The 121,896-nt window shown below is 43.3% G+C and overlaps 1 protein-coding gene across 1 annotated transcript; it reads left to right on the forward strand.

Annotated features, from left to right (window-relative positions):
* Nucleotides 1-60,849: 60,849 nt before the first annotated feature.
* On the forward strand, nucleotides 60,850-121,347 carry KLHL14 (kelch like family member 14; the record flags this gene model as incomplete). Its single annotated transcript, XM_082321950.1, has 8 exons — nucleotides 60,850-61,787; nucleotides 77,157-77,278; nucleotides 106,242-106,331; nucleotides 110,856-110,934; nucleotides 117,331-117,521; nucleotides 117,678-117,836; nucleotides 120,582-120,739; nucleotides 121,207-121,347. The coding sequence occupies 8 exons, from the start codon at nucleotides 60,850-60,852 to the stop codon at nucleotides 121,345-121,347; spliced, it is 1,878 nt and encodes a 625-aa protein (XP_082178076.1).
* Nucleotides 121,348-121,896: the final 549 nt, after the last annotated feature.

Raw genomic sequence — 121,896 nt, forward strand, 5'->3', positions numbered from 1 at the left:
CTCCCATCCCCTTTGCACCTCCCTCCAGCAGCTTTTGCTCCATGTCCCTAGCAGAGCGTATGGGTAGGTCCGCTTTTCGTACAGCTGGGAGGAGTGACTGACCTGCGTCTCAGCAGAAGGAGCATCGCTGGGCCTCTGCTGATTTACACCACTGCAGCTGACAGCTGTGCCACCAGCCACACACAGACGGGGTGAGCGGCATGCACCCGCATACCCGCGCAGAGAAAGTGGGGGTGTGGGATGCCACCAGCGCCCACAGGTTACCTGAGCTGCGCAGGGAGGGGGTGAGAGAGAGAGGGGAACTCAGCTGTAAAATCCTGGCAGATGCATTTCTCTCTTGAATGAGATCATACCCCGTGGTTTTGCAGACAGGGCGAACGGCACCGTGGCCATGTACTTGTGGGGCACATTGGTGTGGGAGCAGCTGATCCGGGGAGCCCATTTTGGGATGCCACAAACAGCATCATTCCATGCTGGGGTCTGGACTTGAGGACGAGGCCACTGGAGGTTTTCCCTCAGTTTTGCATACATTGCTGGTGGGAGGCGTTGAACAGTCCCAAGCACCCCCAGCTTTTTTGAACATTCTGCTGTTCCCCGCTGCGGCTGCTGGCTTGCCTGACCTATTTTGAGTGTTGTGAGCAGAGGACATACAAGTTCAGCCATCCTCATCATGAGGGACAGGGTAGAAAGAATGAGTAAAGAGAAAAGGCACCTACACATTTATGTTTTGAAAAGCAACCTTTGCTTTTATCACTACCGTGCAAATGTTTACATGTTAAAAATACATGCAAGCAGTCTCACGCCCTTTCCCACCCACATCTGCATGCACAAGTGTCCCCATACTCTCACCAGAACACGGCTTAACTCTGCGACCTCCTGGGGACTTGCAGCCACTCCTTGTCCTCAGGAAGCATTCCTCCTCCTTGCCCGTTACAGCCCTCTTTGGCTCCCTCCTTTATACCTCTACGGAGCTTTTACATTCTTGCACGTGTGTGCAAAAGAACTAAATAGTGCAATCAGTAAAAGAACATACATTATTAATTACTCCTATGCATCTACAGATGTGCACAGTAGTTTTGAGGTTAAATGTAGCTTGCGCACATAAGGCGGATTTGGACTGCAGTGTCACCAACATTGCCAGCTCTGTGGCACATCTTACTCATGGATTTTCCCTTAAAGCACTCATTCCTGGAGTCAGGTGATTATGTGAGCAGTTTGGGTTTCTAAACAAAAGCTAGTTTCTGTCACATGCAGCTGTGGTTTGAAACATGTATCTGAAAGGCTCTAGTATCACAATATTAAGAGTCATATATGCTTGGTTGTGTCTGTATTTGTGGTTCTTTTTATCGGGCAACATGTGGAGGGGTGTACGTGCACACTTTAAGGGGCATGTGGAGGTAACGTATACTGTGGGCAAAGTAGGCTGGTGTAAGGTATACCACATCAGCTCTTCAAACACGTACAAAGGCATATTTCAGAACAGCCTGGCTGGAGATGGCAGCTGTAACTGTTTCAGGGACTGCGGGTAAATGTGAATTTTACAGAAGCAATTAATGATGGTAGGGGATTTGGGGGCAGTTCTGAGTGGAGGAGCAGTTTTTTGAACCCTGTGCTTCCTTTGCTTCCTGGGTGAGAGGATCTGGATGTTGGTGCACTGTTATTGGGGTATGGCCTACTTTAATACTATAATAAAAAAGCTACCAATGCAAGCGCTGAGTGTTTGCTCAGTGCTGCGTAAGCCTGAAAGATGACTGTCCTTCACTGATAGAGCTTCAACCCAGAGATGGCCACCAGCTTAAACCAGTGAACAACTCAGGACAGTGCAGAAGAAAAATGTTTTACAAACAGTCCCTGATCTTAGAGTTATCTCCTGTTCTCTTATCAGAAGAGTAATTCAGTGTGCAAATATTATTAAAAAAGAAATGTATGAAATAATGAGGAATCATTTCTGTCAAATGGATATAAGATGCTAATTGGTGATGTACTGAATCCCAGAGATGCTTGACATTCAAAAAGTGAGTGAAGTACGGCAGAGCATTTGTATAGGCCATCTGGAGATGTACACCATACTCTACACTTGATGAGAAAGTGGCATTAAACTGAAATTTCTGATTCCAAGACCTAAATATGCATCACTCCAGGCTTCAAATTTCATAGATTGCTGGGAAGATCACAGATAAACAGCAATCTGGCACATCTCCGACTAGAGGGAGAGAAACGTTTTGTGCTCCATTCCTAGCAAAATTATTAATGATTTGAAGAACTTCCATAAACTTAAGAAGCAAAAACTTCAGAGCTCACATTCCCATTTACGCGCAGTTCTGGCTCCTGGGGTAATTTGGCTGTGAAATCTCTGTCCAGACATGGATATCCAAAATACCGTATCAGCAAACTATGGTACCATTACAGGGGGAACAGCATGCAAAGCACAGCCAGAAACATCATACAAACCTGCAGGGTGATGCCCTCAGTCCTTTCATGACATCAGGATTTCTCTGGTAAGAGAACAAAAGTGTTGTAAAAGCAAGTAGTAGCAGTAGTTGTTTAACATCTCCTTTTGGTAGTTTCCAGAAATCTGTAATTTGTAAATCTGTCACTAAACAATTTTTGTTCTTCCTAAAAGTTGCTCTTACAAAGCTCTCATGCAGCATGTTAAACCTTAAGATGATCCAGATGGCAATGTTGAAGACATTACATTGCAAATGTATACACTGCTACTTTCTTCATACATTGCCATCAGTTCTTTGCAGTGCTGCTGGCCCTACAGGCTATATATGTCCTGAATCCGCTACGTTAGATGCTGTACCAACACAGAGCTACGAGTGAATCACAGCCCAGACAGCCCACAAGCTAAGAAGAGAGGGGCAGCACACGGCTGTAGGATGCATAGTGGGGGACTTTCAGACAGAGGCACAGCAGATCTCTCAGCATAGCAGCCGTAGAATTGGTGCCATTTTTTATATATACCTGAGGGAAAAAAACTTAAAGAAAACAAAAAGAAGTTAATCTGCTGATGTTTGTGTAACGCTGTTCCCAAGCTTGAAGAACAGCAATGGAGAAAGTGAGGAAGTGCTTCCTTGGATGTAGCAGCTGGGTGGTAGGAGCTGCTCGCATGGGCCAGGGAGCAGGCAACATCTCACCAGCGCCAAGGGCATGTAGGACATTGTGGGTTTGGAAGGTGGAAATTTTGAGAAATTACATAGATAGAGGTTTAGATATGGCATTGGCACATCTACAATGAGCAAGGTCAAAGTGAACCCAGGTCACAGTGACCGACAGAATAATGAGGGTGTAGGTAAAAAACAGAGAAAGCAGGGAGACATTTGAAGGGAAAACATAAGATCACTGTTTTTGTCACCTCAGCCTTGAACTGGTGTCTAGTTATCCTTAAGGAGAGATCAGAAAAACAGACAGCATGAAGGATCTGGAGTAAAGATCTCTGCAGGGTTGGACGCCAAATTTGTCTGGTCAGGAAAGATGAACAAGACGCAACCTGAAGAGAGAAGAGACAGGGAACAAGGACAACCCTTGGTAGAAAAAGAGGCACCTCTGGAGGATATCTGAAAGAGGAAGTGAGAGAGTAAAGGCAAAGGAAGGTGCAATGGAGGTGGAGGAGCTGCAGAAGATTTCAGGAAAGGGTAATTAAAACTGCTGCCATTGATGGCTCCAGAACATGGGCCCATTAGCTGGTTACTCCTTAGCCAAAATACTCTTTTCTCTCCCCACATCCAGAAGAACTTTATGCTGGTTGGGAAACATTGAGGCCTTTTACCCTTCATGCATGCCTGCTGCCTTCACCATGCCACCAGGGTCACCTCAATTTACTAGGGTGAGATGTGGGGTTATAGAATAAGGGAGGGGGGAAAGAACTCACCCTGAGCAGCTTAATCAAGTTACCTCTTCTCTCAGTTGCTGTAACTATAAGCAAAAGAGTAGAGCTGGCAGTTAAACTAGATTGCACAAGACAATCTAGTGACCCCAGAGTAAGGAATATAAACATGCAGTATGTGTATTTTCAGATTTGTCTGGAGCTGCTCTGAAGTGTTCCTGCTTAGCCAACTAGCCTTTTGCTGTCCCCTTTCATTGTCTTGTGAGCTTCCCAAACAAGGTTCATATCTTAAATGTGTTCTGAAGCCTGCCTTGTAAAATGGCTTTGTATGGGACAGAGATATTAAAAAAAAAAAAAATTACACCATCTGCACTGATTCCCAGGGACAGAAATCCTGCAATCCAGCAAGAAATTCTTAAAAAAACATGGCATGAGACCTTTGCTACCCCATGCAGATCTTCAGAAGCAATCAATGCAAAAAGGACAAAGTGTGCTTCTTTTCTTAAAGGATAGCCCAAGGCCCAGGACAAAGTGCTCAGAGCTTTGCTCAGAGCTTTGTTGGATTTAGGCAGGTTGGGGCTCTCTGCCTCCCAGGCTAGAAGTACCTTTCTGGTAAAAGCCTCTGGAAAATAGCTGGATATATACTGGATAAATACCACAACAGAAGCAAAACACTGCACAGCCCCTCTCATTCTCCCTATACTTGTAGAAAAGGCATACTCACAGGTACCCTCCTGCTTGGACCCATATTTCTATTAAAGCAAAGGCGAGGCCATTCCAGCTTTGTGCGAGTACCATGCATGACAAAGGTGAGTAAATGTGACTGAAGTGCATCCTTGGAGATGTCCATCAAACTGTTAGCACTGCTGGGCAACTTGTCTGCCTCCTGCACTGCCAGCTGGGGTCAGCAGGCAGAGACACAACTGCTGCAGTGTGGCCGCGTTCATCAGGAAGCTGCTCCTCTTCTTCATGTGCCTGACCTGCACAGTTCCATTATATCAAACCTGTCCACAGTACATCTGCTCTTTGGGATGTCACTGGGCGCAATGGAGGCTCTAGTGTTGTCCATGTGTTGATGATATCCAGCTCCCCACTCTGCTAGATCAAGGTCTAATCATCTTCTACCCACAAGTGCTGAGTGAACCAGAAAAGCAGCTCCGAGAAAGCTGAATTCAGGTAAGAATTAACTATACTGTACAACAAAGCAACAACTTCCAAGGAGCTAGTCATAAATGTGATCCTATATTTTATAAGGCTGCTACCAGTAGTGCGTGAGGCATGTGGTTTCCGAGTTATACTCAGTTCCTCATCCTTCTTGAGCATCCAGGTGGTCCAAGGGTTCCAGGCAACTGGCCCATGCTTGCCTGAGGCAGACTCACGGCAGTGACTGATGCAGTCCAAAATACCCAACCACGGCCCGCAACCTATGCCTCATGCAGAGCCTCTCCTGTTGATCAAGGCCTGCCCTCAAGGCTATTCTGGGCGCCTTCCAATCAGTTTGACCTTTCTGCTTGAAAATATTTGCATGGTTTGAAGTGGCATAGTATCCATAATTAACGTCTTGTCCTACCTTTACCACCAACGCCTATTTGCAATGGCCATGTCTCTTGGCAGGACTCAGCATAGAGTTGGCAGCATTTGGAGGCAGGGTATTCTCGGTGGAAGGTCTGTCATTCTGGCAGTAGTATTGTTGTAGTGATAATGACTCAAAGAAATTAGTAGATTAAGATCAAGTAGATCTCAGACCAGCTGATATGTTCAGAGTAAATAGTCTCCAAAGTATAGAAACCATTCTACAGCTCATTCTCAGTAGCCCTTCTTGGGACAAAATATGGTGCCAAGTAGCTTCTCATGCAGCCTCTGGCATGTTGTGACGAATCATTGTCAAAAGACTGAGAGATATTTCATTTCTTCAACGTGTTATGGTGTTTATTTATCCTGAAGATGCAGTTTCACATCTTGTTCCAAAGTATTTGAAACTGCATCGCACCCACCATGATACAAAGCACTGAGCCAGCACAAGCTCATTCAGTTGCTTCAAATTTGTTCACAAATTAGACAAAATCTAGATCCTGATGGATCAGGTGCTTACATACTGCTCTAATTTTATACTGGATCAGACGTTGTCTGTCTTCCTGCACAAAGCTGGTATAAACATTGTGTTGTGCTTTCAGACCAGGTCTACAGGAGTGCAGCTGTGTGCCTTGCCTGCTTCATGTCTGACCTTTAGAGTTTGGGGATCTGCTCCTAAATTGATCGAGAATTAATTAATGTAAAGCCATGCTCTGTCAGCAAGGATGCCACACTAATAACTTACAAACATGCCACGTGGAAGAGCCCCAGAGATCACCTTGTCTGCTCCTCTGCCGCAAGACGGAGGAGTGAAACCAGAAAAAAACCCGGGAAAATTTGCTTGACCACTTCTTTAAAATTCCCCAGTGGTGGCAACTCCATAATTTCCCTGAACAATTTGTGACTACACTTCACTGCTCTTGTTTCCAGAAAGGTTTTCCCAATGTCTAAATGTAGTCTTCATTAATACCTATTGAATTTATCACTTCCTGTACTACCAATTAGGCTATACTCTTAGTATTAGGCTTTGATCATTTATTGTTAACACCGAATTCAATGGATTTATAGAGTTGTCAGATGCAGTATTTGTGAACAACTTCCAATTGGGTAATTAATCATTGCATCTGTTTTCTGTTATTGTGATTCCAATTCTGCATGTGTATACGTGATTGATTTTTAGGCACACAAATGGTCCCACTAAAGAACAGTGACACTTGTGGATTTACAGCTGGGCACATACTTATAGGTTTGCAGTGTCAGGATTATAGTAGTCATTGTGTAGTTGCATAAAAATCCTCTAATTTCAGTCCTGGAGTTCAGCTATCTCAGGTCATAGGTAGTCCTTCGAACCAGAAGTGCTGAAAAGTCATTACTGACATTCAATAACTTTAAAAGTCAGTAACCGGTTTATGGCTACACCAAAATGATCATGGTACTGACACTGTCACAGACAAAGGGGGCTTTGACAGACTGGATCATCATTAGCAGGACAGTATATGTAAGAATAACTCATAAAGTATTTGCACTCTTAAAATAGTTTTTATAAAGATCACCTACTAGAGATACTCAATATTCCTCCATAATAATTGCAGATGACATTCAAAATTTTGGAAAATGAATATATTATTAAAGACTGATTTAACTAAGACACAAATAATATTAGGTTATGACCTCAAATTAACACTTTAAAGTGGCTGACTTCAGGGAATGGTTTTGAAATATGTGTTATTTTACCTATTTCATGGGCGTTGATTAAAAAGTATTCAGACTATTTAGGAAAGTTGCTGAGAGAAATTATTAAAAATCATTTTATTGCGATTTGAATGAAGAATACAATTCTATAATAAAATTGTACTAACGGAACTGTCTATTCATTATGCTTTTTTAAAATCTGATCATAAATTTTGAATTCCCTGAGAATCCTAGGTTCCTAATGCTGGTGAAATTTGTCCAATTAATAATTTTGTAGCAGATGCTACAAATGGTTACAAGGTTAGATGAGATGCAGACCCTTTGCTCCCAGCATAAGGATGTAAGAGTTAAATGCCACAGGGAAAAATAAAATCCTGGAGAATAGGAGGGATACACCTGAGAGCAACCCTGATTATCCTTGGAGTGGGCTCAGTGAATGCACAGAAAATGCACAGCCTTCGATTGGAAAACTGCTCGAAAGGCCAAAGAACAGTCAGTCTAAAGGCTGACTTATTCAGGGCTTAGGATCTAACTCAGAAGTTCAACGCATTGGAGGTATCGGCCAGCACACACAAGAGAAGCTGCAAGAACTTGTGTTTCTGCTGCTTTTCTCTTCTCCTGTTTCAAATGCCGGCTGAACCCTTGCCAACAGGGAGGGACACCACCACAGTACGCAGCATGGAGCAAAGTCTCTCCTAAAGCCCCAAGTGAAGAATTTGGGAGGGGAGAACACATCAGCAGTGTTGTTTTCTCCACATTAAGGACAGGCAGCTGCAGGGGCTCTTTCACTGGGGAGCTGCCTCACTCTCTCCAGCCTCAGCTCCCAGTCAGCCAAGGGCACCAGGCAAAAGACAATGTGCATTTTCCTGAGGTTGAGGGCGTATCTCTGTCTGTGCACCGAGATATGCCTGTGCCTGTGGTGAGCTTCTGAGAGCACATGAACAGCCTGTGCTGTTCGTCTCTTGGCACCCCAGCGCACAGCAGCATCATGCCACAAAAGCACCTTGCTCCTCTCCTGTAGCTCCAGGACATTCCCACCTGGCACCAATGCCACATCCCCTTTGCTATGAATGGGGTGAAGGATATTACTGAGGCTAAGGAATTAGTAGGACTAGCTACTGCCCTCTTCTTTGGGCAGTGCTGACGGTGGCAGCAGGACACGCTGAACCTGGTGTAGTGGTGCTTGGGCTGAGCTCTTTGCTTTCCTGACAATTAGCCTGGAAACCATCCTATGCTGATCATCTGCTGCCCTTATTAACTCACTGCAGGAAAAAAGCTGAGGGGAGAGAGAGGGAGAAAAGAGTAAACTGCTATTTCTCTGTGGCTCTTCCCTGCCCCATAGGAACACTGGGACTTTCCTTTTCCCCAGGGAAAGCCAAGCTGAGCTTGACTGCTGGCAGACAGGAGGGAAATACTGCTGTGCCAAGTTGACCCACCCACATAAAATACCAAACAAATATCATGTTTGCTTGCGTACCATCTCAGCAGCAAATGCTCTCGTTCTGGTCATGTATGACTTGTCTCGTAAGTCTCAGGTGCTATGTGGAGGCTGCAGCTCCTTGGGTTTCTCACTGGGCTCAGCAGAACCACAGGCAAAGGCCCTTCATGCACTTACAAGGCTGAAAGAGGAAAGCAACACATTGTGTTGCACGGGACTTGGGAGAGCCCATGTCCTTCCATGGGCTGGCTGCCAGCAGGGAGAGGGGCTGCCAGCATCTCTGCCAGCCTCTTCCTGAGAATCATGGCACACAGCCGGAGTCCCCATGGGACCCACTGCTGGAAGACACGCAGGCATAGCCAGACGCAGCACAGGGCACAATCCTGACTCTTTGCCTCTCGGTGGAGACCTTGCAGCTCACCAGGTGGTCTGCAGGGCTCTGCATTCCCAACACAATTGCTGCACAAGACCCACAGGAAGGACAAATGCCATGGGGGCCACCAAGTGCAACAGGAGCCCCGCCACTGTCCCCCATCCAGGAAAGCACTGCCCCCAGCGACACTAAGGGTGCCAGCCCTTGCTGTGGTCTGCCCATCCAGCCAATCTGCTCATCAGCAATGCCAACCCCATGGGCACATCCCCTGCCCCTCTTGCTGAGATGATGTCCTATCCCCTCCTGGCACTTAGTATCTTGCTTTTATCCATGGCTTTCAATGCTGAGATGGATAGGACTGCTGCTTCCAACTCCCTCAGCACCGTGCCACCTTGGCTTTCCATAGTCCACTGCTGAGCTAACATGTCCCCATGAGAAAGGGGAGAAGTTTGAGAAAAGACGGATGAAATGGAGAAAGAAAACTGGTGTTCCCTATTAAAGCAGACAACATACAAAACTATGTGAAAGTGACATTGAAGGTGTGAATGCAAAAGGCCAGGTAATGCAGAAGCTAGGCCCCTCGCTTTTAAACAAGCAATAAATAATGTATTAAATTGCAAAGTGGCAATACAAAATACTCTTGTCTGTCTGACATGACCTCTGTTTGTGGATTACTTTGGTACGTGTAATTGAGGCGAGGAGGAGAATCTCTTGGAGATTTCTGTTAACATTTCTTTTCTCACTATCACTCTTTCTGCTTTTATTCTGATGTCTTTTATACTTGTCTTTTTCTTGGCAATAGCAGCACAGCATCCATACAAGATGCAAAAGCAAGCAGTCTGACAGCTTTAGATACCTGAGTTCACTAATAAACGTCTGCCTTTTTTTGGTGAGTTGCACAGTGCTACGTGCCTCATTCGGATATGTTGGATTCAACATTGCTTTGGTTAAAGAGGTGTTTAATTAAAAGGACAACATGTTAGCAATTCAGTAAATTCACATTAATTTCAAACAGTGTAATTACTAAACATGCATTAGTAAAAGAATCATAAATTAGACTCATAGTTGTTATTTAAAAAATTGCTTAGCTCTTAAGAATGATTATACAGTGGTTACAGTTTGTCTTGTTATAGATATATTTCAAGTATTTTACGGTGGGTTCCCTGTTCATCACCAGCCATCACATTGCAGCATCTGGGGTACAGCAGTCCCTCCACTCTAGTTGCTGTTTAAACCTTTGCCATAATGAACGCTGCTGTGATGGCTGCAGTGTCCCCCAGGCCGCCTGCCTGCCTGCAGGACCCTTCCTAGTGCATCAGACACACTCCCAGTGTTCCCAGCAGTGCAGCGTGGAGTAGTGGTGTGAGCAGTGGTAAAGATTGCTGGTGAGGACAGGATCATGAAGGTGTTAATGGTGGCATCATAAAGAGTGTGAGGGAGTTATGTATGGATTTCTTAATGCTGCTCTTCTAGAAAAATCTGACATAGTCATGCCTCTTTCCACAGAGCGTTTACATCACCCTATGTCATATTAGAAGTGTGCGATATAAATGCTGCTTGGTTCAATAAGTTAGCTTCTCAGTTCTCCAGAATTTAAATAATTCTCTAGTAAATCCCATCTGTTATTCAGAGTAATTTCTATTGAATCCCATTGGTTTCACCCCTATTATCTTCTCCAAGTTCCACTGCTCATGGTGAGTCAGCATGGTCTAAAAGGCTGAGTGCGAAGAGCCAGAAATGAGACATTTTTCCAGTAGGAAAAGTACATAAGCAGGATGTCCTTTCCAGATGCTGAGTTAGGGAATTTCATTTGCTTAGCTAAATTCCCCTTGCAGTTTCTGGTAGGTGCAAATTTTTTCTTTATGTTCTGTCATAAACTCCTCTTCTGTTGTGCACTGCTGCATACTTACCTCCAGCTCCAGGTTGCATTTCAATGGTAAGCAGAGTAATATTTGCTTCTGTTTCTTTATGTTTGTAAATGCTTTGGAGTCCTTCTCCATAAAAGGTGCTGCATAAAGTGTAAACTATATTTTAGTATTATGAGCACCATCACTTGCAGGGGAAGTTCTAAATGTATTTCACTCTCGTTGTAGTCTATCAAATTAATGTAATGATGAACATTAAGGCTTTTTATAAATCAACTGAAGGATGCAAATATTTTTTTTTCTCTAAATCATATAGAATTTAATAAAGCCAAATGCAGAGATAGTCCACAAAGCTCCATCTTAGTCCCTCTAAGATCTCTCTCTAAGAGTTTTGTTGCTCTTCTTTTTCTTACAAAAGTACTAAAAGACAGGCAGCAGTAGTAGGTTTACAGTGTGGCCAGGTAGATGGCAGAAAGTCACCTCTGGAATTCTCCAGTACGGTCCTCAAGGGTGAAGAGCTGGGGTTAGAGTTTTGTTTGTTGGGGTTTTTTTTTGTAAATTGGGTGTATTCAATTCTATATGATTTGGAGAAAAAAACCTCATCACCGGCTGGCTCATCACCTCATCACTCAGGCCAGCTGAGGATGCAGGAGCGTGTGTTTGTGCTCTACTGATTTTCCTATTCTGCCAAATCTGTAAGCAAGTAGGAGTGACTCTCTTGCTAGAGATTGCAGAGATTGTACAGATCTTAGAGATGGTGGAGATTATGCTCAAGGTAGTGAATGGCCCCAGAGTGTTTGAGAGAGCAATGTAATAGCTATGCTGTCCACCTGAATCTCAACTCTACATTGTTTACTTGGGCCACATTTTTTATAGCTGAACTTGATGCAAGTAAGGGATAGGGTTGGTTTATGACAGTAAGGGGCCAAAGAAAGCTTGAAGAGCTGTGTCGGACAACAGGAAGAAGGCTGCTAGGACTCAGGATGAATGCAAAATCTGTATTCTGAATAAAACAGGCCAGGGGCTGTTCTCCAGTCCCAGAGCCACATAGAATGGCACAGCTTGCATCTGCACACCTGGGCTCTCTCTGGTCTCTTGTCCATCCAGGACAGCATGGCTGTACCCAGGAATGGCCTCTGGCTCATGACGCCACTTCAGCTGTGCTGGGGAACTGCCTGGGAGAGCACTCACTGGCATTGCCCTCATGCCAGAGAGCAATGAAATAATATGGACAGGAGCGGGTAGTGCTTGAGCCAACACCCTGGCTCTGATTTAATTACCAGTACAGACACAGGTGAAGTGCTACTGTGGAGACCTCCTTGGTCTCTGCACAGTGGCAGTGCATGGTTTAGATTAGTGAAACTAATGGTATCTGTGGGTAAGATGGTCAGAGTTCTTGGTAATGGGGTAGACTACGGAAGCAGCAAACCTCTGGCAAGACTTGAGGGAAAAGTGATAATGGCACCATGGTGCACTGCTGCTTTTATCCCTCCTGGCCCAATGCAGTAAAACAGCAGCTGCCCAGCTGTGCAGCAGGTCAGTGTGCTACACAAGTGCTTGTCATCCTTGAAATCTGTCAGCTTTTTCACATGCTGGTGAGAACATCCACCCTATACTTGCCTGTTCCTTGATATCGCCCCCCCCAGTACAGGAAAGACAGCATCAAACTGGAGCAAGTTCAGCGGAGGCCACCAGGATAGTTGGGGCTGGAGCACTTGCCCTGTGAGGAGAGGCTGCGGGATCAGTGCTTGTTCAGCCTGGAGATGAGACAGCTTCAGGGGCACCTAACAGCAGCCCTCCTGTACCTATGGGGAAGTCATCAAGAAGATGGAGCTGGTCTCTTTATAATGGTGCATGGTGAGAAGACAATAGACAACAGGCACAAGTTGAAAGTATGACATCTTCACACTGATATAAGGAGAAAAATTTCCCCAGGAACGCCGTGAAGCAGTGCCACAGGCTGCCCAGGGAGGTTGTGCAGTCACCATCCTTGGAGCTTTTCAAGACCTGACCAGAGAAATCCCCAAGCACCTGATCTGAGCTCGTGGCTGAGCCTGGTTGAAGAAGAAGGCTGGACTAGAGACCTGCTGAGGTCCCTTCTGACCTGAATTATCCTGTGATCCTATAGAAAACTTCTTCCTGGCAGAAGCAGTAATACAAATGCAGCAATAATTACGGCTAAGCAGACTGCCACATCATGTTTACAAAAAACGTTTTCCAGGATTGGGAAGGTTTCAGAATAATTTTCTTTCTAAAATCCCTTTTTGTGACTTGTCTAAACTTTCTAAAAAAAAAAAAAAGTTCTTCTACGGGATGAAATGGAAACTGTTAGGAAATTGGTTTGCATAGAAAGAGGGGGCAGTTAGAAGAAAATCAAGCATCGGGTGCTCAGCAGGTACTAATTGGGTGGTTAGTTGTGAAGAAACTGCTTCCCCCAGGTACTGGGATAAGGCAGCACAGAAATGACTTGAAATATGGATGTGACCCAATACCTCCCTTTTAATTCAATCTTTTTCCAGCCCATCGCTGGAATTTACACAACGTTTTATTGACTATGATATCAGAAGCTATCAATTTGCTGCAGCCTCATAAAAATAAAATAGTGATACAGAAGAGAAACTGCTGTGTCAGACACACTTCAGCTATTCCCAGCTTTCCTCGACCCCTTCGTCTACCCTCTCATCATAAACATCACTATTCCGTTTGCCTCTTGCTTCTCCTAACCATTAAAACAGGGAAACAAAAACATAGCCCAGAAGCTGTTAACACAAGACCCAGAAATGTGTCAAATATTCGATGTCTGAAATATTTGTTGGCATCAACTAGTAGGAAGGAACAAACAAGCAAGCAAACAGCATAAAACCAGGTGTGTCTGTGGGTAAGAGAGAGATAAAAGCAGGGCTATATATTTAAAATGGAGCAAGAGTGTTGTATCATACCATGATTGCTGTGGTAATTACCCATTTTAACGCATATTAGTGCAAACAGCTGTGCAAAATTCATATAAATGGTGGAACATAAGTAATACTCTTTAATTAAAAAAATTACAAGTTTTTTTTTTTGAAGGAGTTAAATGTATTTTGCTCATCATGCTTGGTCCCTTATGACATGAATATCTCTGAAGGAACAGTAACAGGGGTGCACAGTAACCATTTAGCTCTTGGTTTAATTCCACATGTATTAAAAATACCTTGGTTTGGTGAATTCAATAGTACATTTTGGAACAATACCTTTGTTTTGGCCCATAGACCTTCTGCAATACCAATGCTGTTTACCATACTTTATGCATGGTCGTATGTCAAAGACAGAGCATTTAACAAAAAAATAAAATAGCTTGGGTTTGGGGGAGTTCTAATGTTTCTGTTGTGACCATGCAAAATCTCTCTGGTAAAATATATTTAATAGCAGGAGATGCAGGTATTTAGACCAAAACTATGGCCCTGGGTGACTGGAAGCCATGAGGAACCACAACTTATTGTTTCCATAAAGAGATAACAATGTTTAGGACAAAACATAAGATGAGATCCTAAAGGTGTATTTTAGGGTCTGTGCCTAATAACAACTCAAGGGGAAGCTCCAGAGCGTGGAGCCCCTGTTAACCTCATCACTCAAACACTGGGGCTTGCAAACTTCCCCAGGAAGTTTCAAGTCCTTCAGTGCATGCATTTGCTGATGAGAATTGCTCCCTTAAGTATATGCCCAAAGAGATAAACTTTATGCTGTATGCCAACTTTATGATGTGATAAAAGTTTGTGTTTGAGGTACCTTACTGATTATCTATTAGGTGGAAGAAAAAGAATAAAACAACCAATTAAACAGTAGCTCTCGTATCTGTATCTTAGCTAACCTGATAATTGAAAAATGGCCCCCATTTTTCCTTCCCCCACCCATTTCCATGTAGCATTTCAAGAACTCTGTCCAAGAATATCACTATATGAAAAAAAAATCATCTCAAAATTATTAAAATCTCTGTGGGAATTCATGATTAATTTTAAGGCCTGGCAGATTAAAATACATTATTATATACACTCTAGTGCATCCTTTCAGATATTTTCAGAATCTGATTTTGCTCTCTTGATACACACCAATGATTCTACATGTATCTAGTAGATTGCAAGGAATAGATTAGCATTAAAGAGGCAGTATTGTGTTGTTAGGTTGTTATGTGTAACTTGTGCTCATACATTAAGAAAAATGTAGCTGGCATTCCCTTGGACATGACCAGACCCCTTAAAAAAAGGAGAGAATTATTAATAGTTGGTTGTAATGCATTTGTAGAGCACTTCTGAAATTTTGACCTTTAGTACATTAACTGGCTGTTTTTATCCAGCTCCCAGGCAGAGTAAGATCTACAGTAGCCTGCTTAGGAAATGGAAGTAATGGGCGTATTAGAAGGACTTGTTAAACCTTCAAATCCTGAACATTCTGTCTTTAGCTCTGGACCTAGCTTTTCGCTCTAAACAGCAAAATCAACAGCACTCCATGCCAAAAAGACAGAAAAAATATGTTTTTTATTTGGGACAGACTGACCAGATTCATCATTACTGCAAAGTCATTCATTCACAGTTTAGCTTTATAAATGTTAAAGTTCTAGCTTCAGCCCCAGCAGCTGAGTCCTGTTGTGTTTCTGACTAGAAGACTGAGGACCCACCTAGTATCAGTTTTCCACCATTCAGGAACATCTTTGTCCTCTATCCTGACAAGGTAAGTAGATAGAGCTCCTTAAGTCTTTTTTATTAAGGCATGTTTTCTCGTGTAATTCTAATCTTTGACACTCTTTCATGTTCCACCTACAGGTTGGTATTAACCTGTCTGAATTGTAGGCACGTAAACAGGACAAAGGACTTTGATGGCAATATGATTGACATAACCAAACTCCTCTGTCATTGCATAGTCTCCTGTTTACATGCTCAGAGACCACACCGGGTACAGGATCAGACTGGAGTTCATGCTCAGTTGACCAGTCATCATGGTTCCCATCTTTTTCACTGCCACTGTTATAAAGATGTCCCCTCTCTTTCAAGTATTTTCCCCCAGATACTGCACATGCAGCTGTACAGAAATTATACTGGTTGTTTGTGCCCATTGTCCTAGCAATCAGACCCTCCTGCAGCAGAGATCTCTCCAGTTCATTATTTAACATGGCCCCAAATGTCATGTCATCTGCAAACTTTATCGTAATGATTTTATGTTTTCTTCCATGTCACTGATAATGTTAAACGATAAACAAGAACCAATCCCTGCAGAACCCCACTAGCAACAAACATGGTCAGTGGTGATTGGTGCTTATAATTACATTTTGAGACATATCATTGAACCAGTTTTAATGCATTTAACGTGTGCCACATCGGTTTTGTATTGCTGTAGTGTGTTAATCAAAATACTTTGGAGTATCAGGTCAAATACAAAAATTGAAGTTTACTACATCAATATAATTATCAACTTAATTAACATTCTTATAAAAAATGATAGAAAGTTAGTTTTACAAGAAGTGTTTTCTATAAAATCATGTTAATTATCACTAATTACACTACATTATGTATTCATCAAATCGTCTGCCAATGATCCTATTTCAAAACTCTGGACTCACATCTGACTAAGAGGCCTGGAGCTAATAGGATCATAGTATTTACTCTTTTTTAAACACTGGCACAACACCGCCTTTCTGTTCCTCCTCTGCAACATCTGGATTGTTTAAAAAAACACAGAATACCAATGTTAACCATCTAAAGAGATCCTTGGCAAGCTCTAAATAAAACATCTGATGATTTTAAACATCTAATCTTAGTAATGGCTGCCTACCATCAGCCTTACATACTATTGGGAATGCTAGGAAATAGTTCAGCAGCAGTTTCATATTGTATGAATACAGATCTACCTTTTTCCCCAAATGAAAAAGAAAGATTTCTTGAATGCTTCCACTCTTTTATATTATAAATGTTTATTCTAACATTTCCATCTTCTTCTTGAAAGACTTCCTTCAGTTTGGACCGTTTTTATTCTTCGAAGTCCAAAAAGATCCTTCTTTTATTTTTATTTTAACTCCTCTATCTGTAAATTTCCTCTTCATGTCCACTAGCTTTATTATTCCATTTTCTGTATTTCCCTGCTTTTAATGTATGTTCATTGCTATTGGCATCTCATTTTTTTAACTTTTTCTTTTTGTTTTGATGTTTATAGCTGTTTACGTTTCCATGCTTTCATAGCTCATACAGCCTTTCTTCTGGATTTACGTGAATTTGGTGAGGTAACTATTTCTCAAACAGTTTATAGTTATTCATATTTTTCTGCTTAAATTACGTGGCTCAGATATTTTAGGCTGTGTAAAATACACCTTTTCTAAAGCACCAGATAGGTGTATTGGGGGTTCAGGCTGTGTTCTGTTTTCAAATAACAGCCAATTTACAATCCTGAGCAGTTGTCAGATTTTATTTCAGACATAAATTTCTCTTCTTCTGTTAGATGAGTTTCAGCATAACTTTCACCATGTTGGATACAACTGGCATGATTTTTTTATCTTTTTGGAAGTTATGAAGTTGTCATCCATGCTTTTAAAAAATTCCAAGGACATTTTATTTCTGCCAGCCAGATACTTCCTGCACATGTCAATCAGATTGAAGTCTGTTCCTCTAATATAGCTTATTTCCCCCTACATCTTATATATAGAAAGATGTTTAGAGGGCTGGCCATCCTGTTCCCTTCTGTGATTTGGTAGCCCAGAGTAGCTGTCAGTTGTCACTTCAGTTTGTTCCTCATCTACTATACCTTTGATCATAAGTATTTGAGATCATTTCCTTTAGAGCTGCCAATGACTCAGAAGCAAGTACTGGTGTAGCTGATGCAGAGTGCTTTTCTTTCTATTCCTTTGAGTGTTTTTCTTTCTATTCCTTTGCTCATCTGGTTCTTCCTAAAAAAAAAAAAAAAATCTTAGCATACCAGGCATGAAGTTCTTTCTATTTCATAATAACCACTAGGTCAAATAAAAGATCTATTTGCTAAGAGGACTGGGATTTAAAATCACAGGTTCTGTTGCTATTGATTCACAGAAACATTTTCTACATAGCTTTACTTATAGACTCAGGACTTTCCCAAACCAGGGTGACTGTCCAACATGTGCTTTGGTCTCATTGAGCACAAGTAATAGCAAAGTGCAAGACAACGCAGAATCAGGCTAAAGTGAGGGTAAATTACACACAGTGTTATTTTCAAAGGTGGCTCCCTCTCTGAGTGCCTCAGGCCCTGGTATCTGAGCAGCATGAGGGTATCTGCACTGTCAGAGGCACTGTACCTCCCATTCCCACTGTAACTTACTAAGATCTCTGAAATGCAAACTCTTGGGCTGGACTTCATTCCCTCCTCTCTCAACCTTAGGTGTTCTCAAGGTGGAAGTCAAACACGGCCATGTGAACTCCACCTCCAATCCCTACTCATGAACCGAAACTAGAGACTGTTTTTACTAGTGTGGCTGTTTTCCTCCCTACGCTTCAATGCACCTGCTTCTATGAAACAGAAATGGCGGTAATAGCGGTTGTGGAGATATAATACTGTAAGGGCCCTGACATCTGAAGGGACGAGTACTGTAGAAGTATGATTATGGGACGTGCTCCTGCAGCTCCAGTGATACCTTCTGAAAAAAGTACAATATCGCCTGCTGTGAAGGTCAGGAGTGCTGATGACACTTAGCATCTTGCAGGAACTGACCTATTGTCACCCATTAAATTTTTTATTTGCTTTCCATTACCTTGGAGATAAGTTCTGTCTCCTACTGCAGCTCTGAAGAAAATCTCTCCCTCCTCTGCCTTTCTAATTGCCTGAACCTTGGAGTTCAGTTGAGTAGCCCCAGCGCTTTGGACGATCCCTACAGCTAAGCAGATAGAAGGGGCAGGGCAGCTTTATATTTTGTCAGCCTCCCATAATGACTGGGTTGACTGTGTGGGCAAAAGGAGGGAAATAACCTACACCTCTTCAATCAGAGAAATAATGTATGTATCTCTAAATAAGGGTTGGAGAAGCTACTCTGCAAGGCATCAGATCTTGGGTTAGAACAAATTTGTGACACTCGCTCGCTACCCAGATCCGAGACTTGCATCCTTACTACAGTTGTTAAATGAAAGACAGAACAGCAGGTTGATGGGCTGACGCGGTATCCTGCGCCACAGGGCTCACCTCCTCACCAGCAATCACAGGAGAACTAGAGAGCCAGGAAAAACAACAAAATGGTAGGGCACTGATACCAAGTTAGTCTAGACACGGGAAAGAAAACAGAATAAAATAAAAAAACAGATGTAGTGGTCACTTCTTGAGATGTGTCTGAAGGTTCGCTTTTGAGCTATACTGCAAATTAACTGAAAAGCTCTTTTCTTTCTTTTTCTTTTCTTGGTTATGTGGGTCAGAGACTGAAGAAAGTAAGAGGGAAAACTGAATGTAATCAGTCACAAAATGGAAATGAAGATTTATAAGCGAATCACATGAGAATCTGCCAATAATGCTTACAATCACTTTGATTTATAAAAAAATAATTCTGGCATTGGTGTATATTTTATTGCCCTTGAAATATTTTGAAGATTTTTTTTTTTCTTTTTTATTAAAAATACCCTTCAAGAACTCAAACAGTTTGCAGTCTGGATTCTTTCCTCCACAATAAAAATGGCTGAGATTTTTTTCTGTGTAGAAAAACCCAAATCAACATACTGCACCATCTGTCTGGTACATCTCCAGGCCTCTCTCCACTTCAGACAGACCTCCTCTTCCTGCCAAACATGTGAGACCTTATCTTCTCCACCAACCTGTCCATGCCTGGGTGGGAGGTACCATTATTTTGTGCTGCTGCTTTGCACCAAAATTGAACTTCAGTTTCATCTGCCAGGTGGGAAGAAAGAAGTTTAAATATACAGCATCTGCAGTGACTCAATAGGTGCATTTAGTGCTTAGCAGCTTAAATATCTCCACAAGGAGTTTCATCCTGGGTACTTATCTGTCAGTGACCCAAATGGACTAGAGAGGAGGGATTTGGGCATGGAGGAGGTCAGGGTGTGGAAGTTACAGTACTCATGTCAGGAGGTGATCAGAAAACTGATGCTGTGCACTTTCCTGCTCCTCAGTGAACTGATTCACTTTGAATGGTTCATTTATTTATGTGACCATCTAGGGGGAAAAAGTCTTTAATTGCAGGCTCCATAATGTGTTCTTCACATTAAATTCCAAAGTGCTGATTTCAGTTGATTCTGTTTAGAGGTCCATATAGTTTCGTTGGTGAGCTGTGCTCATTCTTTAACTCTCTTGGTTTTGGTGACATTATATTCTTTATAACAACATAAATCACATTTGGAAGGCAGCTAAATATTATTAACCCCTTTGTACAGAGTAAAAAGAAGATACAACACTAAAAAAAGTAAAGTAAATTTGCCCCAGTACAATCTATGTAGGGATAAAGTATAACTAAATATAGGAATGAGAAGTGAATTCTGTATTTTGGAGTAGAGATCACCTTCTTAAGCGCTAGTGTTCATGGAGGAAGATCCATATTTTGGCAAAGGTTTCCTTCTCTTTCCTGAGTCAAACTTGGATGCAGCACGCAAGACTTGTTTCTCAGAGGTGATCTGCGATTAGTTGCTTTGAAATTCATCCCATAAGAGCTTGAATATCTGGGAACTGTGCAGTGCTGTTTCCTCATCCCTCTTCCCACCCTTCAGCAAGTTGTTTTTCTGGCCCCCAAAGACATTACCTTTCCATGTCTTTCCACTGCTCATGTAGCTGTTCTTACAATAACCAGGAACAACCGTGCAAAAAGGCCATCTAAATACTTACTGTCTTTTGCTGCAGCCAGAGATCAGTCTCTAGAGTGCAGAGAGACCTCCCTGAGGACTAAAAAGCAAAGATCAGTCTTGGAAGGACAGCTTTTCCCACTGTTAGAGATTAGTTCTTCAGGAAACAAAGACCTGCCAAGGATTGCTCTGACACAAGGATGTTTATTAATGACCAAACTTGCTCACATCTCTTTTCCAGAAACCCAAATATTGTATATGGCACGTGACCCATCTTCTAGGTTGTGAACTACACTTAACCCTCTTTCAGAGGTGCTAAACTCAAGGGTGACAGAAAAAAAAAGTAAGGTGATCTTGCCATGAAGCTCAAGATTTTAAAAGCGTAATAACTGTACTTTTTAGATAGTCAGAAGTTAGTGAACCATTGAAAGTGACCCAGTTCATTGAGCGGAGCTGAACAGATGGAATTCCAGCCTCGCCATGCTTGGGTGACTCTCCGAACAATAAAAAATCTTCCTTCAAAGCCGTCTCCACCAAGCTTCCTGCCTCACGCATGTAACATTTGGGGATGTTCTGGTCACTTCTCAGTTCAGCTCACCACATTTTGGGGTAGAGCAGGTGACAGACTCTTAGCATTGGGCTATTGCTTGGGGTTTTTCATTAGGGCTTTTAAAACTTCTGCTCTTTTGTTTCAGACTTTAAAAAAAAAAAGAAAAGAATCCTATAGCATGGTCTTTGTTTGTTGGAAAATGTCTCATCAGACTCTAGCCCCTGAAATGCAATGGCTATTTTTCCTTTTTTCATTTGACTTGCCTACCACCAAATGCTGACAAAACATATTCACTACATTTTTGTGATTTACAGCAAGCCGCTTGCTCAGCAACTCTGAGGGACATGGTGGCACCGTGGCTGCCGGACAGAAACCACCAGCACCACTTGTGAGCTGGCTGCTACAGCAGGGAGATGAGAGGGAAGATAAAGTAATTATGAGGAAAGTAAGAATAAATATAGTCAGAAAGCTGACATCACTTCCTATGGGACAAGAGCAGAGAAAGATGATGGATGGAAAGCTTTGGGTAAGGTATTGATTTGCTAAATCAGAGCTGAGCATGGCAGAGACCTCCTCTTGGAGCTATAGTATTGCAAGTTCTCCTAAGAGCAAACTGTCCAGGGCTCTGATGCTCATGGACTGACAGCACAAAGCAAGCTTGGGCGAGGCGCGCTTCAAGCTAAGTGCAGGAAGGTGTGCACAGAAATACTGTAGGACTTTAGTTTTCCAGCATGCCTGAATACCTTGGAAAACTGGCTCTATTTTAGATTCATTTTGAAGTGCCTGTAGCAAGCTCTCCACTTCTCTTGGTTAGAAAAGTTTTAGGGTCTCAGTGTTTGTTTCTTTTATAGTAAACTGGGAGTTTATTGATTAGATACGGCTTGGGAAAAGAAAGACCTGTACTAGTACATCAAAGGGTGATTATGAAAAACCAGCACGCCGAAGCCGTGCAACCTGGATCGTATTGGATCAGATAGCTGTGGCACAGATAGGAAAATACTCATCCACTGTACAAGGCAAAGGCATCATCTGAAATAGTGAGGTGATTAAAAGCCAAAAAAAGGAGCATGGTCTGGGCAGGTGCAGAGAAGAGCTGGGAGGCTGGTCAGGGGAATGAAGAGATCCTTTTGTATGTGAGACCAGAAGGTATTCATTTGTGTAAAAAACAAAGGCTCTGAAGAGATATTTTCCCTCTGGCTGTGTGCATCCACAAGGCAAGAAAAAAGATAAACATAGGGGTGGAGCAGAGCTGTTTAATCTAAAGGACAGTGTACGCAGAAGTACACGTGGGTATAGGATGGTTAGGAGGGTTTCTAGCCAACTAGAAGGTGGCTCCGAACCACTGAAGAAAGCTCACTGCCTTCCTCCTAAACTGGGGCAAGCAAGACCAAGTAAAGCTCAGTGGGTATATCTGGCATGGTTTCATACAAGGAGGGGTTCCAGTCCTTGAATAAAGGTGCCCATACCTGCAGCAAGTACTCGGTATTTCTCCTAATGGAGACATCTAAAAAAAGAGACAAAATCTTCCCTCTTTTCCAGGTTGGTGTGATGGCCCACTTGAGAGGCAATGCAGACCAGGTTTTGACACCACCTTTGCTGTAGCCATTCAGCAGATGAAGGGCCGTTATTCAAATGCTTTTCACCTGCACTTTGTTCACTGACTTTTCTTTAAGAACAGGTCCCTGAAGTCTGTCTATGTGGTAACGGGAGACAGTAGAGGTACCTGTAATCTAATTAACCCCAGTACCAATAACAGTTGCTAATAACCTTAACTAGGTCCTTGGCATGTGGGCAAGTTCCTGTCTTTCTGGAAAGGTTTTAATCAGCTTGTACAAGTTTGTCCTTCTCCTGTTTCACTTCACATGTACAACAGGTTACAGATAGCTCTGCTGCACGCAAACAGCTGCAGCCAGATCTGTAACAGCACTGTTCATCACACAGCCTTGGTCAGCAGCCCCTCCTCGGACAGGCACCCAGTGCTGAGTCATCAGCACATCTGCTCTTTTTTGGGGAGTTGGCAGAGATAGCTGTTGTATTACCTCCTGGCTGAACCAAGACGGGAAATTAAATGCATTGAACTTATTGATCATCAGAAATAGTAACTCACAGGAGAGGAGTTCTCCTCTGGTAGCTGTCAGCTCAGACTATAAAACACTGGGGGATGTTCCAGTGGCTGGGTGAGGTTTATATCCATCCCCTGAACTCACCAAGTACTCCTGTTTGGGGTACTCCGGGATTTATAAATAAATATAAAAAAAATAGGTGAGCCACACCGTAGCCCTGTGGTAGGCAAGGACCATACAGATTTGTTACCATACACTGCTCCATGGCAAAGCTGAGAGTAACATGGCCAGGCGGGATGCTGGGGTAGCCTGACTACTGCCTCGCAGCCCCATTTTCTGTCCTGTCTGAACCGGGACACTTGACAACAGGCTATCCTGGCTACGCTGCTCCACACAGCCCCTGAACCTTGCAGCAGGCACCCTGCAGTCCAGGGGGCAGCCATCATCTGCCCACCACCATCGGCACAGCTGGGGTTCAACTCACCGGCTCATAACCCCTTGGATGTGCTTTCCTTGCAGGACAGCGGGCAGGGGAGGCATTGCCGACTGCCCCTGTCCAGAGAGCCTTTCCCTCTTGGTAGGCTGCAAATTCTCTTCTGGAGGCAAATAATCTTTGCTAAGCCTCTGCCCCAGCCACAGTGGCATCCATTTAACTGATACAGAGATGTAAAAAGCAATCATCTTGTTTGATCCAGCAGGAAGCTGGACAAGGAGAAACTATCCCCAGTATATTAATGCCTGGCATGAGCCTAGTAAGTGTTATAATTAGGTGGCATTAATTAGTGCTGCAAAAGACTGTCATGTTTTATACCAAGCTTTTGGTTAAAAGATAGAAGCAGAATACTTTTCTTGAAAAAATTCCATGTATATTTTCTTGTTTTACTAGTAGGGATTTTTAATCAGTTGAATGAACTTGTATGTACTAGTTAACTTTGCTGGAGTTTAGTGGTTGTATTTAAAGCAGATTTTATCCTAGAATGATATTAATTTGATAGGATCCCTGATCTGTAAAACCATTGGTTATCTTGGTCTCTCCTGATAAGAAAAAAAAAGTGCCGAGGGTTTCCAGTTGGTGAGCACATTTGGGCAGAATCTTTCACACGTCACAAATTGCAGATGGGAGGCAGTGATCTCGAACATGCAGTCACATTGCGTGACCATCTGACACCTTCCATTTAGAAAAATAATACTTTCCTCACAGCATACGCTCCCTGCTGCAACCAGCACCAAAAATTATGCCTGGGAGAGCTGTTCCTCCTAGACTAAGGTCTTAAATATTTCTTAGGCTGCTTTTAAAAGATTCATGCAGCAGCACCACCTCACTCACATCCTGCTAAACCAGAGAAAATACTGAAATTCTTCCCCAGACAGTGTTAATCACAAAATAGCTGAAAAGAACAAAAGGGGGAAAAAGACAGCAGGAAAATTATATACTCACACTAGCGAGGTGAACAATGGAAGGCTCTTGTTGTATGTATAATTCAAACATGCCCACGTAAAACACCACACGGAGTTATTTCCTATCCCTACCAGTTTCTCAGCTGCATAAAATCCCACAACTGTGGGGAAGTTCAGCTTTCAAGCACCCTGGTTTTGTGCATAATTCCTTTTGACAATGTGGTGTACTGATGCTCATTCATTTGAAATAGCAATGACCATTTCAGGGTGTCCTTTGCTATATATTGAGGTGTCAGTAGTGATAAAAAAAAATCTTTACTGTTTAAGGACAAAGCCATGTGAATTTAAAGGCTGACATCTTGCACTAGCCTATTGTGTCCTCTTTGTTACTATGTCCCAGTAAATACCAAGAATAAAAATTAACCAACACTCATTCTTTCTACCCAAATTACAAGACTGACTAGGAACACATTTTTTAACCCATGATATTATCAGCAGTAGGGTGGTGTGACCTGAAACAGGAGGCAGCTCCTGCTGTCCTACCTGACCCTACCAAGTGTAGCTATCTTAAAGACTGGGCCATGTTTTCCCATTCGTCTGCCAAGCAGATGTGCCCCAGCAGCCACATCAACCAAGCACGTAATTTCTGCAGAGTGCCTTCCTCCCCACATCACACCAGCACCAGTTCAGGTCTGCCATCCTGTATCTCTGTTCAATCTCTGTGTGCCCGAGTGCCATTGATATCCATGAAAAAGAGGTGCCCATGTAGCTGTTAAAATGTGGGTGTCTTCCTAGAGAGTGGGGCACTGATTTGTTGTTGTACCAGTGAAATTTAGCAAATTGATGGCAGGGCAAACATCTCTTCCCACTTTACGCAGGGATATACCCCTCTGGCTGCCGTGAGTGCGACATGAGCTGCGGCACAGCCCTGCAAGTCTCTCACACCCACCCCAGAGGACTAAGTCAGGCCCCAGGGCTTGTCTCCTCCCAACACCCTAGCAGGGACTCCCCCAGCCTCCAGGAGTTTTAATGACAGTTTTGTCTTGCTGCAGATTTCTGGCCGTCAGGGCTGGCCTGAGCCCACCAAGCAGTGTTACAAACACCCATCATGCAGAAATAGCAATTAGTGTCTGCCACCATGGGCCAGGTTTGAATTCACGGACCAGAGAAGAAAGGCTCTATCTTCTCTCCTGTCTTCTGGCACAGCCTTTCAATGTCCCGAGCCCTGAACCAGCTCTTTGAGAGATGAACTTCTCCAAGCTCTCTTCTTGTACTTTCCAGGCCAGGCCTCCATAGACCTCCTTCTTCCCACAGCATCCTCTCCTGCGAGGTCCCCCTTGCTAAGCAGGTGTGATGCTGCAGCTGTGTGAAAACTTTGTGCTGCTTTCACAAGGCACATGTGACGTCAGGGCACGGTGTTACCCCCTGCCTCACTCCTGGCTGAGGATGGTGAGCTCCCTCCCTGGCAAAGCGGTGTGTGCTGCACCTCTAGTGCTGAGGTTACATATGGTGTGTAGGTGGTATGTCTGCACCAGGACCTCCAGGCTAGGGAAGTAGCGTGCAGTGAAGCTGGAAGGACAGGGAAGCACTGGTTCTTGACAGACAGCCAGGATCCAAGTGAGGGAGATGTGCAGCTGCTTAACTACTCCTCTAGCCCCTGCTGCGGACATGCACACCACTGTGGCTGGTGCCAGTGTGTCTCTGTGCATCCTCACAGGTGGGTCTCACATGTGTGGTGTCTGGCTAGACAGAAGCCCCTTCCACCAACAGCCATGCTATATATGCTGCTGCTTCTTAGCCCCACAATTAGCTCCTCCATCTACGTACACATTCACAGGACTGCCTCATCCAGCCTTCTCATAGAGCAGGGCTTGCAGGTTTAGGGTGTTACAGGACTGGTCCACTTTGGGCACCAAGACAAAATTTCTGTCCTTGGAGCCAAAAGTATCAGATCCTGATGTATCTCCCTCCTGGGAATATTTAAGCAGACTATGGACTTCAACGTTTTGTTTTAACAGTTTATAGGCACCTGTTTAGATTACCACAGCCCATGACTGTTGCCTAGTGAGGATTACAAGCCTTGGGTTTAGTTCCCAAAAGCAAAGATCAAGGGGTGGTCCTAATGCTCATCAGAGAAAAAAAAAGACCTACTGACTTCCCAGAATGAGCCCTCCTCCCTGGTGGTACCAGGGGGGAGCCTGGGGGGACTCAGAATGAGAGCCAAGTCCTCCCTGTGGCTCAGGACAGCCTATGCTATTTTGGGGCAGATGGTTGGATACCCAAAACCCAGACTTTTCCCCCTTGACTCTCACTTTTCTGATCTGTTAGCTTAAAAGTTGTGACCTGCTGCTTATATCTCATTCTTGTGCCTGCCAGGAGTCATCGCCGTGTCTGGATCAGTAAGGCTGAGCCAACTGGTGAACTTGTCTTATTATCTTCTTGCCGAAAACTTACAAGCGTTACTTATTCTTGGATACTTGTAGTATTTATGCTTTTCCTACCCAGAAGATTAGCTCAGGCATAGCAGAGCTCAGAACACAAACCCATCTTTTGGCACTAACTTAGCCTGGGCTGGCTGTCATTTTACAGTAGTTGCACAAAAAGAGTAACTAGCAACAGCACTTACAAATCATAGACTATATTGTATTGGTTTAGCTCATATTGTTTGCTTTAAATTTATATTGTGCTTTAAATGCCAGCCATTAAAATTATTAGGCCAAGGTTTGCCCTCAGTTTACAGCCCCTCTCCCCAGCAGCTCATAAGAGAAGCTGCTGTACAGTTGTCCTCATCTCTCTTTAGTTGAGCAGTAGAAGTCGGAGAGAGTGTCCAGAGAGTCATAACACAGCCTGGAGCTCTTTCACTTCCAGGTAAGATTTCCATTTGGAAATCCAGGTGCAGAACTAGGCAAAGTGCATTAGAAAGCTGCATTTCATTTGATCCACTTATTCACCACCCTGACCCCCACCCTAAATCTGTGATGCCTGTCTGGGTGTAGTGATGCAAAAGGGAATAAGGGACTAAATAGCCCCACGTTGCCTTTGGCAATAGTTTATTTTAAGTTGCCATCTAAGCCTAAGAAAGATCATTAATTTTTCTAGGGGAGTACTTTATTAATATATTATTATTAATATTATACTGTTATTATCCTCTCTCGTGTTGCTTTGCATTTTTCTAGTCTGTCCTCACATTTCCTGTAAAACATAGTTATTAAATAGCTTCAGCCGTGCATACAGAACTTTCTGTGGATGTTCTTAATCTGTAGCAGAGAAACTAATGCAGCCGTAAGCACAGAGATGCCAGTGACACTTCTTCAGGGCCTTTAGACTGGTGAATATGACCTTATTTTGTCTTGTGACAAATCCCAGTGATGAAATGTCAGCAGTGTTTACATAGAAGTCTCCCTATCACAGACAGTGAAAAATTAACCCTTTCCAGCACTGCTGTCAGAACAGAACAGAGTTGTTGCGTTCTTCTGCGAGGATTGGGCTGGTGGAAAAGACGGAAACAGGCATGGAAGTATTGCCAAACACCGACCTGGAGGGCAGAGACCCTGCGAAGCTGACCACACTGTGTGACAAACTGAACAAGACATGAGTTGCTTGAGAGTTGTCCTGGGCAGAGTTTTCCAGACACACCTGGTGAGGACAATGTCACAATTCATCCAGAATGCCTCAATGGAAGTTTGAACTAAAATCACAGTTATCTTCCAGGCTCAGCTTTGCCATTACATACATGATGCCCAGGTCTCTCAGCTTCCGTAGGATAGTTTAGGTGTGAGACAAAGCCAAAGTTTCAGTGGGAAACTTGAAATATATTTTGCCACATAACCCTCTGACCGCGCATTAACAGCACACATGGTGGTCTAGGGACATAAAGGCAGATACAACCCATCTCAAGGAGCAGGCAGCGAAAAGGAAGCTAACAGGATCCTTCTGTTAAGCATCCTGACTTTGTTGAGTATTAAGTCTACAGTGTCTATTATATCACTACAATGACTGAAAAAGTCCATGAGAGAAGCAGAGGATCTGCAGGAGCAGGGAGTGGGTAGCCAGAGCTGAGCGAGCTGGTGGGCGGCAAGATGGGAGGCAAGTTTGTGTATTACAAGTGGTAGAAAAGCACTAACACTGCCCTCAGGAAGAAGAACGTCAAAAGGGCCTAGGAGAAAATGGGACCTGAAGATCAAGTTGTAAGAGAGTCAGTGGAGGTGTCTAAGTGAGGAGAGCTGAAGGTATCTCCAGAGGGGGAAAGCAGCAGGTGATAGGTACAATGGTGTCCTCTGTGAGGTTAAGGTAAAGAGGGAGGCAGGAGAGGGAAAAAGCAAAATGTTTTGTGGAGACAGGATGCAGATGAGAACTTTCTGTTACTGCAACAGCAGAAAAAGCATGAGGAAGGAAGAGGATTTTAGGAGCATCAGAGAGGGTGATAGAGTGGAACTGGTCTCCGCATGGGCCTGGGAGAGCAAAGAGAGGACACCCCAGGTCTGTACGAGAGGGAAGCACAAGGAGATGGCAGCAGCCCAGCCACACTGATGAAAAACTCCTCTGTTGTCTCATGCCTCTTGCTGGAGATGGAGATGGGGCTCTGGCAATAGCTTTGGCTGGAAACTGTGCTGGAAAATCACAGAGCCTCTCCCGCACTGCAGCAGGAGCAGTTTGTGAACTGTGTCACCCTGAGGTCAGGAGATAACGGGAGCAGCGGATGCCTTGCACAAAACAGGCAAACTCTGGGAGGCAGGAAGCCTTGTGCAAACCTGACATTTTATTGTTGCTAACTAAAATAGCCGTAAAGCTGAACTGTAGGAATAGGCCAGCTTTGAGCTTATGTGGCAACACACATATAGGATTATAGGCTTTGTCGCTTTCTTTGTTTTCTTTCTTTTTAGGCTTGCTTTGGAGCAAAGAGGAGTGCTAGCTGTGCCCATGAAGCTGTGGTGTATCCTAGACTGGTAAGGGAGGAAAGTGTTAACGAGGAAAAAATCACTTACTTAGAGCTATTATCCTAGCTCTTTCAGCAACTTTATTACAGCATCACCATCTTTCTTCTTCCAGATGTGCTCAAGCAATTCTAGTTCCTGTGAAAGTTTAAGGTAGGTACAGGCATTTAGCTGCTTTGAAAATTGTGCAATATCATACTCCCTGCGTGAGCTCAGTCCTTAAACGCTGTATGGACACAACAGACCTATGCCTCTTGACTCTGAAATGCAAGCTGTACTAAACATAACCACCAAGGTGGTTTAGATATGGCCTCTGTGTCTCAGCTCATGCTTTGGTAAAATGCAGGTACCTTTTACACACAGACAAGTATGACAAGGCATAAAGCTTCATACCTGATGCAAGACACACCGAAAAGCCAAAAAACAGTGAAAAGAAAGAGAAAAATAGCAACAGTAGGGCTGACAAAAAAATGGGTGAAAAAAACAGAACGAGTATATCGGAAAAAAAAAGTTCCCGTATAGGGATGGAGGTCAGGTACAGGTAAGGGGCAATCCGGTGCCAACAGGATCTTGTGGAAATGTCCCATACACTTTCCTCTCCCCTGCAGCAGTGACTCCTCCAGCGAGCAGGGAGCAGGCGCTGCGGGGGCTGAAGCCCACTGCAGGTGGGCAGGGCAGGAGCTCCAGGGCCAGCCGCAGGGCCCCCCTGTGCCTGCCCACTGCCGCACCAACAGCGCTTCCCAACTGGGGACAGAGTCAGGAGGTAATTCACTCTCATAGGTTCATTAAATTGTGTGGTTGCATATCAAACACATTCAACAAATCCAGCCAGCATTCTTTGTGCTGTATGATGTCACGGGAAAAAAAATAGACGAAAATGTGTTATATTGAGGACAGGAGGGGTCTGGATGTTCCCTTCCTGACACACTTTTCCTCTTTTAAGGCTTTGCTTTAGGTTTCAAATGCCCTTTAGAGAGAGAGAAACTGCAGTCCTGTTCCTGAGGCTTTTGGGTATCCAGACTCCTCTCTCCTCGCTTTTTGGTCACCGGTTGTGCTCCTTGGAGGCCATTTCGTCATGTTGTAAGGTAAGACAAGGCTGTGACCCAGATTCTGGTCTCTTGGGTGCTGTGGCTCAGCTGCATATACTAATGTTGCTTGGGGTTTCACTGTTTCCACCCTTCCTACTGTTCTTGTAAATGTGATTTCCCACTGCAACACATAAAGAGCAACAATACATGCTCCAAGGCATCGTCTCTCACCTCTTTGTCCTCAGCCATGAGAAAAAGTCCCTTTTAAAAGCACTTTGCTTGCATTCATTGGCTTTTGCTCTTCTTCAAAGTATTTAATATTTTTGTTGCATTTTTTCAGGGATTCTTTCCCCAAGACCTTAAATAAACCACAGAACACTAAACAGAGCTGCAGTTGCTTCCTGGGACAATAAAAGCTAAGGGTCAAATGAAGAAGAAAACATCACTTCAAGGTAGGCCTATAAAATCTTGTGCATTTCAGGGGCAGCGCAGGATTCTGTGGTACAAATGTCTGACTAACAGCTGGTTGCCATGTCCTACAAACACTTTTCCTGCTGCAAGCACCTTGAAAGATGTTTTAAGGCCTGTGCTGGCTAGGGAGAGCCAACCCAACAGGCAGCACTGAAGGATTATGGGAATCCTGAGTGCAGAATAATTCCCAGAGGAGCCTTTTGTATTTCACGTGTCATAGTATTCCTCAGATTGTCAAAGTGCTTTATACCAAATAACAGTATGTTATGTACCTGTGATATTTTACATTTTTCACCGGTTCCTTAGAGGGTCCTCTCCGTCCCTCTCCACTTGTTTACTCAAGGGCAAGCAACTGGAATTACATATCCCTTGCGCTCATCAATCGAGAGAACAAATTGTTGCCTGCACCTCTTTCTGGTTACCCGTGGAGCAGGGAGAACAAGATGAGCCCAGTGCCAGGCATGGCATCAGAGGAGAACCCCCCCTTTAGAGTCGTGGTCAACTCATTTATTGTCATGACAGACAAGAATAATGCTAAAGGTGAAGCAGACATTGTGATTACAACTTTGGTTCCTTAGAAAGGGATAAAGGATTTTAAAAGATTCTAAAATATTTTCCAAAGAAATCACTTTTCCCCTGACAGAAATGTGGCAAGTGAGGTGGTAGGACACCACAGCTGAGGAATAACAGCTCACCGCTTCGTATGACCATCTGATCCTGTTTCAGCAAATCATCTTCTATGCAGAGCTTGTGTCTATTTATTGTTTCTTAACAGCAGAAGAGAAGCTTCTGAATCTGTGCATCTGCCCCACACTAATATTTTTTAAAGGCTTTAAGGTTTCTGCCCAACGTCTTCTCTGTGTGAAGTCCCTTTCTTCAGACAACTCAAGAATATTTTGCAAATATTTTTATTGTAATTCCGGTGGCCACAGCATAGGGAGCATTCAGAAGGACATGGCTCGCTGGACTGGAGTGATGGGGAGGGTGGAATTCAGCCCCCTGCATGCTTCACCAGGCTGTGCTCTGCCAAGCTTTCTTTTGCCTTGCCTCTTTGGAGCTGCCCTGCACTTGCGAGTTAAAAGAAAACTGCAGCCACATTACGGAGGCCAGTAGCATGAAAGTACAGTGCGAGAAGCGCTTGTCACCATGAATAAACAGTGAAATGCATTTTTTTAAAGTTGCTAATTCCACTTGGCATTTCTGAGCCCAGTGTTGGAAACATCCATCTTGTTAAAAAGTGATGTCATTTGTGACAGTAGTAGTATTAGAAGAGACTGCAAACGAGTTTTCAACCTGCTTTAATAATGATTTAACAACCAGGAGAATAATCAATATTTTAGGGATAAATTTTCCACTGTGCTTCTAGCAGACTCCATTTGTGCCCATACAGAACCGTGTCTACAGATCTGCAGGTGAAAATACCTGAGTGCACGTGTCAAAAATGTACATGTGAAATATTACACCTGCAACACTTACTGCCCAACACAGAGTTTATATTCTGAACTGAATTAAAAATCCCTTTGTCTTCCCCCAGTCTCTGATAAAACCAATTCCACCTACCTCTCTAATGAATCTATAAAATAAATCCTTATACCTGTTTTCTTTTACATATTTTTGTGTTTAAAAAAAAGACAAAAAAGCTGGGGAGTTTTTGATATAGCGCAATATCTAGCACAAGGCACCATAATGTCATTTACTGATAGAATTGGATGACATTTGGATTTTACATCCTGGTCACAAAATGAGATTATGGCATTCTAAACTGCTTGGGCAATTGATGTGCAGATGTTTTTTAAAAAAGTGGATAATCCAAACTGATTGGTTTACAAAGAAAAAAAAAAGGAAAGGAGCTCAGGTTTCTTCCTTTTTTAATGCTGATTCATTCCACGGCTATGCCACTGAAAGCAGAAAACTTTGAAATGGCTTTGGGGTTTTGTTTCTTTGTTTTTGCTGAGTGAATTTTTCTTATGTAATTTCGCTCCTACATAAGAAATATTCTTATAAGATTATTTAATCACATGCAAAGTTCCTGAAAATGTCACAGGTATTTGGAATTTACATCCTCCCTCCTCAGGTGAAACAGGCTCAAATTTTCTGAAGTAGCAATTAGATTATTTAGTGTCTTTAATTAGCCTTTTTTTTTTACTGAATAGATGCTCTGAATTTCCAAACCTGCGTCAGTCAAAATCACTACTCCCTTCAAAAATCTTGCTCTTGTAGCAAAATTCTATGTATGACCTCATTTCCCTAAGGGTCTTTTTAGTATTTTACCAGCTAGATGACTTCATTTTAGACTCCAAAATACATTATTATTGATAGTAAGTCATTCTAATGCTAATAGTAGCATAATGAACTTTGGTTGCTTTATGAGAAGCTTAAAAAAAAGATAATATTAGATAATCTTTTAGATAATTAGAAAATAATTAGACAAAGTATATCCAAAGGGCCAATTTCTGAGGGCCTTGCTTCATGTATGTTCAATTCATTAAGTCACATTCCCACTTTGAAGTAAATGGGAGTCTCTTTAACTATACAACTGTAGGATTTGACCCAAGACTGTGGACACCACAATACTGATGAATAATTTTGCCAGTTTTTTTCTCACAATTAAAATTCTTGTGGGCATTTAGACAGCAAATGTCTCATGGTGGTAATGTTTAAAATGATACATTTATGTCTAGCAAGAATAATAGCTACATTTTCATTTTAGAGCACGTGATAAACGCGCCTTTGGAAACTGATGTTTAGCTCACCTGGAGCTGGATTAGTGACTATTATTAGTGGCAAGGCAATTGGATTATACCATGCAGGAGCTACTCTGAACTTTAACTCAAAACTTGATATTATATACAATAAAGTGTAAAAAGAACAAAATTACCTTTCACTTCTCTTTTTCTTCAGACCTTCTCAGTCTGGAGGTGGAGCAGGTGTCATGAAACACAACGGGGGAAGCCAAAACCACATGGACAAGTTTATGACGGGGAGGCTGGGAGGGCAGGGAGGGGGTGGCAGAGCTGCTGGGGAGCTGCTGGAGTTCCCACCTTGGGATGCTGGGCAGAAAACTTGGTCCAGACCACAAGCCGCAGGTGGGCACTCCTGGGCCAGGTGTGGTGGAAAGCTTCAGAAGTGACGGGAAAGAGATGTGCACTTGGGGAGGGCGCTGTGCACCTCTTTGTCACTGCTTGGCAGTCAGCTTTGGGAGGAGGTTAGGTGGGAGGAGAAGGACTCCCTCGCCTGCAGGGCAGATGTCAGGTGGAGCAGCATTTCCTAGCAAGTGGCAGAAATGAATAAGGAGGTGGTGACCAGCTGTGGATAGAGCACAGCACAAAATGGAGTCAGACTGCAAGTGACAAGTGAAAACTGGGAAACCCCGATACTGGGATTTTGTTTAAATGTAAAAGCTAGCCCAGGTGGGGGATCCGAGATGGAAGTTGACAGTAGGAGTCCTAGAAAGCTAAATGTTTTCTTTCCTCTAGTCTTTACTTTAAATTTATCTCAGATTTCATTTGAAACCAGAACAGTGTGGAAAGGAATATCCTTTTTCTGAATACCTTTCACTAATCCTCAGAAAACAGCAGCTATGACACTACTAGTCATTCAAGATATTATTGACTTGGAGGATTTGTATGCCCATATACGTGTGTATGCGTGTGAGCAGGCACATGAGATGATAGTCTGTACTCCCATCCCTAGTACAAAGCACCAGCCCAATATTTCTAACCTGGCAAATTTGGAAATCTGTGAAGAAGAGAAAATGTTTTCTTGTGTGTGGTGCAGAGAGACCCTTTTGGGAAGAGAAAAGTTTAGGCAGGATGTCATAGGTACGAAGACAAATGTTTCAGTCATCCTTCTGAGCCTGTTTCCAGTTATTTAAGTGAGTGTCTACTTGTACTCTTGCACAGAAAAGCCTTCAAAACTTGAAGCAGGCAGTGGCACTTGCTCCTGGTAGAGAGGCTGATGCAGCTGCTAGGAGGTGCAAATGGCCTTGGTCCATGGTGCAGGCTGAGCATGGTGTCAATTTGTCCTACCACCCAGCCAGGCTCAGCAGCCAAGCAGAGAGGCCCAGTCCATACTTAAATGGGAGATGACTTGGGAATCCTTGGTGCACTGTGATGCTGAGGAAGCTCCAGCTTCCCACTGAATGGGAGAGCAATGCCAGGCGTAGGGTGTTGCCCTGCTGAGCTATACAAGCCATGCACAAAAAGGGAATGAAAAATGAATCTCGGCTCTCCACACTGGGCTGGTGGGGCTGTCCAGTCAACATAACACTGCGGTATGATGATCCAGTAGGCCCCCTTTAAGTATTGAAAGGCTGCAATAAGGTTTCCCTGCAGCCTTCTCATCTCCAGGCTGAACAACCCCAGCTCTTTCAGCCTTTCCTCATAGGAGAGGTGCTCCATCCCTCTGATCATTTTTGTGGCCCTGGAAGAAGTTATATTGAAGAGCCCTGGAAGAAGTTATATTGAAACGAATCTGACCAGAACATCTGCCAGAGCAGGTTTCCACTACAATATATTACTTCCATGACTTGGTATCTTCCTACAAAAAATGCCCCAGAGGTCTTCACTAGCTTTCCCACTTTATTTTCTGAATGTGTGAACCCACAGCCTCCCAAAGCTACCCATTTGCCCACGTAAATCGCTTTGTTAAACCAGAACTTTTAAAAAATTTCTTTTCTGTAAGAAACAGAACAACCCAATCCCACATCCCAGCAAGCACTCCAGTTTGGAACTTTTCATTTTTATTTGGAATAAGAAGTATTTTGAATACATAAGCATCCCTGCATGACTCTGGTGCCAACTTAGAGGCAAATGAGGATATTTCAGATGTCACTATTCTTAATATTTCTATCAAATATGTGTCCTAGAAAGGAGGACGTCACACAGATCTAGGGGTTCACTGAAGGGCAGACAACACTGCAGAGAGGAGACAGCCATGGGACTATACAAACATAGACCATTAGTTACAGGCTGCAAGGTTCATGATGGGCTTTCTGTCATCTGATTTTGTTGAAGGTGTGCTCGGCCTTTGAAAGCCTGAAAAGTACAGGAGCAAGGGGTGACAAATGGTTTAATGATTACAGGATGATACGCCACATCACATGGTCTTGGTCCTTGGCCTGACCCAACTCCTGACCTGTTACACGACTGTAAGCAAATTCTTTTACTGTTCCAGTCCAAATCTTTCAGTCTGCATCCAGGCAAAACAGTCACTGCAATAAAATATTGCCTTGCTGAATGTTTTATGGGTAACCACAATAACACTGTTTCCTTCCTCTTGCCCACAGCAAGATCTTCTGGTACCATAGTCCCCTGAGGGACAAGGATAAATGTGGCACAATTTGGCGACAGGCTGTGATCAAAATCAAATCTGAACACCAGTGTATAGCAGTAGTGACCCACTTTCACTCTTTATTTCCTCCTCTCGTCTGTGGTTCTCGAAAATCACTTGCCTCTAGCATTGTCACTTCTTTAACTCCCAGCCTAGAAGATCTGCTGTGCCAGAGCACCCCATGACTCAGAGAGATCCAAAAAGCCTGAGCTTAGCAGCATGCTTACTGAACTGAGACAAATAAGATGAGCAGGTCAGTCTGACGAGCTAATCAGAACTCTCCTCTAGGAAAGATTATGCTTCCAGGACATACTCCACATATTGCAGAAAGCATGTGGAATAGAGCCAAGGCAGAGATACCAACTCCAGCATAACCCACGTTCCCTCAGTCTTGCACATCCTCAAGGACAGTTTGTCTTTTGACCTAACACTCAGAACCTTTATAAGTACAAAATCTCTTCCCTTCCCTTCCTTCTCAGTGGGAGGATGTTTCCTATCCCACCGCTTTCTCTGGTCCCAACACTGGGGATTCTGCAGCTACTGAAAAAACGTCTCCAAGTGCCCAAGACAGAGTAGGTCCAAGACAGACCCTCTGATATTCCTCACATCTCCATGTGACCCCTTAAGTCCTGTATTTGTGACCCTAGTGAGCCTTGGAAGGTTACTTAGCTACGGCAATAGGGCTGAAATTATTACTTCACTTCTCTGTCTCAAGCAGGAAGAGCACATGCTGTGACAGAAGAGCTGTAGATGGTACCTATTGAGTCTACACAGCTTGATGAATGTCTCTTCAACTTCAATTCCAGTAATACTGCTGAGGCAAATATCCTCAAGTCTGAAACTCATCGTCCCTCTAATTTATTTTTTTTCCTTAGACACCCTACAGAATGTTTCTTAGTCTTGAAAGCACAACAGAGGATCTCTGTTGAACAAGCAAATAAGCTGTTTACATTCCTGTATTTTCTAATCTGAGCTCCTCTTACCTAGACAGCCATACCAACACTTACTGTTTCTCATTAGTCTTGTTCAAGGATAAAAATATAGTATTTTGGCTAAATGGCACTCTGGGACTGACCCACCATTCAGACCTAGCAGCAGTCATATCCATTCCATGCACAGTTTGGCCTTCCATGGCTTTGGGAGAATGGCAGATAACTGATGAACAGCAGCCCCCCTCTGCCATGGTGCATACTGATCCACATACGTCCGGCTAACACATTTGTGAACCCCTTTGGAAAACAAAAATCACCCAGCCCTTCTAAGAAGAGCCATTAAATGAGGTGGTAAGATTTTGTTTTGATTTGCTTCCATTATGTTTTGTTTAGGCGAATTAGTGCTAAGTCTCTATTTCAGAATTTCAAAAATTGCTATTTTGCTTTGGGTCACAAGTGAAAGAACCTTTTTTAGCTCCATTCTTCTTTATCATTTTTGCACTGGACAGGAATAGTAAGACTTTGCAGATCAATACACACATGCTAAGGGAAGATCTGTAAGAAAAAATAATGTTGTTCTTATCTGCAATATACCTTTTTAATAAGACTCACCTACCACTGTTCTTCAGTTGTTGTAGCACCAAATTCACATGCAGGTCTAACACTGAAAATAAATAAGCAGTGTGTAGTATGGCAGACACTGGGGCAGATCGTCAGCTGGTGTAAATCAGCCTAGGTCCATTGACTTTAATGGAAACTTGCCAACTTACCCCAGCTGAGAATCTGATTATTGTTTTGCAAGTTCTTGCATTAAAGATAAGCATTCACATTCTGCTCTGTTACACTGGTGTAAGTGGGAGTAACTTCACTGAAGTCTCCGGATTCTTGCTGGATGTACCTTACCTGGAAAGCAGAATTCAGTTTGAAATCTTAATGACAGTTAAAGCAGATTTTACCTCTACTACATTTCATCTCTTCCCTTTTCCTTAAAAAAAAAAAAAAAAAAAAAAAGGAAAAGGGAAGGAATAACAGGCTGTCATGGAAATTCTCAACTAAATCTTTTTTATCTGACTCTCGTTTCCAGGCTTTGTGCAAATAGTTTATTTGATTTGACACCTACTGCACAAAAGGTTGCCCCTTCTGTTCTATCAAGGCTGGTATCAAGAAAAGAGAGAGAAAAATTGCACAGCTGGTAATACAGAGAACCCAAAAATATACAAAGACGTACCAGAGGGAATAGTCATCAACATAAAGTGAACAAGCACCCAGACTATTGATTACATGCTGCTCACAGAACACTAGGCATTTCTGCCAACTTCTTTCCACTCTTACACTGAGCTGCAGACAGCATGTTGTACTTTGCATCATCAGTTTTGATGAATAATGCACTGATAAACACTGCAGCCAATATTCTGGAGGAGCTGAGAAGCCAGATGTCATCTGGACCTCCAATAGTTTTAACCCTGGGTCTCTGACAGACACTGAAATAAACACTAGACATGCACCGCAGAATGGGCGATGCCCAAATGTGAAGTTAGGTACAATATTAAGCTGGCAGGCATATGAAAAATGAACGGGCATTGTAATCCTTTCACGAACAACTTCCAGAGGTGCCGAGACAGTGAGAAAGCAGCACCCCGGCACGAGCTGCTCACTGGAAACACCTGCCAGGCGCAGCATCCCTGTGTGAGTAGGGGCACCCAGACAAAAGAAACGCTGTTAGCTGTCTCGGCTCGGCCCTGCGAGCCACTGCCCAGCTCCATTTTGAAGGGAGTGAGCAAAGGGCTCAGCGGACTCGGCCCCTTGGGGAAGCGGGATCCCTGTTCAGAAGAGCGGATGCGTTCTTCCCGCGGCTGTGGGCTGGGTGTGTTAGGATGGCAATCGGCTGGGCGTCTTGGCGATACACCAGAGTCTTTCTGCTCACGGGCAGCAATGCGTAGCGAGGTTTCTCAAGCCCTTAAACCTCATTTGGTATTTACCTTATATGTATCCTCACCAGTGAGGCCTGGCTTTTTTAAGCAACCTCTGGGCCCTCTCAGTCTACCCACTGATAAGGTCAGCGCTCAGGGGACCTCAAGGCCTGTGAAGGTTTCATTTCAGTGAGTCTCAGCAGCACCAGGTAGTCTTTAAAATCTCACATGGCTTAGCAGTATCATCAGTGAGATTATGCAGTTTTGGAAGTAAGCTATTCTACCCACCCATCTCAATAATCCAAGATCTCAGCATGCCATGTAAAAGTAAAACTTACTTTTTTTAATAAACAAGGGGAAAGGCTCTACCTTCCCCAGTATTACAGTGTAAAGGGCTCATTACTAACTCAAAATTCTGTTTAAGGAAGATCTGCTTATATAAAAAGCCAAATTAGGCTCTCAAAGGCTCAGTGTATGCCTAAGCAACGGAAGAATAGTTTCTCTCTGCTGGCACTGCAGCATTGCTGGGGTCAGGAAGCCCCCTCATGGTTTGCTCACCAGGAGGAGAGTTGTATTATTTGAAGCATCCTAAATGCTCTGCTTTATTTTACCACCAGAATTTCCCACGAAAAACTGCATGTAGAAAAGAATGTATATGACTTAAATATGGAGGGGGAGTGTTTTCCCTCTATTTACTTTCTCCACTTTCTTTTGCACCTGAGCACCATAGTCGGCAAATGCTCTAAGACATGCCCTACTCCTGCATTGAGGGGAAATCCAGAAATAGGTAACGTGCTCCTTATAATGCTATTTCTTTTCCATTCAGCTTGTCAAATAAATGACAAATGTGAAGCATGAATAAGGACTTAAAGGTATGAAACAATCCAAGAAGAAAACTGGCATGCACCTGGGAAGTGGTTAAAACAAAGTAGTAGATCAGGAAAGGTTTACATAGATAAGGAGTAAGCTGTAAAAAGGCAGAGGCAGTGACTATAGTGGAATTTCAATTATACTGACATTGATGGGCATAGCAGTAGCGGAGTCATTAAGGATGGATGCGTGTTTCTGAGTGTGGTACCAAACTGTTTTTTCGGTTTGAGGAGCAATCAACAAGACCAGGGGCTATTTTGGACTTAGTCCAAGGAAATGAAACTAGGTGAAATGAATAATATAGAAGATAATAAACCCTTAGGGCTAGGTTATAATATCATCAAATTGGAAACACTTCTGAAAATATTTGTGAATGGTTATAAGAGTACAATAATTTTGAGGATGGAATGAGTTGAAGAAAGTTGATTGGAATCAACTGTTTGTGGACAATAATGGAAAAGCATGCAGTATTTAAGAAATGGAAAGACTGCTATTTCTATTCAGTTTATTAGAATCAAAGTCAAAATGATAGCAAAAACAAGCTAATGTGACCTCAAAAAATGTAATAAAGGTATCAAAATGCTTTCCTTATTTAAAAGGCTAGGCATCCTTGAAAAAGGGGAAGGTTTGGCAGTTTTAAAATGAATGAGAACAACATTGAGAGAATACCAACAATGAATAATATCCATTAAATATTTCAATCAAGACTGAAGCCAAGTTGCTCAAGTGTATGCATGCAATGTAAATGGTAAAAAAGAAGAAGAAGAAAAAAAAAAGAAATATGATAATGAAACATGGAGCACTCGTTCGTATCTCTTTCCACAAATAAAAGGACCAGTGCTCAGGCTTTCATTCAGAGCACAGTTCCCGTGGCTGCAGCAGAGTGAGGATACGAGTTAGGGCTATTCAGGGAATGTGCCCTTAAGGAAACTGACGGCTGCTGGAAACCAGGATAACAACTGCTGTGCAGAAGGTCTGATCCCATGCTTGCGGTGCTGAAGACCACTTACAAGTGGCTGTGTAAGAGTTGGTGCAGGGTCTTAGCCTGGCAACATGGTGGTTATCCTCACCTGCCGTGACAACCCAGAAGATTCAAGAGGAAGAAGTACATCTTGATCCATACAAATTACTCCAAGGGCATGGTCAAATGATCAGAGAGGTGGTTCGAGCATATGCATTTCATTTCACAAAGAACAGCCTCGCACAGACACAGTCGGGTACTCTGCCTCTCCTCGGACAGCTGCAGCTTGCAGCTGAGGGGGGCAGCAACTTCTCCCGGTAAGCTAATTCGGTGCTTCCCAGTTTACCTATGTTTTCAGCTGCCATTTCTGAGCAAACTCTCTGTATCTTCTCCCAAATGCCACAGTTTGTCACACCAGAGAGGACCCTTTTCATTCTCCTCAACAAGCGGTGCAAGGGCCAGAGTCACCTGGCTAAATCTTACCATGGAAGGAAACCAAAGACATTGCCTAGTAAGAGTCTCAGCAGGGAGACAGACAGACGGCAGAAGCTTGTGAAAACAAGAAGCTGTGTGGTGGGTAAGGGGAATGTGCTGAGGGAGGTACTTTGCCTCTTCCTGGGGAGAAACAGGATGTCCTTGGTGGAAGCGTGCTGCAGTCAGCAGAGAGCCCGGCCAGGCAGAGACGGGGCTGGCCATGCCTGGCTGAGCAGCACTTCATGCCCCTGTAGGGATGTGTTGTTCAGCTGGCAGCGTCTCCTGCTGCTGTACAGAGCCCGTGACAGGCATTGCTGCTTCTCCCAGAGAAGGAGGTGCCAGAGCCTTCCTCCTTCCTTCCCCACAGCCCTCTATTTCTCAGCCCACATCACCAGCCAGGCACACCATGAAGTTGAACTCCAACCTTCTCCAGTATCCAGAAAGGATGGAATTACTTATTTCAGTTCAACCTTGCAAAGTGGAGAGCTCAAGATGCCAGGGTGCTTTTTATATCCCAGATTTCAAAGCAGGTCTTGTGTCTAGCACCCAAGCTCCAAGGCAACTCTTCTTATTTTCCAGCGTGCTTAACTGAGGACAAAATGGCGAATTTTCCTGTGCTGCACTGTTGACTCACAAACAGCCTCAGAACATAGAAAAGGACCAATTTAAGTGGTTTTTTTCTTCAGCTATGAATTTTGTACTCCCTTCTCACCAGGTACCCTCAGAACACAAGACCATTGATAACAGAAAAAGGGCTTTTTGGGAGACACCAGCCCTCACATGGGTGAACCTCCTTGTAAAATGCTGAAACCATGTGTGGATGAATCCTGAAGACAGGTGGTTTCTGGTTTTCATAGTCTGAAGGACTTCTAAGGGCTGAATTGCACAGTAAGCCCCACTCCCAGGTTTCTACGATGAAGGCCAAAGGCGAAAGCAGACTGAGGAGAATCATGGATGGTTTCTGGACCATATTGCCATGGTTCAGTGGGAATTAGAAACAATATTATATTCGACAGAATTTTACACAGAAGTAAACGTGGTATAGGACAGAGAGGAGTCAGGCACTTAACCCACAGACTGGCAGAAATTGTGGTTTTATCTTCAAAGATAAAAATGAAAAGCAGTAGATTTTGTCCAGTTACATGTTGCAGAAATGAACCCAGTCCAAATTAAGCTTACCAGGTAGCCCAAATTGTAGATAGGGACCTTGCAGTTTTGGGCTGGGGTGCTAAAGGTGTCCAAATTTGAGCAAGATCAATCCTTTGCATGTCACCCTTCATCCATCAGTGAGACTCCTTGGAGTGAGGATGGCCCTGAGTGGAACTGGAGATTATTGCATGAATTGTCTCTCCTCAAACACTTTGGCACCTACCAAACACTGAGCATCCCCTATGTCCCCCCACAGCCTCCTCTCCCTGCAGCTGCTGCACCGCTGATTCACATGCCCCACTGGAGCTTGCAGGACCCCTACTAGCCTCTACTGTAAGCTGGCCTGAGGAGATGGTTCACACTGTGCTCGCAAACCCACAAAACTCGGTGGAAATTTCAGCCCTGCGATAATGATCCAAATTTCCATGAGCCCATAAAGTGCTCTAAAAAATTAGCAGGGAGAGTGCAAGATCATGCATACCTGTGCAGAATTACTTGTCGCCTAGCCAGGGAAGCAGAGAGGAGGATGTAAGAGGAGCAGGAATAAGTGCAACAGCAGCAGTGGTGCTGGGGCTACGTCTTTCTCTCTAGAAAATTCAGAGCTACGGAGGTACAAAGAACTGTTCCCAAAGAAAATGGCTACTTTTTTTTTAAAGTGCAGTCTGGAAAAAACAAGACTGACTGTGATCCATAAAACCCTGGGAAGCTCAAATCGGGGTGTCCTCCTTTTCTCCAAGCATCCATATAAAGTGAGGAACAAAGAAGGGATTGCACAAGTGTAGAAACCAGTGTAAATTTTTTTTTTTTTAAAATCCTACCGCACAGCCCGGCTGCAGAGAAGAGTGAGCCCCAGCCTTTGTGGCGGTAGAACCTGCCACATATTTGCCCTGGGTAATGAGCTCAGAGGAGGAGATTTGAAAGAAGACTTTGCATTGTTTGAGGAGGCTCTGGAGCAGAGGGAGGGTGGAATTCCATCTGTTCACTTCCGTGCGGTTCAGTGAGCTGCTTCACTTTTAATGGTTCACTAGGCTGTGACACTTAGCAGAAATTACGGTAAATGTTTTTTAAAACCTTTACATTATCATTTAAGAAGCCGCATGACAAGATCACTGAAAAGCTAACCCTTTGATCTCTGTCTCTTGTGAGGTTTTTTTGTCTGATAATGGAGACAATGTACCATGTGCCATTGAGGCTGGATAACATGTTGGTGTGCTTACGTTCACTTTGCCCCCTGTCTTAATGGCATTCTCTATGGTGGTTTTTTCACACCATCGCAAAAAAAGCAGATTATTGCCCTTAAAGCCTATAGCCACCTCAGCAGTTCCCATACAGCTCTTCACATGTTAGGAGAGCTGACAAACAGCTCGCACACCAGCTCAGATAGGAAGTACCCTATGTTACCGATCAGGTGGAATTCCACTTTGCCTGCTTGAGTGACTCTTTGAACAATGTAAATCATTAAGTAAGTAAGTCTTTGCAATGGTGCAGAAAGGTGATGGGGGAAGGGAGCTCTGTATCTGGTGCTTGTTCAATGCAATTTCACAGGAAGTCTGTTTATTTTCCATAAACCTTTGAAGATGACCAAGCGGTAGTCAACAAGTTCAGTTTGACTTGAAGACAGGGATGGGAAGTCATGGTAAATTTTTGTGCACTTCTGTTTTTAATCAGCATTTAGGAAATTTTTTCTCCCTACATTTTCTCCTTACTATCAGAGTTTTCAGCACTTTCTTGCATAAATCTGTCTTTTCCATCTGGATAAAAGTCTATGGAGTGTCTGGAAAACTTGGAGCAACCATTTGGATCTCTTAACTGCTGTAGAAACTGGCCTTTTAAGTACCAAGAGAAAATCTTTATCTTTTTGCAAAGAAGAAGAGAAACACATACAAATGAAGTCAGGCTCCGCACAGATCCATGGCTTGAAAAGCTTTCTGCTGCCTTTGCTCTAGTCAAAGGAAATGGCTTACAGCTTCCTTAGGCAGACCATGCTCCCCTATCAACTACGCCACACAGGCGGTATGTCTTAAAAACAAGCAGTCTGAAAAACAAATGGAGGCTACAGATTCCAGCCCTTAGAGCTCATTCTTATATTCTCCAGCCTTCAAGAATTAAATACTAAAGCCTGTTTTGGTGTTAGGGGACAACTATGAAGTGCAGATTTAGAACCACTTTTTTCCTTTTATCAGTTGTGTCTGATCCAGGCTATGGGCATGAGCTTACGGCATGAGCTTACAGCATGAGTACAAGCCCTTCGCTATGTGAAGACATCCTATAGGAAGTAGATATCTCAAAGATATAGATTCTGAACTGGGATGGTGTCCACAGCACTGGCTTCATTGTGCTCACATTTTACCAAGGAACATGGTCAGCACACTTTACAAATAGGACTTTGGCCATCACAAAGGAAAATTCTGAAGTAAAATGTAGTTAAATGACGCCAGTGAGTTCTTGCTATGGCTCTGCTACTGTGTAGGCCCTCTTGCTGAAAAATGTTTACTTTTCTCCTACAAGGTGGAATCTACCAGAAGAGCAGAAGGATGCTCAGACCATTTAGGAGAAGGCTGATAACCACTTGCTGAGAAGAGACAGAGAGAGGGGTCACGAGAGAGCGAGAGGGAGGAGTGAGGACTGCAGCTGAATTTAAGGTAGAAGAATATGATCCTTTGGACAAGCTAGTAGTAACCAAGAGGAAGGAAGTAGATGGGCTGGTTAGGATTCCAGCTGCAAGTAGCTTCATATTGTCCCCTCTAGCTGCCAATTTGAGTAAGGCACTACTGACCTTGAAAATTTGCCTGAGCATAATAAACCAGCATAAATAAATTAAGCACAAGCAAGCAACTCAATATTGGCACCACAGACATGTTTTGCATTGTTCCCTGCATCATGTCCATGCTACACTCTGCCCATGATCCCAGATCACCTGCACAGCTTGGGAGCATCCAGGATGGGGAAGCCCTCACGTCACACCGTTCATACACTGGTTGCCTCTGGCTGTCTCTGACTTGTCTCAAACAGGAGCAGAGACAGTGAGATCCCTCCCCCGCTCCCCCCCCTCAACTCTGCTGTAAGTCTAAATATTTCTTTTCAAGCAGTGCCCAAGTCCCTGTCCTTTTTTTCTTCCCCTCTTGGGGATTTGCAAAAGCTCATTTGAACTCCAGTGTCCCTGTACCGGTGCAGTGGCCAGTGAATGCTTTATGTTACAGGGACATGCTACCTCTCAATCTAAACGTGGAATCCTTCCTGCAGAAATATCCATATCTCATGAAGCTGGAAAAGCATGGCCAATATAGAGTAAATAAATCTATCTGCATGTGGACTTTGACTGGTATCAAACTGGCTCATTTATTGCCACAAGTCTTTGCTGGGAGATTTTTGTTCTGCTGTAGAGCTGCTAAATTCCCCTTGAGTACTATTAGTGTTGCTGCTTTTTATGTCTCTCTCCATGACACTACTCAATGCAAGTTATAATTAACTCAGAGGAAGTAGAAGGGGATGGACTCTGTCTGTTTAGGGGGAGATGGGTACAGAACTGGAAAACATAATGCCAAATAACCTTTGGGCTTTATAGTATCCCCTGAACACTTGGGCCTTGGTTATTTTTAGGCCTCACCTTTCTACTGAGAGGCAGCCCAAAGCCTGTTGTCAGCTGCAAACCACAGCAATCAGAACAAATTTTCAGGGCTGAGGGAGGACTTGAATAACTTGACTTGTAAGACCTTTGTACTGGCCTTTTGCACAAGACGGGTTTTTAGCCTTGGAGAGCTACAGAAGCTACCCCTGGCTGAGATCGTAGTATCAAAGGTGAAAATGTGTCTGTTTTCCAGCAACACTGGACAATCTGGAGAACAATTTATTGCTTAACTATTAAAGATTTAAATGTCAAATGCAGGACCTATCCTGACTCCCACAGATCCCCACATTTGTGCATACACACACAAGCTGGAGGGCTAGTATGCAGCTGAGGCATGCAAAGGCAGGCTGAGAGAGGGTAGCACAGCATTTCTGAAGGTGCGTGCACTTAAACAAGATCCTGGCAAGGTTTCTTGCTTTTTTTAAAGTACTGCATTGTGGAAGAAGAAAAAGGTAGAAAAACTAGCAAACTAGTGATCACATTGCATGTGCTTTGGACACAGAAATTATTCCCCTTGCAGCAAATAGTGAATGCTAATAGGATTTTAGTGATCAGCTCACAGAATCCTTGGAAGTCAACAAGTAAAAATAAAGTGTCCTTACTGACTTTGACATCTCTCCTGCAGGTACATGCAGCCATAAGTAACCTTATACAGCTGAGTAAACCTACTGAGTTCAGCAGGACCACTTTCATGTGCACATTACTCACCTGGGTCTCAGTAATGTACGCTCACAGTCTAAATAGTTCATACTTTTGAACTATTCAAAAAGTGAGTTTCTGAACCAAGAAGCCATTTGAATAACTAGCGTGCTATTTTGATCTGCATTCTAATTTGAAAACTCATCATTATTTACATGATAAACATAAATGGTGCATTTGGAGTTGTTATGGTCCATCATGTAAATCCGTATTTAAGCATTATGAAAAAGAGGATTTGTGACTCAGTAGATCATATTAGCTGTAGAGCAGCTATTCCTGTTGATCAAATCTATTTTCTTACTGCCCAATGTGCATCAAGTCCATGTGATAAAAAATCCTTATGACATATTTACCGCTGTGTGAAACGATGTGGTCATTTTTAATTTCTTTGTATTTTTCCTATAATATTCTAAGCAGCTTGGCATTCTCTGAGGAGAACAGCAGTCTTACTCTAGGTGGCCCTACTTTGATCTCAGCTAGGTGACCATGAGCGATGACCTCCCACAGGTTTAACAAAGGTTCCCACAAATATTTTCCCCCTCACTTGGTGATGCCTGTGATGTTCTGTGGGCATGTCCTCCTCACAAAAAGCATGCCAGCTCCATATAGTCCTTTCCCAGCCAGAAAACATCAGCTCCGTATTCTCCTTTCCCCTGTTTTGAGCCATTATCCCACTGATCCATCACACTTGCTTATCCCCTTAACCTGGTAGCATTTAGAGCTGGTTTCCTTGCCCAGTGACTGTTTTGCAAAGCCGATTTTATAGAAATGAGCTTGGTGGTCTCCTGTCACCACTGCTCCCTACGGTGCTTAGTTCTCCTGTCAACACTAACCCTACAGTGGTGGCTCGGACAACTGCCGGGTCTGCCTTGCTGCAGGAATATGTTAGTCAGAGGCAGACTCATTTTTCCTTCCATTCCTCAGGTTGACAGTCCCATGCAGACAGATAAAGGTGTCTCCCAAATGCCGGAAAGATGCTGGTGCCAGTGCTGAAGGGAGAGGCAATAGCTCTTCTGTCTTGTGCATGGCAGTACATATTTTCTTGCTTTATGCTGGGCTAAAAAGACTAACTTCATTCTTCTTGCTCCTGCTGTCAATGCTGCATCAAATACATGTGCATTCAGACAGGGTTTTAAATGTAAACTAGAGAGATCAGCCTTAGCATTTGGCCATGAACTGGAAATTTGTTCTTTCCACCCCAAGTGCAATCAAAAGTTATCTGCAATTATCGCAACTTTATTTATACGACACAAAGTTTTTAGGGACTGTTAATGAGCTAATGGTTTTAGGACACTCTTAACTGCCACCATTTTGCATATATTCTCCAAGTATGCTTGGTGGGGAGATAGAGGCATATTTTTGTCCGCTCAGCCTCCTGCAGCAGAAGTAGTCTCTATTCTTTCCACTCTCTCCACTTCGGTGACATTTTTCAGTCTTGTTTTGCCAACTAAGGGGAAAAAAACTTCAGTCCAGATCATCAAAGTTTTCTAGAAACCAATATATTTAAGAAAGCCAATGCTTTGTTATCAAAACTGAGATTATCTTTACAAAGCCCCAACGGTTGTTGCTGTTAGCTAGAGCTTGTAGAAGACCCCCACAAATCCTGTTTCCATCTTCAATGAGGACAGCAAACAGTGGGGTCCCACCCCATGTGCTGCTGTGCTTTTTTACCTGCTTGGGTGAAATCTATCGCAGTCTGAAACTGGGAGATGAGTCAGAGAGAACTGGAGGAACAAGGAAAAGGTAAGACAAATGAAATGGCAAAATAAGGGCAACGTTCTGCCTAGCAGATGTTCGGTATTCCTACAGTCTCGTTACCTTTGTTTAAATGTTTGAATCAATGCTCTTAGTTTAATAAACAAAACAGATGCAAAATTTGCAGCTAAGTGTTAGGAGTGAATGTCAAGGCACAGCAAGCGATCTGCATGTCCCCTGGGACTGTGTTTTTTGGTCCAGGATGGGAAACCTGTTGTTAGAATTGTTCCCAGATTATATCCCACTGGCCCTGATTACCTTGATGTTGGGGAAATGTCTCGAGGGATGTAAATTGCCTAGAATCATTTGCAACAGCTGCCAGCGACTGCGATTCTATGTTATTACAAAAGCAATCTCCCTTCCTGGGAATTTGATTTGCAAAAGTAGAAGAATTAATAGAAATAGAAAGAAAGGTTTTGAAATAAGATCGGTTTCCAAAAAACCAGGCGCCCTTTTTGACACAAGTATCCCTTATGCTCTCAAATGGGAATAATTACAGAAGTGACTGTCACAAGATGGTACCTGCTTATGAAGAATAAATCTCTCCCTCGAATTTAGGCAGGCTCGAGTCAATATTTCTTGCAGAAGAAATCTCTTCTTTAAGCTCAGTATATTTTCTGGAACAATGGATATTGAATTGTGTCTGTTAATATAATCACTTGACATCTACCGTTTTGTATATTTCGTGTTCCAGTGAAACCTTCTCTGTATTGCTAATGAAATAATTTTTTTATGTTCTCAATAATCATTATTCTCTTTAATGAAAAGTTAGGGCAGATCTTTCAGTCCTTACATGTGGGAATAATTTCCACCCTCACATTACTTTCTTGAGTAACTTAAGCTGGCTTGAGTGAATTAAAGTTTTGTAGGGATGGCTTGTTCATAACTTAAGTGCTAATTGACATCTATTTCAGAACATGACATTCCGGAATAAACCCTACTTTAAGACATTAATGCAATTACAGTTTTTATAACAATTAGTGTAATTATGTTTTGGGTAATAACTAGTAAGTCATTGCAGTGGAATGTGAGGTAATGTTTCCTGCCAGCTGCCTTCAAAAATCCTCTGTCAGAGGCAGTGAGAAAGATGTGTCCTGACTGACATAAAGCATCTCCCACAAACACGGTGAAATAAGAGAATAGGAGAAATAATACTTCTGTCTCTTAATTTTGAGACATGACTAATTCTAGTGCTTGGAAATTTTGGAGTTCTAGTATAATGAATGAAACAAACATTGTTTCATTTTCACGCCTTTACATCAGAAGAAGAGTCAGGTCCAGAAACAGTGGTCAGTCTAATAAGTGATTAATAGCTAAAGTGAGCCACTGGTACTTTATTTCCTATCGCCTGCTCTGCCTCCTCTTTAACACTCAGGTAACTGTCAGAAAGGGACCCAGCTATTACAGATGACAAGGGGTAAATGCCTTCATGTTGTCCTCCAAAGGTTAAGGTTTACCAACCTCAGTTGGAAGCCACAATCTCCAATAACCATTAATCTACTAAACTCCAGTACGAGTGAACATATTTATGGCTGCAGTCACTAAAGGGTGAAATAAAGATTAGTTTTTAGTTAGGAACGCAAAGCTTTTTAGATCAATACAGACCCACTGCTGAAATCAATCTGAAGTTTGGAATTTTTAAGTAAAGATTTACTGGGCTTCCTTGTACAGTTAATTTTCCAAGGGGGGAATAGTCTCAGCAATGTTACATAGTAATCAAATTGAGTAAACACTAGTCAGTTCGTAAACTGACCTCAGTTATGCGCATAGCAAATGAGTGTACAGCAATAAAAACACCCATAATGTGGATAGTAAATTTGCCAATAAACAGGTAAAGCCAAAATGCACATATAGACTAACATGATAAAATATTAGTAGCTACATTTGCCTATTTGAAAACATAAATAATCAATAGACATTAATAATGAAGTTGTTCGTGCGTTTCTTTATTACTGTGCATATTAAGTGTTTCAATTATTTCTACTTAGTTTGATAGATAAGTGTATATGCACATTTTATGCCTTGAAAAGAATATAGGATTACTCTTCAAAACAAAAGCTACTGTTTAGATGAAAGAACAAGTGGACTGGAAATACACAGCTTGTTATACCCCTCTGCTGTTCATGTTTGATGCATGTATACAATTTATTATGCAATTTCTTGAGATTTGACAAAGTAATTGTCTGGCAAACCATAGCTTTAATGATGGTTTTTCTGCTTCATACAAAAGGTCTGAAGGTAGTGTAGGAAAATGACTTAATAGATCAGTGTCTATAAATGCTGTTAATGCGTATTATATATATACGTGCAACGGTAACCCAAGTTATTTTCTGAGTTACCGCACAATATGTTGTGAGATTCCATGTGGTAAATTCGTTTTTTGTCATCAGAGCTACTGCATGAAATCTTATATGTTGAGCTGTAACTTCCAAAATAACTCGGGTCACTGCCCTAGCTTTAGTCTTGGTGTCTGTCACTGGGAGTTCTTGACGGTGGACCAAGGGCTGTGAAGAAGCCTGGATGTTATAATAGCGCCATGGTAGCTTAAAAAAGCCAGAATTTCCATTGTTAATCCCATTTTAAAGGGCTTGTCGCTTGGCAGTTAAAATCCATTCAGGTCTGAAACCGAAGTCAAGGTGCAATATATAAATGTCCTTTTAATCATATTCGTTTTAAATCATTGAGGCTATTCTTGAGATAAGGAGCACAGAAATCCTGAAGTTTTATTATTTTGAACACTTTTGCAGTCTTTTGTAACTAAAAGATGTCTAATTTTAAAAAATGAAATTTCTCAGCAGAGGGATGTTCTTCATTTTGCCTGTCTCCCTGTTTTATCATCGGTAAAAGACTACTGACCAGATTCATAGCTTGTGTCAGCGAGGGCTGGGTCCACTAGGACCATCCCCTTACATCAGCAATGAACCTTTGTCTGCTGATGAGCTGTACTCGAATGAAGTTAAAATGGAAACCTTTTTCATTTTTCTCTGGTGTTGTTTCTCAGTCCTAGGATATTTGGGACGTTTATTTATACCTTGGTGTAAATGAATATGAGGCATTGGGCAGACAGGAAGATGTTATCTCGTGAGCGATAGGTACCTGAAAATCACCCAGGCAACTTGAACCAAAGAAAAAAAAAATGAGATGGAGTTCTGGTGACTGGACTCTGACATCAAGTATCGGTTTATTCCATTTCATCTCCTTTTTTTAGAATTAATCATCATATCTACCCTCATACCTGTTTTTTTGCCTCCCATATACGGCTCATGAATGAGTTTGTTGATAAGAGGGAAGACTAAAGTCTCCTCTTAATCCTCTGGTACAACAGAAATAGAGCTAGTATTGATTTCCTCATGTTCCCCATTTGGCACCGTGGAAATATTTGAAAAGGTGAGGGAGGAACAATTTCCAGCTGTGAACGGCTGGCATATCCTTCACGCCAAAGCAGACCACAGATGATCTGCTCGTATTCCAAGGCAATGTCACTCAGAGCCAAATACAAGGACGTTTTTATTATGTGAACTAGATGCTGGCCTGAAACAGCTGGCTGGTGACACATAGAGCCTTGCCAGCCATTCAGTGATGACTTCTTTTTGGTTTCTACTGCCTGGGCCAGATTCGAACCAGGAAGCTGGACACAACTGTCCACTTTGCTGAGAAGCAGAGAAACACTTTAGCAAAGGAAAGGAATTATTTGCCTGCTCCCATTTTCTGCTCATTCAGAGTATCTGCTACCAAAGTTATATCTTTTCCCGAAGAAAAAGTACATTTTTACAATGCTACACCAACCTCAGGTTGCTATTTTGCAGTTGGACCTAGTGGAGACAAGACCGAGGTCCTTGTTTATCTGGGTAGCTAGTTGCGTTAAGTCAGAGCTGCTACTGGAGTTCACCAAAATCACCCTCGCCAACTAGTGAGGGTCAACACCAGTTAGGGGAATAATGCTTGACCTTCACTGGCTACATAAAGTTAAAGATTACCTGGTTTTAATCTCATGAAGCCCTGTCTCCATGTTTTGTGTTTGTTTTTTTAATCTCAGCAAACAAGCTAACTTGAGTTAGCAGGGCCTGACTTTTAAAATAGAGTTTGGAGTATTGGGGAGAAGCAGCACATTGAGTATTTCACAACGGTGAACAGGTCTGGTTACTGAGAAAGCGATGATACATGATCTCCGTAGAGAGATCACCTTTTTCCCCTCTGCAGCAGAACAAGACTGTACTATTTAAGCACAGCCCTACTATTTAAGCAGCCAGGTCAGAAGGTGCTCTGTGTTATCTTAGGAAGACGGAGTAAAGCAAGGGGAGACTGTAAACCTTAACTTGCATTTCCTTTACTTTTTTATGTTTAACTTGTGCCCCAAAATTATGTTAATGAATAAGTATCTTGGTAATCAAAGTTAACGCCACATTTTATTTTAAATCATTATTTCCTCACGAGGGAGTCGACATCCAATGACTCCTCTCTGCTACATCCAAAGGGAGGAGACAATCTTGGGGCAGTTGAAATGGAGCACTACAGGAAAGATTTCTGTCCCCAGAGTGCTTAGATGTGATGGAGAACAGAAGTCTTTGTCAGCATACTTGGCTTGAAAGGGAATTAAAAAATTTTCATAACTCTTCTCTCCCTTAAAAAATGTTAGTGCTCCCTTGGGGCTTGTGAGAGCCACGTTAAATCTATGGATTATGCATTGCTTCAGTACAAAAACATACTCTAAATCTAGCCACTGCAATCCAGCTAGTTCCTGTTGCTCTGAAGCTTGCCCTTTCCCCTGTGTGTCTCAGAACGCTGCCTCAAGAAACCAAGCAACTGGGATGGAGCACTGTCCCGCTTGGGGATGGCTCCTTACAAAGCTTCACCATGACTTTAGAGCAATCGTGGTGCCACTTGCCGCCAACGTAGCCTCCTCCTAGTTTTGCAATGAGTCCTGCGTGCACCAGACTGGGAAAATTCAGCCAAACTGAATGGTGAATGCAGACATGTGTCCCATGTCAGGAAGGCATTCCCTTTCAAGAGAGCACTTAAGAATATACTTTAAGAAATGCTTAAATGCTTTCCTGAACAGAAATGGACTTAAGCACAAGAGAGTACCCCTTAATTGGGAGTACACTGCAGACACAATCACTAAAGCTCGTATTATGTGCCTGAAAATCAAGTCCCAGAGCGTAAGCTTTTCCAAGTGATGGTTAGAGGGTTCCTAGTTGTAGCATGGTTCTGTACAGAAGGATTTGCTTAATCCACCTTGCTTTTAGATTGCAATTTCCCCAAGCTTAGCTGCTTCTTTTAACAGTTCTGAGTTCTGCCCCCCCCCCCAAGTTATTTTAATAACTCTTTCAGAGGCAATACCTTATATTCTGATTTTTCAGAAGCTACTGGTTTTCTACAAACTTCATTCATGTCATTTTGATTGCACAGCATTACATTGAATGATTTTTTTTATTTTTTATGTAGTTTACCCTATTGCCTTTTTGGGGACTGGGAGAGGAGGAAGAACAGTTTGTAGTTCAGTGCTCTTAGGTTCACTCAGGGTCCTGTTTAGCAGCTCCCAGTCCGCGCCCACCAGAGCTTTGGGTAAGCAGGGCAAAAGTGTGAATACATAATGGTATCACAACTCCTTGTTACAGAAAAAATTCTGCTCTGCATACATTCAGGCATAGAAACAATACTTCATGACATGTCTGTGTGTATAAATAAAAACAGTCAGTATTCCTGGAGGAATCTCAAAGCACTAGGCAAGCATGGATTAACCAGGACACCTCTGGGGCCAGTTGTGCCATTCCCTAGAGCCACACGGTTGCAGCAGCCACTGGCATAGCAAGCGTAATAGTAAACATTCAAAAATACCCAGCTGGGGGTGGAGCTGGGCAGATGTGCTCAGCAGGGCCGATGGACCACAAGCTGGGAGAGCCTTGGACTGCACTAATGAAAACCCTTTTTAGCATTTGTTAACTGAAGCACAGAGATATTAAAGGATGCACCTGGGTCAAGGTTGTTACATCTATATTATCAGACCCAAGGTAACTTTTGATTTCAGATCCCTCTACCTCCCAGCTCCTTGCAATGCCTCACATCTCCTCTGTTTCCAGGGAAAAGGCCTCCTCAGGGAACAACAAGGCACCTGTGAGCTTTGGATGGTTCCCAGACCCTAACCCCAAAGTGCAGGCAAACCAGTGTAGGTACAGTCACTGTGTGCCAGTGGTGGGAATCCAGACGTCCAGACTCGTGAGCCCTGGCTCTAACAACCACCACCGCAACCTCCTGAAATCTTCCTCTCCTGCCCTACCCCTAGACTGACACTACCTTGCAATGGATGAAGTGAGTAGTTAATCTGTGCTCCAGGAACAGTGCTTCTGTGATGCCACCTCTACCTTCAGAAGTGCGAGCTTACAATCATCTTCCACATCAGAAACTTCAGGATGGATTATACAACATGTCTGGCATGAGTAACAACGTTATTGCTAAGAGCCACTACTGCTGTTGCTCATCTATTTGTACCGTATTTGTACTACAAAAGGGACCTCTGTGCTCAGACCTGTCTGAACAACTTGTATGCCATGTTGCCCAACAAAAACGATCCAGCTTACCTGTAGTCTCTACCTCTCTGGAACGTCCCCAGGAGAACTTTCTTCTCCTGTGGTGAGAGATCCCATGCACATACAGGTGGCTCTGGTGAGTGCTATCAATCATCTCTATTCTACCATTTGAAATGCAAGTGGCAGAAATGCAGACTGCTGAGAGTTCAGCAGGCCGGATGACATGCATAAAGGCAATTTCTGTGCCCCAAACAGGGGAGCCAGCTGAAGGTCTGTTTTTGACAGCAGTCTCAATGACAAAGGGGCAGGTGTTCAGAATTGACATTTATTTTTGTTCTCAATAATTAAGACACTCTGCATGTAACTTGATTTCTGAGCTGTGCCAGGATATCAGTGTGTATTGCAACAACAAAATCTGCAAAAAGTCCCCCACAAAACATCAGTTGTGCGGCGATATGTTTCATATTACAAGCACAGATAATAAAGGCGTTCTAAAGATCTCTTTTTTATATAATTACTCTTACTGAAAAGTATTTACCTTGCTTATTTACCGAGTTTGTTCCCTGGGATTTTAATGACAATGCATTATACTTTCTTGATGAAGGCCTCCTCTGCATGAAGGCCTCTTCCTTTAATTGCAAGATGTGATTCGGTTCCTTTCGCAGTATTGACCTCCCTACTACAAGTCTCTGCAGTGAGGCTTCAGTAAGTTGAGGAGTCTGCATGGAAGAAAAGAGATGAGCTAAGGGAAGACAAGTAAAAGCACGATATCTACTAACCTCTGGCTTTGGAAAGATGAAAGCATGGGGCACTGCCTGCTGTTCTTTGGAAATCCTGCTTAGGGATAGAGCCCTATAGCTATGATAGGGAAGGCTCAGGAGTTAGGATGTGTTCAGTGCCTCGGGGGAGATGCTCTTCACCCCCAGTGGTTTCCCTGAAGTCTGTGATGGTCTTAGGCTTACAAACCAGAGACATGAAGTCCCCGCTTAAACCAAGTGGCAAGTACATCTAGTTTTGCTCCACAGAAAAAAATGGATAATTTTACACGGTACACATCAGGGAGTGACTGCAGAAGAAACTAAAAACATGGTATTTTCGGCTGACAGGTGCCATCTATAAGAGAGGAACTTTAATTTTCTACTTTGCAGATATAACGTGTAAAATTTTGAAACGCACCCAAGTGAATTAGAAACATTGAAGTCTCCTTTCAAAAGTGTTCAAGCCCATTTAGAAAATACCATACCCAGGACTTTTGGAAATATTTGTCCAATGTAATTCATAAGTGACGACAAATCATATACATAAGTAAGACTGAACTTTATTTCAACTTGAGTTAGTGTCGCAAAGTTAAATAAAAATTAACTAGGTCTTTTCACTAAGGAGCAAAACATACCAGTACGCTAGTCCCAGAAACTTGCTACACATTGGCACAGACCTATTTTGGCAGCTTACAATGGTATAGGAGTATGTGACACATCACTCAGTGAAAACTGATACAAAACCCCGTGGGGATTATTTACAGCCATTACAGCAGTAAAGTTCAGCAGCACAAGCATGATATAAAAATTGTTCTTCCTGTCTACTACAGTTGGAAGACAACTCGCATCACTGAAGACACCAGCTACTATCGAAATGGAGGCGTCTTATAATTCATGTTTCTCTTCACCTGAACAGGGGCAAAATCTGGGTGGCCAACAGGGTACAACTGGGGCGGGGGGGGGGGGGGGCGCACAATGGGAGCAAAGCAAAGAAAACCGTTTTAGAACCAGCATATTATGGTGTCATTCTTTTGGGAAGAATACCATGCCCTAAAACACCAGCTGCCTAATTTGTCTTGGAAATTTCTTGCAGAAACAATTGACGTCCAAGGGAGGAGGAAGGGAGCTATCTAGTGAGGAAAACCAGAAAGGTATGGCGGAATTTCTTCTTTGAGGTCATCAGAAAATAAATAAAATCAAAAACCGCCTTGATGCCTTTCAGTTCCAGTCCTTTGCATTCGTGAGCAATCTGACTCCAACTCTGTAAACGCACTGGCATCCTTGGCCAAGTCAAAGAGAAAGACCATGAGACCTGGCAGTCAAAGTCCCACTCCTGGTGTGTATTTTAATTAATGGGAGCCTGAGTATTATCTGGGAAAGGGGATAGGGCTCATGGCTTTCATATCAGGTAAAACTTTCTGTAAGTGCTCGCTCCAGTCTCCTTTCATGTGCATTTCGTTCAAGGGCATACATTCCACCTTTTTTTTCTTTTTTTTTTTTTGACAATTGGAGGTTTGACAACAGGAGAACAGAGCTATAAATGTGAGGGTGCAATATATCATGAGATAAAGTGTGGAGAACATGTCCTCTACCAAAATGCCCCTTAGTGGAAAGAAAAAGCCCAAAATGCCTACAATGAGAATTCCCTCTGCTTGTTACAACTCTAAAGGAGCAAAAACCAAAACAAAGCCCCAACCCATGGGCTCTGCTGTGCACATTTCTAGGGTATCAGCTCTGGCAGAAAGTTGAAAGGTTACATTTATGAAATAGCAGCTGCTTTCCTGCCATTTGATTCAGGCTTCTGCACTGCAAAGTCTCGAAACCGAAAGACAAATCTGACAATATGCTAATCTTCCAATAAAAAAAAAAAAGTGACTTCTGAACCCTTATCTGTTGAAGAGCTGACAGTGAAGTTCAGAGACGGTTGTCTAACCAGACAAAACGATAGAGAAAATATGCCTTCAAACAAGATCATAAATCTTGAACAGTGCAGAGGAACAAATGTAAAGGGAACGTTTTACCACTAACACCATTTAGTAGCCTCACTTTCTTTCTCTCCCCTCAGCCCCTCCAGCCTCATCATACTTGCAAGGAAGGAGGATGTACCCTCTCAAAGCAATAATATAAATACAAGGGGGTGGAGGGGTGGGCGACAAGATACCGGGTACTGAAATCAGACATTATTTCCATCACATTCGAGGTGCGGGGGGCGAGCAGAGACACAAAACAAATACTGTGCAACCTGAATACAACAGACTTACCTCCCCCCCCCGCCCAGCAACACACACACACACTCGCACACAAAAAGTTTGCATATTGCACAGGGTGCTTGAAGATCATAAATCTATGCATGAGAAAGATGTAGTGGAAATTTTTGGGGGGATTAGAGTTTATTTTTGTCATCTCTGTGAGACAGCTACTCATTCATCCAGATCACAGCTAAGAAAAAAGCTGGTCACAGAAATTAGCAGTTTCAGCTCAGCAGCAAAGTCGCCAGCCTGTGAAGGCAGAGAGAAATTGACTAATTAGCAATGCGCACTAAAACTTGACGGTTCTTTATAGAGAGAGAGAAGAGAGAGGGAGAGCGAGAGGGAGGGAGGCAGAGAGGAGGGGGGGGCTCGCTTTTTCCCCTTCTTTCTTCCAAAGATGTTTGAAATCGCAGTCATTTACGCTCGACAATTTTTACAATAGCCTTGAGCCATAATTTTGCGAGTCTCTCCAGCATCCATCCCCCTGTATGGTCTCTCTCCACTGGCCATGCACGACCGTTTCTCTCCCCAACCGTGGATTTCCTATTACTCTCGTTACGACTCACTGAGCCCCAGGCCCAAGGATAATGATGTGTTGTTTCTTGGTAGCATAATTTGTCACACGTACATTTTTTCTTCTTCTTCTCTTGCAGAAAGCTCTGCGCTCTCTCTCTCTCTCTCTCTTTCTCTCTCTCTCCTTCTCTCTCTCTCGTACATTTTCTTGCTGTTGCTAATTCATGGTGATCAAATGATGTACGACAAAATAAATTGTAAAGAGTGACTGCTCCGAGTTGGGAACCAGAAGGTTTTTTTTTTCTTTCTTTCTTTTCTCTCCCTCTTTTTTTTTTTTTTTTTTTTTGGAAGGAGCGAGCAAACCTTTAAAAAGGAAGGACAATTGATTTTTTTGGGGGGGAGCTTAAGTGAACCTTTACTTTGGCAGCTGGTTGTGGAGCAGGTAAGTTTCTGGCCTTGTGTCTAACCGTCTCTGTGCATTTTCTTGTGTCTCCTGATTTGTTTGTTGTTGGGGGAGAGGAGAGGGGTGTCTGCGTGTGCGGGTGTGTGTGCTGGAAGTGTGTGCGGGGGGGGGGGGCAGTTGTGTAACGAACGCGTTTGCAGAATAAACTCCGATTGCAAGAAATGGGCAAAACGAGGAAGAAAGAAGGGGAGGGAGAAAGAGGAGGAGAGTCTGCGTGTGTGTATGTGTGTATGCGTGTGTGCATGTATGTGTGTGTGTGTGTGTGTGTGTGTGTGTGTGCGCGGTGGGGAGGGGGGGATTGACCGGGTCCACTTAAAGGGAGAGGCTCCGGGAGGTTTCTGTAGCCGGCGGCGGGGCGCGGAGCGGGGCTGAGCGGCGGCGGGGCAGGGGAAGCGGCTGGAGGGAGCCCCTCGCTGTGCCGAGAAATGGGGCGGGGGGGGTGAAGGGAGGCAGAGGAAGCTCAGCGCTGGCGAGGAGCGACTGAGCGCGCTGCAATGGCAGGAGCAGGTCTCGGCGGGATCCCGCCGAGGAGGAGGAGGAAGAGCGGCGGCGCTCCGCGGGGCGGGATGCGGCCAGCGCGGGTCGGTGGCTGCGCGGCCCCCCCAGGTGCGGCCGCGGCTCGGGGCTGCCCCGCCGACCCCTTCCCCGGGCCGGGGCGGGGGGGCGCGGCGGGGCCCGGCCGGACCGGGGCCGCCGGGCAGGGCCCTGCTCCCCGCCGCCCCCGCCCGCCTCCCCCGTCCTTCCCCCAACTTGAACTTCACGTAGTTACCGGAGTTACGGCAGCGGCGCCGTCTGCTGCGAGGAGAAGCGGGCCGGGCAGGACAGCAGCGGGCGGCCCCTCGCCGGGCCGGGGGCTGCCGCTCCCCCCCCCCCCCCCCCGCGCATCCTCCGGGGCGCGAAGTATTGCAACCCCCCGTTCCTGCTGGGGCGGAGAAGGGGCGCCCAACTTGGGTGCCGGCCAGCGGCGGGGCCCCCGCCCCGGGCACGCCGCCCCCGGCCCCGGGGCGGAAGCGGGTCCCGGCGCCGCCGAGTTGCCAAAGCGGCCGGAGGGGGCCGGGGGCTGGCGGCGGGCAGGGAGGCTGCTCGCCCTCCCGGCAGAGTTTCAGTCACTTAGTACTTCTTCTGGGCATCGCGGAGTTTGGGGGGGGGGGGGGCTTATTTTGTGTGTGTTTGATTGCTTGAGTGGTTGGTGGTTCGGTTTTTTTGTTGTCTTTTTTTTTTGGGGGGGGGGGGGGGGTGGCTCAGCTTTGAAAACGTCCCCGGCTTCCTCGCTCCTCCCCTGGAGAGCAGCCCGGTTTGCACCGAGGAGGGAGGAGAAAGGGGTGTGTGTGTGTAGGGGGGGGGGGTGTGTACGGGGGGAGGCCAAAAAAATAAATCTGCTCCAGCCCTCCCGAGTTGCGGCCCCTCGGAGCGAGCCCGTCCGTGCCCGGGGCGGGGAGGGGGGGCGGCTCGGCGGGCAGAGGGGAGCCCGTCCCCCGGCCGCTCCCCCGCCGCCCGTGCGCACACGGCCGGGATGCGCCCTCCGGGCCTCTAAAGCTCTGTGTGTTTATTGTTGTGTCGTCCCGTGTGTCCCCCCCACCCCGCTCTCCTCCCCACCCCTCTGCCCAGGTTGGAGGAGGGTTTAAAAGGCAGGTGTGCCGGAGGCCGCTCGCCATGTCCAGATCCGGGGACAGGACCTCCACCTTCGACCCCAGCCACAGCGACAACCTGCTGCACGGCCTCAACCTGCTCTGGAGGAAGCAGCTCTTCTGCGACGTGACCCTGACGGCCCAGGGCCAGCAGTTCCACTGCCACAAGGCCGTGCTGGCCTCCTGCTCCCAGTACTTCCGATCCCTCTTCTCCAGCGGCGGCGGGAGCGGCGGGCACCCCCACGCCCTGGGGCTGGGGCCCGGCGCCCAGGACGGGCTGGGGGGCCCGCCGAAGGAGCCGCCGCCGTCGCAGCCGCAGGAGGAGCCCGGGACCCCGTCCTCCTCCCCGGAGGACAAGCTGCTGGCCAGCCCGCGGGCCATCAACAACCTGGTGCTGCAGGGCTGCTCGTCCATCGGGCTGCGGCTGGTGCTGGAGTACCTGTACACGGCCAACGTGACCCTCTCGCTGGACACGGTGGAGGAGGTGCTGTCGGTCAGCAAGATCCTGCACATCCCGCAGGTCACCAAGCTGTGCGTGCAGTTCCTCAACGACCAGATCTCGGTGCAGAACTACAAGCAGGTGTGCAAGATCGCCGCCCTGCACGGCCTGGAGGAGACCAAGAAGCTGGCCAACAAGTACCTGGTGGAGGACGTGCTGCTGCTCAACTTCGAGGAGATGCGCGCCCTGCTCGACTCGCTGCCCCCCCCCGTCGAGTCGGAGCTGGCGCTCTTCCAGATGTCCGTGCTCTGGCTGGAGCACGACCGGGAGACTCGCATGCAGTACGCCCCGGACCTGATGAAGCGCCTCCGCTTCGCCCTCATCCCGGCGCCGGAGCTGGTGGAGCGGGTCCAGTCGGTGGATTTCATGCGCACCGACCCCGTCTGCCAGAAGCTGCTGCTGGACGCCATGAACTACCACCTGATGCCCTTCAGGCAGCACTGCCGGCAGAGCCTGGCCAGCAGGTGAGGGGGGCGGCGGGGGGGGGGCCTTCCCTCACAGGCGCCCCCTCGGCGGCTTCTGGCCGCGGGCGGTCGGGGAGTCCCCGCAGGGCCGAGGCGGCGGCGGGCAGGGGCCGGGCCGGGGGCAGGGGGCGGCGCGGCGGCTGCGGTTGCGGCCGGGCCGGGCGGCGGGAACCCGCCCGCGGCGGCGGTTGAAGGGCGGCGGCGGGGCCGAGCTGCCCGCCCCCGGCACCGCCAAACTTTTCGTCCCCTCCCCTCGGCGCGGCGGGGCCGCTGCGGCCGGCGGTGGCGGTCGGCGCCCCGCGGCGCCCGCTCCGGCCGCCCGCCCGCCGGCGCGGGGGGGAGGCCGTTGCGGCGAGAGCCGGGCCGGGCTGGGGGCGGCCCCGGGGGGCGCCTCGCCGGCGGCGCGGCGGTAGGCGCGGGGGGCCGGACCCCCGGCAGGGCAGCGGCGGGGGCGGAGGCCGCCTCCGAGGGCGGGAGGCCTCCTGGCAGGCGGCCGGCGGGGCGAGCGGCCGCGGGTGGGTCCCTGGGCTGCCCGCCCGGGGAGGCCGGGCCGGGCCCGCCCCGCTCCCCGGCCTCCCGGCGTGCTGGCGGCGGTCGCAGCTCCCTCAGCCGTCGTGCCCGGTCCCCGGGGCTGGCGTGTGAGCGGGAGGCTTCGCCGGGCCGGTGGGAGCCCGCGCTCTGGGAACCTGTTGTAATTATTTATTATAGGCCCTATTTATTTATTTATTTTCCCCGCGATGTTACTCCTTCACAAGGAGTTGCATCTTCAGGGCGTTTTAAGCTGTGATATCCCAAGTCCTAAATCTAATTAATTATTTCGAGAAATAACTGCGTTATTCGTGCACACCTTGGTATCACTGGTGTTCGGGTGATGCCCGTGTTGTGCGTGGAAACTTGTGACTTCATAGTCCTTACATCTATGACATGTCAGTTATTTTCATTTAATAAGGTAATGAATCATGATGTCAAAAGATTGACAATATGAGGTTGGTGTTAGGAACTGAAAGCACAGCATGTAGCTTAATGAGCAGTAAATATACCCGAAATGAAGGGGATATTTATTTTTCTCCATTTAAAATATGTTTATACTTCATTTCATTCAAAAACGGAAAGATAATACCATCTTCCAAGTACAGTGGCACAGTAGCGCAGAAATCAAAGCACACTTTGTATCATTCAGCTTTTTAACTAATAGGTGGATATTATTAATGACTTAACAGCAGCAAGAAAAACTAGTACGTTATTATATATTTTAGATAATACGCTCTGTTAGCATTAACGCAGAGGATTCTTTGTATCTTCATGTAATAGGTATCCTGATGATTTAACTTTGAAAATACTGTGCCTTCTTTTATTAGCTCTGGCTAGCTCGCTCTGTTAGTGTTTTGTTGTGCTTATCACCTTGCTGTCTTAACTGAATCTCACTCCGAAATCCTACAGTAAAAAACGAATACCAGCATTTTGCAGTGTAAAGTATTTTTGAGACGCCGCTGTTGTAGCTGGTGCGTACCCTTTGCATTTCAATATTCAAAACTGTTGACTTTCAAAAATGCAAAGCCAACCACCTCCTTCTCAGGCGAGATTCTGCACGCCGCCGGGGGCATGCCGGGGCTCGTGTCCTGGTGGATTGCTGAGATACCAGCCGGCTTGGTTCAGTGAAGATACCTTCCAGCTTCACTGGTCCATGTCATTTGAGGGATATGTAGTGGTGTTCTGACCACTGAATGCTTACAAGTGTCATGGATGCTGCAAGAATCTGATACCCCTGGTGCTGGGAGCTGGCTTTCCCTGTGAGCGGGAGTGTACACAAAAGGATTGCACTTTAAGTAGACCTAGATTAGATTCTAAGCTGCACTTATTTAATGACTTACGGGGGACTCCGAATACCACAAACACCACATTTTTTATTTGTAGTAGGTCTGCACGTCTCTGCAGGCAGTGGTATTTCAGAGACCCTTAACCACAGTGGGTGAAAACGTACCATCACCTTCTCAACTTTGACGTGTGTTTAATGACAGTGTTGTAACTAGCTTCTCTCGATTGGGTTCTTCAGTGGCGGTGAAATGGGAGCAAAAACGTTTAGATTGCTCTTATTTATAAGCAGGCATTAGAACTTACTCAAAAATGTTAAAATGTTGGAGATGTTGAAATGCTCTGTGATACAGAATACAAGTGGTATATTTTCGTTTTGGGTCTTGGATGATACTCCTGGGAATTCATAAAGGTCACGAAGGCCGGTCTTTGAATCTTAATCATTTTAAGATTTCATCAGGCTGCCTAAGTGTACAAATGCCTTCTTAAACATGAACAAAGAAACAAAAGAAACGTACCCAAGACTATGGAGATTTCCAGACTTATCCTTCCTGTTACTCATAGTTTCTCTAAATCTGCAATGACAGGTTGACATTCATTCAGTAAAATTTTATTTTATGGAAGAAAATCTGCAAAGAGTTTCTTAAGTTACTAATTTGCAGAAGGAAATCTTAAAAGTAACTAACAGTTAGGTATGTGTGCAAATAGATGAAAATTACTACACAGAAAAGGACTTTAAAACTTTGATTACCTTTTCTGTTAGCAATGGTGACCTTGGTAATTTGGAATTTAAAGTTTAATGAAAGGTCATTCACAAAAGATTCACGTGTCTTTAGAAAGAGATTAACTGTTCCTCTTGTGCAGTATTATATATACTGCACAGTACAGTATGGGTTGGTGAGAAATGCAAGCAGCACAGTGCCATAGCCACCTGCTGACTGCGTATTTAAGAAATGAGGAGAATCGCGCTCAGAATAACTTGCCAATAACTTTTCAACGTTTTTAAAAAGAACTTTTTTTTTTTTGTAACACGCTACTTAAAAACAAAGTGTGTACGCATACGTACATGCACATCCATACGCGCACTACCACTTTGGAGTACTTTGGAAATGAGGCTACTTACATTTCTTAAACAAAATGAGTGTAATGGGAAGCTCGAAATATGGTGATTCTCTTCTGAAATGTAACTGTAAAATAGCACTGGTTCTTTCTTTAAGCTTGTTTTTTTATGTGGTAAATCACATGTGCTTGCTTTTCTGACAAACACAAGTTTTTGCTGTTGTCAGGGCTGGAGGAAAACGATTTTGGATCATAAGAGCCAGTCTGTGCACTATGAGCAGAGTTATTTATAAAGTTTGTGCTACAATTGCAGATCCTGCAGTGCAAGTGATGCTGGGGCTAGAAGACACCCGGGTTGTCTTTTGTGCCACAGTGAAAAACACTCCTTACCTGCAGGGAGAGCAGATTCTTTCTTCATGAAATTTCCTGAGGGAAGGTAACAGTTGAACGCCCTCCTGCATTTTTGTAAAATTATTTTTCAAAGTACAGCAACTAAACGATCATCATTTAAAAAGTTGAGGAATGACGTTCCTGACTTGAGAACCTTGCCGGGCAGTCTGAGGTTTAGGACTTTACTACGGCGGGTGGGTGTTTTGGCTCTGATTGGGCACTTGATCAGGTGCTCCACTCTAAGCAAGTTAGTAATTCTGTTGACTTTGATCTCCCTGTTTCAGGTTAAGGCTGGAGCTTTCTGGCCTCTGTGATCCTCACCTACAGTGGGGCCTCAGCACACAAGCCGCTCTTAAAGCCTTTTGAGGCACAGTCAGGTTTTGACATCAGTAAAAACAATCCCAGTTGATTTCAGCATGGAGTGGATTGGGCCCATTATGGTGACCCTGAACGTTAGGCTTAAATGATGTTTGTCTGTCCCTGAGAGACACAGATAATTCTGTGCTGTGTCATGTTTTCTGTTGTTCTGGGAAGAAAATGCATTTAGACAGAGGAATGTTCGTCTTCCGGTTATTTATTTGACTCTCGGGACTTCACTAGAGTACTGAGTTGATTAAAATGTCTCTGTGCTTTATCATGTAATATAATATATTTTATACAATACATGGTATGTATTTTCAATTTTTAAAAAGTTCTGTGTTAGAGCATTCCTGTGTTGCTGGAAAGAATTTCACTTTTAAAGATGAGTGAGCTAGTGAGAATTATTATTGCTTCCATGTTTACTTGCAACAATGAAAATGGTTAAAAACACATCACTGCTATGAAATGCCTAGCTTTTAACTTGAATTTTGCTTGTGCTAATGCACAATATAGCTGTAGACAGGGAATGGAGCACTATAGAAAAAATATTTAAATGATGGGGCTGATTATTAAATGTTTTACCTAAATATTGTTGCCTTTCAATAGAACATTGCCATGATTTTATGGTTTCACTCGCCTGTGACTATTTACAATGACTTCTGTTCCAGACAGACATGAGAAGATAGGCTGGGTGGGAAGAAGCAGCCCCTTATGGCCTGGGAGGTGTTTGTCGGCTGCAGGACACATGCAGCTCCTGTCGACATCAGTGGTTTGGGCCGGTCAGCTCCTCCCAGGATTTGCAGGCAGAGCAGCAGTTAGATGTCTCTACAGCTGCATCAGGTACCTGAAGGCAGAGGGGAGTGAGGAAAGTAAAGCTGGGAGAGAGGGGAAAATGCAGAAAAACAAAGGAATTAAGATACTCCAGGGGAAAAACAGGGCATAAGTAGCGGAAGCAAGGAAGTACAAATGAGGGAAAAGGGGAGAGAAGAACAGTCTTGAAGGGAGAAAAGTGACAGAATAGCATACCAGACAGAAAGGAGACAAGCAAAACAAAAAAAGACCCCGGCAGAGAAAAAGAAGAGAGGGAATGAAACAAAAGGAAAAAAAACCTAATTCTTGGCAGAAACAGCATCTGTTGTCAATAACAGCTGAGTATTTCAGTTTCTGGAAAAGCTATTCGGATGTGGGGGAGGAAAAATGGACAGGGATCAACCAAGTGACCTGAGGTGGCAAAAGTCATAGGCAGGAAATACAGAATTAAAGAGCAAAAGAGAAAGGAGGGAAATAAAAAGACAAAGAGATAAGAAGGCTAAGCCTGGCTGTGCTGTTTTCTGTGTTCAGCAAAGTCCCAGCATGTACAGACCCAGCTGTTTTTCTATACTTTTGTTCCCTGGACTACTAGACCTTGAGGAGATTAGAAGTGCAAATTCTGGTCCTGCTGAAGCTGATTGTGGAGGTTTTTCTTTAATTTCAGTGGGGAGAGCGTGTCATCCAGACTGTTTGGTGTTAGGTGATATTAGTGAAAGTGACAGCAAATTAAACAGTGACAGGTGATGAAGATGATACGACCAGTTTTCACTCAGTAGGAAGGTGGTAACTGTTGATGAAGAAGGAAAATGTAAAGCGATGAACAGTGTGAGCTGCTAGCGTTTATGTGGAAGACATATATACCCAGTTTGTTTTACCTTCCACAGAGGAGATTAAAAATTTGAAGAAACTGGTTACCTCCCTTGGCAATTAAATAATTAACTTCTTGAATACACTATTTGTCTACAAATCTCACAGACTAGTTCAATTTAACTTCTTTTTCTGCTAAGATTTTTGTAGGATCTCAGGAGGGCGTATTTAGTGGTTGTAAAAAAATTTGCTTTTTTTTTCACTGAAACACATTGTTGTGTGTTCTAGTAACAGCCACCTGCCTGTCCCTTTGTGATCCTGACACCAATATTTGGATTTTTAACTAAAATTTGTACTCATGGTTAAGTGCAATTGAGAAATATTTCAAACCCCAAATGAATGTCCGGATAAAAAACATACCTTAAAATGTATGTGAATTATTAACATTTGCATTACGATATGGATGAAGTGAACGTGAAGCTCCAGTTTATTTTAGTGGGCTTTGGATCAGGTCTTATGTGCCTGAATTAATATCAGGAAATTGTACCTGTGCCAGGACTCTCTCAGCTGAGCTGCAGAAGGGAGACTGACACATTAGAGGCTGCAGGGAAGTGAACCACAGACCTGTAGTCGGTTTAATCCTAGTTAGTCTCACCTACTTGCCTTACTTGCCTTATGTGCATTCATTTTCCTCTGGAGACAGGCTAGTGGTGAGGTGTAAGTGGGGACACGTATCCAAGTATCCAAGAGGGAGGGAGGCCTGCAGCTCAGGTTAAGGTCAGAGGCAGCACCGTTGTCCTAAAAGGACTGCTGTGGGTCAGGGCGGTCCTTGGGAGCCTTCTTAAAGACACATATGGCCTGGCTGGTAAAATCCTCGAGAGCTGCAGTGGCATAGGTGATAGCCAGTTTCTTGGCCCAGTTATAGTACTCGTTGGGAGAAATATAATTTATGAAGAGCATTTAGTGGCCTTTCTTATGGGCAACTGTCTTTCCAACAGCTGTAGATGAAGAAAGGGTGCCAAGTACCATGTGCAAGTACTCCCCTTCACCTGCCAGCCAGTGTCCTGGTCGGAGGTACTAGTTGGGATAGTCTGCTTTGTAACCTGCCAGCCCCTGCTGATTTATGTCCTTTGGAGACACATAGTCCCAATACCTCCAGCTCCTTCCCCACCTCCTGCTCTCTCTTGCTCCAGAACTTCAGTTTCTCAGAATCCCCTGCTTCAAAGCCTTTTGAACATCCAAACTACTCATTTTCCCTTACCAGTCTGCCTCATATGCTCCTCCTTGCTCTCAGGCAGCTCTGCCAGATAGGGCTCTTTCCCAGATCCAACCTACCTGAGCTTCGCCTCTGCCTGCCCCTTCTCTTGAATCCTCTGCTACCATGGCCCCTGGCCCCTCAGTGCCCCTTCTACCAGGCTCCCTGCCTCACACACACCGGCGCCGACTGCTCCAGACCTCTCAGCTTGGATCTCCAGAGGCTGCTGCAGCTGGCTGGGCTGTGCTGCTCCTCGGCTTTCCGTCACCCTGCCCCCTTCTAGCACTTGAAGGAGCTTCAAGTATCTGCATCTGCATCTCCAAACTCTTTTTCCAAGAGGGGAAATCTTTCACTGGATTTTGAGCCACCTTGTTGTAGAGGGAAAATTAAGATAAGTTAAAAAAAATAATCTTACTAAGACACTCAAACTGAGGGCAAAGTGTCTGCAAAAACAGGAACTTCCTCCTCAAATGCTGTACTTGAGCAAAAATGCCCCTTTTCAACACCTGCAACAGTCTGTGCAGCTCATTTACAAATCCCATGGGTCCCTAAAAGAACAGAGCTGTCTCCCGTGAGGTCCCGTGCTGTTCTTGCCCATGCTTTGGCAACACAACCTAGGACTGTCCTGTCAGGGAGAACGCAGGCCACAGGTGGTGCAGAGCCTCCTCGATAAGGAATTTCCCTCTCAAACAAAGTCCTCCTGGTATGATTTATACTCGGGGTGTACCTCTTACAAATGGAGTGCTGTAGGATCATGGTGAGCATCACACGCACCTGTCTTGGCTGCCGGCGTGTCCTGTGTGAGGCTTTTCTGTTCACTCTTTGCCTGATGCGCATCACCTTCACATGGAAAGAGGAGATAGAAAGGAGAGGATCTTTGAAGGCACATTGTGGCCTGGGGTCACTATAATTTCTTCTTTATAGCAGAAGAATATGGAGGTTCTGAGTCTGTAACTGCTGAGCAGTAAATGGAACAGAGCTGCGACGGTGTAATTGTTTGGATTTGTACTTGAAGAGAAAGTACAGCGAGCCTTGGGGGCAAGGAGAGTGAGGAGAGCAAACATAGAACACAAAATCAATCATATTTGCTGCCTTCCTGAAATTTTCTTTAAAGACCGTCATGCCTAGTACTTAGTAGTCAACACTTCTTGCTGTATTCTTGGAAAGCAGACAATAAACTTTGAGCAAATATTATCAGCTGCCAAGTTCAATGGGAACAGACAGTTTGCACTGAAGCTGGAAGTAAATAGAAGTTGATGCCACAGCTGGTTCTTCCTATCTTCCCTGACTGCTGCCTCCTCTCAGAAAAGAAAAAAAGCAGTGGAAAAGGTAACCAGTCATAGCTTGGGTGAGACAGCAGCAAGTTGTGTTCCTTCTCCTCAGCTTCCTAAGGAAAAGGAGACTCAGCTGGGGAGAACACAGCTTGGGATGCAGAGACCTCCTGTCATCATGGGCATCCGATATGCAATCAAACAAAAAAAGGACCTTCTTGACTTTTCACAGTCTGAAAATCAAAAAGAAGAGTTGATTGGAATTTCCTAGGGGGAAAATGCAGATTTGACCACCCTGAAGCATTCTAGAAACATTTCCATTTTACCACCTCTATCCAAAACAAACAACAAAAAAAAAGAGGTGGGGAAGGGAAAGCAAACTGCAAAAGCATCTAGCTTTGACATTTTCTTTAGTTTCATTTTTAAAAGTATTCAGGATCAAGGGAATTTCTTTAAGATTTGTCAGAACTTCCAACAATATGGAAGATCTGTTGTTTGCATAGTTTTGCCAATAAGATTCATGACACAGGAGGCTTTGTGACGCATTTACCAGTGTAAGTTTTGCTAGTAAAATTCTTTTGATTCAAATGCCTTACAATGCTTTGGATACTGTGTGGCTAGTAAGGATATCTGTAGCATTCAGATCTCAGTGAATTTAAAGACTTGTGTTCAGATGATCTATTTGTGTAGATACTGTCACTATAGAAGTACTATTCGTGATCTCACATAGGCGACGCATCGACTAAAGCCTGTCTCAAGCTGTAAGGAACAAGTGTTGTGTACAAATACAGCAACCTTGGCAGGACTCCGTATGGGAAAGCTACTGAGCATCTTTACGGGGAACTGTTCCAGTCTCCTGTCAACATGAAGAATAAGCTTATAATACAGGGAGACAAAGATGAGAAGCACGTTCCTGTGTGTTCCTCCCAAAGGAACGCTGATAGTAGATGCCAGTCTTCCAGGATAGTTGCCCACCCCTAAGCTACGTATTAGTTCAGAGGCTCTTATCCCAAAAGCAAGGGACATTCACTTTAAAAAACCTTCCAGCTAAAAAAATACCCTAACTCCTCAAGATTTACTTAGACACCATTCTAAACTAGTAACGGCAGTGGGATTGGATTCATAAAGAAAAATCTGGTATTCAGAGCTCCAAACAGATTCTAAGATATTTTAATAGAATCATAGAATCGTTTAGGTTGGAAAAGACCTTTAAGATCATGAAGTCCAACCGTTAATCTAGTGCTGCCAAGTCCACCACTAAACCATGTTCTTAAGCACTTCATCTACACATCTTTTAAATAACCCCAGGGATGGGGACTCCACCGCTTCCCTGGGCAGCCTGTTCCAGTGCCTGACTACCCTTTCAGTGAAGAAAATACAAGGGATGGAAAATTGTCTGGCAACTGTAGAAATAAAGAAAACTTTAACTTGTCAGATAACTTTGTAACAGTTAAGTGTGGCCTGTCAGACAAAAGATGCACTTACCCTTAGACTTCTGCTTTTTAGATAGAGACAAAAAGGAAAGATTGTTCTTGGAGCAAACAGTGATTCTCCTTTTTTCTATTTATAAACCCCCACATCTAGTAGATTCAGGGGACAAAACCAAGAAATCAATGTCTGCAGCAAATCATTCCTAACTTAGTATTTATGTTCCTAAACTTCAGTCTGTCAGTGGTCAGCAACATGTATTAAATGAGCAGGAGAGCAGGTGTCTCTTGGGCATCACTGAACCTCTTCAGTGAATGTTACGGTGAGCTCTGCTGCAATGAAAACTTGTACTCAGGGCCTTCTGCTAAGCATGCCCATATTGAGAATGAAAAGATGAAAACAAATCTTCATGGCACTAAAGTGAATGATAAGACTGGTTTTCAGGTACAGTATTAATAGAAGGTTTTTTTACATTCTTTCAAGTGTGCCTTGGGAAATAGGTGTGCCTTAGCAGAGTCAGAAAAGTCCATTCATAAAGCAACATTCATACATTCAGCATATGTTTGAATGTATTTTGAACCTAAGAACTAAATAATTTCTTGGTCATAATTTGCAAGACACCTCAGCATGCTTTAGGTTTTGACAAAATCTGGATATTCTTTTAGGTCTGTACTTTGCCCATAAGGAGAAGGATATGCCTGGTGGGTCAGAGTTCAGCAGAAGTCTGATCTGCAGGACTTGGTCTGGCGGCTGTGAGAGTTCAGGTCCTTCCCCTGGCAGTGCTATAGTGTTAGGAAGAGGTTCTGGATGCCTGTTCATCTATAGGTTGTGATGTTCATTAATTCATTTTATGTGATAACAAAACCTCACAAAATTTCTCCATCCAAAATAAATTCTACATTGTATCTTATGGCTTTCATCAAGTTTATAGTTAAACTCCTGGATAATGATATTTTCTCTCTATTAAACATGTGTTGCTAATCATGGCTATATTTGCAGTCAACTGTGGAAGCCAAAATCCATTGAAATAAGCAGTTTTCATATGACACTTTTGTTGCACTGAAATGCCTGTCCAGGAGCGGGGAAGGTAATTGTTGAAGATCTCATCACATGTTCTGTGATGGCAAAACAGTTTCTTCAGTCACAGGCAAATGGATGCCTGCGGCATCAGTTCAGATTTGCAGACTGCAACTAGATTCTCCATTACATTTTTGTTGGACACAACACTCCTTCAGATGCCTTTTTAGAAGAAAAGGGTTGCTAAGGACTGTCCTGGTTTCTGAAGATTAAATAAAGTCTTCAGTGTTAACAAAGAAAAGGTCTGCAACTGAAATGCTGATGGCGACAGTGTATTTATCTCTTTGTCTGTTACCTTGAGGTTGGTATCTAAACCTAACTGCAATACTTAGTTTCTGCTGCAGGTTAATACAGCCACTTTTTCTGAAATTCTTGCTACTTCTTGGTTTGACAGTATCACTATGTGCCGGCCTCCAGTTTCTCAAATCCTTTGATGTAATGAGATTTGTGGATATAGGTGAAATTCACCACCCATTCACCTGCTCTTGCTGGATCTGGGCTGGTCTTCTGGCTGTTTTTGTTTGCACCTGAGTTCAGTGAGCAAATACCTGAAGTTCAATTTGGCTCTGCTGCGTTTAAGGTCAGCACTCATGCAGGAGCAATGCATCCCATGTCTGTGAGGTCCCTGGTCTGAAGAGCCACCTGGCTTGCTGCATCCTCAAAGCCATGGTGATAGCCTATATTAAAAGAGAATTAATGATCCAGGTTTTTGGTTTTATTATAGCCTGAGTTAAGAGGAAAGTATAGTTGGATAGTCTTTTTTTTTTTTTTTTTAATTGATTACCATGATCACCTGTATGTCTGAGATGCAGTTTTCTTTCTGATGTGTAACACTACACCAAATTAGGAACCACAGGATTGCCACTTCATCGTTGTATTTTTTCAGTTTCTTTGCATTCGCTAATGCAGAGAGGGAAGCCTTACTGCATTGTTTGAAAACTGGAAGAGTCTGGAGCAAACCTGTTGTTGTTGGGGCTTGTTTTCTTGCCAGCCTTGTTGGAATGAAGTTCTACTAACTGCCCAGATAAGGAAAGCCTATCAGTGCAAGATTGATGGGTATGCTAATACAGAAAAACAATGTACAAGAAGAGTATTTCCCATTCATGCAGTTTCCATTAACGTGAGGCTATCAAGGTTGCAAAAGAGCTTTGGGTGGGAGTGGTTGTAAGGAGCATTGAGGTCTCTTACTGTCTTTTCTGCTGATTCCTTGTGAGTTGATAAACTATCTTGGGCTCAGCATTTTGCCCTCTATATTCACGGTTAGTTTAGACTATGGACTAGCGACCTGAGTTTCAGAGCTGATGCACGTCTGCCGCTACCTTTGAAGTGAGCAGAATTTAGGTATGTTGATGGGTATTCAGCATCTGCGAAAGCAAAGCCACTTATATGAGTTCTTAAATTCCTAGGTTGGTGTGCCTGAAGGAAACAGTACTAAGTTTGAAAACGTTGACTTTAAAATATACTTTGGTTTCCAGTCTTGTAAGTAGACAAAATAAATTTCACACCACATGGGGTACCCAGGAACTTAATTAAGGTGAATTAACTGTTTTAAAATCTTTGCAGAACAGAAACTGCAAGGTGTGCACAGAATAATAACAACGTGTATATTCATCAATGAGAACTAGAGTTTTGGATTCTAGGTATAAGAAATGCTTTCGGGATAAGATATAGATAAGTTTATCTCAGCTTTTGCCATGACATCAGCCTGCCTGGTCATGGTTAACGTTATTTTAGCCTTCCCTGACCAGGACCCACTACTGTTAATTGAACACAAGATGATCATAATAGCCTTGCTAGGGACACTGTGAACCACAGTGTGTAACTGAATAGTGTATTGCACTGTGAAATAAGGACTATGAAAAGAGAGTGTTTCAGATATAATGCAGAGCGTTTCACATGGTAATCTTGAGTTATCCAAATAGCAAACATGTAATAATGCAAGAACAGGAGAAACTTTATCTTGCTAAAGTATTACACACATTTTTAAATCCTGCCTTCATCGTAGTGTTTCACTGAATTGCATTTTTATTAATATTTGGAAAAGTCTTATGCATATATGCAGTGATCATTTCCATGTTTTTCATATTTTGGAATGTATTTTAAAATTTTAACAATACTACTCAGTGCAATATGAAACGCAAATATAATGTAATAAAGAAATTTTTTTTCAAAACCTAAAAGGTAGCGATTCACACCAAAACTTAAAAAGCAGAATTGGCTCCAAGAAAACACATCAGTTTAAAACATGCATATCTTGAGTCACTGTATTATCTTTACTTGGTTCACTGGAAGAGCTCTCAATACAGATGAATTAGATACTTTGAGTGAAAGAACCCATCTCCTCTTTGCCATGTGAGAGTTCCCTGTGCTTTTCATAGAGACTGTGCTGGCTATTAAGTTCCTACTAAACTTTTATTAAGGGCTTCTGTTCATGCTACTTCCCATTTTAAACATGTAAAAATACTAAATATTTTTTAAACATTCGCATATAGCAGTGCTGCTCCTTCTCAAGAAACAGTAGCTTCTCAGATTGTTTAGCTGGAAAAGTAATGTTAAGGATAGTTGCAGCTGCCAAAGTCTGGAAACTCAGAGTTACATCTGACATTTCATTCTTCACCTTAACTATTGAGCCTTGGCCATTCATTGGTTTTTCACAGTGCTTTGGAGTTAGAAGGGAGTTTTACAGATGAAAGATGAAAATCAAAATAAACTCCTTTATCAAGTAAACCTTGCAAGGGCATTCTGAATTTTACAATACACAGGGAGTTGATTGTGATATAACATACAACACAAGAGAGTTGGAATAAACAATTTATTCTCTATCGTTAGGGATGGCCATGCATAACTGACTTATGGCTCTGGTTTGCTCTGCCACTTGCTACGTGTGCAGTCATCCCTAACTCATACCAAAAATAGTTTATCATAATCCTGTGTTGCATCATTTTTAGCAAATGTTCTTTCATTAAAAACTTTATCGGGGACATTGAACATTTCAAGATGCTGGCAAAGCTTACGAAAGCTTTCCCCAGAGCTTGGTCTCACTGAGTGGAGTCAGTGCCGACAGTGATCATGAGATGGTTCCCGATGTCCTGCACAGATACAGTCTGGTGGGCAGGTAACAGTCATCATTTGACAGTACATAGCAGGTTCAGCGCAGAGGTCAAAGGCTGGCTTGTCAGAAAGACTGAAGGACCGCAGGGGCTCCCCCCAGGTCAGGAGCAAAGCAGGGGGTAGGACAGCGTGGGAGAATATTGCAGTGGCACTGCCCCTGCGGTGTAACTCCTGCCCCTGGAGTGAGGCTTTCATTTCCTCCGCTGTCAATTCAGGACCTTCCCTGAGCCCTAAATCCATTTAAAAACAAACAAGGCCATCTGCCAGATAATTCCCCAGCCATCCTCATGATAGATGTATCTGCAGTCTGTAGTTGTCTTTTGGATAGCCATTTGAAAGGTTTTATTCCTAAGCATCGTGTGGATCGAGCCTTCAGCTGTGTGCTCCCTTCCTGAAGGAGGTTCTTTTTGAGTAGTGTGTGTCTACAGCACAACATAGTTCATTTTGCCCAGTCTTCTGAAGAGAGAATGCAATCCTGGTACAAATCTAAACTGGTGGGTCCCCAAAACTGTCTAGGTAGTAGTTGGAGCTAAGCCACTGGTGTGCCTCGGTGGTAGAGCACCCGCTGCCGGAGTGCACTGCTGAGATTGGAGCTCCTGGGCGGTGGTTTTACCCCGCGGCGTGCAGTTGTGGTGGTGGGCTTTGGTTCGTGGCATTCTGTACCTTTCTTGGCCAGGAGTGTTTGCTGCAGACTGACACACAGATTGCTACAGTGATGTTGTTGTGCTTGGAAAAACGTTGGTGTTTGGCAAGGGTGCTTCCCATCAAATGCATGGTCTCCCTGCACATGCGTTCGTATCGGATGCGTTTTATCCAGGCTATGTCACCTTCCTGCTTCACGGGAACATTTTGAGTGTAGACCTTTATTTCAGCATTATCACACCCAAGCTTAGTATAACCGATGAAAGTTCAATTATATGCGAAGTGACTATTAAAGCATCAGGGCTCATCTGGGGGTCTGAGCCTCCCCTCCCCTTTTCAGTTCCAATTGTGCTAAATCCCTTAATGTTGCAAAGAAATTGTACATTCATCAGGTGGAGCGTTGGAGGCCAGGGTGCAGATAACCACTTTTACTGCATATGAGACATTGCAGTCCTGTTCTTAAGAACTGCCAGGCAGATTGGGAATCACGGTCACGCTTAATAGCAGCGAATTGCCAGCTCTTGATGGGTGGGTAGTCACTCCTTTCAGTGGTTGCCCCCTGGGGGAGAAGGTAGAAAAACAGAGGGAGGGAATTAGAGTGACTTTGCACAGTTGAGCAGGTTCATGCCGCTGGATCAGTGGCAAGCACTGGCAGGGCTCCACTCTGGGGAGGCTCACAACAACATCACAGTCTCATTTTTACCAATTGGTGTTGCTATAGCCAGTGGTGCACAGGGGGAGAGCAAAGAGAAGGGGGGGAGCCGGGGGGGAGAGTGAAAGCAAGAGTCTGGATTAAACAAACAAAAGTGCTTGTAAGTAGCATTTAACCCATAACCATTAGCCCAGTGCTGCTAATTGTACTAAACTATGTATCTGAAGTTCAGTGTGTGATTAAAGAGTTGGCTCACAAACTCTCTGCATAACCTTAATTTTTTCAAGGTTCTTTGAGTGTAGAATGGCTTATAATAATGATTTTGACTAATACGATTTTTGACATGCAACTTTAATGCTTAACCTTAGTACAACTCCAGAGCATTTCATGTGTATTCAGCTGTAAAGAGTGATGATTTAAAGGGATAATATAAGAAAAAGGTCGTTCTAGAATGAACCTCTAACAAATTGCATAAAGGAAGCTTATTATTTCATGAGTAGAGAGATATGCAGCTTTTCTGATCATTTTTCTGCTTGGTTCAAAAAATTGTTGAGACATGATTGGGGAAAGAAACACAAAAAATGAAATAGAAAACTGCAAGCAGTGAACATTCTTTTGATGGTTATGATTTTGTTGCCACTAAAAATACTCCTCAGTAATGTGGTTGTTCATCTTTCCTCTTGTTTTGGGTGAAGAATTCGTTCCAATAAGAAAATGCTGTTATTGGTTGGAGGATTGCCTCCCGGACCTGACCGGCTACCCAGCAATTTGGTTCAGTATTATGATGATGAAAAGAAGACATGGAAAATACTGACAAGTAAGTGGTTTATTTTTGTACAGTTGTCTTGATGAATTTAAAAACATGGTTAATCAAATTAGACACTTTATTGATTTGTTTCTCTTCAGAGGTTTGTTTATGTATCACAGGGGGCTTCACAATGGAGCAATAAATTGAGATTGCAGAAGATGCTAATTTTATAATAGGATAGGCCTAAATTAACATTGGCTTAAAATCATTCCAGTAAGTTTTTTAAGTAAACTTGTAAGTCTTTCATACTGCAACATGAATACATGCATATTTATGTACATAGGAATAAAATCTGGTTTAGGGAAAAAAAAAAAGGCAATGGTCGAGACAGTTTTCTCAGACTCAGATCCCTGGTAAGCCATAGTACTAGAGCACACCTTTGATTCTCTTTTTGCATTTTCATTTCCTTCTTCCAGCTTTATCTGTTGTCCACAATCATTAAAGAAAGGTTTCCTCTGTACTGCTCTGCGTCCATTGCTGACAGAAGCATTGGTGGAATATATCAGCTACAATAAACAGTGCACGGAGGCGCCTATCACAAAATTCTTTCCCACCTTCTTTTAAAGGTTGATTGTGTTTTAGAGTAAGTATTCTGCCTCGAGCATCGAGATTTGGAACTTATTGTTATGTTGGTTGCGATTCCCAGTCTGACTTGGTCATGGAATCAAATCATAGCTTCTTGAGTGCAGCAGGCTGTGTGTGCATTAGTCCCCTTGTGGCTAAACTGGCTGCATTGGTCAATAAAACTAAATTTTAACTGTCAAAATTGCCCAAAGCAGTATAGATAAAATAATAAATGAGCAATTTTGATCCATAAATCAAAGCCATACTTCTAAAACTGGACAACTGGTAAAACCTGGATTTCCTAATAGACCTGCTTTTTTTCCCCAGTAGAATACGTTTTACAGAATTCTGTTCTTCATCCATTATCCAAAGCCCTTTAATGGGATACATCCACATTAATATCGTATGCACAGGTTAGGATGAAAAATAATTAAAAAGACTGCTATGATGCAGGGCTTGAAATGATGCCTTTGCAAATTGCTTTCTCCCACGGAAAATTTAGGAGCCTTTCTGAAAGTGCTGCAACATAAAAACTGCTTAGGTATAGGTGCCCTGAACTAATAGTTGAGGATGTTGTGTAAGAATGGCAATTACAAAAAGTCATATGAACTGTACATTAGAAAAGTCTCCAGCATCTGTACTAGGGAACATACTATGCTTCACAGTTTTCAGAATAATAAGATACAATATTCACCTCTGTACGCTACTTCTAAGAAAATTTTGAAGATGGTAAGTCAGTGAAAAAGCAGTGATATTATGTAAGGCAGAAATGTCCAGGATTTTTTAATTTGCTGTGTCTAACCCAGTGGCTCACCAGAATAGGCAGGAGAAATGGATCTCTTGCTTCAAGGTCTGAACTCTCCACTGAATTAAAGTAAAAAACATTATTCTGAGTCTTACCTTTCTGTAGATGTCTCAGATTTTGTAAGAATGAAATTTATTCTGTTCTTAGTTACTTACATTGTGATGCTGTCTCCAAGACTGTGGGAAACTGGACCCAGAGGCATGATACCTAAATGCTCTGGTTAAAAATCCATTGCTAGTATTTGAATAACACCACTGTGTATGGTGGTGTTGAGAGGTGTTTCTGAATAATTTTATGTGATTTTATCAAAAGAATGTGGTCTTTTTTGTGTTACCTCTAACAAATAGTAACAAATAGTAAACAAAAATTCTCTTTCCATTCTGGTTAATGCATGTAACCTTCTGTGCTGTGATTAAAAAATGATGCGTCTGTTACAGTCCTAGCTAGCTCATGTTCAAGCACTTGATGCTCAGCACTGGAAGTCCTGAAGGTCCTAGGATCTGTTTCAGTGTCAGCTGTCTAATACACAGCCCTCTCGTGACATGAGTAATCCTGTTCTTACCAAAACTGCTAGAAAAGGATGCCTTCTTGGCCTGGACTACTGTTCGAGGATGTCTTTTCACACTGAAAAAGACTAAATGTTAATAAGCGTGATTTCTTAGAATTACTACTCACCAAATGGTAGCAATAATTATTTTTTAAAAAAAGTTGAAATAAGAGTTTCAAGTATCCCCTGCTTTATTTTCTAACTTGATATAAGAGAGGATGGGTAGTGGAGGCAAATTGGAGTAGAACTTTCGTCCTGTCCTTTCCATAAAACACTGAAGGACTATACAGCATAGGAGTGCAAGGCTTTAAGAGCTGTGACGGAGTAGTTTTCGGGAAGACCACAAACTAATCACATTATAACATGGTGATAGTTCAGTGCAGTCATGGTGGTGTATCAGCATATTATGACATTTACAGTGTGTGGGAATTTACGGACATTGTTCTGTTTTTATTTTTCATATATTTTTTGCAAGTTAGGAAGAAGTACATTTATTTCCTTCCTTTACCCTTTTACCTCTCTCCCAATCCACACTTTTGGAAAATGATTGGTCTGTTTATTCTTATCAGAGATGTACAATCCGCAGCAAAGGAGGAAGATTTTTTCTTTTCTGTTTCTTTTTCACTTGTTTAGACAGTGCTGTCAGTCCTGATGTTGCAGTTCACCCCCGGCTCATCAGTGCAGATGAGGAGTTTGCTCCCTAGTGAACGGGGACAGAACAAAAGCCGTGTCCTGCTCATTAGGTTCTGTGATGGGAAGAATCTTAGTCCTTGTAGTCTGGTATTTTAGGGTGTTCTATCTTCCTATCACCTTAGGTGTATTTGATTTCTTCCTGTACTAGCAAACGTTTACAAAGACTTTTCTTTACCCTTCTGCCCTCCAGTAGACCCCCCCACACCAACAAAAAGGCAGGCTTTGCACTTAGAGGCTTAGTGATCCAATGTAAATGTGCACAGAAATTCTCCTTTCCCTCCTCCAAACCTATCTACATTACTCATTTTCTGCTTTCTGTGCCAGTGGCATTTGGGGGTAGGGAAGGTGGGAAAGGAGCTTGCAAGCACTTAGTCCTGGGTGCAGTGGCAGGGCCGTTGAGGAGGAGATGGATGAGAGGAGACTGAATCTCCTCTGGTCACCCTCCACTGAGAGGAGCCCCAGAAGTTACTCAGCAGGGCCTGCAAACCCGTTTGAGAGGGAGCTGTTTGCCTGTTGCCTTTTTCCTTCTCAGCATGGAGAGTGGCTGTTGCAACCACTCAGTTGCTTAGGGCTCTGTGTCCTGCCTTCTGTGATGCGTAAGGAACAGGAGAAGATCAACCATCAGAAACTACTGACTCCATGTAAGCCGTGGCACTGCAGTTGGAGGTATGAAGACAGTTGCAGGTGGAACAGCACAAGCTATCGAGTATGACAGCTCAGCAGAGTAGCAATCTCATTTTGTTCCCGCGACAAGACTAGATCTATTGGCAGGGGATACTGCCCACCTCTCTCTGCCTGGCTAGCCAAAGCACCAAATGCATCAGTACTAATGGGAGTAATTCTAAAGGTATCAGGAAAACAACTTGCCTTGTTCATAGATCCAGAAGAGGAGGGGAAGCATGCACCCATTTCCAATTTTTTAATGTCATCATCTATAGGCAAGAATGCTATGGCTCAAGGGATCGGTAGATTTTTCACAGTCTAGTATTACTGTGTATTTTTCCTGCCTGGTATTTCTCAGAGTTATTTTTTTCTATGTTGGCAACAAAGAAGAGAGGCAGAATAAAGAAAGAAAAGAAGAAACTAAGTGGCATTTTACAAACATTTTCTACCACCTGATTTTACTTGATGTGGGCACAACCCTAATCTAAGATTCGTAATGTGCACATTGCTGTTTAATTTGAAACACTACTTATTGCATAGTCGTGCCTGAGAAAAGTAGAGGCTTTTATAGACTGTATGGTGAAGTACAGTGAACAGATCTTCACTGCGTGGTTTCTTTTCAGGCTTGCCTACACGTGCACGAACACCAGTTCATTTTTTAACTGGGTGCTACCTATGTCACATGGCAGCAACAGGCTACCACTGCCAGTGACGCAAACCAAAGGGCTGATGGGTGTTTGACTGTCCTTAGTAACAGCAAAAGTTCTGCTCTATTATTGGGATTTCCTTGTGCCATGATATCTTGCAGTCCTCATATCTACTTACTGGATGTGGGGCAGTGGGGAGGTGTCTCTGTGTCACCACCTCATGCCTCACTGCTCAGAACCAGCCACTGCTGCTTCGGGTTTAATTACCAGCTACGGTCCTGCCAGGAGTCCTTGTTTAATCCTAGAACTCCTTTGGTTGTTTGTTTTAACTGCAACATTTAAGATTAATTAAACTTTAAGGAAGTGAAACAATGTTTTGTTTGTTAGAATTATTCTATAATAATTGCAAGTTTCAAAATCCAGAGCCTATAAAGATTTTTTGTGTTCAGAATTGCATAGCTCTCCCAAAAACCCTACTGCTAAGGCAATGATGTATTACTTTCACTTTCATTATATGTTTTTAATCAGAGCGTGACTTCACACTAGACAAAGCGATGCTTTATGCATGGTCTCCCTTGTTTTTTGCTAAAATCTTTTGACATGATTAATTTTACTTTAATGCTTTTGTCTTGTTGTAATGGTAAGGATGATGGGTATAAACCAGGGCAAAAAATACATGCTTTTCTGTCATAATGCCTCTAAGCATTTAAAAAATATATTAAATGAAAGAAAAAAATATCACAAGAGACTGATCCAACTGGAATTAAATTTCTTGCTACGTGAACAGAGAATGCAAGAAATAAATAAAAATGATGCAGTCATTGTTTTAGGTTTTTTTTTTTCCCCATAGCAATGTATCCATCTGTCTGATTAGAAGCGATGAGTAGGAGAGAAATTGTGTCTTCAGATTTCTAGGTATACAGTGAATCCTCCCTTCAATGCAAAATTCCTTTTTCTCTAAAGCACAAAAAGGTGAAATATTGGAAACGTTACTGAACTCTTACATGGCACGTTCCATCCATGTGAAGCTGCAGCTGCAGCAGATCTTTCTTTCATATCGGTACTTTGTTTTTCAGTAAGATGCTAATTGTAACATTCCTTAACTTCCCTAGCTAACCACATCATCTGCGTAAACCACAGAGAGGATTCAATGAGCATCAAAATAGTGGCAAATACATGTACGGGCAATAATGCATTTATGCCTAGGTATTGCACTAGGTTTAGTTTTTAATCCAATATCATTGTCCAATGAAAAGTATAATACAGGTGATATATTTGGATAGGAAAGACAGGGAAATGTCTAGAAGGTCACCAGACTGGAGAGTTTAGTCAGGATGATCAGTGCCCCATTTCTGGTTACTTCTTTTCCTAGTTACTCCTTAGTCTTATTTTAGTTATCTTGACCTTTCTACCCTTTGCTAGGTATATTTATGTCTGCTGTGTTTCGCCCATGTGTAAGGACAAACAATGAATCAGGCACTTCGATTTCCTTCTCCATCTCTCTCCTTCATGCCAGCAGCAATCACACAATATCAAGGAGTTGTCATTTATTTGTCTTCCTCTGACTCGCTGATCATAGCAAGCAGCTGGTAACCTTTTCATCCTCGATGCTCTGATAGAGGTGGTCCGTCTTCTCCTTCCTTCCCCAGGTTAGCTGTGCTTTCATTTTCATGTGAGGCAATCTCCACTGCGGGTAGTCTGGCCTGAATACAACATCTTTGCATTTCTGTCATTTTGACTTTTTAAATTTCCCTTCAATATGTGCTGTGACAGTACGGCCTCCTATACAGCAGTCTTCCGTCTTCAGTAACAACACTTGGAGTGTCAGCCAGCACTTAGGCATACTGGTGGTTCTAGAAACCCTTTCAGCATCATTATTTATGCATTTTACCCACAGGGGAGTCAGGTAAAAGGAAAGTAGAATGGTTTGCTTCGTATCATAGTCAGCATCAGAGAACCCGGGTCACTCCACTCCCCAGCCTACATCATTTCTGCTGGAATAGGTTGCATTTCTTTCTCTTCTGTTTTCTTTGGCAGTTCTGGGATGCTCAGTTGCATCAGCCTTTCCTATACAGAATGATATTTTGTCCTTCCTGGGCAAAGTAATAACAGAAGTCCTGTTCCTCTGTTTTTCTGAAATGGCTTTGGAGTCACTAAGAGCTTCTCAGTCCTTCATGTGTTGGAATGCTTTATCCATTTTTCTCTTTTCCAAGTTGGTTACTTACAAGACAGTACGATTTATGTGCTCACATCAGAGATTCTTGGGAGAAATTTTCAAAGGCATAAATGTCAGTTTAAGTACCACTAGATGCCTAGCACATGTTGTGCCTTTGGAAGTGTTACATCTTTTAAGTAAATGAATTCATCCACTGTAGAGCTTTTACTTTTTAGAAGAATGACAGTGTGTTAGAAGCAAGGTTTCCTTCTTCAATTGACCCCCAATCAATTGGTAACTGAATAAAAGAAGTAGTGTTTGCAAAAAGTGAGTCAAGTCAGATGGACAGGTTAAATGTCTTGACATATGCCAGTTATAATTTCTTCCTCCTTTTCTTGTCACTTGTGAGAATAGTGCACACTTATGTTAATCAAAAATGTGTCTTGATGAACGCTTCTTGGCAGCCCTGATAAATTTCATCTCTCTTACTCCATTTATCCAGCAGTCGGGGATGGTGCAGCTACTGCTTCAGTGCTGTGTCGAGGATGGTTTCAGCACTGCATTGAAAAGCTTGAGCAAGCATTAGCATATTGTTAAGGCAGAAGTCTTGATATTATCCACTAGACAGATTTAATAAATGTGGTAGATGTATGTAGAAGTTGTACATGTACACATATGCACATGCTTTTATGTATCTTCCTCCTTGAATAAACACATCAGTTGTATTAAAAGCTAATTTTAAACATAAATTCCATCTATATTTTCCATTCTTACATTTAGTCCTTTTAAAAAGGTTCAAAACCAGGAAAATACAGTCACAGAAGAAGAGAGATTCATACACAGGAAAGCTGACTGATCAGTACAACTATCCAACTTTAAGCCTGGATTTAGGAGATTTATTCAATGTGGTCAGACACATTGCCAATAAGCCACATGCTTTACACATACAGGGAAGCGAGAATATAGAAGTGAGAAACAGAAGTATAGTGAAGAGTATTTTTTTCACATGTGACATACTAGAGGTTAGCCACAACTCCCATTCTGAGGATGATGCATGGGAATTCAACCATGCAAGTGCCATTAATGGTGCACGCCTGCGTATCTAAGAGCAAGACAGAGCTCTAAGAATGAGTGAAAATGTAGCATGTTCTCACAATGAATGCTGTATTTGTGCCTTAAATATTGTTTTCTTCTGCACTACCGTTTGAGATAACTTTCAAGAAATGTCAGCTCTCTTTCTGTACATTTTTCTTTTTGATTACAACGTTGTTAGCTTCTGCTTTTACACAGGTGTTACTTGACTGTGTATCTTTTGTGATAACCTCTGTACTCTGTTCCTGGCTTGACCAAACAACCTGTTCACTTCACCTTAGAGAATGAAGGGCTAGTGTAAGTAAATTATTTGCTTTTTTTATCATTTCAGTTGAGACTTTCTGCTTATTTATGAGGCAGATTGTTCTGCATATTCCCCTCTTACTTGGAACTGTGATGTATTGTAGGTTCTGGATAGCTTTCTCTTCCGTTATTCCCAGTCCCTTCATATCTTGCTGTGCTGTGTCTTTGAAACGGCCAGTCTTATCAGTGCATTCAGTCTGTTTGGGCTAACAGCCCTCAATAGCATTTCAGCTTCTCTTGGCTGCTTTCTGCCCTTTGTTATGGACTTGTGAACACCCACCTCTCTGGAAACCAGGCTGTTCATTTTCTTCTGCATATACAAAGGTGCCTGAATCTACTCACCTTCATCCTCAGAAACTCCATTGGCAAAAGGTTGCTTTCAGGTAGAGTCCAGAAGTGTTACCCAAATGTCCTGTTTGCTGCCTCTGCTCAGCCAGGACCGTTTGTGGTTGAAAACCTGAGCGGGACAAGAGAACAAGGCACAGCCCCATTCCAAGACATCCTTAGGCAGGGGACCGAGACGGTGCAGAGCTGAGCTGTGGGTGGCTCCAAGTAAGAAGGCAGCAGGTGTAAGACAGGTGAGTTATCAGATGATCTGTACCTTTTCCACAGCAGATGCTGATGTCAGGCTTCTGTGGAGACGTCTTACAAAGAAAGCTGCTGGTTCCTGAAGATGCCGCTCCCTGCTATATCCTTGCAAGTACATCAAATCCTTTGACTCAAAACCTTCCTCCTGGATCACAGAACTTACCTTTTTCTACCTCATCTTTCAACTTGAGTTATGCATCGTTACAGATGGCTTGAGGATGACCGTTCCATTTTGCAGCAACTTCTACAGCTTTGTTCCAAGGCAAAATGAAAACAAATTCCTTCAAATGTTTTTGCAAACCCAGTGTTGTATCATAATGTCCCTTCTGATCTCAACAGCTCTTGTGGGGTGGGGAAAAGGCAGGCAGTTGAAGTTCGAGTCCCTGCTTTGCTCAAGTCAGAGTACAATTTTTCAACTTATGAATCTCTCGTGTATGTCCCAATGGGTATTTCACAGCCCCACCAAAGAAAGTTTTGTCCAGCTTTGCAAGGCTAACTGCAAACTAGAAACTGTGTAACTACAAATAACAAATTGCTATGACTTCACTGGTAAACTCAGGTGAGCAACAGAGCATAGGTACTTGGGCTTAATGCAGCCCTAGAGGGTCTGCAACATTTTGGGTCATCTCAGCCTATGGGCATCATGTGTCTGCTATAAACACACATACCCTGGTACAGTAGGAACTGGGAGCTGCCTTGTCCTGTCTTCTGTCCAAAGCAAGTGTCTCACCTGGCTAGATACAGATTTCAGTAAAGTCACATAATTTCTAGTAAAAGGAAATATTGTCAAAAATGTTCTCACCAGATCTGTTTGTGTTGGTCTCTTTAATACTATTTGGCCGCTGTCTCTAAAAAATCAGCCATCTGGAATAACTTCCACACAAAATTGTGTAGTGTTGTGTGAATTTAGTGCTCACTGCAAACATGCCTTTCTGTTTCTTAGATGATTTCAGGTAAAATTTATGTGTTTATTCCTATCTAGTTGCTCTGGGATTTATGTAGCATTAATGGGAGCTAGGCACGTATGGAGATGAAAATGAACTCTGGTACCAGTGTTTCTAGTTACTTGCTTTAGAAAGCATTCCCTTTTTCCAGTATCTAATGTGACGTTTTATTTATGTACAGATGGGTTGCAAACAGGATGGCAAAGCACCACTAGCTGGGCAAAATGTAATCATAAAAAATTCTCATAGAAATCCTCAGACTTTCTTGAGAAATTGATATATGGTTTATAAATTTTCTCCTCTCAAATGTTCCTAAAACAAAAGGCAATTTCCTTCCAAGAAGTGTTTTGTATACAAGTATTTGCAATACAGATTTCAGAAGCCTGCCTTAGCTTTCTCAGTATTCTAAGGGCTATTAATGGCAAGAGGTGTGCATTTTGCATCCTCAACTTTATTTGCTGTTGTATGTCCTTATTGTGTTGTGGTGGCTCATTGTTTGTAGGAAGTCGTTCTCTTTCCAGTTCTCTATTTTCTCACAGCTTGATTAAGTTCTTTTCTTCCTTTCCTTCCCCATCCCTTTCCCCTTCCCTACCTGCCCCCCTACTCCTGTACCTTCCCTCTGTTTAAGACAGAAATAAAATTTATTACAGACTTCTGAGGGTTTTTTCCTAAGCTTTCTGTCTCATACCAGGTGTTGTATGAGCTACTGCTTTCATTTAACTGAATGCTGGAGTAAGTATCTGCAGGAACAGACTAATACGTCTTTACAGGGATGGTTTTTGGTATGTTGTTTTGTCATATTTATATGTTGTGATTCTACTCCCAAATGGGGATTGTGCTACTATAGGGTATGCAACTGCAGAATGACTGTTCACACTGAGAAAAAAAGTGTTAACAAATTGAATAGTAATGAATTAACCTGCAGAAAAAGCATTTTGCCCTAGTACACAGAAACCCTGCATAACTAGAGCATATAATTTTAAATGAAGCAGGCTCTAGGAATGCCTCAATGGGTGTGATGTCGACAGTAGCTCATAATTCATGGATATGAATTATGGCTGAATATCAGGAAAAAACTTCCTGACATTGAGATCTATTAGGTTGTGGAATAATCTCCCATGGGAAATGGTGAAAATCCCATTGCTTAAGATCAGACTGAGCACTAGGAAAGGTACAAATCCTGGCCTGGCTTCAATCTTTTAGGGCAAATGAATTAATTGCTTTAACATATGCCTTCCCATCAATCTAGACAAGCAATGTCCTCTAGTATTTGCCAGGCAGGAGCAACACAGGCAGCAGTAGCACGAGCTACCCGACCTTGCCCCATGACTGTGCCCCCTCTGCTCGTGGATAGATCACCCCCAGGGGTAAAAAAAAAAGTGTGACTTTGAGCTCCCCCAAGAGCTGCCCTGGAGAATTGCTGTGCTGGCTTCATGGGGGCCTTCGCTTGGGACCTGGGGCTCCCTGCTCAGCTTGCAGCTCTGCTGCCGGGGGACTCATGTCCAGCCTCTGCACGTGGTGCAGGATGTCTCCAGTCCTCCACCTACATCTCTTCCAGTGCTGCCCTGCGACTCCTACTGCTCTTGTGAGTTACCTTAAATTAATGTGCATGAAGGGGTGGGAGGTGCTATCACAGTCTCCCAGAGCAGTCTCTTTGTACCAGGACACCAAGGCAGGGTGTCGAAGGCAGTAGGTCATGTCACAAGAGTGTTGAGGGTGCAAGGCCTAAGCAGGTGGTGTCGGTGGACTGGGGTGAGTGGCAAAAGCCCGACGTGGGGTGGTCTTGTCCATAGTGCCTGCAGAGAGCAGTGTGTGAAATAAGCTGGGCAGTATTTTTGGCGTGGAGGGGGCAGCTGGTTTCCCACTGAGGTGCCCTGAGCTAACCTGCATCCACATGAACTTTCAGACTAGATATAAGGAAGAAATTTTTTACAGTGAGGGTAGTGAAACACTGGAATGGGTTGCCCAGAGAGGTGGTAGATGCCCCATCCTTGGAAACATTCAAGGTCAGGCTGGATGGGGCTCTGAGCAACCTGATCTAGCTGTAGATGTCCCTGCCCATTGCAGGGGGGCTGGACTAGATGACCTTTAAAGGTCCCTTCCATCCCAAAGCATTCTATGATTCTGTGATTCTGTGATCCTATGAACTGCGCACGAGGGCTAAGGCATGGGAGCGAGCCTGGCAGCCCAGCCATTTGGCACGAGAAACCCCCACTCAGGCTTCTTGGGAGCTGGTGAGAGGAACAGCGAAAGGGAATTTGCATCTTTTCCACCATGTGAACATCTGTTATCTGTGAACCCAGGTAAGCCTACCCGGCTGCTCACTGAGCTCAGCAAATACCCAGACCTTCCTGTGGCTGATGTGAGCCTGTCATTTTCAGTAACAAATAATTTGTGACTGAATCATTTTAAAATTTCCCATTTTGTTGCAAGTAGATAATGTATTTAATGCACACAATTTAGCTTTAATTTAGGGGGAGAAAAGTCTTCAACTCTGAGATGGCTACAGCTACAACTATTAAATCATGCTTGTTTCCTTTTGAGTAAAAACTAACTAGATGCGAGTGGAGTGACTGTTTTGCAGTGATGACAATAACCAGCACCTTAATGTACACGGGTAGGCCAATGCTTTGAGTTCTGATTATTTAAAAAAAGGGGGGAAAAAAGGAGAGGGAAAAAAAATGGTTTGACTTGAAACTAGGAGATGATAAACACTTCTCCCTGGGTTAAGCAGGAAAGAAAAAAGTGAGAGAGATGTGCTTGTATCAATTTCAGGTGGGGAGGCTTGGAAAATTATGTTATTAGGAATCATTAAAATAGATTTAAATAGAATTACCATGATAAGCGATGTAAGAGCCATGTTTCTTCTCTTCCCATCCCTCCCCCCCGGTTTTACATGCAGAAGAACAAGAGTGTATGGCTCCGATTTGTACTCACTGGCAGCTGCTTGCTTGATGGTCAAGAATTATAGCTGCTGTATGTGCACAGCCTTAACAAATGTATATACCATATGTAAAAGATACTTTTCTGATTGAAATGACATGAAAGAATATCAAAGAGCTGCCAGATCAGAAAGAACGAACCAGATTTTTTTTTCCTAGATGAATCATTAAAGACTAGCAAAAAAGAAGTCCAATTAAAGGTCATGGAGCAGTCTTCTGCCCTCATGCATGTGAAAGGCATTGTGCAGGCATAATTAAGGCAGAATTTGACTCCCAAATTAACTCATTTGCTGGATGCAAAACTGAAAGAAAATCCTTATGGCCAGCTTATAAGTGTATATAATGAAAAATTACAACAGCAGAAAAATGTATTCGTATCATATCTCTAATTCAGCAAAGTATTAATCACACTGATGTTCAGCAGTGTGTTTAAATACATGCTTAAGTACTTTACTAAGTACTGACTGTAAACAACTCTATATGATGGTGCGTTAACATAGGACAGAGTTTATCTATATACTCTCTCCAGAGAACTATAATTATTTTAAGCGCTGTGGCAGCCAGTAGCACAGAGCTGGATGATCTGTGGTGTCCAAATGCCAGCCTTCTGGCTAGTCTCTGTGCAGTCCTTGTCTCCCAGCTGCATTACCACTAATGTTTCCACAAGCTCGTTTATTCAGCAGAATCACAACTGCTGGAATCAGCTGGGCATTTACTGGCTCCCATTTAACTTCAGCTCCAGGAAAGAAAGATACGTCCAGGGCAGAGGTGCCCCATGTAAGGGTTTGTACAGTGCTCAAGCCTCCAACTTAAGTCTTGTTAACGTGCAGGGTGTTTCAGGGGCTTTCTGCACTGGGGCACATTTCACCCAGCAGGGTTGGAGCCACCGTCCTCCTATCAGCTCTTGGGCTGCCTCCAGCGCAGCTCCAAGAAATGATCATTTCAGCGCTCACAAGTTTGATTTTTCTTAACTGCAAAGATTTACAACAGCAATAAAGCCCTGACATACCGTCCCTTTTCTTGAAGCCGTGATTTGACTTCACCCCAGCTGCTTGATTTTAACAGCCTAGCCTCCTCTCAGGCAGGCCTGCCATGGAAGGAGGTTTCTCCCCATGTAAAACAGTGCTAGTGCCTGCCTGAAAGCAGTTGTTGCTACTTGAGGGCTTTCATTTGAAACTTCCAATATTGGAAAATAATTCATTGTCCTCAGAGAAAATAACTGATTCCTTAAAGAAAAGTCCTCTGGCTTTACATGGCACACAACAGTAGTGTTCAACAGGAATGAAGCTACATCTTTAAATAATAGAAGAATTTGTTTGAATAGTGCTAAACTTGCTGCTTTAGGAGAAAATGTTTTTATACAGAAAACTTCTATTGATCTATCACCTTCTATTGATTTTCATAAAAAAAATTCTTCCAGGGCTGGCCATTTAAGCATACAATACCACAGTTATTTGCCTCTGCTTCTGAAGTCACTAATTACCTTTTTCCAGTATGCAAAAAGCGTTGTTGAGAGTTCTGCATTTCCCCTGAGGCTTGGAGGCTTTGTGGGGTGCTGCGGGGGTTACGCAGCAGCGGGGTGCTGGAGCTGCCCGCAGGTGCACAGCCAGGGATGGAAAGTCTCCTTCTCTTTGCAGAAGCAAGGCTGTAGAGGTAGGACCAAAGTACTGGAAGACTAACGACTGCGCACCAGTTCTGGGTGTCAGGAACCCTATGGAGAGTGCAGGCAGGGTGAAGGAGTGGCTGGGTTTGCTTGGTTGGGTTCGTTGGGGGTTGCGTAGCTGGACAAGGGGGGCAGATGCCAGAGCTGCCTGCTGGGTCTGCAACTGGAATTCATCCTGGCTGGGCTCCAGAGGCTGGTGCACAAATGTCCTGGAAGTGTCACAGGAGAAAAACACAAGCAAAGGAGAGTGTGGGCTGTTAGAGGTAAGAAAAGTGAACTGTGTGGACCAAATTCATACCATTCCATGAAATGTATGGATGAAATCTATTATGAATTTAATGTCCGTTCTACTTAAAAGTGATTTGTGGGTGTCCACTGGAGCAACTCACAGACAGATTCTAAAAATCTGGAAAGAAGTATTTGATTTACCCGTCTGTTGATCGTTTCTATGTGCCTTTGTAACGTGTTGTTTCCTGCAGTGGGTACAGCACCTGCTAAACTCGGGCCCCAGACCAACTGGGACCTTGAAAACAAAAGAGAACCTGAGAGTACACCAGTTGGGGCTAAGTCAGTAGCACAAAGTTAATTCAGGTATCGCTATACCATACCGTAACAATTTCAGTACTCTCAGTTCTACCCTGGGTGCAACATTAATACTGCCCTTTGTCATGTGTCTAAATAAAGCCTAACTGAGTACCTAATTCTGATTATTTCAGGGAAGTTGCTGCAGAGTTACATTAGCAGCGTTGCCAAGAATTTTATCTCTGATCTTGCACATTCAGTATATTAAGACAAAGCTTTGTGATTCAACTGATTATTTTTTAAATGGGAGGTTTTGATCTTATGGTTGAAAGTTAAAAGTAAATTGAAAGTAAATTGAAGAAAGTAAATTGAAGGGGCATCAAGCATATGTAGTGTCTTGGGTTTAGTGGTCTGGATTGTAATTTTTGAAAATGTTTTGGGTTATCAGCACTTGTACTGTAGAGTAGGGAACAAATAACTAAGCCCACAAGACTTGTGATGTGATTTGAAGACAAGATTTTTGCAAAAATGCTTAGTATTCATGTTTATCAAAACTATGTTTATGCACCCTGGTACTGCAATAGGAATGAATGTATTTGTGAACATCCAGTAACATTGATCTCAGCAAGTGTCCCAAACAGGTTTTTGTAATCGCTCAGAGGTTCTACGTGTTGCAGAACACCAAAAAGTACTTCTTTATGTCAGAAAACAAAATGAATAGGAGGACTTATCATTTGAAAGTCTACATATAGCTGATCATATGGTGCTGTCTTTGCAGACTCCATGTCTAAAGTTCGGCTTTAAGGACTCTACAGAATTTTAGTGAAGGTGTTTCTCTAATAAAAACACCACGCTGCTTCTTGGGATATGTATAGTCAGTGCAAAAATTCCAGTGTTTTTGTCCTGTGTGAATAAGGTACACTGGCGCAAGGAGTAGGCTGATTTCACCAGCTCATTTTGCAGGCAGTTACTATTATAGTTTGTCATCTGTGGAATTTTTTTGAGTAAAAATCTTTTGCAATTTTGTTATGGTCAAAGGATTGCAAGAGATCCAGCTCATCTACTTTTTTCCAAGGTAGCACCCACTAGTTGAGCCACAGTGCCTGCCAGCACTCATGTTCCTAGGTGGTTACAAATGTAAAGTAAAATGTGCTCTTTTAAACAATCTAATCAGTGCTTTAGGGTAGTTTAAGCTAGTGGCTTTTTCTAATTGTAAGAGGCTAGAAGCAATTACTGCAGCCCAGCTGATAAGTGGTGACTTTCACAACCACAGTGCTAAACCAAAGCAATTGCGTTGATCATCTGTTTGTGCTCTGTAGTATGAATCAAAACTGTTTGTATCAGGGATAACCCAATTTGTGTAAAAACACATTTATTTTAGCCAGATGTGGATCAGCAGTGTCCATATGAATATATATGAGCAAATGCGCTGCGTTTGGGATTATATTCTGTCTTTATTAATTTACAGGAAGACTGCAAACTCCTCAGGCAGGATCAGTCTGTATTAATGTCCGGTAATGATGCACAGCGCATTTTGTCAGTGTTTTTGCAATGAATTAAAAAAAGAACTCCTCAAGTGCACTTTTTTTTTTTTTTTTTAATTTCCTGGTTGTTTCTTTTTCTGCCACATTTTTTTCATCTGTTTCTCTTTGTGGAAATCCAAATTCATCAGAAATGAAGGTTGAGTTGAGTGTTCACCTGCAGGGTATGTGACAGGAGATACTGTTGGGCAGCACAAGGCTGCCTATGCTCGTCTCCCAGTTGACAGCTACGGTGTAATCCTGCCTAGTGAAGTGCTGCATTGCCACTTGGGTGTACCCCTTTGCATGGCTCTTTCTTTCAAGATGGCTTTTGAGACGCTAGCAGGGATATAGGCCTGTGCAGAGCCGACTGTGACAGGCTGCAAAACATGAGTTATCCCATTGCTGGAGTAACGAGGAGAACTGAGGGTGTGCTTACCCTGTCAGTACTGCTGCCCCGTGTTAGGGGCATCCCCAGCAGCTGCCCTCAGGTGGTCTTCCTCTGGTGAGTGGGAGAAGGACTTTCTCTACCCATGCCAGACAAGCAAAAGAAGAGACTGACTTCAAAATGATCCTGCCCTTTTGCTCTCCTTCTCTTGGCCACGGAGAAGAAGAGGAGTCTGCAGGAGCTTGCAAGGCTGGGCTGGGTCATGGGAAGGTGCTGTATAAGGGATCTAGGATATCTGTATTTTTGTGGAAGGCTGGAAGAAGCTGGATGTTGGGAAAGAGTGCTTGGTTGTATTTTATATACACGTTGAATAATAAGTAGTGTTACTGGGATGGATGATGCCTTGAGAGGGACAGTTCTTGTAAGCAGTTGGGAAAGAGTGAGAAAAGGTGTAATTCAGCAGCAGTTTGTATGCAGGTAAATACCAGTCCCTTCCCACATTCCTATGGAATAGGCACGCTTCAGCTTCTGCATGCCTTCCCAAAATATTCGCTCTTTAGGGAGGCAGGAAGAGAGCTGTAATCTGGCCACCTTTATGCAGTCCAGTTTGGGATTAACCTTGAGTAAAGCACTGTGTTTCCATTGGAGAGCAGTGACTATTTTAGAAAGGATTCTTTTTTTTCCCCTGTAATTCTGTAGGTTATTTTTTTGTATCACAGTTTCCTCACGTCCTCTTTCCCCTTCCTTACCCCTGTAATGAGGAAGCACGCTCTTTGTCAAAAGCGAGCATGTTGTTTTACCCAGCTTCCAGATCATTATTAAGAGAGAGAGGGAGAGAGATTTGGCGGCGTGTTGGTGGGGAAGGGAACTGTGCCTGCTATATTTCACTGGGACTGGCGCGTGGAGTAGAAAAGCAGATGTGTGTGGACTGCCAGAGGAATCGCTGACTGATCCTCGCGCAGTCTGGGTTCGGGGAGCTGAGACAAGACGAGGCAAAGCAGGTATGACGGATAACCGTGCCAGAGCCTGAGCACCCGCCGTGCCCATTGCAGGCAGCGGGAGCCGGGGCGGCTCAGCATCCGCCAGGATTGATGCGCCGAGCATTCGCTGGGGTTTGTGTACTCCGTTTGATTTCTTCCCTTTCACGCCGAACATGAGGAACAAGCAGAAGTGAACTGCTTGGGAGGAAGCTGGCTATGTCTTTTTTTGTGCTGCGTTTCACCTCTTTGTTTTTTTGGTTGGCTGCAAAACCTGAAGCCAAAAGATGATTGAAATGCCTCTCCCGGGGGAGGGGGGAGCCCAGCACTCCGCACCCCATCTAGCGGCTTAGCCTCAAACTGCTGGCGAGAAGGAAATGCGGCAGGAGGAGGAGGAGGAGGAGGAGGCGGAGGAGAAGGGCTCCTGCAACTCCAGCCAGGGGCTCGGTAGACTTCGGACTCCACAGCACCAACGTGGGTGATCCAGAGATGCTGAAGGAGCTGCAGGATAAGGCGTGCGTTAGCTGCCTGTCAGACCTAGGGTGGATCACGCGCAAGGGACTGGCACCAAGGTTGAAAAGAGCGTTAGACAGACGGCGATACCAAGCCCTCCGGAGTTAGGAAATGTGAGAATTGAGCTGCTTCTGCAACCTTAATTTGGCCTCTGTTTGCATGAGCATTAAGATACGATCTCTAATGATATCACATACTACTCTTTGTCACATGTCAGTGCACAGAAGGCACTGTGCTGAATTTCTCCTTACAGTGTTTTTTGTCTGTTGTTCGGCAAGTAGATCCTGTCTGTCACACGCTACTAAAATCTTCTGAAGACAGAATTTTTTAACAAGGTTTCCTTTATAGTGTTCGCAACAACAGGCGCCAACTGCTTCATTGGCATGTTACGGTATTTTTGCTCCATCCTCTTTGTGAGGAGCATAGTCTGCCATTGTTCCCATTTTGCAGATCAGGAACAGAGGAGCAATGAGGTTAAAGTCAAAGGTACGCTTTATTTTGGGGTTCCTGTTTCAAGACCCCTCAGACCATGCTTTCCAGGCTGCCTCTCCCACCTACTTCAGTTACCGCAGTGAGCACAGAGCGCTCCTGCGTATCAGACGCAGGGATCAGAGCAGGCTCGCCGAAAATGAAGCACACATAATTAATGTTCTCAGAACAGGGGAAACAGGTAGCTGTGGAAAAAAATAGCTAAAGGGACTTGTCTAGCACCGCAGTAAAATTGTGTAGCAAAGGCAGGGACAAGATCCCGTTCTCCAGCCCAGGACACAGCTGCCTTAACTATGAGAAATCCCATCTGCTCCTGCAGCCCCCAGCCTCTCCCTACACACCTTCCAGAAGTGAAGCAACCTCTTGCAGTCAGAGGTCTTGTTCACTGTTACCTGGTTCATTCGTAGGGCAGCTTCATCCCCTGCACGGCCATATGGTAGGTGAAGCTGTTGTTTTGAGGTCCTTTCCACCCAAACCTCATCCCATGGTCCTGTCTCTTCCTTTGTATCAGTGCTGGAATTCATTTGACTCCTGGGTGAGCCTGCTCAGGGCATTAAACCAAAATGAAAATATACTCTCTTGTTTTCTGGGTTATTTTTCCACCAGATTATTGCTTTGAAAGGTCTTACTGAGGGGTGCCAAGGAGAGACTGTGCTGGCACGAAGAGGGGCCTGGATTGCCTGGGCTGTGAGAGGAGCAGGGCCACAGCAACACTGGGTTAGACCCATTTAAATGGTTTGGTATCGTGTGCTGAGGCTGTAGTTTCACAGCCGTGATAAGCTGATGCAAGCTGGTGCTTCTGCTGGTACATGAGTCCTTCCCTTCTTCTCATGGCCTCGCACTCCTGCTAACTCCAATTCATGAGGCCAGGCAAGGAAGCTTAGTGGACAACACGTCTGGGTTCAATTCAATGCACCTTAAAAAAATAGTGTGGCTTCTTGCTTGTTTATTGCTTGGCTGCATGCATGCATCAGCCATCACAAGGAGTGATGGGACCTGGGACAAGAAAGGGCAGAAATGTTTCTTGCAGTGGCAGCTTCTGCAGGTCTCTGGTGTTCGTGGGACTGAAGCTTCTGCAAGATGGGAGTTGGGAAGTGTCGCAGGCAGCTGTTTGAGGACTATGCCAGCATAAACAAGCAAAGAGGTGCCAGAGGAGATGCGCACTGCAGCCTCTCACAGTGGCAGTCCATAACTTCTGAGTGCCCCACATCTCCTCGGCATTTACATAGACTTGGAGGTGAAACTGCCTTTTCAAGGTATGCTGAGAAACAGTCTGTCATGCAGGCTGGCTTTGTAGATCTGCTGTACACATCTCTGCCTTTTGAATTCAGGCAGTTACTGGTGACAGTGGAGGCTGTGTGCCCCGTTAACCAGGGGGCGTAAACAGCACAAGTGTCCACCCAAATATGCTGACAGCTGAGGAATATGAAGAGTGCAGGACCCATCCCCGTCTGTTCATTTCAGTTTCATTCCCCTCTTGAATTCAGTCTCCACCAGAACCTGGTCCAAGCCATGGTTGCTAGTACAGGGAGTCCCAGTTTCGTTCATGCAGACTGTGTCTCAGTCCTCACTTCCCTTCACCTAACTAACTGAAAATGATACTTCCATGAACAATACTGTTTGCAAAATTAACTTCTTCCACAAAAAATGCAAGCCAGTTGAGGATACTTAGTTATGTGTATTAAAATATATTTGGGATTGATCACAACTTTAATTTACTCTACTGTACATGTCAAATCCTGCAGTCCCAGCATGGCCAGTGATTTAAATTAACCTGACCTTTCATCCTGTTTTTCAGCAGTCCGTGACCATGCACTAGTGTGTGATTTGTGAATTATTTGTGATTCTGTGTGAACATGGTTCAGCCCATGAATTTTGACACTGCTTGATTTAAATAGCAGCTACTTGTGCTATGATATTCAGCTTGGTATTTAATTTTAAGAAACATGGTTTTGCTTCTATTTCCTGACTGGATGCTTTCTAAATCCGCAAACGGTTTTTGAGGAGACAGAACAAAATTGCTGGTATGAGTGCTCATATGGAGTGAATTTTTCTGATCGCTATGATTAGGCATCACAACACATTCTTCATAGCAGTTTTTCTGAAGATATTAAACAGTACTGTTGTTATAGAAAGCACAAGAAAATTAACATAAATTCAGTCCAAATCTATTAATGGATTTTTTTTCAGATATACACTCTCAGTTCATCTTCTCTGTATAGATTTACAAAGTAAGTGATCTGTGCCAGTTTTACATAAGTATGTGGTTTTGCTGCCCAGCTCAAGTTTCCTTCCCTGAATTTGAAAATTGTCTGTGGGCCTGCCATTTCTCGTCCTTGGGAGCCCATCTGTGGGGAGAGGTCTACGAGAGCAACATTTCTGCCCGGTTTCTGTTGGAGAAGCTAGTCTTTGGTGTTGCCTAATTTATGTGGATTGATTCCTGTGTTTCCGTCTGTACTTGTTTGCCCAGTGATTAGTACATTTTAGAGCAGGCTCTTATTGCCCATCCTGAGCAAAAAGAATATTATAAATTATATTTAGTTCTGTCCATCATGGAAAAAGTGTCAACAGTAAGACACTTGTCTCCTGGTACTTGAATGACCATTTTGGTGGTGATGAGAACATTAAGCTGCTGGGGCATTTCCAAGTGCTTTTTTTTCTCAGGTTGCTGGTAGGGACATGCAGTATTAAGGGAAAATCTGAGCTGCAGTCCTTGCTCAGACAGCAACATTCCCATCTATGGGTATATGTCAGGGTGCAGCGGGGCTGGTGGCTTCATGAAGACAGACCTCAACATGGGTCCAAAGTCCATCCAGGAGACAAGGCCAAAGATGGGACTGGAGAGACGCTGCAATGGACATGGGGTCCATCCAGGCCAGGTCTGGGTGCCCAGGCCTGAGCTAAAATGGGACTTCTGCACCCATGAGCAAGTGCCGTTGGCGGAGACCCCAGGCTGGTCAGGGCCATTAAGTCCTGTTGGTGCCCTCAGCACCATGACAGTATGTTGTGAGCAGCCTGTCCATTAAAGATGAACTCAGCCTTCTTGCAGTCCCTGGCAGGGACTCCTGAGCTTTCTTCAGGCAGCCTAGGTATGTTAATGTAATACTACGTGAATATTTCTACTTCTGCATGCTGTGCTTGGGCATGCTGGAAGTTAGGCATGTTGGAGTTTCAGACTTTTCTTCAGATACCTTCAGATACCCAGATGTCTTCTGGGAAAGAAAGCATTTTTTAAGCTTTTTTCCTGGTGGTAAGCACTGGACAGATCCTTCCACCTTCCTCTGCTTTATGTCTGGTGCTTTAGGTATGTGCTGGACTCTCTTGTAAACAAAACCTTTTGTTTGCCAATATTGAAGTATTTAAAAGGAAAAGTCCAAAAATCCGTAGCAGTGCAATTCTGAAGGTCTCAATTTATCAGTTACAAGTGAACTTAAGTAAGTGTATCGAAACCACTGTTTTAATATGGTGAAATATGGGCACATCCCTCCTCCATGTAGAGTTTTCCAAATAGAAAATCACGTTTTTCTTCTCCTGGAATGACTTCAAGACTTAGTGGGGAAAAAAAAAACCAAACCTTTTGATTGCTCTGAAATAATGTTAGTTAAGAGTGGACAGCAGCATAGGAAGTACTGAGCCTGAGAGACAAAATAGTGAAAGATTCAACTTGCATGTGATGAATTCTTTTAAAGACATGGGTCCCTGAGCAGCACCAACAGGATCCAGCCAGGAAAACACAAGGAGTGGTTGTGGTTGTCCTGAGCTTGGAAGGTTCCCCCCAGAGGAGAGCAGGAGAATGTGCACATCTCAAGGTCAGGTAGAAATTGAGCCATGAACAGATGCAACTGGTCACAAGCAGCTGGGTGTTAACACACCGCTTCTGGTTGGGGTCTTCCATCTTGTGGCTCTCTTAGAAAAGGGAATGCATGTCCTGGAGCTGACGTCTTGGAGGATCTGAAAGCCTCCAGTGGGACAAAGTAGTATTTCTTTCTGGAGCTTTCTGACTTTCTGCCATGGTTTTCTCCTATCAGGGACTATTCATCATTTCCTCCATGAGGAGATTTTGTTGTGCAAAATGTCACACATGAATGTTTCATCACAAGATTGTTATGATGTGACGAGATGTCATTCCCCAGTAATATATGTTGGGCTCTACTTTAGAGACCATAAATCCAGGCCTGAGTAGGTACACAGCATATTCTACTGGGGAGCAGCCATCACTGAGGTAACATTGCATAACTCACAGTGGTGGACAACAAGTGTCTCCTGATAAACTGTGTGGGAATCGGTGGGGCATCCAGGTGGCTGGGGGCAGCCTTCAGCAGGTTGGCGGGTAAGTAGGAGATAACAAAACAAGAGGAACTGTCACTTTGAACCTTCCCACAGGACCATGTGTTACTTCCCCCTGCTCCACGTCTTGCCAAGAAGTTTGGTGTATTGACTTACTCGTACTTCTCAGATGCTGTATCGGCACTTGGGCGGCACGGAGTCATTGCCATGGGGGAGGTGGCAAGGGGGTGCAGCAGAGTGTGCATAGGTTTGCTATACACTGTACGGGGAGGATTCTGTCAGGATTTTGGTACAGGAACATCAGTTTTTAAGGTGGAAATGCAGTATTTTCCTACTTTATCCAGACGCTGTTGATCCCAGTAAGCAGCTTTATTTTGTTATTCAGATGAAATCCAAATGTGTGTTTGCAGCTTTGAAAATATATGGATAAAATTTGTTCTTTTGAACAGCAAATGTATGTGTTGCTGAAAACCCAATAAAACTTTCTACCATGGGGTGAGTTTCACCCATGGAAGTAGACAGGTCTGTACTCAGAACTTGCATCCAACTAACTTGAAAACAATTTATTACAGGGGGGAGCTGAGCATGCCAGCTATTCCTTATGTTGTGTTTGCCTGATCTGGTGCTTCAGCATGAATTTAAGTGTCTTATTTTAGATGCTCACAAATGAAAAATTTAGCCCATTAAAACAACTAAACTGAGAACCCTGCTGAACAGTCCTGGGTCATGTTATTCCAGAGAATATATCAAAATAATAACTCTTGACATTTGAATGAAAAATGTGATATTTTCATTAATTAGAAATATCTTCATAATGTGAAATATCTTAATTAGTATGAAATACCAGTCACTATGTTGTGAATTATTCCAAGCATTTTCATCTGCTCAGATAACTTTTTCTTAGTGCTAATGTTATCTCTATTTGAGGGTAGGTTTGGGGTGGCGTTTTGCCTTTGCTTACTTGCAGCGTCAGGTGAAGTAGGGGCTGTGTCCAAGATGAACTCTGCTGGCCTGTGTCCATCTTACCTGTGATGGCTTGAATGGTGTTGCAACAAAACTGGCACGGGGATGAAGAGGTTGTGAAGTTTCTAGCTGAGCTTATGGAGTTCTCTGTGGTGCAGCTGGACCAGAGCTATACCGGTTATTTGTTCTTAAAGGTGACTTTGAGGCACAGTGCTTCATCCTGATCATCTTAGGGTTTTCTGCTTATGGTGACTGCTGTTGGATTGTCCCAGGCTTCCCCCACTGACTTGAGCTGAGACTCAAGATGGGCATTGGTGTGTTACTAGAAAAAATACTTCCCATGTATTTGCTTGAAGTTGAGCTGACAGGGTGCAGTTTGGCCGTAGGAATGTTAACAGAGGTATTTGCCATCTACTGTTGATTCTTCTCCTCTTTTAACTTTGTTTCATTATCTTTTGAGCAGAAAATACCAGTGGGTGAGAACTCGATGCCTTTAAAGTCAATGGCAAAACTCCCACCATGTTCACTGAGGCTAGAATTTCATACTTATTGTGGTCAGTCTTTCCCCACAGTTATTAAGTAACAAACAATTGAAGTGAACAATTCACAGAGGAATCCTGGTGTTTATTTATATAACCTCCTTGGTGAGAAATAAAAGGTCACATTCAGTAATAAATGCATAGTCTTCCTGCAAATGATGTATGAACCAAAGAAAGGTGAACAGGATCTGATATTCTGTTCTCGAGAAATAATTGGACCAGCTGTGGTCTGGCCAGCATTTTGGGGAGAGGACTGGGAATGAAATGAATATTGTATCTCTGCGATAAGCAAATCACAGTCTCCTGAAGTGAGCTTGTAGGTGCCTTCTGTACTGGAAAGAGACATCTTCTCACGTTACTCTGCCCTCTGGAGAACCGTGGAAATAACCAGTTTTCAAGTAGCAGTAGTTGAATATTACGTAGCCAACAGCTTAGGCTGTTAATATTGTGGAAGGTCGTTACTGACGCCATATGTCCTCTGGTAATAACATCCTGGTTCTGGAAACACACTCTTCTCTTGCGTCATCTGCACAGGTCATTAGAGATGATAAGCATGACTTCTTGGTGTGTACTGAGTCTTGAAGGGGCTATGCTCAAGCTGTGCAGTATCTGAGGAAGATATTTCTTGGCTTTCCCCATGGTACCTCCTGTATCCCAAGCAGCTGGTTCAGGGCAGTGAAAAATCTATGGACTTTTTTTTTTTTAAACTTCGAGTAGAAGAATCAAGTACAGTTTCCGAAAGTTTTTAGCAGAGCAGGGGAATGGCTATGGGCTGTTTCACAGTTTTCAGGTCTCCTGGGACCACAGCTCATCCCTCCTGTCTTGAGAAATGCCGTTCCTGTTCCCCCTTCTTCCCTGCTAGTTAGTGTTGAAGTGACAATAGACAGGGGAAGGTGGGTTGTAAGGAGGAGAAGGAACTGATGACCCCTAGATTAATATATAGAGAACAAGGAGATGCTGTTTCCTAAATGTGCAATTGTTGGCAGAAACTAAGCAAAACTGGGTAAGACAAACAGTACACATTATTGTTTGTTAGGTGAGTGAGGTGTGTCACTGTCACCCCCATATCAAAGGCTGAAGGTGCCTTTGGAGCATCGTTGCATCTGGCTGACCTCATAGGAATTATGGTTGGGAGTGTTTGGTTTCATGAGCGTTTGGCTATAAGCTGTAGACTCTGTTTCTGAAAGTAGGTCCCAGAACCTTATCTGGTGCCTTTTATTAACTAAGGTTTGGCATGTGTGAGGAGTTTTTGCCTGGGACAGCTATCCTGATGTGCAGAGCGCTGCTGCGTCTTCCACCTGCATCTGTGTCTGAAGAACGTCCACGAGTGTCACCTCCTGCACAATGTCACTGATGTTTGTGCAGTGAAGTATTTCTTAGCAAACACCACCACAGCCTTGGACTCCACTGCCTTCCAGATCATTCTCAAGTATAAATCACCCATTTGGTTTTGACCTAGAAAGCTCTGAATGTTACATATCTGTACCTGAGAAATTGCCTCCCACCTTACTGAGGGTCTGCTACCGATCATACATAAATTACACGGGAAGGGGGCTGGTGGGGGTGTTGTCCTCTGTAGGACGGCTTGGACTTGTTTGTGCTCTTGGTCCAGGAAAGCACAAGGTGTTAACCACGGGCCTCCCGCGCTTTGGGAAGTGTGCGTGAGTGGCAGGGGCTTAGAGGAGGTGGTTTCTGCCCGCTCCGACAAATCTGTTTATATCTGTCCATCTCACGTAATTCTCTGGCACCTATCGCCTTGGTAGCTAAGCATGTTTTTCAGATGGCCATGGCTTTTTTTCATCTTCTCTTTTTAATAGTCTTTTCTCCTTCCTTTTAAATCGGTCTTTAATAAAGTTGAGAATTCTTGCACAGGGTTTTATAAACATGTGTTATTAAATTTTAAATCTGTTTTGAAAGTGCCTCTATCCTACTCCCTCCTAGTAAAGTGACCTTTTTAAATGGAGGGAAGTGGGTTTAGATGACAGTCATGATAAATGCGGTCATGTTCACTCAATAAAATAAGGCCCAGTGCATTTGAGGATAAATCAGTGAAATGTACAGCCCCACCTGTCTGTCTCCATCATTCATTTCCACTGTCACTTTCACAGTGGCTGATGGATCACAGTTGCTGTAAAATTAGACAGCCTTTAATCTCATTTCATCCTGATTAGCTTCTCCTTACCCTTTCCCTCTAACTCACTGACTGACACGCTAAAAACTCACACCGGGCTGTGTCTGAGCGTGGCGTACAAACTTCTCTTCAAATACCCTTTTTGCGGGGCAGGCAGGTGTTCCACTAAGTTGAAATCGAAAAATGAGAAGATGGGATTTTCGCATTATTAAAGCAAAACAGCAGACAAAGGCTCGTATAAAAATAATTAAAGCAGCAGCCTGGCCAGACTGTGTGATGGGCCAAATTCTTCCTGTTACACCCTGGCAAGCCCAGTGAGTTTGAGAAGATTGTTTCTACTAGAGGCTGAATCTAGCATGCTCATTGCCGCATAATTTTGACTCTACCTATGAAAAGTTATGCCCTATATGGGTGTGTCTTCATAAGGAATTACAGTTTACAACACAAGTGTTAAAGGGTGTGTTCAAGGGGCGTTTATAAAACGCAGTAAAAAAAAATTGTTCATTCCCATAGTTTTGATTTCTATTTGTAACTCACGATTCTGAGGGACCCTGAAAATGGTCAGGGAGAAAGACTGCGATGTTGGCGATTTCACAATTTCAATGCCAAAACTCCCTCCCTCTTACATGTCCACAGTGTTGTTCTGTCCTCCTTGTTTTCTCCAGCCCCCTCCAGCCCCATGGGCAGATTCATGAGACCAAGAACAGAGTCTTCCCCAAAGCTCTGTGCGAAACAAAGGTCATAATAAAGGTCTGCAGTGTTTTATTGCAGTCACCTTTCCTTCTGAAGCCCAAATACTACCCTCCTTTCTAAGGCAAGCTTCCCTTTAGCTTTCCTATGAGTTACGGGTGGTAGTTCGGGTCATTTGGGCCCAGTCCCGTTATCAGTGGGAATGTTGCCATCAAGTTAAGTAGGAGCCAGGATTAAGCCCTTAGTTTTCAAGGTTTAATTATCATCATAAGTGTGGGAGTCTTATTGCATAGTTCATATGCATAGGAACAGCAGAAAAGCTTAAAATATAATTTCTTCCTCTACTGGCCCTGTTTGTGTCAATATGGAGGATAAATAAACAAAAGTGTTTGTAAAAATGAAAACACAACATGTGAAAAATATGCATGTGTGCTGCCTGCAGACAGTTCTTCTGATAAATGCTAGATCTCTCCAGATTGACCAAAGGAAGAGCCTGGTTGAGAGTACAACCACTGGCTTGGACCTAATTTGAAACCATAATAAGAGCATTGAAGAATTGAAGCCCCTGCAGACTGATCTGGGGAGTCTCTTCATGAGAGGAGGGGTCCCAAAAAGCATCTAAGGAAAACAGCAAATTTCCCATGGGAGACCCAAATTCATTCTGTAGTACAAGCATCCACAAAATCAAGGAAAGTACTGGGGTTTTGAGAGAGAGAATTTTAAAATGGGAAAATGTATGAGATTAAAGAATGAGAGAAATATGATATGGGGGCTAAGAAAGATAATAAAAATCTTTTTGTTCTTTCATCCCACTGCAGGAAACTATAGGTAGTATAAAATCTTATGCAGTGCCTAGTATAGGATTACTTCCCAGTTATATAAAGTGTACTAGTAACAAATAACCTTAATTAATGAACTTTCACTGTACCTGGCTGCCCAATTTAAGAACTGCTTCACTTACATGACTTGTAAGAGCACAGACTATGAAAATGATATTCGACCTTTACTAGAAACTAAAAATGTGCCTTACTTATTCATCATTGCCTTGGCAAAAACTTCAGTAAGAAGCTTAAATGAGCCCACTTGATCTTTAAGAAAATGTCCTAAATAACAAAGCTGTGCGTATTTCTTATTATTATTATTTGCATATGCTATACTGCACAACTGCATTCTGAGAAAAATAAAAGATAATAAAACAAATGAAATGAGAGATATATCACCCAAAATAATCCAAGTGTGAGATAGGCTGCCTCTTTTTTTTTTTTTTTTTTTTGGCATTGGCAAAAGAGCACAAAGTAAGAGCTGGCCCTGAGTCATATTGATTTCCCACTGCACTGGTTTCCTAAGTGCTCTGTTGATCCGTGTCAAGCAATAAGTTCCCTGCCTGTACATGCACATCACCTCCCCATTTGTCCTCACCTAGATTTAAGGTGCCCATATGATGAGCTGAACAAGGACATCATTTTTCCTACTGGTGTCACTGGGCCAAAACTACTCTATGTGGTATGATAACTAATGCTGTGTAAGTTTACATTTACCATATAATATCACAACAGTGCTGTATGGGACACCGCAACAATGTGTGCATATTATGTATATATAAGTCCTTATTTTTGTGTCTTAGCATTTGCAGTGGAAAATGGAAATTTAAAAAAATAGATTATTGCGACCGTAGTTGGTCCATAGTAATCGTGACACCGCCAAAAAAAAGGGATATTGCAAACCTAATGCCACAGTTTTGATCTTTGTTAACAAAGGGCTTCCTGATTAGATGAATAGAAAATGTGTGATTGTGCTGTTAATGACATTGTACAGGAAATTAAGCGTATACATTTGGAAAAGGCATTAAATCAGCAGGACCTTAATTTAAAAACTTAAAACTGTATGGAAATGCAGCTTGTTCATTGCTGTGTAATAGAAAGCTACTGAACACACTGACTCTTCTTGTGGAAACATTACCAGCAGAACAAAGCTGGGCTGAGTTTTTTTAATGTTTCCTAGCATATTAGGATTCCTAACATCTGCTTATTTTCAGGGAAATATCAGGCAACTTCACCCCTTTTTACAAGTTATTTTTAGAGCCGCATATACAGCAGTTGGGCGGGTGGGGGGGCGCCAAGGGACCAGAATTCCAGCTTTTTTCCTCAATTATTTGCAAGATTGAATAACGTAAGATTACTAATAAGTGGCTTTGTCTGCTGCTAATTCAGTGGACATACATGCTTGGGGTGATGCATTCCCCCATTATTTCATACAGATGTAATCCCAGTGTTGTATTTTGTACCTTTGGAAATATTTGATGGAATCAGCGCCCTGAGCTGACAAAGAATTCTTGCTTTACTTGCAGTTATGCCGTATAACAGTGCCCATCACTGTGTCGTGGAAGTGGAAAACTTCTTGTTCGTGCTGGGAGGAGAAGACCAGTGGAACCCTAATGGTATGTATAGAATATTAAAAGGCACAGACAGCATCTGCCTTCCTCTGTCTGTCTGTCCATCAGGTCAGCTGATGTAGTCATTAGCAAGGGATTTTGAGGACCCTCAGCCTAATTGTTGAACCTGGTAAAGGCTACTTTTAGATATTGATGTAATAAGTATCTGGTACTTTAGCATTAGCATCTCCGTCATTCATCAGCTCCCACATCCCTTGAGAAATGCCACAGGCAGCAGAACAGACTCTTTCAAGTGCATGCACCAGGCAGCAGCTGTTAAGAATTTTAACCTTCATTTCCAGTCTCCTTCCAGTCATAATATAATAATGCAGTTGCAGTAGATGAATGCTTCCTTTCTATTGTCAAACCAGATACTCGCAGCTAAAGTTGTTAATGTGTTAATTATCTAGACTCTGAGATTCTTAAACTGGTCCTTTTTTTAGTCTTGTGCAGGAGCTTCTCATATAGATTATCTGCTGCTACCTTCTTTGATTTGATTACTTCATAAATTTACCGCAAAGAGAAATTAAACAATTTAACAGGCTTCTGAGCAAAGCAAAAGGAGAATACCATGCCTTGCGAAATTCACAAAATTGTCAAGACATTGTTAAAAAGCTTGCACACGAAGAAAGAGTTGTAGTTGTAGCAGTCTGTGTAACAGAGATAATTATGACTGAGAAACCATAAAACAGCTTGCAGGTACACATTTTTACTTTAAAACACCAGAGGATCCAGCTGAAATTACATATACTGCATATATTTTATTGTGAATGCCCCATTTCAGCATCTGCACTAAACCAAATTATAGAAAATTGTTACATCTGTTCACTTCCTAAAACCTGAGACAAACAATTCAGTCCACCCTATAAGCATATTTCTGGTGTAGTTAAAAATATCACTAAATGTCTTAGGAGAAGAGCCCTTCAGTTCTATTGTTGGATCTCCTTTATATTAAACAGGTGATAGCGTGGTATCATTAATGATAATCATTATTAGGAGCATCAACCACATCCAACAACCGAGGGCCCCTGTTGTGCTTGGTGGTAGGCATATGGATAATAAGAGGCAGACCTTGTTCCAGACAGTTTATAATTAAATAGCCATGTCACATGGAGGATGAAAGAAAAGAAATAGAATTACCCACAATTTAAAGATGTGGAAACTGAGTCGCAAGATGACGGAGAGATGTAAGAATGGGTACATATCCTGCATCGGAGATAGGAGTCGAGCACAACCGTGAGATGGGTAGTACCTTAGGTCTGAGGTCCCCTAGATCAGCTTCTCAGCTGAAGGCATTGCCATCGGATGTCTAGCAGCTTCCTTGTTCTATGAATACCAGAGCTGGGATTTACCTATAGAGAAGATAGGAATAAAAGAGGTAGGAGCATTGCTGATACTGATCTTTTTACGAATTTACCCCAAAAGAAGTGGATCTTACTTGTCAAAAAAAGTGGACCTGAAAATCATAAACTGCATCCTGTGCTATTGCGGGGTTAGTGCTTTCTTGAAACTGATTTGCTTTAAATGTGTGGCTATATGGGAGCTACTCGCCCATACCCACTTGAATTTATGTAAAGACCTTTGCCTGCCGTCCTCAGAGTAGAGAAGGGCCTTCCTATGGACCTAGCTGGAACTGCCTTGCCCAGAGCATGACAAGGCTTTTGATTTGAATGAGAATGTGCCAGGTGTTTTTCCAGTGGACAGAAATATCCTTGAGATGAGGGCAATGGAAGGAGGGCCATGCATTTCTCTAGCCATCAGACCTGCAGGTTCTTGAGAAGCCAGGTGGACCCCGAGGAGCACCCATGTACCCTCCATGCTGCTCCTGTGACTTCATGATAACCTAGAGAGCATGGGAGACATTTTTTCTCTTTTTTTAACATCCTCCTATGGCTGTGCCTTTCCAGTCACAAGGATCCCTGCACGAGTAAATGCTGATGAGAGCAGGTTGCAGAACACAGGCATGGATTAGGACCAACCTTCATAACCTTCAGAGCCCTTCACCTTTTGGCATGGCTGCAGAGACCTTCCTGTAGAGAGCAGAGAGCAGCATCATCTGCCTCCTTTTGTCCCATCGTCCTGATTTGCTAATCCTGATTTCTGATCACTTGTTACAGTTTCCACGTTCTGACAGGTGCTTCCTAACATGTGTAAAACTCCTGACTGATGAGCAAGGCAAAATAATAGATATAGTTGTCTTGCAAACTGTCCAAAATTAAACTGGAGTCAAACCAGTTACACCAGGCACCTTAAGTAGGTCATCAAGTCCTTTTCCTGCCATCACAGGCATCATATAGTCCCATTTTGTATATTTTCTAAGCTCCATTCAAAAAGCAGTTGGACTTTTAGTCCCTGCTACTCCTGTTGGAAAGCTGTTACAGAATCCAATTGCTCTAAATGACTAGGAGCCTTATTCTAATTTCCAGTAAAATGTATTCTTTGACTGTCTAAATCACCTTGTTCTCATGCCAAAGTTGGCCTTCAGCTTAATAGTTTTTCCCCTCCTGGAGATTTGTTCCTCTGATGTATTACAGACAGCACTCCTATCCCCTTTCAGCTTTTGTTTTCCTAGGTGCATCAAGCCAAGTTCTTTGTCTCCTGCCATAAGGTAAACTTTCTGTTCCTCCTGTCGCCAGAGGAGCTCTTCTTTGTGCCTGTTCTAGTTTGATTTCATCGCCCTTCCTGTGAAGTGACCAGATTTGTATCCTGTATTCCCACTCCAGGCTCACTAAACCCTTCTCTTTCTACCCTGCGCTATACAGTCTTCTACATACGTGGTATCTGTAGTGGATATGTGTATGACACATTATGTTAGGAGGCCAAGGGCCCCAAATCATAGCTTTGTATGACAACAATTAAAAAGCTGCTGTATACCCAGTGACCGCTAAAGTCCCCAGTAACTCTGAAAGATGTAGTGAATACGGCAGCATTAAAACCTCCTCCTAGAAGTCCAAACTTATGATCAATACTTATATTGTTTTGAAATCCCACTTTCTGAAATAGAAATAGATGAATAAATGTCCTAAATAGTGAGACCTAGAGCCAGTTAGATGCCTCCTGTTTCTGTTTTACTGTTTATTGAATCTATAGTTCTCAATGCCTCTTTTTCTAAATGGTCTGTATAGACTAAAGGAATTCAGGTAGAGACCAAGAGCAAAGCCTCGCTTCCCTAAACCCAGTGGCAAAATGACCAGTTGCCCTTAGTGTATGGGGATCTCACCCTGTCTTGAGATGTGTTTGAGTGGTGCTCAGCATAAAGGGCTTTGGTCCTCATTAGGCACCACGCTGGATTTGAAGGGAAATACTGCATTATTCATCAGTCTTCTGCTTTACCTTCCTCATATAGGACATGCTTATAACATAGCGAGGGAATGAGTTTGCTTCCAGCCAGAGTGGTCAACATGGTTTCTTTCTCTGTTTTCTTGTAGAACATGATCTTAAATTATTATGAATATAAATTCTAGCTGTATTGTTATTCTTCTCTACAATCTTGATGGTCTATTTGCACATGCTGAAGTAAGTGTGGAATGAAACAAGCAAAGCGAGCCTATCCTACAGAGGCTTTTCCGATGCAAAAATATTCACCTTGTAGAATACCCAGTGACCATTTATAGAACTGTGACATACGCAGTTGGGTTGTTCTGCTGGCCTGTGAAGCCTCTAATTCAATTTTTTAGTCACACATACATAAACAAAGGTTTCTCTTTCCGAGATCCTCATCTGTTGAAGTCTCAGGTGTTACAGGAAATTGCCATGCACTCTCTTGCTTCAGTTTTCTTGCTTTGATGTCAATCTGCATGTAAAATAAGGTGAAATCTTAATATCGTGAAGACATGAATACAGTTCTTGGGCCTGACAGCAGGGATAAGCTAGTTAGCTGGTGTATGTTGCTCATGTTTCATATTTTAGCTAACGCACTTGGAATAAAACTCTTAAGAGTGTATTCCCTCTTCGATGCACATGTGTAATTCCTTCTAAGTTACACTGAAAGTACATGGTAGAATAAACCATCTAGTGCAAACACTGCATACCCCGTGCTGATGGCTTATGCAGCTCCTGGTTATTTGCACAAGGTTTTTTTACCATGTTCCACATACAGATGGTGTGAGGAGAAGGAAAAGCATATGTTCTCCCTTTGATATTTTTACCTGACACAAAATAGTCTAGTCATAAAAATACCATGGGGATGCCCTCTTTTGGGCAGTAATTTTGTTCAGTGCTGTGATTTATTGTGGCTGCGAAAGTACCACAGCATCTATAAGTAAATTTAAATACACATTTTCAAGATCTTATTACAGAGAGCAAGAATAATCTCTATCTGCTTTTACTGCTAACAATTGCTAATTCAAACCTTGCAGTGCCCCATTTGTTGAATTATTACTGTACACATAGTGTAATCATACATTGTTGTAAAAGGGGGAACCCTTCATAAAAGCTGTCAACTTGTGAAGTATATGTAATATATATTACGATCATGATGTTGAATACATGAAACAAACAGCTGAGTGTCAAAATAATCTATCTTTACAGGGAAACACAGTACAAACTTTGTTAGCCGATACGATCCCAGGTTTAACAGCTGGATACAACTTCCACCCATGCAAGAGAGGTAAAAACCTGCTACATGTTTTTCAATATATGTTTTATCATCCTAGGAGCAGCTGAAGTTTGGCTTAGTTCTGGGAGTAAGGAGGCCTACAGAAGCATTGAAAATACTGAGATAAAACTGCAGCATGCAGTTGCTTACCATTTGTCTCCTAATTTTTTTAAACTTTCCAGATTCAAAACTCCAGATGCCAAATCCTGCAGGGCTAATTCATGCGAGATAACCATGGACTTTGTGCAATTACCGGTTGCCTGAGTACGGTCTGAAGGATTTTTCTGAAGTCTTCATAGTGTCCTGTCATGTTCCCTGACTGAAGCGTCATGATGAGTTTGCAGTAAATAAGCAGTATAGTCAGATATCTTATAGGGAACTGAAACCTTCACATGTTGACTCCATCCTGTTTCACCATGCCAGCCATGAAAAGCTCTCCTCAACATCTCTAACCTTGTTAGAGGGCTCTTAATCCTAGGTGGTCTTTGAGTGAAGCTGCTGTCAGCTAATGCCTATTAGAGTAGCACACATTGTAATCTTAACTGTGTAGTGAAGAGCAGAGGTGCATGTAGACTTGAGCAATGGCCAGTAAAGATGGCATAAACGTAACTCTGGATCCCAAATCCTACCTTGGCAGGTAAAAAGTCCCCCAAACCTGAACCGAATAATGCATGTTTCCTAAGAAAAATCTCAAAGGCAGAAGATCCAACGTTATAATGTTTTATGAAAGAGCATTCAATGTCCATCCTTCAGTTCAACACCCATCTTCTCATGAATCCAATGTACAAGAGATCTCACACCACCTTCCTAAGACACTTCCCTCATTCCATGTGCTGTCAGTATTATCGCTCTCTTTCTGTTGGCTGCCCCCAGTGTTCAGGTGTCTGGCAGTCATCAATATATTGAACTTGGTGCAACCTTGCGATTCAAGGTGTATTACGACATGCATGGAAATATGGGTGTCCCTTCAAATTTTCAGAGGTAAAATGTCAGTCTGTAGGGTTTTTGAAGGGCCTTTGTTCAGGATTCAGCTTGATTGACCTAAGTCCATATGCAGACCCATGTGCAATGCTTGTCACCAAAAAATACTGCATTGTACCACTGCATGAAAAAGCACAAGTGGAACAGATCTGAGGAGGTTCCCTGTTGGAGCTGAGTGAACTGATAAAATTAGCTATATAAATAGAGATAAAAAAGAGCATCACCGTTCATTGTAGTCTCTGGCTTTATTAACAACATCATCCTTTGCTTTAAAAATCCTTTACTAAAATTCTTTTTTCTTTTTTAGTTGTTAACAGAGCTAGGCCAACAGCAGGCTTTAGCTAAAGAGGTGGCCCTGCTTTGGCAGCCCCCAGCCTTCTCCCCCACTCCTGCCAGCACTGTGGGATAACCTCACAACTGGGTTACCTACCTTAAAACAGAGGGACGCCTTGCCGCCTAGTTCAGCTCCCCAGACTGAGTCACCGCCGGCTCGGGTGTTGGCGCGGGGGAGACAGGAGGTTTGCGTGAGATTGCACGTCGCCGTGCAGGTCATCCTCAGTGAACCGGGAGGCTGACTAGTGTTTGTACGGAGCCTGAAGCTCTTCTGTGGAGCCTAATCTGTGTCCTAATTGGGCCCTCTGGGTATCTGCAAGCAAAACTCCTGAGGGGCACATGCGGCTGGCTGAACGGTTGGGCTTACTTGGCTGACAAAGCTCCCAAGGCAGAAGTAGGTAGCTGAGGGTTGGAGAAAACAGACAGTAGGAGTTTTTCCGCCTTCACAGTGGCCAGTTGTGTTTCAGTTTATAATCACAGGTATGGATTATGACTTGCCTTGTGCTCTGGTGGAGGCTGCTGCCTTCAGCCAAGGGTCAGAAACTCTGCTGCACATTGTGATTGCTTAGCAGCTGCCCGGTAATAAACTGTAATGTATTAGCATCTCAGCTCCTTACAGTGTTATTTAAATGTAATGGTCCACTAATACATAGTTCCTTCTGCAAGGGGCTTTACTATGACAACATTAATCGTCACCTCTTTTGTTCAGGATACATAACTCATAGGCTTGCCCATTATTTCTCTATAAAGGCTCCTAAGCACTGGGGCTATTGTTGGAAAACAGGGATTTTCAAATCACTTTCTAAAATGTTTTTAATGGTTTATTTGCTCATCCCTAATGACTTCCTCAGAGCTGTTGCAGCATTTAGAGGTAGGGTCTGGTCCAGTTTTCAGATCATACAAGCAAGAGAGAGCTTTTATGCAGTCTCCTTTCCCAGCTTCTTTAGTCAGATCAAGTTCCCATTAAAGTCAACAGGCTATTTTTTCCCCGCTAGGAGTACAGGGTCACGCCCTGTCTCTGCTGGCATAATGCAGGCACCACTGACAAGACGGACTGTTTAATGGGTTCTTCTGAGTCATTATGGTCCATCAAGTCAAAACCTACTTAGGAATTTTAGTCTGAGAATAATTGGCTGGATAGACCGTAATAGCTCCTTTGAAATGACTGCCAGGTAAATGTGGGTCTCATTCATAGGCAGTACATTCTCAAGTTGAAAATCTGTATGAAATATTTGATGAGTAAACTTTTATCTTATATGCTAAAATCCATATCTGATTGATTTTACTGTATGAGCTATAAAGAAAAGTCTAATCCCGTTATGGATTCAGAGCCATAAGTGTATTTTCTTTAAAGCCAAGTTTGGTTTCTTTTCATTTGAAGAACATCTCAAAAATACATGCTTTTGAAAAGTATGTACTATTTTCAGGCGTGTGTTTAAAGAAGCAGCAAATGACTCATCGGCTTTTGAAATACACATCTGCCTGATGATGCAATAACAACGGGATGCTTTTTGGAGAGCAGTTCAGTTAGATTAACATGCCTACGGAAGGAGTGGTCTTCGTAGCAGACGTATCTGAACTTGTGGCATGAGCCTCAGCTGGACACCTCAGCCAGTACTGTTGCATCTTGCCAGCTCAGCCCAGAGCTGGACAAGGTGTGTGGAACATAATAACATTTAAAACACCTTTTTTCTTACATTCTGAGTTAAAAGTTTTTTTTAAAGATGTGCAAAAAAACATGGCATTGTGCCAGGGCCTGAAGAAGCACAAGGGGAAATGAGTAGGTCAGCGTCCTCACTGAGGCCGAGTGAACTGAGAAAAGAAGCCACAGAAAAAGAGATAAAACAATTTCACATTTTGTTTTAGTCTATGACTTTAATAATAGTAATGTTAACCCTTATTATGATGACTTTAGTTTTTAAAAAGCAAAGCATACACTCTAACAGTGACCCTGAAATCAGGTCCAGATATTGCGATGATCAGTAATAGCATTGGTAGTTTTAAACCTCAGACTGGTAGTTGCATTTCTTGTTTCAAGGCATAAATTCATCATCTGTGGAAATCAGAAAGAAATTTTTCCCTTTTATGTGTGTGTACTTACGAGAAGTTGTTAGTTGGGTTGATTATTGAGTGAAGGGGTGTGAAGGAAAAGCATTTCAGAGATCAGTGAACGTCAAGTACTTGCAATCCTGAAGAAAACCCCAAAATAATTGTCTTATTGTCCATATTCAGATCCTGAGGTGGATTCCATTTATCTCATTAGAATGGACAGTCTTCTCCCAGTTTTGTGGGGAAAGTTGTCATGCAAAGATTGCTGTATTATATTTTAATATGAATCCTGTTTTACAGCAGTTTAAAAAGTCATCGCTTAACAGCATGTCCCTTACACACTGTATCATTGAAAAGTAAAAAACCAAAAAGCTTAAAATACTTGGGCCAGGAGCTACTGAGTGAATATTCACATCCAAGCAGATGAGTGAAGCGTGCTGACGCTTTCATTTTTGCTCCTTATAGTGACACTGTGTGGATGAAACCAGGAGTACACGTACAGAATAATGTCAGTGAAATCCTAGTTAAAATAGTGATGCCTGCCAGTTGTACCTACATCTGTTTCTTAAACCTGAACTAAAAAAAACCACGCTGAGAGCAGTTCGTTAACAGGTTTGTCAGAGGAGGTGTGCAAGGACAGACCAGCAGACGTGTGAGCACCCCAGGCATTGCTGACAGGCACCCTGTGGGTTTGTGCCTTGCAGCTGCCGGACACAGGAGGGTTGGAGAGCGTGTGCCACCCGTGCAGGCTCTCTGATGTCTAATAGGATGTGACCTCTGCAGCTTTTCCTACTTTTGGGGCCATTACAGGCTGTCTTGCCTCTGGCCTGTCACATACTCTCAGGAAACATATAGGCACTTGATTGCCTCTAACACCTATACCCTCTGTCAAATTAGAGTGAAATCAGCCAGCAGGTTTTTGTTGAGGAGACAACACTCAGGCAGACATGGGTACACGTACAGTGTAATCAAATAAGCTTTGTTTCCATAGAAAATCAGGCTAAAAACATAGATGCACAATTTGCTGCCCGACCATGCAGAGCAATATATGCCATCAGCTTCTATCTGCCCATTGACAGATAAATTAAATGGTCTTATTTAATTCGTCATCTGAGCTGGAGGCACTTAGCAGCATTCCTGTCCTCCTGTTTCTCTTTTCTTTTGGTAGCCTTATCCTTGTGCCAGTGTTCCTGCTCAACAAGGGGTGCTCTCCCGCACTGTCCAAGTCGCCCATGTGCAGGCAAGATGAAAGCAAAGAGGTAGACAGGAGGTGCTCGGTGACGCAGCTCCTCACCAGCCACGGTGAGGAGCCCTGTCAGGTGTGCACCAAATCCAAAACGTGCGGCCAGAAACAGGCAGTGGTGTGTCAGGTCTGTTCCCTGAACGCCCAGCCAGCCCTGCGGTTTCCACGGCTGTATCTTCATGTCTGCCTGACCTCTCCTCCAACTTATAAACCGTCAGCCACTCTCAGCCACATTTAACAAAGAGGGAAATTTCTCCAAAATGTTAAAGCATACTACTAATGTTGTGAAAATAGGCAGCTGGGTAAAGGAGGGAGATCTTATTCCTGCCTTCACTGAAGGAAGTACTCCTGAACGCGTGGCTGGCTAGATGGCAGGTTAGAGACAGGGCACACCAGGCTTTGCTAGCTCACCTGGTCATGGGATGACTATAGGGAAGCCTGGGGAGGAGCTGGGAGATACCAGAGCTGTTCATTGCAGGGTGTTGTGCTCTGTACGTGGTCCACCGCTCATCCCAAATGCTTTGCAGTGGTCTGCAGTGTCGAGCCCTTGATGGTGCAGGTGACCATCAAGCCCCCAAGATTTACTGTGCAATTCAGGAGTGCAATATGCAGCCGCTCCCAGACACAAATTTGGGTGCCTGGGCAGGAACCGGAGTGCGTTGTGTCAGCCACAGAGCAGGGTTTGGCAAGCTGCAGCCACACTCCAGCATGCCTGTTTTGCAGGAGCTATCAGAGCTAGACCTTGCCATGCCTCACCTCCCTGCTTGTCTCTGGGCTCGCACACCACTCTGGTTTCACCCAAGAGAAAATTTGAGGTTTGGGACTGACAATTCTTGTCATTCAACATTTTGTACAGGTCTTCATCCTAGCCCAGCTGTGCTCTTTTGCAATTTTCTTTCTCATATCATTGCAGCTTAAAATTAAAGGCCTCTACCCTAGCAAACCTTCCTGCTGCTGAATAATACAGGGAGCTTTCCCTGAAAGTGGATTACACCAAACAGGGTCTCAGAATCGTCTACTGTTCTATTTTTGCTTCAGCAACAGACACTTACTGTTAATTTTGGAGGCACGAGGAAGACGAACTAATATATGCCTAGCAGTCCTGACCAGAAAAATTAATTATTTTCCTGCATACTTGAGTTGCATGTGAAAGCGGACAGGTGGCTAAAACTTTTCTCAGGGTTAGTAGGATGGAGACAGACCTCTTTTGAGCTAAAGGGCGGAAATGTAATATTGTGCCTAGCGTAAGGAAAGTTGTTCTATTTGCAGTACTGCAGAAAGAAGAAAAAAATGATAATTGGAGAAAAATTTTGATGATGTGGTTCTCTTAGTAAATTGGGAACAATGACCCTTGAAGGACCATAAAGAAAGTGAATGTCAAGATAATTTATTATTGTTACATTATCTACCTCATTTTTCACTTTGTCTTACTGAGTTGTTACATCCCTTACAAGGTAATGCCCCAAACATTAATGAGCACCTTTTTATCTTTCACGGGTGTGAAAAGGCAACAAACAGCTTTGAAAAGGGGTGTTTTATGCCAGATTTATGTGTGCTTAATTGTGTTGACGCCAAAAATGAAGTATTCATTTGATGTGGAGCATGTATTTGATTAGCAAAGCAGCCACAGTCTCTAGGATAGCTGTAAGCATGTGAAGCTCCTGGACACTTCTGTCTGACATAGCGTTTGAAGGAGCCTCTATCTTAGTTCAGGGAGTCAGCTGGAGAGAGAAAAAACATGGTTGACATGGCTAATTTGTTTGTTGTTGGCTTGTTTTGTTTTGTTCTGCCCTGTCCTCCAGGAGAGCCAGTTTCTACGCCTGTCGCCTTGACAAGAACTTGTATGTCATTGGTGGAAGAAACGAAACTGGCTACTTGTCCAGCGTGGAGTGCTACAATCTGGAGACCAACGAGTGGCGTTACGTGTCTTCGTTACCGCAACCTTTGGCAGCCCATGCAGGAGCCGTTCACAATGGCAAGATATATATTTCAGGCCAGTGTCTTTTCGAATTCCCGCTATATAACAAAAAAAACCCCAACTCAAAACAACAACAACAAAAACCCAGAACCTAAAATCATAGAGCTAAATTCCTGCTGCAGAGCCATGTCTTTATTTACATTGATTAACAGAAGTATGTTTACTTTGCAGGAGGCGTTCACAATGGGGAATATGTCCCCTGGCTGTACTGCTATGACCCTGTGATGGACGTCTGGGCCCGAAAACAGGACATGAACACAAAGCGAGCAATCCACACTTTGGCCGTAATGAATGATCGACTGTATGCAATTGGAGGAAACCATTTGAAAGGTCACATTTTTAATAGCGAAAAAGCATTTCAGTGTCCCCCATCTCCTGATAAAGGATATTTTTGTTAGACAGTCATTGTTAAATACATTAAAAACCAGGCAACACAATTTAACAGGACACTTGAGCCAGCAATTTTAAAAACATTTTATGCAAATTATTTTAAAATTATAACAGTACATTAAATATATGAGTAATGAATGCTTTAGATAATAAAAATGGGAGCTTCCATTATTCAAAGGCATGGACAATTTGTCATTACCAAGAATTCAATGAAACAAACAGATTATTCTTTGACCCGAAAGTACCAGCAATATTTTCCTCTGTAAATCATTTTCCAAAATGTGCAGTTAAAGAGAGCTTTATTCAGAGCAACACACAAAAACAAGCTCCTGATTTAATGAAGGGGAAAAAAAAAAAAAACCAACTCCAACCATTAAATATTAGGACTAGGCTCTTTAGATCCCTTTTTAGTATTGAATGTAGCTTGTTAATTATAATTCTTTTTAGAGGTCTCTTGTTTTCATCTTTTGAAAAGGTCTCATATTAAAATAACTACTGCTTAGGCATCTGGTATTTTTGTCTTAATACCTACGTGCCGTTGCTGTTACTACTAAAGAGATTCTGCTTAATCCAGCCACTTAGACAAAAAGCACAGCTCCTGCTCCTTTGTCCCCTGACAGTATTTGACAGTTTATGTTCCCTTTTTTTCTTCTTTCTCCTTTCTTGCTTAAAAAAAAAAAAAAAAGCCTCAGAGCAACAGAAGAGAAAATTGTACTGCAAAAGAAAAAGTGATGTTAACTTCCAGTAACACCAGACCATGTGCCTGAATGACTCTGGCACCCAGGTCCCTGTGAGGCTTTGAAGCCACATGATGCTTTTGAAGATCTGAATGCCTGTGGAGCATGTAGGGGACAAAGTCTCAGATGTGAATTTTCCCTGGTAAATAGTACTGGTGCATAAACCCCTGCAGCCAGGTGCAGGGCTGCTGTGCCTCCACTCCCCACCCCCAGTTGTGACGGGTGTTCCTGGATTGGACTTGACAGGGTGAAGGGGGTAAAAGCTGCCTGCACATGTGCACCTGCAAATTTTGTAAAGGTTGCAGCATTCCACAGTGTTGGCTTTTTTCTCCTCCTAAAGTAGTAGTCAACATGTCACCCCCTTCCTATAGCTAAAGCACGTGCTTTGGTTTGCATAGGCTTGAATTGCTTCCAGCCTGCCTTTTCCTTCTTTTTTTCACCCAGTTTCACCTACCAGCCTCTGGGGAAAAAGGAACTTCTAATAAACATTGTATTTTTGCCTCTACAACTGTTGCCCTAGGTGCCTTTGTTATGTATGAATTGCTGTTGTGAGAGGTATTTAACATCCAGGCTTGTGGAAAGCCGCAGGCTGTCTGGTAGAAGGGCTTTTTGGAAAACTGGTTTCTTCTGTACAGTGAAACAAAAGGAGGAACTGCAAGGAAGGGGAGGAGGGAGGGGACTGAAGTGTGGATGAAATGCAACAAATTCTCCACCCGGGGCGGGAATAGCAGGACTCGGTGGCAAAGCCCTCCTTTGTGAAGCTGGATCTGTATACTAGTGTCAGCAGTGCATTTGTCGCATCACAGCTAGTCATGTGCATGCTGCGGTTTATTACGGAGCTTTTTACAGATTCTGGGCACACTGCAGTGGCCTTTCTATGGCCCCTTGAAAACTTCACAGCAACAAAAAATTATTTCATCACAGCTATTCATTCCTGACATAAATAATACTCATACAAGCAGCATCATTGTGAAGTACCAATATCACCAATGCCCTTTTCCAGAAAGTCTTAACTTCTCTTTTCTGTCATACCTTGATGGAGAAGACAGTAGTGTCAAGTAAAGCATCCCAGCATATTAAGAAAGCCATAATTTTACTGTGGTGCTCTAAAGAAGGGAGTTTGAGATAGGGAAATGTCTAAATATTGGAGCAGGAACCAGGACTCCTGGGTTGTATGTCTATGTTCAGCTCACCGAATTGATACAACCTGAGAGTCTTGAGCTGAGACCCATCTGCCCTTTAGTGAATACAAAGCAGCAGTCGCATGGAGCCTTTTTTGGTCTATCAGGGAAGGCTGGGACCACCGGGTTTTTTTGGTTACATTTTCTGTTGCCTTAAAGACTTTGTCACATCACAGCCGCTGCTTAGGGTACACCTTAAATCAGCTTGAAAATTGAAACTGGTCCCGAACGTCACGTCCGTCGTGCTAGGCACCTTGTCCCTCTGGAACAAAGTGGCACCAGTTGTGTAAGCGCTCTACTTGGACTCGGTGGACATCGATTTCTGAGCGAGATTTAATCTGTTGACTTTTGAATAGATTAGATCTTCTGACCTTTGAGAAAGACTGCCAGGACAGGCTTTTCCTACATGTTCAAACTCGCATTAGCACTGATAGATGAGGAGGAATATTGCTTGAATCTGCTTTCATCATTGATAGGTTATTACTGAGTGTTACTTTCTGATCTGTTCAGGTTTTATATGTACTTGTGATTTGTAGAAGACTGTAGAACTAATGGTAAAAGCTTTCAACAGATTTATTTGAACTGAAGTAACAAGACATTAACATTACAGAAGATGGCTTAAATGTATATGGCAATATTTTCTAGAAGAAAGTTTAACAATGATGTTATAATTGTAACTGTAATTTAATAATTTTAACAGTAAAACAAATAATAAAACAGTATGTCATAACTAACGCACATTCTCTTTTCTCAATGCCCCCATCCAGGTTTCTCCCATCTCGATGTAATGCTTGTGGAGTGCTACGATCCAAAAGGCGACCAGTGGAATATCCTCCAGACTCCTATTCTGGAGGGTCGCAGTGGCCCTGGCTGCGCAGTCCTTGACGACAGTATTTACCTTGTAGGAGGCTACAGTTGGAGTATGGTGTGTACCTGCTTTCTGCAATGACCCTCCCATTCTTCCTGAGCTCTTGCAGCCAGTCTGTATATTACTCAGATGGGACGGAGAGGAGACGAGGGATGAAGTAGCTGCAGGGGCTGGTTTTGGTTTGGTTTTCAACTTGTGGAGAACATGGATTATTTGTTCACCTTTGTGCTTGATGATGAGTTATTATCAGACTGTATTCACTCATATGGAGTAATATAAAAATCAGATTAAATTTGGCAAAAGTGATTGACGGGACTCTATGCTTATAGCTCTACTTATAAGGCGTTTGTGAAGGAGCCTGATTTGCAGAGGCTGGGTGCTCAGCCCATATGAAAACCAAACCTCTTGAAGGGCTCCTAAATTAGAGCTCAAAACCATGAGTCACTTTCAGACACCTTTAAAGCTGATGTGTGACTTGGATTTTACCAAAGCCACATTTAATATGACTTTTTGTTCCATTACAGGGAGCCTACAAATCTTCTACTATTTGCTATAGTCCTGAGAAAGGGACTTGGACAGAACTAGAAGGAGATGTTGCTGAGCCACTTGCAGGACCTGCTTGTTCAACTGTCATATTGCCAGCCTGTGTACCATACAACAAATGATAGTCAAGGAGCACTGACACGAACACTGATTGCATTTGGGAAAATAATGACGGGTGACGTAAATATTTTATTAGAACAGGATTCCTGTTAAAACAAAGCTACCGTAATTGACCCCTTATTCCATATTTATGCTTTAGGAGCAAACTAAAAGAAAACAAAAACCAAGTGTTGTCCCAGCTCAGATAGATGCCGGTGTCTTATGAAGCAAGTAGCTAAAACACACCGAACATTACATGCTGACAGACTGCCATTTCAGACTGATTTTAACTTTTTCCTGCTGCAGAGATATTCCTCACGTCAAATTTAACTTTAAAAAAAATGAAGGCTAAATGTTCAAATACAGCCTGAAGAGACAAGATCAGTATTGTGCATTGTATCTACCTGCATGTGATCTGTGTTGAAGTCATGAGGATGTTGTTTTCATGAATGCTTCAGAATTCAGATAGTGAAAAGCTCACACTGCATTGCAGAATTGTCTCCTCCTCTGTAATCCTAACCTACAGCTACTTCACATGCTCTGCAAGCAACACAGCATCAGAAGATTATAAA

This window comes from Platalea leucorodia, assembly GCF_965183815.1.
Source record: "Platalea leucorodia genome assembly, chromosome: 1".
Taxonomy (NCBI): Eukaryota; Metazoa; Chordata; class Aves; order Pelecaniformes; family Threskiornithidae; genus Platalea; species Platalea leucorodia.